We start from the raw sequence: 144,179 nt of genomic DNA, 5'->3' as shown, positions 1-144,179 counted from the left end.
ATTAGTATAACAGGGCTATGCTGTTACTCTGGTCGTCCTTAAATTATTTTTTAAGGGCGCCACTAGAAGTGATAACGGCCTCCCAGAACCGGATCTTAAATCTTCAGGGTCGGTGTAATTTTATTTAATTGCAAGAGAAGGATGAGAAAGGATAACTTATAAATGAATTAATTCTCCGATTAACACTTTAAACCTTTTTATTTTTTCAATAACGTTTTTAACCTTTTTGACTTTTATAAATCTTATTTACTTATAACCTTTTATAACTTCATTTTATACCTTTTGTAAACCTTATAATCTTATATAAACTTTATAACAATAAACCTTATAACATTAACCTTATAACATTAAACCTTATAACCTTAATTGACCTTAAAACCTTTTATTTTTTACCCGCAATAATATCCTTAATCTACTAATTTATTTATTACCCGCAATAATATCTTTAATAAAATCAGCCAACTACCTTTGGCGGTTCCACACACTCACACACTAGTTAAAAATCGCTTAACCTTCGCGATACTTAATTACTAATTTTCCATTAAAATTAGCCAACTACCTTTGGCATTTCCACACACTCACACGCACTCTGATTTAAAATCGTTTAACCTTCGTGACACTTAACTACTAATATTTTCCCTTAAATTCTTATGTATTTCACTCACACACTCACTCTGTATCCTGGACTTATTTTACAAACACTTAATTTAAATTAATTTTCCCGCAATAAATAAATTAATTAATTTAGAGAATTATATAAGTATTAATTAATTTATTATTTGATTTTCCTTTTTTTTCTCTTAATTGATCATTATTTCCTTTTTCAATTTCTTATCATTTATTTTTATTTCCATAATACCACGAACTTGACTCAGTAATTTAATGACGCGTTTCTTCAGGTACTTTTATCACCACGATTATTATTCTTATTTTATGTATACCTCTTTTCTTAACTATTTCCTCTATTTAATTAATTATAATTTTTTTTTTGTAATTAAATTTTCCGGCAACTTTGACCGCGGACCTTTCTTATCTTTCCGAGACAATTTTAATTGATTTTATTTATTTTATTATTTTTATAAATTTCTACTTATAATTAATTAATATTTGACTAGCAGCTATGACTAGATTCGACAGTTCCGGTGCGCGAGTTACTCGACCTACCTGGAAACTTCTAGAAAAATTCCGGCTACCAGCCGGGAATTATTTTACTAACGCAACGGCTCCGGTTACCTGCCTGGAGTTAATTAATTACTTAAATTTTATAATTATGTCTGAGTTTAAATTATTAATTGAAATTAATTATTTTATTGGCCAAATTTTTCGTTACGATACGACAATTTTAAACGTATACTAAGTATTTATTAAAATTTTCCGGCTTCCTGCCTGGAATAAATGTTATAAATACCTCTCCAGTTAAACTCTATTTGTCCTTGTTATCGTTTTGGTCTAATCTAGTCCCGTCTCTCTCTCTCTCTTTACTCTCCTCTCTCTCTCTCTCCTTACTTTCCTTCAGCCTGTTACAATCAGACGCAATCAGTAATGTTTACAAGAAAATACCGGCTACCTGCCTGGTATTTGTTATAAATAATTGAAATTTTCATCGCTTGGTTCCACAATAAACTCAAGCTATTAATTAATTAATTACCTGTTATAATTAAGTTACGGCGTCTATTTTCCGTCGGTTGTCACGTCACTTTGTTCTCTCCACCTCTACTATTCGGACGTCCCGACGGTTAATGCCCGATTCTCGTTCCGGTCCCGCTTATAATTGCTCGCTCACTCTTGACTATAGTTGTCCTTTTTTTACTCCTACTTAACTCTAATGAAGTAAAAAAGATTGAAAAGTGGTGTAAATTGAATTGTTTACAGTTAAATGGTACGAAAACAAAAGCTTCCATATTTGGTAGTAGAGTGAAAATAAGTTGTGATGAATGTAAATATGCGAATAATATTGTTGTCAATGATTGTGTCATTCAATACGAAAGGTTTGTAAAATATTTAGGTGTGATGATCGACGATACTCTGTCATGGGAAAATCAAATTGTTAGAATATGCTGCCGTACAATGAGGGTCCTTGCTCAGTTAAAAGTTAATAATGAAATCTTCAATGAACAACTGAAAATAAAACTTGTAACTACTTTAATCTTTCCGATATTTGATTACTGTTGCGCTGCCTACACAAATATTTCTAAAAAATTACAAATCAGAATATATCGTAAAATGAACTCTTGTGTTAGATATATTTTTAAAATATCTATATTAGAGCATGTCACGCCATATTATGCAAGATTAGGATGGCTAAAACTTGATATCAGAAGAGATTATTTTATAGCTTGTCTTTTTTATAAGGAAATCATGTTAAATTATCAGCAATTATTCAGGTCTAAACTAGAATTTTTGCCAGTTGCACTGCGAAGAGGAGATGTAAGGAATGATATTCTTAGATTACCTAGATCAAATTGTTGTATGTATGAGCATTACTTTCTTATTCATGGCATTCGTGTCTGGAATTCTTTACCAGCGAATATTACTACAATAACAAATTTTGGAGAATTCCGTAATGCGTGCTTTAATTACTATACTGAGAATAGAAACTAATTAAACTAATAATTGTATTGATTATTGCAGCATTTAGTTCTATGCCTAATTAAATCTCAATTGAATTAATTATTTATCATTGGCTATTAACTATTAACTATTAACTTTTGTCTGAGAAAATTATATAATATGATTACTGTTATATTTTCACTACTTGAAGCACTGTATCTAATGTATACTAAAAATTAAATTAATGTAAAATTGATGGTCTTGAGGGAGTCTCGACTCCAAGATCAAATAAAACTTATTTATCTATCTATCTATCTATCTAAGTGGGGTCGACGGTCGAGCAAGTGAAATTTCCATTTCCGGACGACTAGTACTACCTACCCGGGATACCCTGAGTGGTAATGTAACATGACCGACAGTGCACATAATAGATTTTATTTTGAATTTACTTGAACGCGGTATATACGAATTTACCCCGTTACATTAGATTTTTTGATCATGCAGGGTTCTGGAATGATCTTAAGAAAACTGACAAGAAAAAAATTTCCAAAATTTTTGCTCGTCTTTCAACAAGATAATGGGCTTCAATAAATTTTTTTGGATAATCTGACCTTACAAGTCTTTTACGAAATTTTATGCCCTTAAATTTACTGATCTCAAAAAGGCTCTACGACGATTTGGCGCCGAGTTATCATTGACCAAAGCAAAAAAGTCCATCTTGGCTTTGATAATCGATAACTCTGGACGTATTGATCGTACAGAGAATGGAAGTAGGGTTTTAAAAATAAGAAAACATTCTCTATAAGACAAAATTAGTGGCTTTTGCTGGAAAAATTTTTTTGAAGCGATAATGTTTATTAAAAAACAGGTACAAATTCGCGAAATTAAGGATATTCGGAAATCTCGCTATAACTTTAGATATAACTGATGAACAAAGGATACCGTCGTTTTTTTTTAACCTCAAAGTGTCCTGAAAAAACCCTGAACATTTTAAAGCGTAGCGATTTTTCTTTTTTAGTGTCTCGAAGCTTTGAATTTATTGATTTTGCCAAAAATCATAACATAACTGGTAGTTTCTCGGTTTTTGTTGATTTTTTCGATTTTAAAATGTTTTTTTCACCATTAATCTTGATTTCTTTGATCATAAAAATTAATTATCGGAAAAAAAAATTTTTTCCAATTTTTTTTTTATCAAAATTGTTTTTTTTTTTTTTTCTTTTCAAAATTGTTTTTTGTTATACCTGCAATGATTTATCATTAATTTGAGAAGCTTTCTGCATTTCCGCTACATCTGGGAGCTGCAGAACTTACTACTGACTTCAAGGTCAGAGTAGTGCCGGGTTAGTCATTATCTAGGGCCGGTACATACAGTTTCTAGCTCATGGCCGGGTCAAGTCGGCATGAAAGCCCCACTACCAGCTGATCAATCAAGAAAAATTGGTGGCTAACTAAGTCCTGTTGGCGCGCGTTTAAGCCAATGGCAATATTCGCTGGGACAACCATGCTGTCCACGTCCCCACCGAGCGGCAACGAAGAAGAAGAATCCGTCTATCCACTTCGCTCAGTATAAATTATTTTTGTCAGGTAAAAATCAGGTTGATCAGACCCAAAACGCCATGTTGATAATTACTCCATTTTATTACAACGTTTTGTCAGATATCTCGACTTCATTAGGTAAATCTACATGTCCATACAATCAAATAAAATACCTTATTATTAAATACATCGAGTTCAATATAATTGTCAATACATCAATAACTAACACTTATTTCATAGTGAAGTAAACATTTCAAATCAATAAATCATCAGTTCATCGAATATTCATAAATACAGCACTAAAATTATTAATTACAACAATACAATTATTAATTATAATAGTCAGATAAATATAGCACATACCATGAGATCTAAGCACCAACACGTTGTTATCCTTCCTAGGCTTTGCTCTGACATACAGATTAAGCATAATCATTCTATGACAACATCAATACTCGAAGATTCATTAATATTGTAGCCAACATTTATCATCCGTGTTATAAAAAATTCGACTGTTAATCACCATTACATTAATAAATGTGTCACGTAACGATTCAAATTATTTGGCTTTATTTAGTTTTAAGTTAATTATTTTAATTATATATTTGAATTTGAGTCGTTGCGCGGGCATTCCGCCATTTCGCCGATGAGACGGCAGTCCGTGCACGGTGCTCGCGCATGCGCGAGGGGTGTGAGAGAGCACATGTGTAATTTGATTTTATTTTTGTAATTTATGATTTGAAACACAAACGCGTGACTTTTGTTTATTTTAAGTATTTATTTATAATTTTGAATTAGTTGGGATGCATAATCCAGCGTTATATTATGCCCCAACAATTGTTATCATATTGTTTCATTTAAGCTTGTCATCCGACTGAGGATGTCAAGTGATGTCTATTAGTTGGGCTATTATTATTTAATTCATTATTCGATACTAAAGTTGCAAATAAATAGTTCACATATTTAATTAATTAGTTAGGTATCATTCAGATGTCCAGGAATTGTTTTTTATATTTTATATTTTTAATTTAAGTAAGGCCCAGGGTTGACAAAAGTAATTAAAATAAAAATTAAGGGCGACGGTGGTGCCACGTGTGCGACGACCAACAGGTGGAGGTTTAGATGATTAAGTCAGAAAGATACGGACGAGCATCGTGTATAGACGCTCAACTTATTGTGCAGTCATTATTTAGTTATTAATACCATTAAAGTTATTGTTTAGCCATAATTCACCGAGTGAATTAATTCAGATTATTGATACTATTTTGCTGATTCTTGCTGCTTTTGAGTAAGTACTTTGTATTTCTGTTCGCTGGATAATATTTTTCATTTGATAACCTCCCCCGGTAGTTGTTGGTCACCGCGGAGAAAATTATCTATTTGTATTTATTATTTATTTATTGAATGATACAGGAGAGAATTATTATTAATTATCATTTAATATTATTTCGTATGTTGGTGAAAATATTTGGTAATCATATATATATATATATATATATATATATATATATATATATATATATATATATTAGGTGTACAAAAAAGTTCTACCCGTTTTTCAAAGATTGAGTTATCTAACAGCTATTTATAGGTGAGCTATGAATACGTATATGTACATGCACAGCTGTTTGTACTCTTTAAATTCATCAAACTTTTAATATATTAATCTTCGATATATATATTTTTTTATTAAGTTAAAAATGAAAGTAAGTAATGAGCATATCCGCCATTGTCTTTTATATGAATTTCATCAAGGAAAAAGTGCTGCTGAAGCTCAAAGAATAATCTGTGCAACTTATGGTGACAGTGTTATTGATGACAGTACTTGTCGAAGATGGTTTCGGAAATTCACAAACGGAGATTTTAATTTAAATGATAAACCACGCTCTGGAAGACCTTCAACAATCAGTAACGAGAAATTGGAAGAATTACTGAATCAAGATTCTGCACAAACACAACAAGAACTTGCGAAAAAGTTAAACGTTACTCAACAAGCTATTTCTGAAAGATTACATGCTTTAGGTAAGATTCAAAAAGAAGGAAAATGGGTACCTCATAAATTAACTCCAGAACAACGAGAGAGACGAGTTGACACCTGCCTGTCGTTGCTTTCACGACATAAAAAAAAAAAGTTTTTTGTGGAAACTTGTAACAGGGGACGAAAAGTGGGTTTACTATCAGAATCCTAAACGTCGAAAACATTGGGTAGACCCAGGAGAACCAACGACATCAACACCAAAACGTAATGTTTTTGGGAAAAAAATATTGCTTTGTATTTGGTGGGATAAGTGGGGCGTGCTATATTATGAGTTACTCAAACCAGGAGAAACCCTTACTGGAGAACGCTACAGTTGTCAATTAAAAAAATTAGCAGATGAAATCAACAGTAAAAGACGATTTGCGGGACAAAAACCTCGACCAGTGATACTGCAGCATGATAACGCCAGGCCTCATAGAAGTTCAATCGTCCACCACACTATAAATGATTTACAGTGGGAAGTTTTACCGCACCCGGCGTATTCACCAGACCTTGCACCGTGTGATTTTCACCTATTCCGTTCATTGCGAAATTACTTGGCTGACAAACACTTACAAAATGAAAACGAAATGCAAAAAACAATAGATGATTTCATTTCGACAAAAGATCAAGCCTTTTATCGCCGTGGGATCCATCAGTTGCCTGAGCGTTGGCAAAGGGTAGTAGATGCTGATGGTGGTTATTTTGATTAAAATTTGTATTTTATTTAAAATTTTTAAATATATTTTTTTTTGACAAAAAACGGGTAGAACTTTTTTGTACACCTAATATATATATATATATATATATATATATATATATTGATAAAGCGTACGCAACGTCGTAAAACGCTGCCGGTACACATATATATATATATATATATATATATATATTGGTAGTATATATAGCTATACAACACACGCAGTACTTGAAAATTCCTCAAGTCTGATCTCATGATTTAATCATTTACTCGAAGTATTTGAAATATTTTTTTTTTGGTTCTCACTAGAATTATTATTATTATAAATTATTACCATTGTCTAATAGTATTATTGTTTTATTTTATAGTATTTAAAGAAAGTAAATAATTTATTATTTTTGATTTATGTACCCCAGTGGTTAGAAAATTATTGAAGTATTATTTTTATATTGCAATTATTAATTTATTTCCACATGTATAAATTAGTATGTGGGTAAAGATTATTATTTTTGAGTATGAGTGAGAATTAAAAATACCGTATCTTTCTCTCTCCCACGAGTGGTGGGAGATATATATGAAAAGAAATATTATATTAATATTATTTAAAATCTGGGAAAAAGTTAAGTGAAATAATTGGTTTCTTTTATTTAATATTAAAATTAACAGTGTTAATTAAATCAAATTATATTTATCTTGGGTTGAATTTATGTAATGTTATTTTTTTTTATAACCACCGAGTGTCATTATTGTGGTTAATTTAACAAAAAATATTTATTATAAAATATTATTAATTATATTGATTATTGTTTAAAATTAAAATACGGAAACCAACGGCTGTCGGGGAAAATTTAATATTTATTTTCCCTGGATCTTTTCCTACTGCTTATTTCATTTTTCTGATCTTATTTATTATTTGTAATATAATTATTTATTATATATTTACTATTTTTCTTTTTTTTATTATTATTCATTTTATTTATTTTTCTCAATTGTTTGTCCGCTTTGTCGTGAGTCACTTGCTCGGATTTTCCCTCGCAGATTTCCCCCTGAATTGAATTTTGTCCGTTTTAGGATAAACGGTCTGGCGCCTGCGTGCACTAACCCAGCCTGAGGAGCTGGTTCAGGCACACCAAGAGTTTAAAATTTATTATTTATTTTAATCTGAGGGGATTATTTATAATTTTATTATTGTTTGATATTTAAACTCATTTATTAGTAATTATTCATTATTATTATTTTAACACGTGGGTGACCGCATACGGTTTACCGGTTGATCCGCGTCTCCGTCGCGGAAATTAATTACGGTTTACGTTATAAATGATTAAATATTAAAAAATTGACCTAACTTTCAAAAATAATAAACAAGATAATAACATTGGACATGTGTATACAGTCAAGAAATTGAGAAAACTAAATTTCCTCCCGCGCATGCGCTTATCTATACACTCATTCACAGTCTACCGTTGAATATTATTGTTTCTTTTTCTCGCTTTATACTTCATAATGACCCCGTTATAAATGTAATTTAAACCATTAGTATCTGTTTTTGAATTAACGGTATTATTAAGCTTCATATGCACCATTTCAAGGAAATTGCGTTTGAATCTGCTGTTTTCAGTCTCCAACATCTCCACATTGTCAAACCAAAACTGATGGCCTGTTTCACGGGAATGGGATGGCAACGCCGTTAAATTGATGTTAAGTCAATCACTAGATCAAGTCTAACTTGGACCGTAATACTAACAAGAAGAACGAAAATCGGTTTCGGTTACCATATATTAGGGGTTTGTCGTCTTCTATTGCTCATTCTTTGAAAAGTACAGATTAGCGGCCAGCTTTTTATAATGTAAAAACAATTGGACAAATTTATTCAAAGCTGAAAGATAAGGATCCACTAGATATACGCTCAAATGTAATTTATAAGATTCTGAGTAGCTGTAGTAAGTCGTACATCGTTAAACGAAATAATATTTAAGCAAAAGAATTTATCAGCACAAATATAGCTAAAAAAGTAATAAGGACATCAATTTAACGGCGTTGTCATCCCATTCCCGTGAAACAGGCCATCAGTTTCGGTTTGACAATGTGGAGATATTGGAGACAAAAAACAGCAGATTCAAACGCAATTCCTAGAAATGGTGCATATAAAGCTTAATCATACCGTTAATTAAAAAACAGATACTAATGGTTTAAATTGCATTTACAATGGTGTCATTATGAAATATAGAGTGAAAAAAGAAACAATAACATTCAACGGTAGACTGTGAATGAGTGTTAAAACAAAGTTGAGGTCAACCCCTCTTATTGGAGAGGTCAATCAACCGTCCGTTACCCAATTCCTATATTCATAAGAAATGGACGCGTGTCCCGTTTAGCAAGGTGGCTAGTTATTCGGTAATTGATCCTGTATTACTCGGTTCGTAAGGACCAGACGACCGTGTAACCTTGAATTTCTATATGCCATACGCATATAAAGAATCGGGATTAGTGGGGCCACGTTATGTACGAAATGTACATAACGATTTAAGATAATAGTAGATTTGCATAATAAACCACTTAATCAGATGTTAAATAATTGAATATTATACCCAGTTAAATAATAGTCATAATAATAGAATTCTGTAATTAATTCAAACAATGATTACAATATTGAATATTAATTAAACTAAATGTTACATAATTTCCGGTAACTGTACTAGGATTCATCAATATCCTTTCGTAAAAGTAAAAATTGAATTAAAAAATATTTGAGCTACAAAATATACGTTACTGATTACAATGTTCCTTAATTAATAATATACTGGCAGGTAGCTTTGATATCACAGGAATATAATACTCTACTTTTTTAAACAAACTAAATGTTACCCAAAATATTTGTGATTACGTGAATAAATTTTCTCTTTACTTAAGTTAACAACTGAATTATTTGTCTTATTTTACTTGCCCATTATTATATATATACATATATATATATATATATATATATATATATATATATATATATATATATATATATATATATGTATATATATATAATTTTTTTTTTCTAGTAAAGATTATATGATTTTATTTATCATTTTAATATATTTTGTTATGAATTATTTCAAACTTCTTAATGGAGCAAGTTGTCATAAGTTCGGTTTATCTTATGGTCAGTTCAAGTATTAACGTAAGTTTTTTTTTTTGGTTTTTTTTGTTTTTAAGTCAAATTACCAAATCAGAGGTAAATGTTGACGTTGCTGAAAATATTGTGTAATTGAGAAAACACTTGAGTTTGGTTAATTTTTAAATTTATGTAAATAGTAGGAAGAAACCCTCTGGTTTATTTAATTAGTTTTTTTTTTTTTTTTTTTGATAAGATGGGAGAAGCCCCGAATACAGAAAGTTTTTTTCAAAAAAATGTAATCATGAATTAAACAGTTATTTATAATTAAATACTATACTAGAACAGATACCTCAGGTTCAAGACACTCAAATTGATGCGAGGTGACGTCTTAGATTGGCTGGATGTCGATAGCCCCTCAATCATCTCGGCTGATGTCAATCCGTGCTCGACAGGTCCTGCATTCATGATCTTGATCAGGATGTTAAGTTTTACAAGATAAGCAAAACTCTTTTATAATTTCAAATCTGACTGATGTAGATCGTGAATACGGACATGAGTTATTGTTGTCTCCGATTCGGCAGCAGCTGGTGCAATAATCAGCTCCAAATTTGGCGTTGGTGCACTCTTGATGCGTGTGCCCCTTTCGTTTGGAGCGTAGACATCCAGTAGTCCTTGGTACAGATAACAGCCTGGTTTCTATAGTCTGGGTGCCTACTGTTTTTCAAGTAGGTAGAATTATTTCGATTTCCTGGTACAGGCTGCGCCGATAATTTTTCCAATTGTTTCAGATGTAGTATTACGTACATCTATATTGCTCTCCTGAATTGAGTCCCCAATTTTATTGTGTAGCGGGCTGATGAATGATGTCTGAGCAAATCAGGTTCGGTAGCAACAGTCTGCGCTTTTATCTGCAGGTTTGGTAAAAGATATCTCAGCGGTGTCTACGAGTTTGCTGTCAGGATGCTCGTATATAACAGTTCTTTGGTGTTCTCGCCGCAGGTCATAACAATATATAAGCTGTGGTTCTGTATTTATATTTGTCTTAATTAAAAAAATTAATTAACACTCAAGCGTTTCTGTTTGATTGTCTAGGCACTTTTAAGTCTGATAATTTATATGTGCCTAGTATATTATTATTGGCATTTTGAATGCTAACCATGCTATCTTAGGTGAAATTTCGGTAAAGAATAGGCCCTTATGGGGCAGAATGAGCTTACCAGCGATTCCTTCTGCTTTGCGGTTCAGTGTATTAGATTGGATATACAATTTGATGCGGACTGTTAACACCAATTTTCAGTCTTATCGATTTTCATGTGGTTGGTTGCGTATTTTGGGCCTTTAGCCTATGAGATTCAGCAAAGTGCCGAATTTAGTCTAGTAAGTTAATAAGTCGTTCCCGCGTCACCTATACATTTATTTCAGATGTCCATTCTAAATTAAGATGGACTTCTAGGTCTTTTATCGAATAAAAACTCAGACCGTCCAAGAACACCAAAAAAAGAGACGGCACCTACACCACCCCGTCAACCTACATCTGTATTAACTGTGGGGAGAAGGGGACGCACTCTGTACGGGATTGTACCAACCCCCGAGTCGACGTACCAACCACCTCCAGCGATGCCTCGAGTTATGTCCGTGGTGATGTCCGCAGTGTATATTGGTACATCCGGTGATTCCCTAGTGGAGACTTCGACAAGCAATCGTACGTCTTCAGGTCCCAAATCTCCACGCCTCCAAGCTCTTTTTGTAACGAAGGTGGTGACTCGTAAATATATTACAGTAATCTTATTGGTTTTCACCAAGTAATTGTTCAGATGGGTGAGCTTTTCTTGGATTTGCGATGCCGTTCTAATTATACGATTTCGGTCGTGGATGCACTCGTCTATTTGCAGGCTGAGGTGTCTGAGTGTAACCTCACTCGTCGTAATATGTCGTTCGAGTATGTGTATTGAATTATTTAAGTCAAGCGGTAATGGTATAGAAATAGATGATGATAGTTGACCGCAATTATTTGGCATTTCTTGATTGTTTTCTGGCTCGCGTATTGGTAAGCTCGCGTCCATGTGTTGTGAATGACTATAATCGTGGGGATTGTCGTCTGCGTCAATGTTATCCAGTTTCCCTTGCAATGGGATATTATCCGCGTTGTCCTTTCCCTGCCCCATATTTTGCGCGAGTAGGTCAAGTTGTGTTCAGTTCGCGAGATTTTGATTTCCGTTCATATTGTGTCCCGTAGTATTTCATTTCCGAAAACCGATTAGATTTATTTACTCGGGTGCCGTAAACTCAGGTTATATTGTACGGTAAAATTTATTAGAACGGGTGGTGAATATAATTAATTATTTTTTTTTTAACGGCTGTTCGAACGTCCAATTAAATAAATATGAATCGCGTATCGTGTGATATGTATTCGCATAGAATTTATATTTTTACATGACGGGTCATTATGGTAATTAGTGATACCGTGGCATGTATATTGTATTTCATTACGCGTAAATAACATAGAAAGTGTGACAAGAAGTTTTAGCTACCATTCGCATTTATCGATGAATAAATAGATTCGATACTTACACGTTATAAATCGATAAATTATTGATTTTATGTATTTGAAACTTTATTTTGTTTATTTTGACTTTTTATTAAATTGTTTTCTGTAAATAATATTTGAGTGATGATAGGTCAGAGGTTCTTTGTTTTAATCTTAATGACGTAAACTATAATCTAGTTGGATTCAAATAATTATACACACGTTAGTTGTACTGCAGCGTGTACAGTAGTAGATATAGTACTAGTATCGATATATTGCGAGTGTAGATATAATTAAAATGTGTGATTGTATTCACTTTCTATTACGGATGGATAGGTACAAGGAAAGCAGAGTAGAATGGTTTATGTATAATATATATAGGTGGGGCATGTGCACTCATAACATACTTTACTTGTGCTTTCACTGGGGTTACTATATTTTGAAGTTAAAGATGCTGACTTGACGCTATAATTGTGTGTCCCGAATTGATTACGTGCACTGAGTCGCGCTGCAGAAGGAGTCTGCGTTACAATATGAGCTCCAGATGACTGTTTTCGTTTCCGGTATGACAACAATTTTCAATCAGGTGTTAATTTTCCAGCTTCTAAAAGATATCGAAATACAACACGTTTTATGTTTACAAGTTTTGTACAATAATTTCAGTTGGATTATAACAGGTTTTAATTATTAGTTTAAAATATGTTAATGTATTTATATTATTTACATGTTAATATTTTTTGGTTTAATTAAATATAACAAATTTTATTGCGTTTACAGATAAATAATGCATTGCTATTATTTTATATTTTAACGTTATATTCCTCTAATATTTTTTGAGTAGCAATAATATTACTTTTAATTATAATATATATATATATATTTTTTTTTTGAATTTAATTTTAATATGTTCTTAATTATTTTAATATAAAGAACTTTTATTGACGTTAAATGTTATTACTTTATAAATTTTGATAATACGTGGCTATTATTATGTTACACTTTAATGTTATGCAATTTTTTAATTTTGAATGAAAGTAGTATCAAGGTAAAATGTATCATCAATATGCTTCGGTTTTCATTGTATTTAACTCAGTTTATGCTGAATCCATAAAGTAGGTATTTTTATGCTATCTGAAATAATTAAGTATGACTTCAGAATAATTTCTCGACTCTCTTTTCATGAAAAAGGATTATTTTAGTCGGGCAATATTATATCTGTTCAAATAGCCATTGGGTAGATAGTTGAACAAATATGAAAGAGAACTGTATAAATTATACACCCCAGATCAACATCGGGTTTTCCTGAGAATATACTCAGTACGTAAATTTAAATATGTGTATATTTATTTGTACTTACAATTCCAACAGGTAAATCAGGTTGCAAAGCTTACTTTAGAAGTTAATGCGGTAGCATTTAACTGAGTTTATTATATTTATTCAAAGCTAATAAAAGTTGTGATGGACAGTAGGTTTCAGTACGATATGTACAGCCTGAAATCTGATCTGATCATGAGACGAGGTAGTTACTATGCGCTTTTGATTGCGTCTATGACGTTACATCAGGTAAAGCAGTGTCATATTATAGTCTGTCAATTAAATTTCGGTAATGATATACGGAATTAGAAAAGGTTCTCAAGCGTCTATTTTTAAATTTCTAAGAATTATGAAAAATACTTTCATATTTATTTTTATATATTTTTCAAGCGGTGCTCAATTAATGATTTAACAAACTCTAGGTATTTTTTTTCATATTTTATATTACTTTTAGTTGCGAGTCCAAAGAAATATTATCATATATAAATTGACGATATATTCGGACAAGTTATTTTACATGTACTTGACATGGTCAAACGATTGGTTATCATGTGTCCGATACATGATAATTTGACTATTTTATTTTATTCGCCGAAGGCGATAATTATTTTTTTGGATCACTAAAATGATCTGGAACTGAAGTTCCATCTGTCTAAGTTTAATTGCCTAAAGGGCTTACTTATTTACAGTTTTAATGTTGATATTAATTTATTCTCTTGGACGTAAGCTGGTGGAGTTACTTGCTTTAATTTAATATTTTCCCGACGAGTCGGAGTATTAAGTTTATGTAAAGATTTTATAATGAATAAATCCCATTTTAAGACGATGTTAACTTTGTGGAGAAGCCACCAAATTATTAGCAATAACTAACAATCATTAAATGTTTTCGCATTAATTATGGTGAAGCTACTAGAAAAGTAAGTTAGTCATATTAATTTAATAACTCTAATCTTACACGGAGAAGCCGTAAAGAAACCTATAAAGGATTGTTAAATTGTTCAGGTAATAGTTATATGATATTACCGGTATAATTGATGTCAATTTTTGTTAATGAAAATCCGATTTTAATAATTTTAAATTATTGGATAAGGACTATTAAAAATAATATTTGATTTAACTAGTGTTGTTTTATTTTTAATTTGAGCTATATAACTTCTTAATATTCTGACCGCATGGCTAGCGGAGCTAATTTGCTATGTAGTTGAAGTTAGCGTCTAAATGTTTTAATTGAATTTATATTATTAGGTGACTGCAGATTAGCGGGATAAACAATCATTCAAACGAATCTACGCAGTCGGTGACAATCATGCGTACCCGAATGTCGATAAATAACTCTCAGACAATTGTCCATCAAAATGATTGTTATAAATATGGATTAAATAATGATTTAAATACTTATCTAAAAGAAATTCAAACAATTGAACGATCATGTATTCAATGTTAATAATAACCCCAAACGATTATTTATTTTAGTGTAGGAAATATAAGTGAATTGAATGGATGAGTTTTTAAATATTTAAGGATTATGAAATTATGGGAGTTTATGCACGTGATAGCGTAAGCCGCATCACGTGTTCATATTGTGATGCGACGCGGTAAGTTCTAGGAACTTATTTGGATGCGGTCTTTTATTTTTAATATTTTAAACATTATTTTATTTTGAGTCTTATAAATAATTGGTCAGAAGGAACAATTAAATGTTTTTAATTAAGTATAACTTTACCATTTGTTCAGGACGAACAGAAAACAACTTTTTGTTTGACTGATTTAAATTATTATTGTAATGATTTAACGTAGTTTTAAACAATGATTCTAATAATTAATTTGTACAAAGTCATAAAATATTTTAAATTGGAATTGTTAATACGTACGTGTAGATATTTTCAAATTTTATATGCATAGATCATTTTAAATATCATAGATATTGAGCAAATAAAAAATTATAGCTGAAATGTAATTGCATTATTAATAAATAAATATTGTGATTTTTAACGGTTTTAAATAATTATAAATATTGAAAAGATGATTCTAACAACCTAAGGTTTTAATAAATTATTGATTATGCATACCGATAAAGAATGGCTTTAACAAACAATCTCTAATTTTTTATAAATTGTAAATTATTTTAACTTTGAATATAATTTTTAGTGAGCAAGAATTTAAAGAATATAAGAGTGAGTCCGGGCTATTGTAATTCTGAGAATTTAGGTGTAGCTGGTAACTATTGCGTAAGCAACTACGCAGTTTTTGATAGATTGAATATTTTTCAGATTCAATAATTGGTTTTATATTTTAACAAATTAAATATTATGCAAATGCGGTCAATGGGTCCCACATCGGGCGCCACCGAAACGAAGTTGAAGTGAAGCCAAACGAAGGTTAATAATTGATAGCTTATAATTTTAATTAATTTATAAATAAATAGAATTGATTGTAAATTTTAAAGAATTTTTAAATGAATCGGATTGATTTAAATAGTAAGGATCGTTCATCAGGAACCAAAGATACTTGAACAACAGATTATTTAAATGCACAGATAATTACGGTATGCCTTATAAAGAATTTAAGTGGTCAGACTATTAAAGTCAAATAAGATTTGTTAAATAATTTTATGCAAAAAAGGCCTTGTGAGCCTTACATTGGGTGCCACTGAAACGAAGTTGAAGTGAAGCCAAACGTGGGCTCATAATTTTAACAAATCACCGAAAAGATTATGAAAACAAATTTTTAATGACAAACGATTAAATATAAACGGCCATGTGGCCCCCACGTTGGGTGCCACTGAAACCAAGTTGAGGTCAACCCCTCTTATTGGAGAGGTCAATCAACCGTCCGTTACCCAATTCCTATATTCATAAGAAATGGACGCGTGTCCCGTTTAGCAAGGTGGCTAGTTATTCGGTAATTGATCCTGTATTACTCGGTTCGTAAGGACCAGACGACCGTGTAGCCTTGAATTTCTATATGCCATACGCATATAAAGAATCGGGATTAGTGGGGCCACGTTATGTACGAAATGTACATAACGATTTAAGATAATAGTATATTTGCATAATAAACCACTTAATCAGATGTTAAATAATTGAATATTATACCCAGTTAAATAATAGTCATAATAATAGAATTATCATACTCAGCTGATGTCGATGTTATATCAGGTTATTGTTCGTCCTTCTACCCATGGGTGTAGATCACTGTGCGATAGAAAGAGATAGCTGGCTGGTGTGTTGATGTAATTATGACTAAAGCGTCATAATTACGGCAATAGACAATGATAACTGTATCATTATCTACCAATGACTCTAATACTTAAACAGACGAAAGGATTAGAGGAGAGACGTCCTTAGACGGATGAAAGGAATAGGATAAGGTAAGACTAAGATACGTGAATCCTGGCATTGTAATTATCAATGTCAACTCAAACTAGGTCATTTAACAAATCAGGATTAGAAATAACTAACACATGATTGATGTACTTTGGTAATAATAGGAAAAACTATATATTTAGACGCGTAGGCCCTTTTATAGACGATACCCGGTGCTGTTGCGCCGGTATCGCACGCATTCCGTCTACCACGATTGCAGACCGTGATGGGCGTAGGTACGATATTCGTATAAAATGTAGTGAATAAAAGGGTACTTACATTGATCAAGGACCGATCCTATGACCTGGGCTCGCGTGACCAAATGCTCAGTTTATTCTATGTTATATTTAATTCGCGCTCACACAATATTGTTGAAGACAATATTGATAAAACCCATAACGATTTCCAATTTATTATGTGACTGATCTAATTTCACAATCAAACGTCGAGCGATAAACGTAAGATTGTGTACCCCCTACTGTGAACTATCGGTCTGAGCGGCTCGACAGGTAGAAAAATAAGGGATAAAGGAAGGTGGGTTGCCGAAAAGCCTCGTAAAGCTAGTATCTCATTGTTAAAGTAAAACTGTCTGATAAATAATGTTTTTCAAATGTTTTATGTTAACGAGTATTTATTTATTAAATGACTCAATATTCTCAAAATACAAAAGGGTTACAGATGGCAATATTTAGAATAGTAAATATAAAAGTAAATGTTTCATGCAAATGGGTTACAAATATTTCGGAGTATATAAAAATAAAAATACCAAACAATGGTTACAATGTTTAAAAACTTACCCTAAATAGGTTTTGGTGAGGTGTCAGGACTGTAAGCAGTTACACAGGACACTTATTCGCAACGCGTTCTCGCGTTCAATTAATGTGATTCTAATTTATCGAATTATTCATTTATTTCGTTTATGCGTTTTATTCGTTTATGCGTTTTAAATCTCTGTAGGTTAAATTAAAATGAAGGTCTTCGCACTTCTCGCGGTAAAATAATTTCAATGTATTCAAATTCTTCGCGTCTTCGCGGTAATATAAAATATAAATTTATAAAATCTTCGCGTATTTTCGCGGTAAAAGTATTTCAAAATATTATTCAAATTCTTCGCTTTTTCGCGGCAAAATATTATTCAAGATGTTCGCATTTATCGCGGTAAAATATTCTTTGATTTTTCACGTTTCTCATGGTATATTTCAATATAAAAATAATAAAAATGAATGAAATTAAATGGATTAAAATAAGATGAAGATAATCAATGCTGTACCGGTGCTAAACGGTTGATATTAGTTCACGTCTTACAACGATCAAGGACTAATCGTACGATCTGGGCTCACGTGATCGGATGCTATACGCTAATATCGCGTTAATTATGCTTCTGAAGCTAGTAGAAAATAATATACAGATTATACGAGTGCTTACGATGATCAAGGACCGATCCAATGATCTGGGCTCACGTGACCGAATGCTCAATCGGGATATCAATCCTCTAGCCACGAACACCGTTAAGTGTCCGGAGTTCGTAAGGTTCAGAGTTTGATTCCCAAAAGAACTGATGAACTAAAGTCCATGGTCTTTTTATATGATCCTCACATATGAAAAGTGGTAGTAACCAGTTTCCCATACGAGAAGACTCGGACTCGCCCGAAAGTTCTAAGCCCATGCACACGTGTGATCCTCGGGAAACAGATTTTGACTATTAAGTAGGCTGATGACCTGGCGCCACTCTGTCGCCGAGCATGCCCGTGTAGGAAACCATAAATTTGGAGATTTCCATTAGCTTTCTCTAATTTCCAAGAGTCACATGCAGATGCGCATGAGTTGGGTGGTCTATAATTTTAAGATGAAAAATCAAAGAAGACTACCGCTTCTATGCTTAGATTAGTTAAATGGGAACGGAATGGGAACGGATACATGAATTTTAAAGGTACGTTAAGTAAAAATGATGAAATTTCCAGAAAGAGAAACATATAATACGCGTAGTCCATAATTACAATACGACTTAATTGTAAAGCGTTGACAACGCTCAAGTAGGTATATTTGTCCGGTACGACTTCTGGCGTCAGTAAGTCGGCGTTATACATAAACAGGTTTACACACAGGAGGTTTTAGTGTGTACTTATTTTGGAAGAGAGGAAAAAAAAATTAAAAATTAAAAATTTTTGAATGTAGCAGCCGTGACACCTCTCTGGTGCACCAGGTAGAGGGGATTAAATAATAATATTAATGCCTGCCGGTAATTGCAGGTAACTTAACAGATGTCACGAGGTTATTTCGCCGCGTGACAACCCATTATCATGATTCGATAGCGAGGATCTCTGAACCCCGTTACAGTGTATAGATAAGCGCATGCGCGGGAGGAAATTTAGTTTTCTCAATTTCTTGACTGTATACACATGTCCAATGTTATTATCTTGTTTATTATTTTTGAAAGTTAGGTCAATTTTTTAATATTTAATCATTTATTAATGTAATAGTGACTAACGGTCGAATTTTTTATAACACGGATGATAAATGTTGGCTACAATATTAATGAATCTCCAAGTATTGATGTTGTTATAGAATGATTATGCTTAATCTGTATGTCAGAGCAAAGCCTAGTAAGGATAACAACGTGTTGGTGCTTAGATCTCATGGTATGTGCTATATTTATCTGACTATTATAATTAATAATTGTATTGTTGTAATTAATAATTTTAGTGCTGTATTTGTGAATATTCGATGAACTGATGATTTATTGATTTAATATTTTACTTCACTATGAAATAAGTGTTAGTTATTGATGTATTAACAATTATATTGAACTCGATGTATTTAATAATAAGGTATTTTATTTGATACTATGGTTATGAAGATTTACCTAATGAAGTCGGGATATCCGACAAAACGTTGTAATAAAATGGAGTAATTATCAACACGACGTTTTAGGTCTGGTTAACCTGATTCTTACGTGTCATCTATTAAATAGACCTGATTATCTAACACAATGGAATTAAATTTGTGTAATAATTCCGCTTAACCTACCCTAAAATATCCTCAATAATTAGCTAGTATATCAAGGCTACTGATTATGGAGTATATTCAAAAATTTTGCTCACGTCTAACTAGTTACAAATTAATTACAACGCGTTTTGATCCGCTATCGATCACGTGTCGAGGTTTTATGCGTGAATTTAACATTGTTTGCATTCGCTATCACGGTATTATTGAGTCGCATTCGCTATTAACCCTTTAATGGTTGGCCTTGAAACCCCACCAAGGATTTGAGTGGAGAATTGTAAGTGCGGGGATAACTCTGGGCATGGAAGATAGTACCGTAGTCTGTGCAATTGGCATAAGTGATCAAAAAATTGAAAATTTTTTCAGTAGCACACATCAACTTTTATTGAATAAAAATATTATTAATGTAACAGAAATATTAATTTATTAATTTTATATTATTAAAATTGAATATACATTGATTATTGTTCATAAAAATAATAATTATAGGTACAATTATTTTTACATACTTAGGTTAGCACTATGTAAACAAACTTGTATGTATATCCTGTATATCTTAGCTACGGCAATCTCGCAGCACAAGCGTTGAACTAAAAAACAGAGAGAGGGAACTCACCGTAACACTAACACAATCATAATTCACTTACACAAGTAAAATCTGTTTTATGATTGGCGCTATCCCTCACACAGCTCTCACCAAGATCCCTCGAGACCCCAAAGCATTAAAGCGTTAAGGGAACATACATAAATTACGTAACACTTTTTGAAGATTTTTCAGACCTCTCCCCCCTGGTATGTAACAAATCGAAACCAATGACCAGACCCCCATGCCACTGAGAGATTTGTTACGTAAAATTATAATTTTGTCGCAACAGATAATGTTCTTGAATAATTTAAATTCAAATTTGTTGCACACTATAATTGCTACATATTCATACTCGAGTCAAAGTAGGAGTTTTCTCTTGGTTCCCTAAATTTCTTAAAATTACTTTTTTGATTTTCCGTCATCCTCCGTCGACTGCTTTTAATGTTCTTACATTCTCGCAATTTAATTTTTTTGATTTTTTAGTCGTCTCTAATCTGTTCTGAGTTCTCTATTCAAAGTTTCTGATTCTCCGCAACAATAGTTATGGACGATGATTCGCTTTTGATTCTCCTTCGTTCTTAAGAAATTCACTTAAACAGTTTTATAAATCAAAAACCAATCAATTAAAAATCCGCCAATCGTTTTCAAGAGCACTGGCCGACAACAGCTACCCAAAAAAAAAATATCCATGTTTGTGTGTTGCAGACTAAATACTTTACTTGGCTTCAATAGTGCATCATTATATCAGTACTCTAGTGAGTTCGTTTATACAGAAAAGAAGTTTAAAACAAACTTGGTACTTAGTAAGATTCCCATTCGTTTTTAATGAAATCCTAAAAATATTATCAAATTATAAATAAACAATACTCATAATTCTGTAAGTTTGTTAATATTTCCTAAATGGTTAAATTTACGAAAAAAATATAAGAGATTTTTTTTGAAGAGCAATAAATTTTTCTCGTTGTACTGAAATGGTAAAGTATCATTGCTCAGGCAGAGTTAAACGGCATTAGCATCGACTTTTTTATTATTTTTAATCATTAATCAATGATTTATATCATGGCCAAATAAACAAATCTAATTTTGGAAATAATGTACACCATAATCAAATTTACATGGAATTGAATAAGGATTTGGAATCCCTGCTTAAAAAATCCGATAGATTCTTATAGCTGTATGTAATAAGCCTTATAGTTAACTATAGCACTTCTCATAGAACTCATTTTTTCTTATAAAATCTCTATCGGAATTTATTGGATCTAGAGGAACTATTGGATTCTATGAGATTTTCTAAACAAGAATCTTATATAATTCTCCTTTGGTTCTCTTTAGTTGTGAAAAACAGGGGAGAATTAGAAAAAATTTACAGAGATTCAATTTTTCGATTCGGGAAGTACGATTAGAATTTTTTTTTCGAATTCCTATCAATCAATGTAATTCAATTTTTGTTACGTAACACACGTCGAATTGACCCCCCCCCGTAACATAACAATGCATAACAAATTGAACCCCCCCCCCTCAAAATGTGTTACGTAATTTATGGATGTTCCCTAAGTATTTTTCTCACAGGTTTTCAGTGTACATATTGTTAATAAAACATCTAATTGGTAATCTGCAATTTTTGTGTTGATCTTTAGTTATTGAATGAATCACACCTACACCAGAATCCTTTTGTGCATTCCTTCAATTTTATAACACTAAAAATCCGCTAAATTAAAAGTTGAACAAATGTTTAAACACTATTTAAAAAATGTTCGAATACTTTCCACAGCTATTTAAGCAAAATGAATGAAAAATCCGAGTGATTGAAAATTTGAAATGCGTTCAAAAAACGTCCGAAAATTATTCAATAAATGTACGAAAATTATTCGAAGATTATCCGAAGAATTTCCTGAACTTTTTAAGTTCAACTCTAAAAATCTGAAAAATTGACCATTAATCGGAAATTAGAAAAATTTTCTTACATTTTTAAGCTCGAAAATTATTCGAAGAAATGCAAGGTTTTTGGCGTTCTCTGAACGATAAAAATTAAAATATTGAATGTTGGAGAAAGATACGAAAATTTTTCATTTTTTGATGTTCGGGTTTCTAACAGTTTTCGTATTTTTCAAACACAGTTTTTTTACATGTTAAGATTTATTTTTACAACAAATTAAAACATAATAGATTCGAAAAATTAATAAATCTAGTTCACTAGATTTCTAGTCATTTATTATTATAAAATAATGTTATCTATTATTACCATAATAAATTCGCTAACAATTATATGATTTATTCCCTAAATAAAAAAAATAAGTTTAGTACCTCATTTTTATTAAATAGGATATATTAATATTAATAATGTAGACGCTCGTTTATGATGAGTTAGTATAATCTTATCTATTTTTATCGTATCGAAAATGTCTGAGTTCAAACTGATTAATTTTAGTCAGTAACGGAGTTGCTTACTATCTAGAAGTGAGTTTTTACTTTTGCAAAGTGCATTCATATAAAAAAATGGCAGTAAATATATTTTTTTTAATTTCAATATTATTTTCGTAATAATCTGTATAAAATACCCTATAAAATTTCTTTAATTCAGCGCTTACCGTATATTTACCGAGGTTTCATTGCTCCAGTTTTTACACCGTTCAACTACAGGTATAATTGATTATTCGATTAAAATCTTGAGTATATGATATTTGATTAATGAATATTTAATAATCAGAAATTCAACTTTAAACTTATCAATTATCCCGAAATACGCCAAGTATCTAGTTGAAAATGGAGTGAATGGGGTTTTAGGTAAAATGTTTCTTTATTTTATTTTATAAAAATTTAAATCTTAATTTAATTTGTTTAGATTGAATAAAAAATTTAAGTAAAAAAAAAAGTTGGGAAAGATAAGAAAATATATATTTTTTTTTTATAATTTAGTCAATGGGACGACTGGAGAAGGAGTATCAATGTCAGTGTCAGAACGTAAACAAGTTGCAGAAGCATGGGCAAATGCCGTAAAAATAACAAAACAACATCTGATGATTCAAGTTGGCGGAGCACCTTTTCCTGATGTTGTTGAACTTGTAAGTAATTTTGTTCAAAATTAGATGTATAGTGAGAAATTTTCAAGCACGGTAAATTTTATTTGGGCATTAAATTTAGGCTAAACATGCAGAAGGATTAAAAGTGGATTCTATTCTTTGTCTACCCGAATTATACTTTAAGCCTACAGACACTAAAAATTTAATGAACTATCTAAAGAATGTTGGAGAAGCTGCGCCTAATACTCCTCTGTTGTACTATCATATTCCGATGCTCACCAATGTCAATAGTAAAGTTTTATTTTGTATCAAGTCTCATTAATAGTATATTGTATGGCAAGGGATGAAACAAGATGATTCTAGACGAGTTTGAAGTATTCTACCTCAGCCAAAGATAAGGGCTGATCTCGGCTTAAGTCTTATCGTGTTTTACCCCATGTCACACGCACTGTATTTTTATATTACCAGCATCGACACTAAGGTTGTAATACTTGAAGGCAGTCAAAACAGTCTAATTTTAGACCAACAGTGGTGCAGTAAAAAATTAATGCTCTAGCTTTTAAATGCAAACTTTAGTGATCCAACAAGGAAACACTAAAATCAAGTATGTAATCGAAATTAACACGCCCCTTGAATAACATCGAAACACGGTAAACAATCAGTTATAACAGAGTGTATCTCAACCTATTAAGCAATGGCCCGTTTTATTGATTAAATATACTAGAAGATGGACTTAGCCTTTCAAAAGAATAGATGTTAATTATTAGAAATCAGGGTCACTGAAACTCACAAGAGCGGAGAGGATGAGGAAGTATTTCCTGCAACTCATGGTGAAAAAAAAGCAGTTTTTTGATTGTTTAAAAATGACATTTCAAAGAATAAATATCGCGAAGAATTTCCACATTGTTCGTGATAAATATGACAAATCTGAACTTATTATATGTATATAGATTACGGTGGGTCAAAAAAATCGACTACTAAATTTTTTTTACTAGTGACACTGGAAAATTGGTTGCTAGACAACTCTAGAAAATTTTCACCAAAAATAGGCTCTAAATTTCAATAGGAGGGTCCTCAGCATTAGAGTTTTTGATTTTTTCCTCAGTCAAATAGAAAAAATTTAATATCTCTCCCATTAATTAACCGTACAGCGAAACTTTATATACTATTTTGTAGAAAATTGAACTCTTTAAAAAAAAGGTTTCTGACATTTTTATTTAATTCTCACGATTTAAAAAACATTGAAGATTCAAGTTTGATTATTTTAACACACATTTGTTTTTTGGTCACGATTTCCATAACTCGTGAAAAAAGTAGGATTATGGAGAGGACATTGCATATTTTTGTAGGAAATTGAATGCTCTACAAAAATAGTCTCTTAGGCTTAGTCGATTAAATTAAACGTTCGAAAGAAATTCATAATCCAACTTTAATGCATACCGATCTCAACAGTTTTTGATAACTAATTCATGATTTTTGAGAAAATTTATGCAAACTTAGGTTTTTAAAAACTGAAAAAAGCTTCGAACTATATTTTACGTTTTTTTTTTCAGACATCAGTATGTTTGAGTATTTTGAAAAAAAGAAATTAGGCATTATTTACCGTTTAAAATCAATTATTTATCAATTCCCGGAAAAATTTGTAATAAAAATAAAATATTGTTCCTCTTTTATAAAAAAGTGTTAAAGAACATTGAAATTACCCGACTTGCAACAAGGAATATTTTTTATAATTATAACGTATGAAACGATAATACACGAGTCGCAGAAATTAAGGTATATAAAAAAATTTCAAATTTTCGAACGATTTTTAACATGCCGTAACTCGGAGTGCATGTTGAAATCCCACACCGCCAAAATCTCACATCATCGAAATCCCCCATTGGTAAAATCTCACATTGGAATAATCCCACCAAACAAAAGAAATGGTCAGAATCACATATTGACGACACCCATCGATTTAAAAACAATTAAATATTTGAAAATTTATATTATCATGTTGTTTATTAATCACACATCTCATAGATGGCGCAGAAAATAAAAATAAAGCTTAATATCAATTTGAATAGGCCATTGAGCTTATTTCTTAAAGATACTATTAATTAGAAAAAAAAATTAATATTAATTCAAAAACCGCAGAATTATTTTAAAATTAGAATTATTTAAAGACCAATCATGCACTGGAAGAAGTGGGTGTAAACAAAAGTGACAGGTTGAACTTTGTAAAATACTGATTATTTGCAAATCAAGAAATCTTTTTCAAATTGTCTAACTTAAAATTAGTTAATTTGATTTTTTATTTATGAAATAATAGTGACCGAACTCTTGTTATTTAGAATCATACACTGAGCAAATTAAATAATAGGAATTACTATCTAGTTATGGCAACATTTTTTACCATCAATCTGAAAAGTAGTGAAGACTATATAGATGATTGTATAAATCATCTAGATTGTAACAATTATTATGAATAGGGTGAATGTTACAATCTAGATGATTTATACAATTATCTATATAGTCTTCACTCTTATCAGATTAATGGTAAAAAATTTTACCATAACTAGATAGTGATTCCTATTATTTAATTTTCTCAGTGTAAGTTTATAGACTTCATGAAGTTATAATATACACGAGAGGTAACCATAAATTGAAATGCATATTCAACTGTACTTCAAGTTATATTTGCTGGATATTCGCAGCATTCCCTACGAAATAGAATTCTCTTTACAAAAATAAATATGGAAGTCATTTTTAGCTTCTTACTATGGAAATTGAAGATGTTTTTAGAACTCAAGTGCAACAGATTTTGAAGTTTCAAGGACCCGAAAATCATTCCTGAACATTTTCAGATGTACATTCGGGCGTGCGCCGACTTTTTTGTCATATTGTGTTTTATAACTTGTAAACAACTAAACCAATTCGTTCCAAAATTTGATCAGATCTAAGTGTTAACAACCCCTTTTGACAACCGGCATATGCGAAAAGTTTGATTATTGAATAAATATCGTACGATGGAATTACAATTTTTTTAGTGGATATATTCGTTTTCTCGAGTTCACAAAGAAATAGCTGTTTTTTGAGCTCAAGAATTCAATTATGCTATCGTTTTTAAAAAAAAAAATCGGTCTGTCGGTTGACCCTGCGGACCAGCCCCAAAACTTCCCGCTGTTTTCGACCTCAAAGAGCTCGAAAACATTAGTGTAGATATATTTTCGAGCTCTTGGAGCTATCACATGCAATTGTTTTTTTACGATCTTTTCAAGCTCTAACAAGTTACCTGTTATGCTGAAGTTTGAAAATTTAAGAATCGAAAATCATCAATGAAGCGGTTTTTAAAATTTAGTTCCTGATTTTGTTCAGTAAAATAAGTGTATTGAGGCAGAAATCAATGTCGGGGATCAAAATCAAGATTTAAATAAATTTTGACTCATGTAAGAAACAATAAAATATGAAATATCCGATAAAAATATTAAAAACTACGTTTTATCGATTTTTTTGTTGATAATATGATTAAAAAAAAACAAAGTTCGATGACATTGTATGATCGAAAGAAACCATAAAAAAGATGAGTTGGTATGATATCAGGCACATTTTAGTACGTTATATTCTGATTTATCCGAAAAAAATAACATAAAATGTTATTTTTTTAACTTTTCAACGCCGATATTTTTTGAACTTATCAATCGATTTTGATAGTTGACGTAGCGATCGGCGCGTTTTATTGAGTTCTAGAGCTGATTAAAATTTGAAATCGATCGCGTCAGTCGTTTCGAAAATATTTAGAAAAAACCGTTTTTCACCATTTCTTTCTCCCGCGATAACTCTCGAACGAATTATCCGATTTTGATGTTTGAGGTGGCAATCGACGCTTTTATTGAGTACTAGAGCTGATTAGATTTTGAAGTTGATCGTATAAGTCGTTTTTGAGAAATCAATAAAAAACTAAAAAAAAATTTTTTTTTTTTTCGTAATTCGCCAATATTTTCGAGTCTATTCGATCGAATCATTCGTTCAAATCGATTCATTAGTTCAAAAGTTACAAAGACTTTACATACACACACACACACACACACACACACACACACACACACACACACACACACACACACACACACACACACACACACACACACACACACACACACACACACACACACACACACACACACACACACACACATACACACACACACACACACACTCGGACATCATTCTGAAAATAGTCAGAATAGCTTCCTAGGACCTCAAAACGTCGACATCTGATGAAAACTCGATTTTCGAAAATCGGGGTGAAAACAATAACCTCCCGAAATTTTTGAAAATCGTCGATTTTCTTAGCGGGAAGTTAAAAAATAGGTGCTAAGTATCCGGCTTAAAAAATCCGATAGATTCTTATAGATGTGCATATAAAGCCTATACTTAACTCTATCACGTCTCATAGAACTCATTCTTTTTTACAAAATCTCTATGTGAATTCATAAGAATCTGTTGAATTCTATAAGATTTTACAAACGGAATATTTATACAACCTAGGTATTGATCAAATGTTTTTACTTAATCTCAAATTTTCATCTTTTGGGTAAATTTTTAATAATAACAACTTAAGTTTAGCATTCGTCAAAAACTTTTACCTTGGCAATTAGCAATTCTCTAATGCAAAAATTATTGATAGCCGTCGTCATCGGCACATTTGCGAAAATTTGTAGTAGTATTTACTATAGTTGAAGTCACATTTAATATACTTAACAATTATAGATATGATAACACTAGATGCAGTAACGTTTATAGTACAGAAACTATTAGTCCACTTAATTTACTCTTAAGCGTTTTAGGGGGAAATTAACTACTGGATTTTTTTTATAGATAATATGTAAAAAATTCCGTAGATCACGAAAATAATAATAAGAAATCTTAATTCGGCCGCGTTTTTTTAATGATAAAATAACAATAGGGAAGCCAAGACACCGTGTATTTTCATTAAAAAACTTTTATCTATTGATGTAAAACCTTATGATGACTAGTATTAAATTAAAGGGTGATAAATTCTGAATAAAAAATGTCAAAAATCGATCTCTTGGGGCTTATTACGTATGCGAAAAAAATTAATTAAAACAAACAAATTAATTAGTTGTTTACATTATGTCACGCTGTCGGTAACAGAACTGCAGAAACTGAGCTAGAGGGCGCGTGCAAGCCCGGGCTCAGCGGTTGTCATCTACTGCAATTTAAAATGTTCTTACCATTCTGTGTTATGGAAATTATTTTAATTTTTTTTATTATTTATTAATTCAATTTCATCCCAAAAAACTAAATTAATAAATAATAAAAAAAATAATTTCACGCGAATATCATTATTACGATAACGGTGTAAGAACGAACACACTCACTTCTTGGGTAAACTGATACCTCAACAGGTATGCACTTAATAACATTTATTGATTAACCTGACATTATAGCCATACAACCTGGTCCTTTCATATAATTGTAAACAAACTCATCTGGTTTGTTTGACGCAATTGATAACAAATTTTTTAAAGTATTACGTTCTGACATACAACGTTGAATTAATACATCATAATATAATTGTTTAATTTGTTTTTGTATAAATTTTTCCACGTATACAAACTTAAAATTCATGTATGTAAATAAATCTAAATTTTCTATTGACATCTTATTACTTGACATTAAATCATTCTTTGATGTTTCAAAGATAAATAATTTTGGATGTTCAGTTCTGATTATTTTATAGCCACAAATAATTTCAATATTTGTGGTAGTTAATGCAAATGTTTTTCCATTTGATTCTAAAGAATAAACAATTTCATGCTTATCTGAATTTTTCTCAGATGTTTTATTTACTTTACCCGTATATAAAACCCCAAAATTTTGAAAATCACATTTATGTGATGGAATATAGTCCCCCCTCGCGGTTTTGAGAATGCCGTAAAAATGCCGTATATTTTCGGCATTTATGCACATGCCGTAAATTTACCGTTATAATTTGGTATTAATATGGTTATATTGGCCAGTTTTTTTCCTGTAGTTATCCCATATACTTTCTGTACTTATGCTGTAGAGTTACCAGATTACTACAGTAATATTACTATAAAAATGCTGAACTTTTACTGAAAAAATGCTGCGAAAAAACTATAACAATACCGAACTTTTACCAAAAAAATGCTGTAAAAAAACTGTAAAAATGCCGAACTTTTACCAATAAACTGCTGTATAAAAACTATTATACGATAATGTTACAGTAATGAAATCGTTGTTTTTGTGATAATAATACTGTCAGTATCCTGCAATTTTGCCAGATTTACGCTGATGAAATAGAAAATTGTAAAATATATGATTTTATTTTTTGTTCGCTTCTGTATTTAACATCATCGAAAATGTGCAAAATGTAATATTTTTTATTTTATTTTATTGGTTCACACAATTCTTACTCAAACAAAAAAATGTAAGTGAAAATAACTATCTGTGAAAATTGATGTTTTCAATTTTTTAAAGTTCGTTTGTATCCATCTGAAAACAATTAGTAACATCTTTCAAGTAAGTGATTTGGCATAATGGCTACCAGATCAGAATTTGAATAATTAGGTCTCGGGATCGAGTCCACGAGTCGACGGTTTTTTTTTTTTTTTTTTTTTTTTTTTTTTTTTTTTTTCATGACAGTTATTGCATATAATTTTATAAGGTTATATATAATTATATAAAATTAGATATAACTACATAAAATTTTATACGATTATATATAAATTTTTTTCTGGGTAGAACGGTTAGATGCTGCAGAAATGCCGAAAATATACTATAAATATGCTGTATAATTACGGTTTTAATGCTGTGAAAATACCGTATTTTTTCTGATTTATTGCCGTAAATATTCTGAATTTATTTCGTAAATTTTTGGCAATAATACGGCAAAGAAACTGGCCAGAATAACTCGAGTAATACCATATTTATGCGATATTTATACCGTACAATTCCGGTATTATTTCGGTATTTCCAAAACCGCGAGGGCCAAAAAGTATAACCTCCCTCTAAATCTAAACAAGATAAATCAGATGAAGTACACGTTAAACCCGATTTTAAATAAATTTTATCATTTTCATATTTAACTCCCGCGATATATTCTTGTATTGTTATTTTTAAAACCCCTTGAGCGACAATATCACTCCAACTTCCATAAAAATCTGAATAACTTCCCCCTTTACACGTCCCATCATTACCGATTGATCCTGCGAGTGTTGCACCACGCGTAGTTGTGCTATTAATTTTTTAACCGGTTATCAATAACGTACCGAATCTATATGAACCCGATTTATGAATATCTAAATATCTTTCTTTTGAAATTTCTTCAATATATTCCATATGTCCACTATGTACGACTGACATATGAGAATACACCCCGCAATAATAAATATTTCGATCTACTTCGATTTTACATTGAATAATTTTTGTCAAAGAACATTCTTTTAATTGTAATAATTGAATAAATGGTTCTGTTGTATTTATTTCTTTAGGATGAATATCACAATCTCCCACCTCTGTAATTGAAACTGTAGTTGAATTTGATGAAAATCTTCCGCAATCATACCCAATTATTCCATTCGCTGATGATGGCCATAATAAAATAAAATAAACTGCAAAAGTGATATTGATAATCATCTGTAAACATGAATTGATTAGAATTTTCTTCATCGCTATTTTTCTTTTGTTTTCGTGTTTTTTTAATTGGTGTTATTTCTGGATTTATGAATGAATATCTCAATCGATGTATGTGAACTATTTGAATTCTTTTTTCTGTTTAAATTTTAACATTTACTTTACCCAAAATTTCAAGAATCTTGTGTGATCCATAGTAATGATCTTTTGTTTTACCTGGATTTGGTCCACTTTGTAAAAATACATATTGACCTACTTTTAAATTTTGTGGATTACAATGTTTATCGTAATATTTTTTAGATTTGTATTTAGCGTCAACTAAATTTTGATAAGCTAATAATCTTATCCCATGTAATCTTGTGAATAAATCAATTAAATAACCTTGCATTGTAGATAATTGTTCACATTCTCTTATTGGTTCGCTTGAAGGTAATCTAGACTGTTGTCTAAAGACAATAGCATAAGGTGTATTTTTTATTGCTTCATGATAACTTGTATTGTATGAAAATGTTGCTAACTCGATCCATTCGTCCCACTCTTCATCAATAGATGAGTAATGTTTAAGGTATTCGTTTAATGTGTGATGCGATCGTTCTAATGAACCGTTAGATTGTGGACGATAAGCTGTAGTTTTAAGTTTTTTAATACCGAATCGTTTTGCTACGCATTTTAAAATAGCACTTAAAAAGTTACGACTTTGGTCTGTTAGAATAATTTTTGGCGGACCAAAATAACAAAGAAATCTTTTAACAAAAGCAGTTGAAATTGTTGTAGCTAAAGTGTTAGGTAATGCTTCTGCAATACAAAATTTAGAGAATAAATCTTGAATAGTTAAAATATATTCATTTCCCCTTTTAGTTTTTTGTTTTGCCCCGACAATATCCATAAAAATTTTCCAGAAACACGTGGCTGGAGTATCGGTAATAATCATAGGTTCTCTATGTTTTACACGAACTAATTTATTTAATTGACAATCTAAACATTGTTGAGTTCTATGTTGAATATCATTTTTCAAATTTTCCCAATAATAGTCTTTTTTAATTCTTTAATAAGTTTTAGCAACCCCTTTATGACCCCCAATTGGTGATTTATGCATTTCATAAAAAATTTCATTTCTTTTTTCATTAGGAACATAAATAATTGTGCCCAAACAAATCATAATTTTAATATCAGTTCCGTCAAAAACATTTTTTAATTCTGTTATGATAATATTCCACGGTAAATTTTCTATATTTTCACTTTTTGCGAAACTTACTGTTTTTAATTTTAATTTTTCTAAAGTTCCTTTTAAATTTTCAAAAATTACTTTTAAATTTTCAATTAAAATTGCAATTGATTCTTTTTCTTTTTCACGAATAGGTAAAGCAAAATAATATTTATTTGTAATTTTCTTTTCAACTACTTTTCCTAGCTCTAAATTTTTAAATGTCGGTAATTTATTCAATTCCTTTAATTTTATTGCGCCATTATTGCATGGTTCACTATTGGTGCTGATAAAATAAGCTAAATTATCTTTTCTGAAATGAAAGTAATCTTTAATATCAACTACATTATGAATATTTCCCGTTTCTAAATTTTCTTTAATATCTGAATCGCTATGATCTGATGAATCTTTTTTATTATTGTTTTGTTCGTTTATTATATTTTGAATATTTTCGTCTGAACTTAAAGAACTACTCACATTTTCTTGATTTAAATCTTGATTTTTTGCTTCTTTTCTTGTTTGAATTTGTTTCACTTTTTTCTTGCGTTCAATAGCTTTTGGTTGATTTTCAATTTCTTCGTCGGTTGAATCGTTGGTTTTATCACTGACTTTCTTTTGTATTTCTTGTTTGTTCTTTATTAAATTTTTATTTTTATTAATTTCGTCAGTTGTTTTGGTTGTTGATTGTGATCTTGTATTTAATTCTTGTTTCTTTGCTGCAGCTCTTGTTGTTACTTTGATTCGTTCAAATTCTTCTGTTTTGATTGGATTTCTTGATAAAGCATCCGCAATTAATTTGTTTTACCTGGTTTGCAAATATTTTTAAAATTGTATTCTCCTAATTTTAATCTCTATTTTAAAACTCTCGTATTCACATCTTTTGCTTTTTTGGAACCAAATTAATGGTTTATGATCTGTAACGAGAATAAATTCTTTAGCATAAACATATGGTCTAAATGTTTTCACACCAAAAACAATAGCCAATGCTTCTTTTTCATATGTTTCATATCTTATTTCAGCGTCCCTCAATACTCTTGAAGCGTATGCACATGCAGTGTCTTCCCCGATTTGTCCTTGTGATAAAACTGCTCCAATCGCATAACCTGATGCATCAGTAGTAATAATAAATGGCATTGTAAAGTCAGGTGTATCTAGTACAGGTGGTTCACATAATTTATTTCTTAATATTTCAAAAGCTTCTTGAGTTTCTTCATTCCATAAAAACTTGACATCTTTTTGAAGTAATTTTCTCAATGGCTTAGCTATTTTTGCAAAATCTTTAATAAATCTTCTATAATAATTAGTAAAACCCAAAAATTGACGAACTTTTTTCTGAGTAGTAGGAACTGGATATTTCTTTGCAGCTTCAATTTTACTTGGATCAGGTCTGATAGAATTTTTGCTAATTAAATGACCTAAATAACAAACTTCTCGTTTGAGAAACCTGCATTTATCTGGGTTTAATTTTAAACTTGCTTCTTTTAATCTCTGAAAAACAATTTTTAATCTTTCAATATGTTCCTGTAAAGTTCTTGAGAATAAAATTATATCATCCATAAAAACATATAGTATAACACCAATTAATCCTGAAAAAATATCCTCCATCAATGCTTGAAATGTTGCTGGACCGTTTGCTAGGTCGAAAACCAATCTCAAAAATTCAAAATGACCTCAAATAGTTGAAAAAGCAGTTTTATGTCGATCTTTTTCCCTCATCTTAATTTGATGAAAGCCCGATGATAAATCTTGAACAGAATAATATTCAACTCCACCCAAACTATCAATAATATTAGTTGTATTTGGCAGTGGATATGCATTTTTAATCGTCTTCTCATTTAACGCTCGATAATCAATTACCATTCTCCATTGTTTTCTTCCTTCAGAGTCCGGTTTCTTTGGAACTATCCAGACTGGGTTGTTGTATGGTGACCTTGATTCCATAATAATATTATTTTCCAATAACTCTTTAATTTGTCGATTGATTTCCTCCTTTAAAGCATGAGGAATTCTATAATTCTTAATATTAACAGGTCTTTCACCTGTAGTTAAAATTTCATGTTCAACTCTACCTGTTGCAGGTAAATATTCACCTGGAAGGTGAAACCTTTCAGTATTATCTTTTATTAAATCGTAAAGAGATTTTTTTTCAATTTTATTTAAATGTTTAATATTTAACACCTCTTTTATTGTTTCAAAACGTGATTTACTTTTATTCATTGCATCAATATCATGTGAAAAGTGTCCTGTGACATCCTCTTGATTCTTTTCTTCGTTTTCATGGGCATCGTTGATAACTAATACTCGCTGGGCATATATAATTTCTTTATTAAATTTATTGATCGACTCATGTAAATTGTAATCTTTATTCTCAATATTGTAATTGGAATTTTCCTTTGAATTATTTTCTTGATTGTTTTTTTGTTTGATTGTGTTGATATTTTCAGATTTTTCTTTTAAATTTTTCTCATTTTCAGGTTGATTATGATCTTTTTTATTTTTGTTAAAAATTTTAGTAGTTTCTCCATTTATTTTTATCTTTGTTTTATTATTTTCTTCGGTTTCGTCTTCCGCTTCATCGTCTGAATCGTAGTCGGTATCACTTCCATAAATATTAAAATTTTGAAATCCCATAGCCATTATTCGATGTATATCTTTATCAAAATCAGATTCGTCTTCTTTTTCGAATTTTATTACTATTTCTTCATCTGTTTCTTCATCAGTTTCTATTTTTCCTTTGTTCATTTCTTTTTCTTCTTTCTTCATTTCATTTCCTCCTTTTTTCATTTCTTTTTTCTTCATTTTATTTTCTTCTTCCTTTGTTTCATTTTTGTCTTCTTTTATTTCTTCCTTCTTTATTTCATTATCTTCTTTTAGATTTTTTTCAATCGTGACAGAATAAATTTTATCTTGAAAATTTATTTTATTATTTTGCACTAATTTTTCACAATTAAATGATACATTTATAGATTCATCAGTATCATAGAAAAAATATTGTTTATTATTTATTTTTATAACGCGATCTTTATAGCAAATTTGTACTTTCGCTTCGTCAAAAAAATTCGAACCCAATATTCCCCATTGCTCGATTGAAAAATCGTCGGAAACTATTAAAAATTTAATTTCTAAATCAAGAAAATCTAATTCAACTTCTCCTACTGCTTCGACTGGAATTTTGTTAATTCCAAGTAATTTAATAGTTTTAGTTTTATCTAAAATTGCTTCTTTTGGACAAAAATTTTTTTTAAAATATTAGGACCACTACCTGTATCTAAAATTACAGAAATTTGTCCAACATTAGGATTTACGCTATATCCTAATAAAATTGTTGAACTTTTATTATTTTTATTTAAATTAATTTGTTTAACACGAGTTCCTTTTTTATCAGAAATAGTTTTGATTGGAATTCTATCAAAAATACCAAAATGTGAATTAGAGGTTGAAGGATGATTTTCTTTTATTTGTTTTTCTTCATCATTTATTTTCTTCCAACAATCTCTAATTCTGTGACCCATTTTTTTACAATGATCACAACTAATAATTTGTTTAGTACAATTATTACTTGAATGTTCATGACTACCACAAGTTAAACGTTTATTAAAATTTTTAGAATTGTCATTTCAAAATTCATGTTTGAATCTACAAACTTTAGCATTGTGGCCAGATCTATTACGAATTTGACATCTTTCTCTAGAATATAATAATTTAAAACATTTATCAGCAGTATGACCGGGTTTATCACAAAATTGACAAATAAAAGTTTGTCTTAAATTTAATTGTTGATTAAAATTTATATTATTGTCAAATTGTTTATTTAAAATGTGAAAATCTTGTTTTTGTTGGTAATCAGATTGATGTGGTTTTCGAGAATTATTGTGTTCGCGTTTAACTTCATCGCAAAGAAACACGGGTTTTTCATTGCCCTTTCGTTTTATATTTTCAAATTCACTCAATTCCTTTCTTAATTTAATTTTTTGCTCAATTTTAATAGCTCCATCGAGTGTCCCTTGAATATTATTTGTTCCGTCGCGGAATAATAGTCTTACATTAGTTTATTATTTTACGTTTATTTAACGAACTTAATTTACGCCTTGTAATATTTCTGTATTTTTAGTTTAAAATATTGGTCCCTGGAATTTAGGAATTACCCATCTTTTTTTTTTTTTATCTGCAATTTTATTTTATTGTTATATTAGCTTCATTTATTTTACCTTATTTTAAACATCTGTTTAGGATTTAGTTGAAAACTTATTTTATGTCTAAATATTTTTGCTCAAGTAAACGGCCAAACATCGGCTCTATTGTTTAGGGATTAAGTTTAAATTTTTAAAAATGTAAAATACTTCGAGTCCCGTGTTTACGACTCCTTTGCTCCTTATCCTGAAATTATTTAAGCCCTATCATAAATCAGTCCGGACATCTGTTCCTAATTGCACTCGTCTACTCTCCAAAATAGTCCAGTCACCATTTTTTTTTCTGTATCTCACTCTCTCGGCTCGTCCTCTTTCACTTTCGTTTCGCCCCCCTTCTACTCCACCATACTCCCACGACGATACGACCCTTCCCCATTTTCTCTGGACCTTCTAATGCCCTCCGCGCTCCAATCACAATCCTTAGTTTTCCACTTTCCTTCCAACACGCCCCTTTTTCCCTCAATCTTAGTTCTTTAAGTTTAACGCTAAGATATTTTTGTAAAATGTAAAAACCAGTTGTACTCGATACTTTGAAGAGATCAGCATTGCGCTCGGTCTAATAAATTCACAACAATATTTATTTAGCAAAATTGCTTGTTGAATATTTATTTTCTTAACAAAATTACTTGTTAAGATTGGCTGTAATTTAATTGTTTAAATTATTATTTAACAAAATTAATTGTTAAAATTTATTCTCGCGGCAAACTAGTCGCGAGACATTTCATGGTTCTTCGAGCCGGATATTAAAATTAATTAATTCTGGCATCAGTTCACAATCGTTATCATTAAATAAACCATGATTGCGTACTATTGTCCGAGTAGTTTGTGAAAAATAACAGTGCTAGTTATTCAGTGCGTTATTTATTGTGGCTGTCACAATCACCAGTGTATTTACTGCAAACGCACGACCCTAATAAGTGTAGTCATCCAAGTTATTACGTCAGTGATAGCCTGCAGTTCCGGAGTTCAACGCATCGTCACTCCGGTCAACATCAACTTCGAGTCTACGTCAACGTCAACATCATCTACATCAGCGGCAATCCAGCATCCCGAGAGATCGTCGTAACCAGATTTACAGTCACGTGGTCATCAAAAGGTTAGTCAGTGTGACACCAATCAATATCATTCCATAATTAATCCCATTTATTATTGCTTCCGTTTTTATCGCGCTGCTCTCTGCATTAAATATTTTCTATTTTTTTTTTTTTTTTTATCATTTTTATTTTTTTTAACTTGTTAACCTCATTATTAAAATGACTGCTAAACAAATTAAAGCGTTAAAAACTAAGCGCGGTAATGCCAAGCGGTCGTTAACGACATATGAAAACTTTCTAAAGAAATTTGATTCGTCGAAAGATTTTCCAATCCTTGAGAAGTGGTATAAAGAAATTGAGACTGTTCGGAAATTATTTGAAGAATATCAACTTGAATTAGAGTCACTTCTTGAGGAGTCTGAAGAATTAACCGCATATCGTACCGAATTCGAAAATCTATATTATGAAACTTACGCAATCGCGACGAACCTTCTTTCGGAACAACGCAAGTGAGACACTTCTTTGGTTCCGTCTCCAACAACCTCGAGTCCTTCTGCAACCTCCAGCTCGTCACTCTCGGTATCTCAAGGCGTTGTATCGTCAATTGCAGCTCAGTTTGTTAATACCGTTCCTATCCCTTCTGTAACTATCTCTCCTTTGAATCAATCGGCTGTGTTATCAACTCCCATACCGGTTAGTAACAATTTTACCGTACCTCATGCATTTAACTATCCTATGAGTATGTTACCTGCTTTACCGACCATCTACCTACCTTTAGCGGGTCCTTTGACACTTGGTTGGGATTTTATGATCTGTTTAACTCGTTGGTCAACGAGGATCACAATATTCCACCTATACGAAAATTAATCTACCTAAAGGGTTGCTTAACTGGCGAAGCGGCCAACGTAATATCTTCTCTTGAAACTTCATCTCAAAACTACGAAGTAGCGTGGGGCTTATTAAAAGAACGGTACGATGACAGAAGATTTATACGGGACAGTTACATAAAATCTTTGCTGGATACTCCTCCAATCTCAAAGGAGTCTTCTATCCGATCATTTCTTGATCACATACAACGGAATCTGCGTGTCTTAAATCAGCTTGGTGAGCCCACCGATTATTGGGACTCATTATTGATCGTGCTATTCGTAAGCAAATTTAACAATTTTATGCGGGAGCGATGGGAGGAATTCAGTTGTGGCGTTAGTAAACCCACAATGAAGCAGATGCTTACCTTTTTAACAAAGTGCGCTCAACTTGAAGGTTCTAGGGCTCAAGCACCTGCGCCTCCTCCAAATAATTCCAGGCAAGCGCCGTCAAACGGACGAACTCAATCGCGTTCTCAGCAATCGTTCGCAGCTTCTACCTCTCAAAATCGCTGTCTCTATTGTCAAGGTGGCGATCATTATATTTATTCGTGTAAGGGCTTCGCAGCTCTATCACCGTTTGCTCGCTATGAAGCGGCAAAGGGGTCTAATTTATGCACTAAATGTCTTCGTAAGGGTCATCACTCTTCACAGTGCCCTTCAGGAAAGTGTCGAGCGTGTGGTTATAGACATCATACTCTACTTCACTTCGATAAATCAAAACCTGAAATGCCGCCGTTGAATGCATCTGCGACAGCCTTCGATATGCCTAAATCGACTATAAATATGCACGCTCAGGTCTCATCTGAAGCGTTGCTAGCTACAGCTATTGTAGACCTTGTAAATAAGCAAGGAAAAATCAGGCAATGCCGAGTATTCCTGGATGCAGGATCTCAGGTGCACTTTATCACAGAAAAGGCTGCTAAGTTCTTAAATCTGGATAAAAAGGCGGTAAACATCTCAGTAACTGGGGTGGACAACACCTCTACGAGTGTCAAACATTCTGCTCGCGCCACTTGAAAATCGCGTCATAGCAAATTTTAAAAAACTGTTGAATTTTTAATTGTTCCCCAGATCAGCCAGTCAATGCCATCCATTGCCATTAATGTAACTCAGCTCGAAAAACCTAAAAATATATCCCTCGCGGACCCAGAGTTCTATAAGCCGTCTGAGGTCGATGCTCTGATCGGAGTGAAGCTCTTTTATAAGCTCCTTAGTGTGGGACAAATTTCCCTCAAAAATCATCCCGACGCTGTCCTGCACAAAACGCTGCTTGGGTGGAAAGTTGCTGGGGAAATAAACAGCAATTTGAGCGTTTCCAACGTGTCGTGTCATCTTAATTTAAACTTACCATCGTCTGACATCTCTTTAACCCGATTTTGGGAGGTGGAAGAAATTCAGTCTGTTGCAATCTTATCTTCGGAAGAAAGGGCTTGTGAAGAGCACTATAAGCTCCATACCACTCGGACTGTAGAGGGTCGGTATGTAGTTCGCTTGCCGTTCAACAGCAAAAAGAGCAGACTAGGCGATTCATATTTGTCAGCCTTGAAAAGATTTTTTGCGCTAGAAAGGCGCTTCCAACGAGACCATGCAATCAAGCATGGTTACCTCGAATTTTTGCGGGAGTATAAAGAGTTGGGTCACATGTCGGTGTCTGATGACTTATGTGAAGATCATTTAGGGTTCTATCTCTCTCATCATGCTGTCCTAAAGGACGACAGCATCACCACCAAGATCCGTGTAGTCTTCGACGGTTCTGCGAAAACATCTACGGGAATTTCCTTGAATGACACTTTAATGGTTGGTCCACAACTTCAGGATAGTTTATTTACAATACTCACTCGTTGGCGATCTCACCCTTACGTGCCGACGTAGAGAAGATGTACAGGCAAATCCTCGTACACCCCGAGGATGCAATCTACCAAAAAATTCTGTATCGCGAAACCTCTCAAGAGCCTATTAAGACCTGTTTGCTGAGCACGGTCACCTATGGCACTGCTTGTGCGTCTCACTTATCAATGCGCACCCTTCATCAACTTGCTTACGATGAAGGTCCTGCATACCCTCTTGCTGTCATCGCTCTGCTGAGGGACTTCTACGTCGACGATTTGTTTACCGGCGCTAAAACTCTCGCAGAAGCAGAGTGCATACGTGACGAATTGATTAATTTATTGAAAAGGGGCAGATTCCGTCTTCGCAAATGGGCCTCCAACGAGCCTGCCCTCATCCAAAATTTACCTCAGGCCTCAGAGGGAACCCACATGTCCCTGGATCCTGACGCTACCATCAAAACTCTCGGTATACGGTGGAGTCCTCGGGACGACACACTCTTCTACACTATTAGCGCGCCTGCTTCCGAGGCCACTACCAAGCGTGCAATTTTATCACAAATTGCGAAACTATTTGATCCACTAGGCTTCCTTGGCCCTATAATTGTCTATGTTAAGATAATAATGCAGCTTTTGTGGAAGGCTGGACTAGCCTGGGATGAATCAATCCCGATCTCAATTCACTCACTATGGGCCCAATTTCGGGCCCAGCTGTCTATGATTGAAGAGCTGCGTTTCAAGCGCAGCGTTACTTCCTCGGGAGTAGTCGATATCCAATTGCATGGATTTTGTGACGCAAGCGAGCGAGCATACGGAGCGTGTATCTACATCCGCTCTATCGATGAGGCTGGGCATGTTCGTACTCATCTGGTTTGTTCAAAATCACGAGTTGCCCCAGTGTCGTCACTATCATTACCTCGATTAGAGCTCTGCGCTGCGTTATTACTTTCCAGACTCTATGACGTAGCTATTAAAACCCTATTGTTGGATATTAAGGACGTCTACTTATGGTCTGACTCAACTATCACACTTCATTGGATAAATACCCCTCCTCATCTACTAAAAACCTTCGTTGCCAGTCGAGTGGCGGAGATTCAGAGGCTTTCTCATCGTTGCCATTGGCGCCACGTGTCTTCTCAAGACAATCCCGCGGACTCTATTTCGCGTGGCCAAACTCCGGCTGAGTTCGTTGCCAACAGCATCTGGCAGACTGGCCCAAGTTGGCTGCAGTGCGAGCCTAGCACTTGGCCCAAGGGAGCTCGCCCTTCAATCGACATTCCAGAAATGAAGCCTATGATTCCCGATCGCGTACTTTGTATGAAAATAGAGTGCGGACTTAATGATCTGCTCGAAAAATACCACTCTAGCCATAAATTAAAACGGGTCGTGGCTTACGTAATGCGTTTTGTTTACAACGCTCGCCATAAAAATCATCGCAGATTTGATCGATTAAGATTACAGGAGCTACAACAAGCTCATGATCTCATAATAAGGATTACTCAGCACTCAGCCTTTCTGAAAGAAATAAAGCAACTAAAAAACAATGAAGTTATCTCCGACAATAGTAAATTAATGCCGTTAAATACCTATCTTGACGAGCAAGATCTCCTAAGAGTAGGAGGAAGGCTGGCTCGTTCCTTGCTAACTAAGGAGCAGCAACACCCCCTGCTCTTACCAGCTCGTCATTATATAACGCGTCTAATCATAACCAAAGAACACGTGCGGCTGAAGCATGCTGGGACTCAAGCCACCCTATACTCGGTGCGTCAAACGTATTGGCCCTTAGACGGTCGCAACATTACGCGAAAAATTATCTATCGTTGCATTACCTGCTTTCGAGCGAAACCGCGTGCCGCTGATCACGTCATGGGAATCCTGCCTGAACCCCGTGTCACCCCCTCCCGTCCTTTCCTCCGTGTTGGAGTCGACTACTGCGGTCCTTTATACATAAAGGAAAAACGCTTTCGCAATCGTAGCCGATTGAAGGTTTATGTCGCAATTTACGTATGCATGTCAACCAAAGCAGTTCACTTAGAACTAGTAAGTGATCTCACCACCGAGGCCTTCATTGGCAGCCTCCGAAGACTGTTTTCAAGGCGTGGAAAATCACTCGAGATATACTCGGATAACGCCACGAATTTCGTCGGGGCAAACCGTGAGCTTAATGAACTGCAAACATTGTTTAATTCGGAGGAGCATAAGAACTCCGTCCTAAGTTTTCTTACGTCCGAAAGGATAACTTGGCATTTTATTCCCCCTCGTGCCCCCCACTTCGGTGGGCTCTGGGAGGCCGCCGTGAAATCTTTTAAGCATCATCTGATTCGTACAGTTGGTGATACGCTGTTAACATTTGAACAGCTCGAGACGTGCGTTATAGAAATAGAAGCAATTTTAAATTCCCGCCCTATTTCTCCTATGTCCTCTGATCCAAGTGACCTGCTCTCCCTTACCGCTGGTCATTTCCTAGTTGGTGGCCCTCTGACAAGCTTTCCTCAGGACGACCTCACCGACACACCATCTAATCGCCTATCAGCTTGGCAACATGCTCAGCAGCTGAAGCAACATTTTTTGAAGCGCTGGCACAAGGAATACCTACACCAGCTCATAACCCTGAGCGGGCACCTCGACAAATCGAACGGTCTACAGGTTGGTTCACTGGTGCTTATTGTGGAAGAAAATCTTCCTCCACTTCAATGGGCGCTAGAGCGCATTACCACAGTACATCCCGGAGCAGACAGCATCATCAGGGTGGTTACCGTGAAGACTTCCACCGGCGAATACAAACGCTGCACCAAACGCGTGTGCCCATTGCCCCTTGACTAGCTGCGACTTCACCAACATTTATTTTGAACGCAGATCCGTTCAAGGTGGGCGGCATGTTCCGTCGCGGAATAATAGTCTTACATTAGTTTATTATTTTACGTTTATTTAACGAACTTAATTTACGCCTTGTAATATTTCTGTATTTTTAGTTTAAAATATTGGTCCCTGGAATTTAGGAATTACCCATCTTTTTTTTTTATCTGCAATTTTATTTTATTGTTATATTAGCTTCATTTATTTTACCTTATTTTAAACATCTGTTTAGGATTTAGTTGAAAACTTATTTTATGTCTCAATATTTTTGCTCAAGTAAACGGCCAAACATCGGCTCTATTGTTTAGGGATTAAGTTTAAATTTTTAAAAATGTAAAATACTTCGAGTCCCGTGTTTACGACTCCTTTGCTCCTTATCCTGAAATTATTTAAGCCCTATCATAAATCAGTCCGGACATCTGTTCCTAATTGCACTCGTCTACTCTCCAAAATAGTCCAGTCACCATTTTTCTTTCTGTATCTCACTCTCTCGGCTCGTCCTCTTTCACTTTCGTTTCGCCCCCCTTCTACTCCACCATACTCCCACGACGATACGACCCTTCCCCATTTTCTCTGGACCTTCTAATGCCCTCCGCGCTCCAATCACAATCCTTAGTTTTCCACTTTCCTTCCAACACGCCCCTTTTTCCCTCAATCTTAGTTCTTTAAGTTTAACGCTAAGATATTTTTGTAAAATGTAAAAACCAGTTGTACTCGATACTTTGAAGAGATCAGCATTGCGCTCGGTCTAATAAATTCACAACAATATTTATTTAGCAAAATTGCTTGTTGAATATTTATTTTCTTAACAAAATTACTTGTTAAGATTGGCTGTAATTTAATTGTTTAAATTATTATTTAACAAAATTAATTGTTAAAATTTATTCTCGCGGCAAACTAGTCGCGAGACATTTCATTATTATTTGAATATCAAATTTTATTTTCAATTTCAGGATTAAGACCATTTAAAAAACTTTCTACTACTCTTTGTTCTACTTGTATTGCATAAGCATTATTTTCTGCTTGTGTATGTGTTCTTTTGTGTACTTCAACTAATTGTGTTGCAATATCACAAATTCAATTAGAATATTTTCGTCAATGACGAATGAGCTCACTTAGGAAACTGAAATCTTTTTCGATTTCCAGAAGAGCTGTTACCAGGTAGTAACATCCTTTCCAATAATTATTTAATTATACCGATTATTTTATTGGCTATAATTGAATCAATATTTTTTTATAATGATTATTTATATATATATATATATATACATTTCTCATGACTTTCAATGCAGTTAGCAACGACGCATAAATCATTGGAGTCGAATTCACAAATCAATATTTATTGATTCTTATTATTTTTCTTTACTGCAATAAATTCATTTTATTATTTAAACATTTTATAATTTATTTCATTTTAATTATTATAAACTTGTTTATTAATAATGATTATTTTTTTATCAATATTTTTATTATTTCAAAATTCTATTTTATACTTTTCATAATAATATTCTTTTCATATTTCATAATTTCATTTCATTTTCAATTATTAATTGTTATTTCCGACTTCGCAAACTTCTCCTGCAGTCACTCATGTTGAACACTCCATAGGAATACAAATTCTATTTTCTCTTGAGAGAAACAAGGATGGGTTTAATGAAGTGTAACAAACCTATTCTACCAGATTTTTTTCTTTCTGTCTTTCATTCTTATATTCTTCGGTCCCCACTTCGTGTCAGCTAAGATCACTCTAATGCGCACAATTAGCATTGGCTAAATTAAGTTCCGTCAACGGGACATCTCACAAGATGCAACTCACCTAAAAATTTCCCTTTCCCTTAAACTCGGACCCCCATGATTGCGGCGTTCAAGAAAATTTTGAATCAAAAAACTCTAGCGAGCACAGGCTTGCATTTCGGTTATCAGCTGAATTCGAAGTTTTCAGTCAAGAGTCGCAAACTTGGTACAGCGTTCCTTAATTTTCATATTTAATATAATCGATAAAAATCGCTTTTACAAATCAATAAAATAAATACTAGAAAAAAATCGCATCACGAAAAAAATTATAACAGTGAAAATATATCAAAGTATACATTTATACAGCTATATATACATATATATATATATATATATATATATATATATATATATATATATATATATATATATATATAAAATCACGCATCGCGGAAACAAGTATAATAGAAATAAAATATTAAATAAATGTTCAACGTTAAGAGCCAACTCCTTTAAAGAGCACTGCTTCTATTTCCTGCAAAGGAAAATGAAGGAAGTTTTAAATTCGATATAAAATAAAAGTTTTCGTATCGAAAGAAATAAATATAAAATAAAATAAAAGTAATAAAGATATCCCTATAAAGAGTATTAGCTCTATTTTCTTCAAAGAAAATTAAAGGAGTTTTCATTACCAAATTAAAATTGGAGTTTAAAATAAAAAAAAAATCTGGGCTTTGGTTGACCCTGCGGGCCAGCCGCAAAACTTCCCGCGGTTTTCGACCTCAAAGAGCTCGAAAACATTAGTGTAGAGATATTTTCGAGCTCGAAAATGCTATCACATGCAATTGTTTTTTACGATCTTTTCAAGCTCTAACAAGTTACCTGTTATGCTGAAGTTTGAAAATTTAAGAATCGAAAATCATCAATCAAGCGGTTTTTAAAATTTAGTTCCTGATTATGTTCAGTAAAATAAGTGTATTGAGGCAGAAATCAATGTCAGGGATCAAAATCAAGATTCAAATAAGTTTTGACTCATGTAAGAAACAATAAAATATGAAATATCCGATAAAAATATTAAAAACTACGTTTTATCGATTTTTTTCTTGATAATATGATTTAAACTGAAAACCAAGTTCGATGACATTATATGATCAAAAGAAACCATAAAAAAGATGAGTTGGTATGATATCAGGCACATTTTAGTACATTATATTATGATTTATCCGAAAAAAATAACATAAAATGTTATTTTTTTAACTTTTCAACGCCGATATCTTTTGAACTAATCAATCGATTTTGATAGTTGACGTGGCAATCGGCGCGATTTATTGAATTCTAGAGCTGATTAAAATTTGAAATTGATCGCGTCAGTCGTTTCGAAAATATTTAGAAAAAACCGTTTTTCACCATTTCTTTCTCCCGCGATAACTCTAGAAAAAATTATCCGATTTTGATGTTTGAGGTGGCAATCGACGCGTTTTATTGAGTACTAGAGCTGATTAGATTTTAAAGTCGATCGTATGAGTCGTTTTTGAGAAATCAATAAAAAACTAAAAAAAAAATTTTTTTTTTTCGTAATTCGCAAATATTTTCGAGTCTATTCAATCAAATGATCTGAAATTTTTAGGAAAGTTGACGGCCAACAAGCTCTTTCGATTGCCACCTCAACCATCCAAATCGATTTATTAGTTAAAAAGTTACAAAGAGTTTACATACATATACACACACACACACACACACACACACACACACACACACACACACACACACACACACACACATACATACACACACTCGGACATCATCCTGAAAATAGTCAGAATAGCTTCCTAGGACCTCAAAACGTCGACATCTGATGAAAACTCGATTTTCGAAAATCGGGGTGAAAACAATAACTTCCCGAAATTTTTGAAAATCGTCGATTTTCTTAGCGGGAAGTTAAAAAACATAAGTGACAATAAATTTTGTGTATTATTCGTAAATTAAATTAAGTAATAAACCATCACCCCACCCTCATTCGGAGATTGCTTGCATCGAGATCTAGCAGCCAAATCAAGGGACTACAACGCGGGAACTATCTCAAGGAAAAATTTAAATACATACTTCAGCACAAAAGGTAAGGCAATTATAATTGACTTCTTTTCTTTTCAATTTTAATAACTTTTCCTATCAGCCTCAAAAATTTAAGAGGAAATAAGGACGTTATTAATTTAAATTCGTCTATATTGATTGGCGCAATTTTTACATTCATCTATCTATAAAGATAACTCTATTTTTACCGAATTAGAAATGAAAGAAAGTCCACATCGAAACGTATCCCAAAACGAACAAATTAAGGCTTGAACTAAACATTTGAGCTGAAAATTGCATTGGTTAGTCCGAACGCCTAATCCACGCAACCAAAATGATTAAACAAATAATAGTCAGACAACATAATCATCATTATTTATTTATTCATGTAATTTCATTATTTCATATTTCATATTTATAAAAATTAAATGATTTCATTATTTCTTTTTATTATTTCATTTTTCATATTTATTATTTTTTTTTATAATTTCAATATTTCTTTTACTCAATATTAATTTAATTATTAATAAATTTTATTATTTATTAATAATTAACAAATATAAAAATTTGAATTTATATTTAAATTTAAAACAACATTTTTTATTATTTAACTTTTTCCTATAATTATTTTACACAAATAAAAATAATATGAATTTAAATTCAAATTTAAAAATCATTAGCTGTAATAATGGTTGGAAGTCACTTGCTAATGAATTTATTGATGCATAACCAGATGACATTACATGTATGATTTTTTAAATAAGTTGATTGACAGCAAGAATACGACGTCATGACGCCACACTTATGAAGGAGATATAAATCGAGGAAAAAAATGAAAAATTTGAAATTTTTTAATTTAAAAAAAAGTTTACACTCGAAAAAAAATTTTTTATTTCTCGCTAAGATATATTGACAATGTTCAAGAAAATTTGAAGTTGATTTTATGTAATTTTATCAAATTTTATAAATTTTTATCAGGCTATTAAAATAACTTAATTGGCTTGTAATTGATATAATTTGTCATCAAATTTATAAATTGTAAAAGAGCAATTAACTTTCTTTTTTAACTGGTAATTTAATCGCTCAAATGCTTCCAATTTTTCTTAGACTATTCGGGCTAGTTTTTAGGTGGATTTTATTTTTCCGGGTAGAGGCAAAGTTGATATAAGGGTCATTCTAAATTAAGACGTAAATTCAACGTCTATGGTGAAAAATCATCTTTTTTGAAAAAATTTATTTAAAAGAATGTAATTATCTCTCAAAACTCGTGCTCATGTAAGTGGTCATTCAAATTCATTTCTTAATTTTATTTAATTTAGTCACAATTTCATCTCAAAGTCAGAAAACATCTCTCGCCTGGCTTGTCCCCGAGCTGATTTTGTTTATGTATAAGTAATTTAAAGTGCCTAGAAATCAAATAGATCATTTAAATTATATATTTCTACAAAATAAATGAAATAAATTCTCGTGATCAAGAGAGTAAAATTGCATGATATTTTTTTTTCTTAAAAAAAATTACGTTCAAGTTTGTCCCCCACATTTTGCGTCTCGTCCCCTGGCATGTTTATTTTCCTGTAAAATCAGCATTTGTTTACTGACTCGCGGGAATCGGAGACCTTAAATGAACGTCATTGAGCTGATACTTTGTAGTCAGCGCCACTCGAATTAGGTGCGCAGTCATTTTGTTATTTATTTCATTACTGACACTCTGTGGATACAGTTGAGAACCAGTGAATAGAGTCTCTCCCCTGGTAAGTTTTATTTCAAAAATATTTATCTAAAAATTTTAATTCATCTGTATACTTACTTCTGGTTGTGTATAGATTCTAAGTTTTCTTGGTTAATCGCGTACAATAAATACATTTATCACTATCCAGTAAACACATTGACGTAAATTTGACGTCAAAGTGATTTTACGCTATGTCATAATTTACGTACGATATAAGTCACGAATGAATCAGATGTGACTCATTATTTCACACTATTTTACGTAAGATTATGATGTAAAACTAATGACGTATACATGACATAAATGTGATGTCTGTGTGACATTCCATGACGTCAATATAACATATGGGTGGTGTCAAAATCATCAATCCGGAAAACATATTTTTGAAACGAAAAAAAAAAAAAAAATAAATACCGACTTTTTTACTTGATTATTACCGCGCGAACGCATTACAAATTCAGAAACACGAATTGATAGCAGTAAATAAAAAAATCCTGGGCGTCTGCTGGGTTCGAGCACGGCGTGCCAGTACCCACTGGCTGTTAGGCGGAGTGAGAGTCCCCTAGTGTGTAGCTGGAGCGCTAGTGCTCACTGGCTTGCAGATGGAAAGTGCCAGTACCTACTAGCTGTAGACTGTAGAGTGCTAGTACCCACTGGCTGTAGACTATAGCGCGCCAGTACCCACTGGATGTAGACTGTAGAGTGCCAGCTGGCACTGGCTGTTAATCCCTAAGTCGATCGCCGCGTGACCTATAAGTAACAGATGCCCCCCTATACCAGTACATTTATCTTTATCAGGGGGACTCGACTCTAATGGACAAAATAAGATCTATTTAGTAAGCATGTAGGTATCTAAGGTTGGTGGCGCCTCGATTGAATAAAGTGCTGCCTCTGATGGAATAATGTCATATGCTACAGTCAAATTGAAAAAAGTTCCAATTTTTTAAAATAATAAAAAAAAATAAAATAAATGATCAATTATTAATTTTAATTCATTAATAATTAATTTTGTTTCATAAATAATTATTAAAATCGATAATTTTTAATAAAAATGATTACTAATTAATAAATGTTATTCTCAAATCTGTAGTTTTTATAGTTAAAAATTTCAAAACTGCTCACGGTTCGAACTGGTCCGTGGCTATTGTTAGTCGCGTTTCATTTCGACACTCAGGGTTCGAGACTGATGCTGAGCAACTTTTTTTTTTTTAAACTTTTATAATAAGTAATGATACTTAATTCAATTACAGGAATGAAACACAAAATTTTTTGTTTATCAGGCTTAAGAAATATTATAAAAACCTTCATTTTTCAATAATAATAATTAAGTAAACAACAAAGTTAAACGAAGATAAATATTTTTATAAATATTTGTATGCATGTATATACATAAAAGATAATCATAATTACTATTGCCATTGTTTTTTTAAACTTTTTACTTCATAAAAAAGTTTTATTAACATATATTTATTTTAATCCGATTCATCACGGTTACATTTTTTAAAGTTTTTTGATATTTTCTCCATGCTTTTAAGAACATGAAATTCGAATTTTTCAACGCATCAGTTTTTCCACTCAAACCATTATTGATTTCTGAGCACCAATCAATAATAAATTTATTAACGATTAAAGTAATTGTTCCACTATACAAATCTTCAGTATGTTCAACACATTGAGACCATTGATGATCGATAATGTTAGCTTTTACTGCTTCCTTGAGACATTCACTAATTCTGAATCGATAACAATTAGTCACCATAGTCTGATTTAAAATGATGAGCACCTTATCATACATCTCATCAAATAAAGAATCTTCACCCACACGACTGAATGAAGCTCTACAATTTGCGCAGCCCTGACATTTTTTTAACATCTGCTCCATCACTTCATTTTTGCGAGAAAAATTACCGGTAGAGTTTATGGAATTATGTGACTAGGAAGTAGGTATTATGATCTCTCTTTCTTTGAATGTCTCCAGAAAATTGTCTTCACCAGTATTATCATTATCTTTATCATAATCTGTTAGAACATGAGTGACAAAGCTTTTGAAAGTACTAATAATTCCTTCTGCTCTATCTTCTTCATTAGTAGGTTCAACATTCCCATGTCTGATGGATAAAGATCCCATCTTTTCCAATAAATATATCTTCAAGGCACTAAGTACTTGCCAACAAGTTAATTTCCTGTTAGGGCTTCGTTGTCTTATACACCAAAAAAGGTTTTCAATGAAGTCTTGATTTATAAGTCGAGGTGAATATTCAGTAAACCCGTAGCTTTTTAAAATTGTCCATAGTTTCTCATACCCTCGAATATTAAAATAGCAATTCTCAAGTGATGGAACACTTTTTTTGTCTCTCGTGTCTCGATCTACGTACCGTATTTGTCCTAAGAACTTCCTAGCATACTGCCAAAAGGCATGGTGAGGACTATTTTCCGAAACATTAACTCTGTAAACAGCATCACCTTCTTGAGTAGCAGATGAGCCATTAGAAGAGTGAAATAAATTATTGAAAAACTCAATAACTTTGCGAGTAATAGCAGCATCTCTCCGTAATTCAACAGGTCCATGAATTGTATTAATAGGCGCTAAAATAAAAACATGAACGTAAACATTAGTTTTAAGTCTCTTCATTTAATATAAATATTAATAAAATATTATGTAATCATCCTTACATGGTAAATCCAGTAAATACTTAATATAATTAGCCATCGTTTTGCTAATAACTTGAGCGGCATGTTTAACACGCATTTTTTTCATTTTTTTTTAAATAAATATGATCATCATTAAGCTTTGGGAGCTTGTTTCTTCCATTAACTCGAAATTTATTTATTTCATAGGCTGTTTGAATATCGGACCATGAAGCGTATCCAACAATTTTCTTCGAGTGACTATCTAAGAAGAGCTCGATGTCTTTGATTAATAAATTATTTCTTATTCCTTTTAAAACATGAGGTCCATCAAACAGAGGCACAATTAATTGGTTTTTAATAATAAAAGTATTATCTAAAAAATTTTAAGTAAATAAATAAGCAAATAAATAAAAAACAAAATTAACGATATATATATATATATATATATATATATATATATATATATATATATATATATATATATATATATATATATATATATGAAATAAAACCGACTTTTGAGGACACGATTGCGTCTACAATTCTTATTCGACCTTAATGAAACTTTCTACACTTATTTTATGTGTAATTACTACGGTTAAGTCCGAAGATGGGCTGAATCAGTCAATTAGTTTAGAAGTTATGGCTGTTTGATATTTCAACGATTTTTCGAAAAAATCAGTCTTTAATCACTTTTAAAGTTCATATAACTTTAAAACTAAAACTCATTAATAATTTCTGTAAAAAGTATTTTAAAGCTTTACTAATAAGCTTTGATTTGTGACCATAAACTTTATATTTAAACGATTTCTTCCAATAATTTGATAGCCTCGAAAATTTTAATATAATCAAGAAATGTTAAAAATACAGTATTCATTTCACATAATTTATGCTTGTCCCATGATAATTCAGTTTTATCAGTTGTATTTTATTGTGCACAAAATAACCTGTAAATTCCACAGCTATTTTATATTTTAAAAGTATTTCTTTTATTTTATGATGTATCAAATGTACCTCCAATCCTGATGATTATCACTGGTCTTGTCATTACGATAGCGCCCACAGTTCTTATCGGAACTTACTGAAATTTTTTATACTTATTCTATAGACGATTACCTTGATCAAGTTCAAAGATGGGCTGAATGTTTCGAATAGTTTTGAAATTATGGTTGCGTGAAATTTTCATGATTTTTCCTAAAAATCAGTTTTTAATCACTACTAAAGCTTATATAACTTCAAAACTAATCTTCATAGACAATTTCCGTAAAAAGTATTTGGAAGCTTATCTAATAATCTATAATTTGTGATAAGCTTCATGTTCTGACCATTTCTTTCAATAATTTGATAGCCTTGAAATTTTTAATGAAATAGAAAAATGTTTGAAATATTGTTTTCATATCACCAAACTTATGCATTTCCCATTATAATACAATTCTGTCACGTGTATTTTATTGTGAACAAAATAATCTGTAAATTTCACAGCTATTTTATATTTTAAAATTATTTCTCTTATTATTTATGATGTTTCCAGCGTACCTGTGCGTCCTCCAATTATAACTGGACTTGCCATTATAACAGCGATTACAATTATGATCTAATACTAATTAAATTTGCAATACTTTATTTATGAGAACATTAGTTTGGTAAATTACCTATATAATGTTATGTCAGATCAACTATCTGAAGTTCTCTATTGAACATAATTGTTGTCCTTTTTCACCTTCACTTTTAGAAAATGCGTTAAATTTCATGTCATGACTATACACAAACATATATCTCAAGATATGTATGTATAAAACTATTTTTTCATATCGATAAATTGAAAAATCTACCTTCCATTTCGGCTGTCGAATGGCCTTTTATTTATAATTATAAAAGAATTTTCTCAAAATATCTCGATTAATAACTTAAAAAAAATATATATGTAAGTAAAACAAATAAAAGAAAAATTGAATTGAAAAAATTCAGGCTTACCAATTAGCAATAACACAAAAAAAAACAGCTGTACTAGGACGGTAATGTGCAAGCGCTCCTGGTGGAATAAATGTACGTATAATGTGTAGATATATCACCATCCATGTTAATTTTACATAGCTATATGTATATGTATAGTTATACAGCCTTTCTATTCTTTTGTTAATTGTAATTAAACGACACTGAGTTACCTAGCCATTTTCAATAGGGGATCTATAAATCTTTCAAAGAATTAAAAAAAAAAAATTTGAATCAATTACTGGATTTTTTCGCAAGTTATCATGTATACGGGATCCGTACTTGGCGAACAGGAATTTTTTTTTAACTATTTTGATGTTTTTCCCATTTTTAATGAACTAAATAAATTTTTGAAAAGTATGGAATTAATCTCCATTAAATTATCTTAAAAATGGTGTGCAACATATCTTAATTCCGTGAATCAACAAAGGTATAATAATTGAAGTAGTTGCCGAAGTGAGGCGAAAAAAATTTTTCGATCGTAAAGCACTCTCTCATGCTTTGCATTATGAGTCGTGCAATGTAACATGAACTGCAAAATCTGTCATAAAAAAAAAGAAATGTTGCAGCGACAGGAATAGATCCTGTAGCATGAGTTTGTTGCTGCAACAGGGTCCACCACGTTTTAGGCACAAGATCAGTTCTGTTGCAGCGCCGGGTAATCCCTGTAGCAGCTACAGGTCTAGTCCTGTTGCTGTCACAGATCTATTTCTGTTACAACCTGATGCACACAAATACACACATCCATGGCCACAAATACCCCCCCCCCCTACAAACACACACACACATTAGTCTTGTTGCAGTGACAAGTCTATTCCTGTGGTTTCAACAGGACTGATCCTGTGAATACTACAGGGCTTTCCTGATACTGATACAGGACATGTCCTACAGCTGCAACAGGGCTATGCACCTTTTTGAAATTTTCATACTTGAAAAAAATTGAAATATGCAGTACTGTATCGATGCCCATGGCATTATAGATTGTACAGCATTCCTCTCAGCAAGTTCAAAATCAGTGTGAAATATTAATAGTTTTCCAAAGATTTAAACACACAATTTTGAAAAAATAGCTTCTAGCACAGCTTCATATGCCTTTGTTGTCTTGGATTCCATTAATGCATAACATAGTGGTATCCCCTATTGAATATTAATGCATCATATCAATGGGTCGTATAGTATATTGTGTGACAAGGGATGAAAATAAAAGATTTTAGACTCTGATGAAGTTGGCTGTCCGAATCGTCGATGAAGACTGACATCACCTGCAGTCTAAAATCGTGTTTCATCCTAGGTTGAACTATATTTTTCATGATTACTTGCATTCAGACCTTAGAAATATCAGTGGTAGCAGCCCGTTAGAAACACGTTAATTTAACAGGGGTTATCAGGTATTTTCGGCTGAGTTTTTTTTGGAAACAAAATGTGTACAAAGTACAAACTGCAAACTGCACACTAGGATGCTTTGTTTCCGGCGAAAGTTAGTTTTTCGTTGCTCATCAAACAAAATATCGTTCTTTATGCTAAAACAAAAATTATTGCCAAGTTTGAGCTCTTAATGTTAATTTTAAGTACATTCCATTTGATTTCAAAAATTTCTCATTGAAACTACACGTAAATTAAATTACTTTTTTTTTTAACTTTCTAATATTCAGCTACATTTTATGATATCAAAGCGCCATTCACACACTTAATTCAAATTAATTTTCCCACAATAAATAAATTAATTAATTTAGACAATTATATAGTTATTTATTAATTTATTATTTGATTTTCCTTTTATCACTTCATTGATTATTATTCCTTTTTATTAATTCCTTATCACTTATTTTTATTTCAATAATACCACGACCTTTACTCAGTAATTTAATGACGCATTCCTTCAGGTACTTTTATTACCACGATAATTATTCTTATTTTATTTATGCCTTTTCCTTAACTATTTCCTCTACTTAATTAATCATAATTTCTTTAATTACTTAAATTTTCCTATTTAATTTTCCGACGACTTTGACCGCAGACCTTTCTTATCTTTCCGAGACAATTTTATTTGATTTTTATTTATTCTATTAATTTTATTAATTTTTACTTATAATTAATTAATAATTGACTAGCGACTATGACTAGATGCGACAGTTCCGGTGCGCGAGTTACTCGACCTACCTGGAAACTTCTAGAATAATTCCGGCTACCAGCCTGGAATTATTTTACTGACGCAATGGCTCCGGCTACCTGCATGGAGTTAATTAATTACTTAAATTTTATAATTACGTCTGAGTTTAAATTATTAATTTTCTTTACGAAATTATTTAATTGATTCGCGAGAACCTGGTTTGAGACGCGACGATATCAAACGTATACTAAGTATTTAATAAAATTTTCCGGCTCACCGCCTGGAATAAATTTTATAAATACCTCAACAGTCAAACTCTCCAGATCCTTTTTCCGTCGTGTCTATGCCCGGGTCTCGTCCTATTAATTTTCCTCGTTATAGTCTTGGTCTTAATTGTGGTTCCGTCTCTCTCTCTCTATACTCTCCTCTCTCTCTCTCTCTCTCCTTCAACTTGTTATGATCAGACGCAATCAGTAATGTTTATAAGAAATACCGGCTACCTGCCTGGTATTTGTTAATAAAAATTAAGAATATCATCGTTTGGTTCCACAGTAAACTCAAGTTATTAATTAATTAATTACCTGTTATAATTAAGTGACGGCGTCTGTTTTTCGTCTGTTTGGCGTCTGTTTGTTGCTCTCTCCACCTCTACTATTCGGACGTCCCGATGGTTAATGCCCGATTCTCGTTCCGGTCCCCGTTTATAATTTCTCGCGCACACTCGACTATGGTTGTCCTTTTTCTCTCCTACTTAACTCTAAGTGGGGTCGACGGTCGAGCAAGTGAAATTTCCATTTCCGGACGACTAGTCGCTACCTACCCGGAATACCCTGAGTGGTAATGTCACATGACCGACAGTACACATAATAGATTTTATTTTGAAGTTAATTGAACGCGGTAAATATGAATTTACCCCGTTACAGAGCAGAAAAAATTTGTTCCTGCCTGCTGACTAATAGCATTCGTAGTTTGCGCACTCGTTAATATTTAGTCGCGGTATTAGCCTTAAATTAGCTTGTTGCGACTATCTGGAAAAGACACTGGAACTTGAAGTTTCAATGCTGAGGTTATCAAATAGTACATTGCGTGATAGTGGATGAAACAAGAAGATTTCAGAAGAGAATGAAGTTGACTACCCAAGCCGAAGGTGAGGGCTCTGATATCATTCGAAGCCTAAACTTACCCTTGGTTGAATTGAATATCTATAAGAAATTAGGTGAATTAATCAGATTTCATCGAATTGTTTATGCTGTTTTAGAATTGACCAGGCAAATAGTTTTTGAATGATTTGAAAAGTAATAAGTTGAAGCTTTTTTATCCTTCACGTTTTTATCATATTACTCGTAAACAGATAGACAACCATTTCAAATTTTAATCTGATCGCAATCTCAATGAACTTTATGAGCTTCAGTCAATTTTTTTCAAGGGTAACTTCAGTATTTTGTGACAGATATGACTCATTTAAGACTTACGCAATTATATTTGCAGATTGAAAGTGTTAAAAGTTGACAACATTTCAATCCAGGTGGAGTAACATCAAATGTGGCATCCATAAATAACTCCGCATTATCTTCAACATTATCTAAAACTAAGTCAATAAATGCAGGATCTCCAAAAACTATAGACACATGTCTGTTTGAATCTGTCACAGAAAATGATTGAATTTGACCGTTGTTGTATTTAAAAATTCGCTGCCACTGTGAATCATTCAATCTCTCCTGCATCTCCAATAAATTAGATGATAATGGTGGGTTTATTTGCTCCCCAGATCAGTACATTATCCGGGATTTTCCGTAAAAGCAAGAGGTTGGGCATAAGGGTGTCTAAATTAATATAATAATGGATTGGTCGTTTTCGTAGTTAAAACATAAACTACTGATTATACAACGAAAGATTAAGCATTTCAGATTTCGGAGAAAATCGAATCTCCTTGTGTGACTAATGACAGGAAAACTTTGAAAATAAATGATAAAAACTCAGGGCTAAAATTATTAGTAATTCCTACGGAAAAATAAAATGTGACTGATTTTTCTGTACTATTCCTCCATAGTTACTTTAATGTATCAAAATGATATTAAAATAAATTTAGTTCAGTAGAATAGAAGGTAAAAGGGTAACCTTTTCTTACTGTTGCGATTTTAGAGACACTCTACAACCATCATGAAATTAGGCTCAAAATAACTTGGTTATTTTTTGTGGGTTAGCAACATTATATTAATCCGGCGATCCCATTGCATTCCAAGTATGTTCTAATAATTAATCAATAAAAATTCTGGTATTTACATGACTCGATCCTAGGTCGTTCAAATTAACATAATGAGATTCTCACCACAGTGTCATACTATGCGTGCATGGTCAGTATTAGGGTCGCCAGTCAAGTAACGAAGTTGAATGATCATAATAATATTTGTTACATTAAATGTTGAAACTTTCAAGTAGAAGAAGTAATGATCAAATAGATATCGTCAAAATATATCCTGGCGGATAGGAATTATGGCAGCCACACGGAGAAAATTTCATTATACTATCTACAATACTCAATTTTTAATTTGTTTTATTAGAAATTATATATTTTATTACCTTAACTAATCCTAATTATCATCAAAATCGTAATTCTTAACAACTTGATGGTAACTAAAACTGCTTATTGAAGCTTGAAGAGCTCAAAAATACGAATATATTAAAATATATTGCCGAGCTGGTTGAGCTCGGATAGGTATTTTGACAAAAGTATTTTCGCACTCAAAAACCTTCTTGAATATAATTTTTCGTTCTCTATCGCGAGAAAGAACCACCGAGGTGTCAAAGTTGATTAACAAACAAAATTCTGCTAATAATAGCTACAAATACTCTACTTAATTGATCAAAATATTTAAAAAACTACTGATAACTAACGAAGAAACAATGTAAGAACTCAGAGAAAATACTATTAAGCCTCTGTAAGAATACCTAGAAAACACTGTAAAAAAACGAAAAAAATTTAAACTCATAGCCGCACAACCCGATAAAAAATAATTTTATCTGATTATATATGAATATACATGATTATATATAATTATATATAATCATCTATGGAATTATATATGATTATACATTAGGGTGTCCGTTATTTACCAAATTGATGTTTTTTTAACCCCTAAATTTTTCGTTTATGGCCTAAAAAAAATTATTAGACCCATATAAGCCGTTAATATTCATATTAAACCGTGCCCTGAAGACAATACATTTCCCATTTAAATAACGTAGGGATTCGGCGCGTTTTACATTTAATTTTTTTCTTCTAAGCTAGTTAGTTAATCTAAAGATATCAGAGATAGACATTTTTCTAGGAAATTGAACACTCTACAAAAAAGGTTTCTATATAATGGTTTTTCGATAAATTTACTGCTTTGAAAGCTATTCAAAGTTAAATATAAATTAATAGTTAACTAGGTTAAGTGACGCGCGCAAGCGCGCGCGTTGATTAAAACCGCTTTCTATAAATGAAATCATGATCAACAGTGGCATATTATTCTAGTTACAGGTATAGTTCTTTAAAAACAAAGTTTTTCACTGAATTGTTTACTCCTTGACTATTTAAACATACACGCAATGAATTCCAAGATCGAACTCTTGATAAAGGTACGTACAGCTGGCCATGATTAAACACATCTTTTGTGAGATCGATAGCTATTTTATCAAATGTCTGACCCTGAGCCTTATTTATAGTCATATAAAATGCTATTTTAATCGGGAATTGACGGCGTTTGAATGTGAAAGTATAATGATTATCGCAATACAATGTTAAACGATTAATAAATACAATTTCACTTAATATGTCTCTGGTCAATATCTTACATCGCAAAACATTGCTTCCTAAGTTTAAAACCATCAACCTTGTACCATTACATAATCCTTCACTTAAATTTAGGTTTCTTATTAACATTACTATCGTATTCTTTCGGAGGCATAGTTCATAAGGAGGGAAATTAGGTGGATTTAAGGTGTTGAGATACTCTGGCAAAATTGCATCATCAATATCTTGATTATCACAATTTTCGGTACTGTCTATGGCTGTGTAAATTTTTTCTGTAGTTTCGTCTAGGAGTTCAACAACCTGTTTATTAATGTCATCTACATCAACATTTCTAGCAGATAAAATCACGGTTTTACTAAGTTCATCGAAACGTTTTCCTATTATAATTTTTCCATACATAAATTTAACGATATTTCCATCTTTGGAAACCGGACATGTGACCGGAAGAATTATATTATCATTCAAATCATTCAGAATCCCATCACCGACGTTCAACAAAAATTTTGAAAATTCTACTTCTTCCGGTAATGCTTGCATATTTTGTGTTAACGTAAATTTTTTAAAATATTTCCATAATCTACTGAACTTTATTGATAAGTTAATCATTTCATTTCGAGTACCATGTGTCAACACAGGCAGAAGCTGACGAAAATCGCCACCCAATATCATTAATTTTCCACCAAACGGCAAATTATTATTCATAATATGCTGTAAAGTTCTATCAGTTATTTCCAAAGCATATCCGGGTGACATCGGAGCTTCATCCCAAATGAATACATCTACATTTTTCAAATAATTTCCTTGTTTTGAATTACTCTTTACGTTTGAAGATGAGTCAGAGAACATTGGAACAGGTAAACCAAATGTTTTATGGACCGTTCTTCCATTAGGTAAGAAGGTTGCTGCAATGCCTGTAAAAGCCATTGTACAGATAATTTTATTTTGGGCTTTTAGTAAATGATATAATGTTGTGTAGATGAAAGTTTTACCGGAGCCACCTGGCCCATCAATGTAATTACAATTAGAATTTAAAGTCTCTTTATCATTAATTACTTGTAGAACAAAATCTACGACTTCTTTTTGATTTAAATTTAATTTTTGATAATGGGATTGGGTATCATTATCAATTGTATTTTCTGACGGAATGTCATCCGGTAAATCTTCTGTTTCGGTTATTTGCGGCATTTCCGGGAACGCTGAAAGACTCACACCTTCTTTATTTAGCATAGAATTTATAAATATATAAGGTTTTCTATTGCCATCATGTACACCAAATCGTCTGTGAAAATCTTCGGACATATTTTCTTTAAACTCTTCCCATAGTTCTCCCGGGTGAAGAGGTTGACAATGAATCAATATACGGACAAACAAACACCGCAATTGTCGTGGCATCATCCATACTACTGCTTCACTCATTGTGCGTTTCCATTCTTGATCATCTTCTATTAATCCTAATGCTAAACACGCTTTCGTAAATGTATCTAGTACTATTCCATCAACTCAATTTGGGTTGGGCTGATTGAATACATACGACCAATAACATTAAAATGTTTTTTTTTGTGGTAGCCAACTGAATGTACTGTTTCCGGTTGTTTTTTTGAAAACATAATGATGAGGTATTTCACTGTATGAATATTGTCGGGCGTTTGCATCTCGTTCGTTTAATAAAAAATAATCAATAAGCATTGTTTGTTTTTGTAATGCCTCTTGAAGGCCATTTTCATCACAATCGTCATTTATTGTAATATTATGTTGATTTTGTAAATGTATGGGTAAACGAATTATGGAATGACTTTTATCTTGTAATGTTTTCGATAAAATACGCCAAACAGCTTCAACGGGGCCAACATACCGGGCATCCACAAAATCGCGGATTTCATCATGGTTGATTGTATTTGAAGAAGAATCTTGTGATTGTTCAGTATTATTCATTGATAGAACATTAGAATCATGTACATTTCCATTTATTGTTACGGCATTTTTGTCGTGACCTTTGTATACATATTTATATAGATATTTAACTGCTTTTACGGATGATACTACTTCTGCGTTGATATGGCAATTGAAGGTCAAGAGTAATGTTTTGTTATATGGTACTACGTGTCGATTATCAAAAAAAACTTCATTATTTCGTGTAAAAGTTATTCCGTTATCTTTACGTCGATAAAGAGGATATCCATTTTCATCCATCGTAGTTTCATCACGAAAGGCTTTAGGAAAATTCTTTGAACATTTTCCGTTCACCAAACACCAATCTCCACACGGCCCATGAAGCATATTTTTCGTTACAATGTCATGTAATTTTTAATTTTCTTCTTTACTTGGTATTTCAGCACTTATAAATTTATCAACTATGTCGGGAGTAGTAATTTTGGAACCATTTTTTAATGAAACTAACATGTGTAAATGCGGTAATGAACGTTTCTGAAATTCAATTACCCAATTAAAAGCAATTATTTCGCCAAAAAGATGGCCTTTGACTATTTTTTTAATTAATGCATTTTTTTTTATATCGAATACACGTGCTATTAAATCAGGTCTATCTGAAGCTGTTTGTCCTCGTAATAAATTTTTTAAAATTTCTAGCCATTTTGGGTTACATGTCATTGTAATAAATAAATCTGGTTTACCAAATTTTCTAACGATCGACATGGCATCTTGGTAGTGTTGTAACATATTACGCGGATAATTAGGAAATGTTGATGGCAATATAACTTCTTTTACAATATTGCATTCTGTATTATTATTTTCGACTCGTGATTGCAAGTGATCTAACAACCCCTGATACGACTCTGCACGTAATTTTTTTTGGTTGAACTTACAGTAATTTAATCGATCTTTTTCAATTTTCACATAACTATCGACTACCCATTGTTGAGTTAAGTGACGACCCATTAAGAAAACATTATATTTATCACGAATAGCTAATTTATACTTATATAATCTGCACGTGTTACTCTTGGATTAATTTTATTTACATAAGGTATACATGAATGCCATCCTTGATTACCATATGGATAAAACAAAGGATAAACCTAAGGCTCGGTATTGGGATCTATTGTACTCAAACGTTTAAGAATTTTAGTCTATTTACTCGCTACTGTAATGTATGATTCTGGTATGCCACCATCAGCAGTTGTAGAAAAGACCGCTGCAACTTCATTCACTCTTTGAAAATTGTATCGTCGGGAATCCATACCAGGTTTTAATATGAATAATAAATTTAACTCAAGCTCAATAATATTTCCACTTTTATCAACCGAAGATTCTTTTTCTAAAATATCTTTCATCATCTGATACGATTGTGCAAATACATTATGTTCACGAATGATTTTATCTATGATTTTAAGTAGTTCTTTACCACACTCTATATTTTTTTTTTGAACGAACATCAGCGTGACACGGTTCATCCATTACAGAATTTGTTACATGCTGAGATAAATTACTCCCTAATCTATCTATACATTGTGATGTTTCCTTAGATGTTGACGGATTATCCAATATATTTCTAACAGAGCAAGAATTAGTACCATTAGAATTACTTTCGTTTCGTAATAACTTATTACCACCATTTTCTGAACTAACATGCAGCATACTATACTTTTTTTTAGTATCTTTAGTACGACGTTTATGCTTTTCTTTTTTCTAGGCGTGCATTTTTGAATTCAGCTTCTTCATCCGGTGTCCATTGAATTTTTCTACGTGTCATAATAAAAACTACTATGTATCAGAGGAAATAAAAAAAATAAATATTTATTATGAAAAAAGTTCTTTATTAATACGAATAATTCATTATTACATCAATGCTACATAGTATATACAATTTTTATAATATAAACTAAACAAACACAAAATAAATTTTAGGTGTAACTGATATATTTTTCTGATACTGGTCTAGTTTCGATTATTGTTCAATTCATATAGTATTGACTTAACAGGTATAAATCTTTCGTTTCTAATATAGATCTTAGTAGTAGCTGTAATCTTAAGTAACTCGAGTAAATAATGTAATAGGTCAATTTGATTCTATCTTGGTCTAATTCTTGTCTTATTCTTATCTTGGTCTAATTCAGTATTTCTTTATCTTATTCTTGGTCGAACCTAGAACAGAAAAATATTAATTAGAATAAATTTCAATTAAAATCTAAAATTTTTAATAAATTTAAAGATAAACAGCCATTATGAAGTAAAATGAGAGAAAGAATTAATTATAGAAAAGCAATATTTATCGACAAATTTAATTTTTATGAAATATGGTCAAATTTTAAAAATCGATTTTACACTTTTATTGAAGAATACTAAAGTAGCAAATAATCAGTAGTTGAAACAGATTAAGTAAAAAAAGAATCAAACTGAATTTTTCGATCGTAAAGCACACTCTAATGCTTCGCATTAAGAGTCGTGCAAAATCAAATATAAAATTCATTATCAATACATAGTAAATATTACTGCTTTAGATATAAATTTTTGTTTTATGTTTGTGTTCTTTTGAGTATTCGAAAATAAAAATAATGGCTATTTACGTTTTTTTAGTTAGTAAACTACCTTTTATTCAAATTTGCTAATTTCTCTCAATAAAAAAATATTCACTGTGAATAGTAATTTTTACTATTTCGATTTTTTGAAGTATTTACTACAATCAAAGAAATTAATATTTTGAATCACCATCACTGTGCAGAAAATCTCATAGAATCCAATAGAGTCTCATAAATGCCCATAGAGATTTTATAAAAATGAATAAGTTCTATGAGAAGTGCTATAGTTAACTATAGGACCTTATGCATAAAGCTTCAAAAATCTATCACATTTTAAAGCAGGGATCACTATCTAAATAATAATTTATGCAATTTTTTTGTGTTTTTAATAAAATTACTTACCAATAGCGTTGTAGGTTTCCGTAAAAAGTAATTGAATTGCAATATAATCTAACCTATAAGGAATAGGTTTACGATAATTTATTTAGAAATCCCACTCAGTTTCTGGCTATTTCCGGAATCAAAATAGTACGTAGACCTTTCTATTTTATTCGTGATAAAGTATCTTATTACTTAATTTTTCTATAATTTTGAGAAAAATCCATAAACGTTTATTATTATCAATTAACACTATTTTCAATTACGTACATGTACATGGAATATACATAACATGAATGAGTGTACTTCGATATATTTAACTCTAATTCAATATCACCGAACGTAAAAGAAATCAAGTTATGTTTAGGTTAACACAGGCTATGATACGATAAACACTATGACCAATGGAAGGTGTGACGGGTGTGACCTCTAACATGCATTGAGAGCACTAATTTAGTGCTTGGAGTGCATATCAGAACATAACTACAGTATTATCCACTTATCGTAGGCAAGAAACGGAATCACAAAAATTGACATATGATTGTCGCTCAACTTAACAGATATTTGTTTAGATGTCCCACTTACTCAGCCCCGTATTATAAAGCAATTGAATTTACTCTGATTGCAATCATTTGTTGGTCAATGTCGGCCGATTAAAGGAGTTTGTCGGTCAATTGTTTAAGTATAAAAAAATAAATAAAAATCAGCCTCCAAATTTTCCATTTAACGCCTTTACATCAATATTTTTGCAATTTTTTTATTTATATTGCTATAAAATCGATTGTCGGTGATCGTCGGCTTATTGATAATATTGTTGCAATAACATTAAGTAATTTTATCGTTAATAAATCTGTTAAATTATAAGGAAATTATTTTGTAAATCTCACAACGTGGCACTACCTGTCAAAACCTTGGATTAATTGGCAATAATTCAAAAATCTGGTTTTTAATTAATCGAAACAGTTACTTATTTTTATTATTAATTCTTGATCAAGAAATTAATTATAATTGTGCAAAAAAAAAGTATTATTTCTATTGAAGACACTATTAATGGGTGTTTTAGTTTCTTAATTTAATTTTTGTATCAAATCAATTTATTATTTTTTTTTTTTTCGATTAATTTAAAAACAAACATTTAAATTATTGCCAATTAATTCAACGTATTGACAGGTAGTGCCATGTCGTTAGATGTACGAAATAATTTCCTTACTATTTGAATAGATTTCTTATAGTAAATTACTCAATTAATATTTTTATATCAATAATATATCAATGAACAGAAAATCACTAATAAACGATTTTCTCGTGATTTAACTATAAAAATTGAAAAAATATTATAAGTAGAGGGGTCAAATGCAAAAAATTATAGGCTTATTTTTATTATTTATTTTTTTTGTTTTTATAAGTAAACAATTAACCGACGAGTTACTTTAATCGACCAACAAACGACTACAATTAGAATAAATTGGACCGCTTTATAAGGGTCTGAGTGAGTTAAGCTTCAGCAGAAAATTTGTAATTAGATTTGCTCGAAACATACTGCCGGAATTGGACGAAAAAATGAGAAGTCAACTTATACTAAGCAGCTCTAGTGATTACCCTGGTAGCCGCACTTGAAAAATAATTGCTCTGCAAGTTCTGCAGTGAAACACTTTTGGTTAACTTACTGACAAGTTTCTGGTAAACCTCGGCTAGATAATATTTGCGTGCCCAGTTGATGCGAATCTACTGCTGTCATTTGAATGTAATTTGACAGAAAAACTTGCCGTCAATTTGAAGTGAAGCTTTTAATCAACTTAACGTTATTGACTGACAGTAACACTTGTAGTCAAATTGAATTCAAGTTACAGACAATTCACTGTCAACTTAAAAGTAATTGCTTGCTCTCTAAGATAAGGTGGCTATTAAGGTAGGGTAAATAATCTACAATGCTGCCCTCTAGGCCGAGTTCGAAAAAAACGTCTCATCACTATAGAGTATAACTACTGGCTCTATTTATTGGCACCACGGAAACCAACGGTTAATTCAAACCTCCATTTAACCACCACATCAGCAGTTGAATTTAAGGAAAATTATTTTAGTAGACATGTCGGGTTTATAGACGATTAATTAATATGTGAAAATAAACACATATTGAATTATCAAAAACTTAAAGAATTGTTCAAGGAAAATTTAACTTACTAATCAATTATAGTCTATGTAACGGAACTTATATAATTATATATGCGAAGTTTAAATAGTAAAAGTAATAATGAGACCAAGCTATCGTAAAATTTTTCTAATTTATTTATTTTCATTTTCGGTGGTATAATGTCCGAAGTAATTGAAAAAATACAGCCAATGAATACGTGTGGATACTCTCAAATGATGAAAATTAATAAATAAATAATAATGATGTTTGAAACCACTGACATTTATCTTACACCATCAGCCGTCTTGAAAGTCTTCTATTGGAATTTGAGGACATAAAACTTTGAATTAATTTTTTTTTGTTTTATTGTATTAATGTTAGTTAAAAAAAAGTTTAATATAATATGTAATTCCAGAAAAGAAATAATCAAAGACAACAGATATTACCAATGAAATTATTTATTTATTACAATGTTAATTAGTATATTAACTATCATAACATAAACAAAAATTTACTTGACACTTATACACAATACTTTTTGAAGTACTACAATATAAGTTTTGTCTTACACTTAATATCAGTTTTCTACATATCAGCTATCATGAGTGAACAAATTCAATATCACTTTTATTACATATAATTATTGACTATTTCACGATATTTTATATATATTCATGTACATTGTATCAGTCTTTAAACTTAATTATTGATAAGGTTTTAAATATTATTGCTACGAATTAAGTTTTTTTAACAGTTTTTGAACACTTGACTTGTGAAAACTTAAAAAACGCAGATTTAAACATGCAATATTTAACATATGCATAAATACTTTTAAACATTCTATCGAATGCCACCGTAACTAAGTTTGCAGTATTCAAAATAAAAAATTGAAACAAAAAATAAAATTTTGAGATCCCTCGTGTTAACTTGATATAAAAAATTTATAAAACTGGAATTACATCTCTAGTTTGATCTCACAAACTTCGTTTGCTATAATATCAATTGAATTAATTAATTATTTAACAGTTTTTGAGAACTTAAATTATAGAAACTTTAAAAAAAAAAATTTAATACCTGATTAAGAACGGTTATCAGATAATTTTGTCCAAGCTTTTCTATGCAATAAAAGCTCTAAACGTAAAATAAAGACACAGACCCGATGCTTTACTCTATGAACTAGCGAAGTGCACTTCAATTTTTTGATAACTTCCATTTGTTTACGAGAAAAGCTTGGACAAAGTTCCCATTTACTGTACAAGTGCAACAAAGATAGTACCGTTTATCCAGTTGAGTGCGAATAGAGAAACAAATGAAAACGCGTCTTAAATGACGCAGCAATTCAGTTTGCAATAAAGTGTTTAAAATAAAAAAATGAAACCAAAAATAAAATTTTCCAATTTCTTGTGCTTAGAAAATAAAAAAAAATAATAAAACTTAAATAACTTCTCAAGTTAAATCTTACAAACTGTTTTTTCTGTAATATTAATTAATTCAAAGATATAGAAAACATTGAGATTTAAAAAAGGTAATAGATAAATCTACTTTTAAGTAAAACGCGTAATGGTAAATCAACCTCAATAAATAATCATATCCAAGAACAAAATTAAAATTTTTTTTGCACGAACTGGTATTTGACTGATGTCATTCCATCTAAACATCCGTATTAAGCCATCGGAGCTCTCTTTGAAACACTTTCCTCGTCATCTTCAGCTTTTCGTTTTGTAGCAGTTATTATTCCCAATTTACGCATAGCTGCGTCTGTTAAAGGTGGGTGAGTTACATCTAGACTAACATCTTCACTGGCACGAACATTCGAAATACATGAGCCACCTGAAAACATAACAATAACAATCATGTCAAATCTATTAAACGATAACTGTACTGTTTGATTTTTTAATACTTACTGTTGTCTAATGCCGATTCACACAATACCTTTATGTAAACACCTTTTTTTAAAGTAATTGGGATACGGTAATCAACTACCTGCATCCGTAATTTATACTTGTCGTTTGTTATAACCCCACTCCCATATGTAGTTCCATACGAAACAACTGGAGCAAATGGTAGTTTAAACCAGCCACAAACAACTAAAAACAACAAAAGAAAACGAATTATAAATAATTTTTATCGCAATTGAGGCCAGAATTAAAATATTTTATGTTGATAATTTATTTAAACGCCCAAGCGTGTTCGGGGCATCCATCAAAGTAACAGTAGTTGGAGATGTGTTAGGATCATCCTCTTGAAATAATTGATTTTCGATTGTTACTTGACTTGCATTCGTAATCGATAGTTCTAATGGCGCTAAAAGTTCAGTCGGATTGCTAAATCTTCGATTGACTTCCGATGTCCTTGCACGAGTGATGGTAATAATCTGAAAGATGTATATATATAAATATGATGGATTTAAAAATATGATATATATATATATATATATATATATATATATATATATATATTCATAAATACATCTTTCAAATTATACTCACGCTTTCGTCCCGAAGAGTACTTGAAAACTCTGTGGCTTTCTGGCCCCAAAAGAGCACTCTGACGCGGTAACGACTATCATTGTTCACAACGACCTTGAAGAGTGACGTCATCGATTGGTTAAGTCCTCTACCACCCGGAACTTTTTTGGTACCTTCAATCTGGTCGATGTAGCCACGTAACTCACTGTAAGTATAAATAAAAAAAAAGAAAATATAAAATTATGTAAAACAAAAAGGTATTGTAAATGGTCGACTCTATCGTTATTTTTTTTTTTTCGTTAATAAATAAAATTTTATATAAAAAAATACTTACATAGTATCGTCACCTGTAACCCAGTAGTCGATTTCTTCATCAGAAGTAAATGTTTCGATTATTGCTTGGTGAGCCATTATAGGATTTAATATTCAGAAAACACAATGTAGAATCTGTTAAAGGCACTTAACACGTCTGCGTTAGATGATGTCTCAAGCGGAAAAGACCGTTCGGTTAATGAGTCGGTCACTCTTAGCTTGTGGCGCTGTTGTTAATCACACGGATCACAAGTTACGACTCGGCGGAAATGGGCTACGCTTAAAACTACATTTTCCCTAGACAGCCGTGGCACATTTCCGCCGAGCCCAAGTTACGGCTTACATTGGGTGTGTTCGGCTGAACCAAGTCCTGAGTGCACTTGGTAATATTTAGTATAGAAAGTATGCTCTTACTATACTAAGTCTTACTGAGTTCACTCAGGACTAAGTTGCCTTTATGTATAAACTCTGGCATTCAAAATCCGTACTACCAACTTACGGATGTATACTTAACAGACAAAAATTTATTTTACTTAATTGGAAATTCTTCAGAGGGTTTAAGAATATAATTTAATGATTTAGGACTAATCAGTTAATGAGTAGTCGATTTATTTTTTTTTTAACCTATAGTAAACATGTTAAAAAATCAAATTAACACGCTTTTTAAGTTATTTGACAGTAAACTGTTCGGTAAGAAACTTATTAATTGTTTTGGAAATTAGCATCTCGAATACTAATCATTCATTGATTGTTTAGTCCTAAAAAATGAAATAGTAGTCCTAAACCTGCCCAAATTATTCCCAAATAATTGAAAAATGTTTTTTAAAAAAGAATGAAAAATTTTTTTTTTTTTTGAAATCAAAATTTTTTGTCTCTCAACTTTACAGCCGCAAGTTGATGGTAAAGATTTCACATGGTAAAGCTCATTTATACACGCGGCTTGGTAGTGTTTTTTTCTGGTAGTGATTACATCGCAATAGAGTTTTTTATTGGTGGAGATTTCGATATTTTATTGTGGTAAATATTTTATTAGAGAAGGGATTCCTCCGGTAGGTATGATCCGACATACTTCAAATGAATATAGTTTGATTTTTTGCTTACCCTAATAGCACAGTTTGCTTCAACAAAAGTTTACTGTACAAAAGTTTCCTCGCATTTTTGGTCAAAATTCCGTCAACTTCGTAATTTTCCGTTTTTTACGACAATTTGTATGCAACTTGCTATTCAATTTAAAGTAAATTTACTACTCGAATTAGAATGCAAATTCACTTCAAAAGTTGACTCGAAAAAGTTGTGATTAATTTTCAGGCAAATTTTATGTTAATTTATTGTTAATTTAACTTGAAAAATTGTTAAGTATTTTTTTACCGTCATATTGTAGACAATTTTATGTATAAATGTCCTTACCTTCTGAAATGGTAAGAATAAACATTACCGATTTTTTTTTTTCATAAAAAGTTACCTTTAAAATCAAGAAAAATTAACCGCAATTTTGATTTTCAACTTTTGCTGTGGAATTGACGACAAATTTGGGAAGCGAATTTCAAGTGATTTTAACATCAAATTACTGTCAATTTCAAGCTAAAGTGCCCTGATAACCACCCTAATCGTAAGTTAACTACAAGCTATTGCCATAATTCTAAAGGTAACTTGAAGGAGAGTGTTGGCGAGCAAGCAGTTACTTTTAAGTTGACAGTAAATTGTCTGTTAACTTGAATTCAATTTAACTTCAAGTGTTACTGTCAGTCAATGACGTTAAGTTGATTGAAAGTTTCACTTCAAATTGACGACAAGTTCTTCTGTCAAATTACATTCAAATGACAGCAGTAGATTCGCATCAACTTGCACGCAAATATTATCTAGCCGAGGTTTACCAGAAACTTGTCAGTAAGTTAGCCGTAAATGTTTCACTGCAGAACTTGCTGAGCAAAGATCTGGCTATGAGGGTGGCTATTAGGGTACGGCTGACTTGTAAAGTTATACCTGCCCTCTATACTATATAAAGTTAACAACACATAATAAGAAGTATAGTTTGCTATTGGAGTAACACTGTGCGTATGCGTTCATTAATTTATGTACATTTCTAGTAAATTGCATATATTTTCATGCCCTTTTATATGTTCAACCAATGAGATGGCGAGTTATCGAGGCTTCATATATTTGTCATGTACTTTTTATAATAGGATTTTTGATTTTTTTTACTTTGACTGCAAAATTATCATTATTTCTTAAAAAATAAATTGTTTATTGCGAAAAATCTTTAATTTAAACTGTGTTATAGAAAAAGTTGCTGTACGATTTGAACATCTGGGTCAAAAATAAAAATTGATTCAGGCTCACTTCACCTTATTTTTTTTTTGAAGTAATCGATTTGCCGACAATTTTTCGATAAGATCTCGACTTTTTCAACTTAAATTTAATTTTTTTCAACTTTTGAACTTTTTGCGTTTTAGATTCAACTTATTTGTATTTTCTGGTCTTAGATTGAACTTATTCGTCTTAACTTCAAACACGATAACCATTCACATTGCTTTTGACTTGTGAAACCAAGTCGAAAAAATGTTGTTTATTCGCCTTTCTTTCGCCTTAGTATATAAAAATTATTTCACCTTAGTTTTGACTTTTTTGCCTTATAATTTAAGTTGAATAAGTCTACATCAAGTCAGTTTCGACTTGATTGCAACTTTTTCGTCTTGAATCGTGACAAAGTAAGCCAGTTCAGTCTAAACTGAGGCGAAAACTCAATGTATTTTTAATCTTCTTAAAAAAAAGTCGAGTTTGTCTTGTGAAAAACGGTTCCAAATTTCGATTTGGTAAACCAAGTCTAAATCAAGTTTTATTTTTGACCCGGGTGGCATATGGTTTTCGATTTTCGTTCTTGGCTAAAGTATAAATATATTTTTCAGTCAATTTGACAGCTCTTTCTGCAGTATCAATGACTATTAGTAGATGTTTAACAATTTTCAAATATAAATTTCCAAATTCCACCAAAGATTATTTCATGAAATAGAGTGTTAATGAATATCTAAAAAAATTTATTTAATCTGTCATATTTTTTCCGTTAAATTGAAAAATTTTGTAATTAACTCAACACGTCACTTATATTATTCTTTAGTTATCTGAATTTTTGACGGTAATTTTTTCAAGAACACAGTCAAAATTGAAGATTTTTCGCAATAAACAATTTACTTTTACAGAAATAATGATAATTTTGCGGTTAAAGTAAAAAAATCAAAAATTAACTATAAGTTTATCTTTAACTTTGAATAACTTTTAAAGCAGTAAATTTATCGAAAAACCATAAGAGACCTTTTTTGTAGAGTGTTCAATTTGTAGATTAACTAGCTTAGGAGAAAACAAATTAAATGTAAAATACGCCGAAACCCCATGTTATTTAAATGGGAAATGTAATGTCTTTGGGACACGGTTTAATATGAATATTACGGGCTTATATAGGTCTGATAATTTTTTTTAGGCCATAAACGAAAAATTTAGGGGTCGTCGCTAAAAAAAATCAGTTTGGTAAATAACGGACACTCTATTATACATGTTCACACATGGAATTACATATAATCATATATGAACCTATATATAATTAGGTCTGATCAGACCTGACTGATGAAGACTAGGTATAACTATCTATAGGCCTATATATGATCAAGTCTAATTATATATAAGTCTATATACAATTAGATCTGATCAGACTTCAATGATATAAAATCTATAAACATTTTTTTTGTTTTTAATGATATGCGAAGTAAATAAATAAAAATATCAGTTGCCGTTGAAACAAAAAATTTTCACTTTGGCGGGCGAAATACGATATCCCTTAACGAAGGCGAAAAAAAAAATTTCTGCATATTAAATAAAATTGATCAAATTAAATTCTTTTGTGAGCAATTTACAAAAAGAAATATTACATTATACACAATTACTGGATGTAAAAACAGAAAAAAAACTTTTTACTGGTTTTTATCATAAATCAAAAGCCATCAACATTTTTTGACTGAAAGTCGATTTTTGAAAAAGTTTAACAAAAAATATTCAAAATAATACTCAGTTATGTTTACAAAAATGATTATGGAATGTTTAAAAAATAAAATTATTTTCTATCAAATTTTCGGGGTACCCCGTTTTACCTATCCTACCCCCTTTTGCTCCCCCCTTCCCCTACATAGGTATTTACAAATACACATATGTATATGGGTTTATTTTAATATAATTAATTTTTACCCTTAACCACTAAATTGGTGACCCCGACGTGATCTCTTTTCAAGGGAAGCGTCGAACACGTGTATTACACAGTTTGTAAAATTCTCCCGGTTTCTCGTATCGTTTTGCCGCGAATATTTTGTCGCGTTGCCGATTAACCGGCGAGACCATGATTTTTATTTACAGTTATTTTTCTGTGAATTTATTTGTGAAATAATTAGTGCCATGATTTTTGTTATAATAGTGCAGTTTTTTTTATCTTTTATCATCGCTGGTGCATTGCTGGGCATCTTATGGACGTTATGCTTCATCAGTGTTAATTTAAGGGACCATTAGTGCAAATCGAGCTGTGATAAAAGTTTCGCAAGCTGTGATAAAAAAATTGTTCTTAATTTTTCGTGCAGTGTCGCGTATAATTTTTTTTCCGTTACCGGAAATACCACAGAGGATTAGGCCGATCCACCGGCTGCGCATTCCCGAGCCGTGCGTCATCGATAATCTTTCGGTAGCACAGTACCGATGGTACTGTGCTACCGAAAGGCGAATTTAGTCGAGACCGCGACAACAATAACAAACTCCCAACCGAATAGCACAGCAATCGAGAACCAAAAATGCCGAGTCCGGTTTAATATTTAAACAACTTACACGATTAAAATTTTTTCTGTACATAAAAGTTTTTTTTTTTACAAAATAAAAATTCACCACTGTATAATACTCATTCATTTACTTATTTATTTATTCATATCATTTGTAAATATTGCATAACTTTAATTATCATGTATTCAAAAGAAAAAAAAACAAAGGGAGTTCTGTAGCGTTGTTACAATAATTACGATCTATGAATTTCGGTAATTTACGCCAAACATCGATTTTTCCATATTCCGTCTCTACCTCATTCGTAGAGACATATCACAAGATATACCGCTGAACTGCGTACACGCATTCAAGGAATTTTCAATTTTTGTATACTTTCCTTTTACTGTTTTAATTACGTTGGTTAAAGAAAATATTCATTTAACATTATTAGTTGGTTTAAATAATTTATTATAATATAATTAATTTTTTTCCTTAACTACTAAATATATATATATACATATATAGTATTTTAACTTATAATTAATAACACACTTATTTTAGAAATAATAACACCGCAATTAACATCAGTAAAAGAAAGGCAAAGAGAGATATAGTTTATTGATATACAGACGTATGCTGTTATGCTGTCAATATATGACTGACTGATTTAGTCGCGCATCAATAAAACAAGAGAAAAAGGCATTTGTTTTTTAGTTTTTCAAATATTTTAAAACATCAATTTCACATTCGTTACACTACCCCCTTCTCAATAAATTATCGTCCCGATAAAAATTGTATTGGGCGAATCGAACTTAATTGGAATTACAATCATTTACAATTTTTGGTTCGATTTCGCTATAGTCCCAGCACACCCTATCTATCACCCTACAGGAAAAAAAACACCATAGCAGAAAAAACAACCTAGTAGGCTAACGCAAAGATAATAAAAAAATTAAAAAAATAGTCTATAATTTAATTGAGCTAAGAATTGATAAAAAAAAAATAAAATATTCTGCTAAGAATTTAATCGACGCGCGTAACTCTATTTTCCTATTCAACGAATCAAAATATTAAAATTAAAAATTGTAATTCTCCTCTTGAATAATGGATCTTCAATGGGAATGGAAACAGGTACGGGATGGGAATAGGAACTCCTTTCTCTCCTCCTTGAAGGACTAGGAATGGACTCCTTCTCTCCTTCCCCAATGAAATTAGCAATATTACCTGCATATAATAAAGAAAACAAAACGAGTATCTCTAACATTTCACATTGTTACATCTCATTATTTGTGAGTTGTTGATTTATAAACTTTCATTATGATCAATTCAATAATTTTCGATGATACGTGCTCAATTTTCTACTGCTAGATTCATTCAGCTCATATACCGATATATTATCTCGAGCTAACATATCAATGATTACTGAATAATACACGTTGCAACGAATTTAAATTTTTCTCCCTAAAAGTTCCTCGGGAACTCTCCAAGGTGTCCACCTATTTCCCAGAAGTCGTGCACTACGTAAGAAACATGCTGACTATGTTGACTCCGGATGGATCCCAAAGCTCCAGTCAGGATACTGTTGACCAATGATAAGTCCTAAGAATTCAAACTTTTGATTTGAGCTGAGCTCACTTACACCAAAAGAAATATCCAGTTTCTCATCATAGGCCCAGGAATCCCGAGAACCCCATGCAACGATCAATCGTTCAGGGCCCTCAGACAGACTTCCCTCAGCTAATAATCGAACCTAGAATATTCCTAGTCCTAATAGAATTCCGGGAATCCTTCAAACAACGTTACCACCGAGATCGTTCAGAGCCCTGTGCCAGACTTCTTTCAGAATCTCGAGAACTCTTAAACAACATCTACAGTGTGGTTATTCAGGACCAACTGACAGACTTCTCCTGAGGACTATACCAGTCTTTAGTAAGTCATCTGGACAAATCTTTTAATTCTATCAGTTTGAAAGAGATATATCCTAGTCTTACTGATTGACTACTGAATCCCGGTAACCCTTTACAACGTCTACGCTGAGATCGTTCAGGGTCCCAGTCGGACTTCTCTATTATTTTTGTTATTGATCACAATATGTTGCAAGACGACTTACATGCACGATTTTATATTTTCCATTTGGTATTTTCCTAATTCTGTAAACTACGTTATTTATTTTGTTTTCAATTTTATAAGGATCTTCCCAATTGCATTGAAATGAACAAAATTTTTAATTATTTTCGTTAATATTAACTTTTCTTTTTTTTTTTTTTCAATAAATTTTAATTTATTATGATAATCTCATAAACTTTACAAAATTTTCCTATTTATTTGTGTAAGAATATATTTTGACACCGATTGAAAAAAATATATTCATAAAACCTATTTAATTAATCATTGAATCCATTTAAATAATTACACGCACTTGAAATCTATATTATAAAACATATCCACAAAACTTATTTAATTCATCACCGAATTTATTCATATTACTATGTGAACTTCAAGACAATAACACATATCTACAGAACTTATGTAATTAATCATTGAATTTATTTATATTACTACGCGAACTTTAATATACATAAAACTTATTTAATTCATCACAAAATTTATTCGAATTAGCGCACGCACTTTATAGCGTAAACCGTTTTTATTTTCACGACGGAGACGTGAAACAAACCCGGAGTCGTATGTGGTCACCCAAGTGTATAAAAAAAAAAATTATAAATAACGCTAATAATTATAACTAAAAATAATAAATAATTATAAACAAAATATTGGTGTGCCTGGACCAGCTCCTCAGTCTGGGTTAGTGCACGAGGGCACCAGCCCGTTTACAAAACGGACAAAAATTATAACCAATTAGGGGAGAGATCACGGGACAAAATCTCGAGTGAGAATGTATGCACCAAGCGGATTGACAATCAAACAAATATATAATGAATAAAAATAATAATAAGGAATAATTACTACTAAATATATCCAGGAAACAAACAAATAAATATTGGCTATCACTGGGTTCCTTTCACCAAATTATTTAATTCAAAATATATTCAAATAAACTCAACAAATGATTACAATACCCAAATAATTAATATAATTAATTCTTTCTAATAAAATTTTATTAAATAATAATATGCTCATAGAAGCCAAATAATAATAATAATCAATTCAATTTAAATAACATTGTTAAATTATCCACTGGGGAAACCAAATTACAAATTACAAAGTTTTACCCAATATAATTAATATAGATTGTAAACAAATAAAATAATACTAATCTTTTTCTTTATTTTATATTATTTACTCTGGGGAGAGAAAGACGCGGGTACTCAATATATATTTGGCAACACTGGATTGCATACCATTAATTTATAAAATAAATTTAACCCAGAGAAATAATATTTTAAATACTGACATATAATTTCAAAATAATACGTGAAATACTAGCGTAAGACAAGGAGCCACACTTGCTATCCTTGTCTAATCCTCTTAGGAATTTGTTCGACGCGTTTACGTACATATGCTCAAAACTTATGGGACGTACTCCGAACAAATTCAACTTATTATTACAAAAAAACTCAGTTTCAATTATTTATCGCGATCAACTCTAACGAGGGTCCAGCGATAGCCAATGCAACAAATGATAATACAATTGACTTACCGGCGTTGACAAAAATTTACTTCTGGAACTTTCAATAATAAACAATACATGGACTATATCTTTATTATCCTAATTAAACAAACTCTAAATATTTAATTATGTTATTACGGCAACTGGACCAGAACAATTTACTCAAAAATAACTACGGACAACAACACGTCCTATCTTTACAAAATCCCGGTCCTCTCTGATTATTTTTCGTTGATTTTTCCGAAGGAGGGGTATCACTCCCGTGTTATCCCCTCTTATGACCTCGAACCCGAAATTTTCAATTAAAATAAAATATTTAAAATCATAAAACGACCTGAGTTATGTTATAATAATAAATTAAACAATATTTACTATTTATCAACATAAACATAATAATTATTAACCCTTTCGGTCGATATTTTCATGTATGCTCTACACACACGCGTGGTACTGACTGAAATGAAAATATCGATTAAGTACATAAATTCAAAATAATTATCAAAACATAATGAACAATAATATCAATGAATTCATAATTAAACCATACTAAAATAATCCATCAAAATAATATGAATCTTTAAATAATAATAAATTATAATAAATCAATGCGCTTGATTTGAGCTAGGAGGTGTTGTCAAATTCACGGCGAGATGGACAAGCGCGCGTAGCGATTCACGTTTGAATCGCTACGTGACAACTTAAGCACAAATCAATAAAAAATTTTTCACCAAACTCGTTTAATTGATCATTGAATTTATTTTTTAATTTTATTATTATTTGCGTCTTTAGTAACATCAAAAGAATTACGATCGGTTTTTCTGAATCTTTGCTTTTCCCGTCGCGTTGCGATATTTTGACAGTTATATTTTTTTTTCTTTGATATTTGTGAATTCACACGACACACGTTTATATATATTTATATATATATATAACATAATGTGACAATTTTAATATTAATGCTCTTAAATTGTTATCTTGTCAACTATCAATCAAACTTAAATCCCCATTACTTGAAAAATATTTAAAGGTTTCGGCAGCAATTTACAACTATAAATCGATATCGATTTATAAATGGATATTTATAAGTTTATAGATAAAGAGATTTGATTATACCTATCTGATGAATTCTATTTTAATTCATGTACAAAACCGAATTCATCACTAAGTGCATTATTTACATAGGATGTATCAATTTGATTATTTGAGTTAAGTAATGCCATACATTTTCCTTCATTATAAGTGCATAGCAGACTAGAAGATTCGACTTCCATCCAGCGATTACCAAAGTCATGCAGCATCGACGTGGATCATTATTTGGATGGGTGACCCCTTAGTACAATAATAGTTAACCACGAGTAATTTTTTCTTTTCAATTTAAATTTAACCGACATTTAGATTAAAGAAGACAATAAATCCTAATTAAATTACTTTATTAATCATTTTCAGGTATTCTAATGAGCTTTAAAAATGACTATATTCGCTCATGCATGATTATACCTAATCACATATGATTATATATAATCAGATCTGACCAATTATCAGATCTGATTATCTATGGACTCATATATAATCATATATAATTATACAAAATCGTTCTTCATCGGGTAAAGATACCGCATTGTTACCATAAGAACACTATCGATACACTTTGGAAGCACTGCAATCATGATCTGAAACCATATAAATGTCGTAGTTCCATCGTGCTTATACCGCGTCACTAAAACCGCAAAGGTTATTTACAAAAATGAATAATGTGACTAAAAGTACAATTTACGGATAAAGAATTCTGACACTTACCCAACCATTGTCTCATCAAAGATTTTTCTGGCTTGTTCAGTAGAACTAATCATTCCGTCTTTAAATTCTTTATGAATTTGCCGCATTTCTACCAAAGAATTATCTTGGGAGTGGTTATGATTTTTAGACAATGTATAGACACCATTTTTAATCATTGCTCTTCCAGGACAAGAAAGCAATGAAAATTTCGGATTCTTTTTCCGATTACATTCTAAATCTCTGAATACATTAATATAAAGATTATGTAGTTATGCTTGAAAAATTATAGATGATATTAAGGTTAATATCAAAACTTAAACCTCCATAACGGATCAAACTTATGGTAAATTACGGTAAAATATTGTAAATTACGTGTTTGTACAGATTAACCGCCAAATTGCGGTAGAATTCCCGAATTCCAAAGTAAATTCACCACAATATGCAGTAGAAACCCTTACTTCACAGTTAAAACATAATATTATAAGGTGGATTAACGTAATTTTACGGAATGTTTATCCTAGTTTAATCTATATTAAAATACGGAGTTTTTACGTGAGATACTGTGTTTTACTTTAAACGACAGCTAATTCGCGAAATTTTTAAGGCAAATATCAAGGTAAAAAATATCTTATAAAAATCCATTAATGTACAGCACATTTACCGTAAAATACCGTAAAATCATATCCACTAAAGCTGCTTATAATCAAATTCTATTTTTAATAGAACTACCCGACTATGTAGAATTTTGATAAGGATCCAACTGAAGCCTTGTATCCCAACTATAATTTTTTATAAGGACTGACGAGCTCCTTATCAGGTTAACCTTATTTCAAATAAGGACCCGATCAAGATATCCTGACGAGGAACTGATATGGACGTAACGTTTAAGACTCGTGAGGTCCTTACCAGGATATCCTCATCGAATCCTTATCAGGATTCAATCCGTGCTGCAATGATTGACGTGATTTTTATATAATATTCTTTTATACTTTGTTTAATTCTTAGCCTGTAAATAAAATATTTAAAGGGATTAAAAAACTTTTTTTTGAATAAGGATATCCTGATAAGGTCCTGATCAGGAACTTGTCAGGTTGACCTGATGGCAAATTAATTTTTTTTTTAAATAAGGATAATCTGATGAGGTCCTGATAAGGGACTTGTCAGGTTTGCCCTAATAAGGTAATACATAAGTACCTTATATTAACCTTAGAAGGTACTTATGGTACTTTAGGCAAATGAGGAAAAAATTCTAGTCGTGATAAAGTTAAATTTATTTGAAAAACGACCCAGATCAAGATTATTTGACAAGAAATCGATATCGATGCAACGCTAATGAGTTATGAATCTTTTATCAGGGTTGCCGTGTCGTTTTTAGGATTTTCTCTTTAAATCCTAATCAGGGTTCCCTTGTATAATCATTTGAATAAAATTTTTACTTGCGAAAACAAATAAGGAAATTTTGATTGGTTATGGAAAGTGATCTAATGTACTAGAAGCCTCCTGGGAAAAAATTCATAACGGGCCATATTTAATTGAACATGGCCATATAATATCATATATGATTCATATACGATAATGCATGATTCATTTATGTTTATCGGGGTGTCCCAAAAAAAAAACTTTTTTTTTTACTGTCTTCCAAACTCTAAAGTTACGTTATATTATGAAAAAAATCCTTACCAAATTCCAGTCCGATATTTTTAAAATTGATTTATCAAGAAAGGGGGACCCCTTTCCTTTTTAAAATACACGTGAAAATTTCTCATATTAGTTTATCGTTATTAAGACTATGAAAAATTTTTTTTTTTTCATTCCACTCAGGATAATTTTGTAGGAAATGAAATTCTCTACAAAAAAGTGCAAAAGCATTATGTACATCACACGAACTGGGAAAAAGTTACAGGCTTCAAAGATCAACAAAAATTTAGTTTCCTTGTTGTAATTTTTTTTTATAAAAAAATTTATTTTGTTTTATCAAAAAATTGATTTTGATTATCAAAAAACTTATTTTTCAAATTGTGACGAACTCATTCTTATAGAAAGCTTAATTCCTTACAAAAAGTATCTTAAATCAAATATGCGTCAAATGAATGAGAGAAAAAGTTACAGGGCTTTGAATGTCAACGAAAAGTGAACTTCATTTTTTGATAGAATAAAAATGAAAAGTAATAAAAAAAATAAAATTTTACATTGAGGAAACTAAACCTTTAAAGACCGGTAAGTTTTTCCCAACTCGTGTCGAGTACATAATGCTTTATCACTTTTTTATAGAAAATTCAATTTTCTACAAAAATATCCAGAGTACAATTTAAAAAAAAATATTTTTATAGTCTTAATAATGGAAAACTAAAATGAAAAATTTTCATGTGTATCTGAAAGGAAAAAGGGAACTTTCTTTGTGATAACTCAATTTTAAAGATATCTAGCTGAAATTTGTTGAGGATTATTTTTTTCTAATATGAAGTAACTTTTTGAGCCCAAAAGACGTAAAAAAATCTGTCTATCAGTTGACCCTGCGGGTCAGCCCTAAAACTTCCCGCTCCTTGAGCTCGAAAACATTTTTGCGAATACATTTTCGATCATATATGGTCATGTATGGACATATATGAACAGGTATGAAAAATAGAAACAAAATTTAACCGGTATTTGATTCAAATAAGAACATATATGATCATATACGGGCATATAAGGAGATACATAAAAAGTTTTTCACTGGTATACAGCCCACATAAGATCATATATGATCATGTATAGACTAAGGTGCTTCGTTTGGGATGACTATTTTTTTTCAAGTCTCATTCTAAAATATCATTGTACACATTGAAAAAAAATTCTCACCAAAGATGAAATCTTAATTTTAATTTTAAGTATTCACAAAATGAATTTGAAATTTTCCCTTTTAATTATCACGTAAATTAAAATTTTTTTTTTTTCAATTATCTATAGCTCCGAAGCATTTAAAGATATTTAATCAACCATAGTTGGAAATCACAGAGGAAAATTTTATTTCTAAAGGGCTTGTAGATAATTTATGTTTTGTAACCGGCCTCACTGGTAAAAAATATTAAAGCCAATTTTCTATCGAATTTTGTTTTTTTTTTTATTTTACCCGCGAACCACTAACTTTACAGCAAAATTATACAAAACTTATTTGTAGGGAATTTGATTTCCTTCAAGAGAAGTTGTGTGAGCCATTACCGTAGAGCTCTTAGTTTTCGTGATAAATTCAATTAAACATCCCAAAATTTGAAAAATCGCTATTTTATCTAAGATTTTAGTACTTTTGTATAAAATTATGGCGGAAAAAACACATAATATATCCTGGTTAATATATCATCAAAAATATTTCATATGATACGAAACTGTATCCTTTTACACCTCCTCCGTCTTTTCTTCACTTAACCCAAATGCCTTTGTTTGATTATTGGAAGTTTTTGTAATTACTACCTCTCTCAGTACAAAAATAATTGTTTCATACTTTTTATAGTTACGTATGAATGTATGACATCTATTTTTATATTTTATTTTTACACATTATATATGTTTGTAGCAATGATTTTGGTAAACAGTAATAAAATCTTGTATAAAAAAGCGATTTTTTGAATTTTGAGATGTTTAATTGAATTGATCTCGAAAACTACTAGCTCTGCGGTAATGGCTTACAAGACTTTTTTTGTAGGAAATCAAATTTGATCCCATACTAAAAAAGTTTCGAACAATTTTAATGTAAAATTAGTGGTTTGCGAATACAATAAACAAAACTATGAAATTTCAGGAAAAATTGGCTTTAAGATTTTTTATCGGTAAGGCCGGTTACAAAACATAAATTATCTACAAGCATTTTTAAAGATGAAAGATTCCTCTGTGATTTCCAACTATAGTTGATTAAATATCTTGAAATGCCGCGAAGCTATAGATAATTGAAAAAAAAAGTTAAAATTTACGTGATAATTAAATGGGAAAATTTCAAATTCATTCAGTGAATACTTAAAATTAAAATTTAGATTTAATCTTTGGTAAGAATTTTTTCAATGTGTACAATGATACTTTTAAATGAGACTTGAAAAAAAAAAAAATAGTCATCTCAAACGGAGCACCCTAGTATAGGCATACATAAACAGATATAGAAAAATAAAAAAAAAATTTAACTGATAAACAATCCATATAAGATTATATATGGTTATATAGGAGAGACCGAAGTGCTACGGCCCCCGAGAGCACGGTAGCCCCCCTAAAAAATTTGATTAATTTTTTGTTTTTCTTTTAGGTTAAATCATGATACCTTTGTTGTTTTAAAAATAGTTTAGGCTGATCTGCAATATCTAGGGCATAATGGACCACTTGAAAAAGAATTTGCTTCAAAAAAAATTTTTTTTTTCTGAACTACAATGAATTTGAAAAATTTATTAATTAAAGTTTTTTTACGTTTATAGATTATATTGTGGTTAAAACCAAAAAATAAAAATTTTAATGAAACCGGTTATATAAGCTAAATAAAATTTTCTTTCAATAAATTTGAAGGCCATGAAATTATAAAGGTATAAAGTAAGATCCCAGAGTGATAAGACACAACTTGATTTTTAAAACATAGAACTTTCGGTTCTGAGTAGTCTCTTGTGTACTTTTTAATACCTGTACATTTGTGGAGTTGGCTCGGTAACACCTGCGCAGGTACCAGGTGAAAAAGATAACTAAAAATCAGAGTAAGTTAACTTAAATTTCAATGACTGATTTTTTTATATATTTTGTAAAATATTACTCTGAAGTAATAACAAAAAAGTCAGACGCTTTCTATGGGCCAAAATTTTTGTCAGACACTTCAAAGCTCTACAAGAAATAAATGAAATTAATTTATGTTTAAATGTCTGATTTTTATGTATGTTATTAAGATAAATATTACAAAGTTATATTTAATCAGTCAGACAAATTGTAATGACCAAACATCCCCTAAACACAAAAATTACTCAACGATGAGTATGAGCGCGAGAGCACTATACATGCGTTTCCGAGCGAGTGAGACGTCCATGGTAACTCGGATCCCCTTCTTGAACTCACAATCTGTTTCAGTCTACTATTTGTGTATGTGTATTAGGGCGCCCGTTATTTACCGAATTAGATTTTTTTAGTTGGCCATGATATAAATCATTTATTTGTCATCCAAAAGTGATAAAAAAAAAATGAAAAAGTTTATTCTAGTGCCGTTTAACCCTGCCTAAGGAATGATACATTCTCATTTTAGTGCAATGAGAAAAATTTTATTACTTGCTTAAAAATGAGTGCACAGCAATGACTAATACATAGTTTTGTTTGAAATTTCTCGCTCTTCAAAAAAGGTTTTCTATGTTTTTTTCGTGAGTCCAACTGTTCAAGAGATATTGTAGGTCAAAGTTTGATTTGTTTCAAAAAATTCGCGTTTTCTTTTAAAATTTAATAACTCTCTAACAACTCGACATAAAATTAAGTGCTATAATCTTTTTTATAGGAAATTTATCGCTCTTCGAAAAATGTTTCTCACACTTTTTTCGTAAATCCAACCATTTGAGTCATATCGCAGCTCAAAATTAATAGATATAAAAAATAATGTTTTTCGATTAAAATTCTATAACTCTTCAACAAACAGATATTAACATAGGATTTTAACAAGTTTTGTTGAAAATTTACCGCCCTACAAAAAAAGATCTCCTCGATTTTTTTGATAAACTCAACCGTTTAAGAGATATTCAAGCTTCAAGTTGACAGAAAAGTTTCACAAGCCAACTCAAAATTTTGCTCTGATAACATATAAAATTTCCTTTATTTCGAGCTTAAACATCTCTTAAACGGTTGATATTATCAAAAAAAATAAAGAGACGTTTTTTGTTGAGCGGTAGAATTTTAATCGAAAAACACTATTTTTTAAATTTATCAATTTTGAGCTTTGATGTCACTTAAATGGTTGGATTTACGAAAAAAAGTGTAGGAAATCTTTTTTAAGAAGCGATAAATTTACTAAAAGAAAGTTTATAGCTCTTAATTTTATGTCGAGTTGTCAGAAAGTTATAAAATTTTATGACAGAGAAATTATTCTTGCCAAGTCTGGTCGCACCTAGTATTATAGTCGAATAATAGGGCGCCACTGGAAGATGGACTCGGCCTTCCAGAACCGGATTTCGGAAAATTTTATTTTAAACAAATTAATTAATTTAATTTCTCAGGGTCGTTTGCAATATTTTGTGAGAGAAGAGAGGAACTGTAAATTAGGCTGAAATAATGTTAATCAAGTATAGTTCTAGATTTTTTTTAATAAGCCCCTTGCTTTTAATTTTATTTGATCGTTATGACAATAATTGTTCTTATGACAAACTAAATATTCTTATGACAAACTAATATTCTTTATATCGTCTTTATTTTATCACGAGGATATTTTGTCGGAGGTATTTTTTCCGAGGATAATAACGCCTGATACCATTTTATAAGGTCATATAAGAATTCAAACGATCATACATGATCATACGTGGTTATGCATAACCATATAATAGTATATTGTACAACTAGTGCGGTAAATTGTCGATTGCCCACGAGAGCAAAGTTGAGCGCACGAACGAAGTTAGTGCGCTCATTCGCTCATGTGGGTAATCAACAACACTGCACGAATTGAACATATTTTTTTTTATTATTAATGCGATATGAGTATTATTTTAGTGCTCGTGGTTTTGTTTCCCAAGCAGCTTTTTGCTGATTCAACTGTTGCCGTGACATTTTTGTGGATTAAACGATAATCTGCATGCGACTAGAAGTAAATTTGCGTGCAACAAATTTACTTGTCGCACGAAGATAATAGCTTAATGCCTACAAATGTCGTGGAAACAGTTGAATGGGCAAACAACTATTTGGCGAACAAAAAAGCGTGTGCCAAGACAGCAGTTATATTGTATAAATGATAAGAAACGTGCTATTGTAATTCCATGATATTATACATAACATTATATAAAGTTAGATGGAATTATAGTAAAATTTGATAAGATTATACGAATTATTGAGAGCATTTTATAAGATCATATGCGTTTTCATATAATCATATATGACTATATATGTTAGAAAATTTAATCTGGTAATGCTGTTAATTCTTATAAAATTTTTTAAAAAATTACATCAACTTTCATAAAATCTTTAAAAAATTATATAAATTCTTACAAGAATTGTATAAGATCGTATGAACCTTTATATAATTAAATATAAGCTTATAAAGCTTTATCTAGCAATTTTATAAAGTTAAATATAACTACATAAAATCATATCAATTTCCATAAAGTCCCCACAAAAGTATATAAATGCTCATAAGTATGTTATAAGATCATATAAGCTTCTATGTAATCACATATGATTTTTATATATTCCTTATACGATAATATATAAATTGTATATAAATATATGTATGATAATAAAAAAATTTTTTTTTCTCGCGGTTATTACAATTATTCAAAAAATGAGTAGACTTACAAACAAATCATACGCGACAAATTTGCAGAAAAATGTGTTTCCTGCCAAAAAGCTCATTTTTTCCGAATCTCTCAGGCTGATTGTTCTTGCCGATGAAAAAACATTTTATATAACTGTATACAGTCATATATGAACTATATACAATTGGATAGAGGCGATGCATAATTATATAAAATTTTTATATATTTATATACAATTATATACAATCGTATATAATTCTCTATGGAAATGCAAAAACGAATATTAAAATTATATACAAATGTATACAATTATATAGAATTGTATTTAATTATATATAATCTATACGAATACAGTACGTGATTATATCTCAATCATATACAAATAAGATATAATTATGTACGATTGTATACAAATGAATAGGGCCCTGTTATTTATCAAATTTCTGTATAATTTTATAGAATTGTATAAAATCTTTTATTATCGGGTTCTGTTATTGAGATTTGAATTGTTACACTCTAGCTTTTTCATTTATGGGGCAGAATATATTTAAATTACCAGGTTGACGTCTTAAGGGTATAGATCCCAGGTGCCTCAGCTGCTGACCTTCCTTTATTTTATGAAATAAATTTTACGGACTTACCGTGATGGAAATTATGGGCCCCATAATTCGGCCCAAATAATCCCTTTCTGCCTTAATCTTTTCACTACGGTCAGAGCGTAATTATTCCTGCTGGTGGCCTTGACATTGGCTTCCGAACAATACCTGTAAGGCGGGTCATGAAATGGGATGGTCCTGGAAGGTGAAACTAGCTGGCTTAAGTCAATTGTTAGTAGTAGTTAGATGTTGGTTATCTTTCCGAAGAGCTGGTCTGGGACACCCCTGAAATTTTGACAGTACCAGAGTTTGACGGCTCACGATCTTCACTTAAGTCGGACAACGCAACACCCGAGTTTGGTACCTCGTTAACCCGATTTCGAATAACTAACCAGACTGAGAAGGACTTCCTCGGCAATGATCTCTAGGCAGAGACGTCGGTGAATTGATCGACCGAGATCCTTGTGGATCGTTTGGATAATTCGGGGTAATTGGGTCTTTTTGCCCCCTCGCTCCTTCTTTGACATAGGTTCGTGATAAGATTTAAATATTACCTGTGCAGCCGGTAATAGTGCTCAGGTAGATTATTAGGTTGCCGGTGTCTGCGTTCCTAATAGCAGGACAGGAGGTGAGGTACGCCGGTATCAGAGTTCCCTAATGTAATGAAGGATTTAATGATGACTAACTACGCGTGTAGTAGTGACAGCTTTTCTTGTTCAAAGCACAAACGAAAAGGCAGGACCAAGTCAACGTGATTTTTGATCAGAGTTCTTGGCTTTCTTAGATTTCATGATCGACTGAGTTATCGCTTTTCTTCGATGGTATTATACATTCATCAATTTGTTGACGATGCAGGTTAGGTTACCCTATGAGAGCATCGTCGTTGCCTGAGTATCATGCATTGTTATCTATTTAGGCTATCCGTGAACTACGGTGACTCACTTATCGCAAGAAACTTCCATTACATTGTTGGCAATGGAAAGAAATAATCTCGCAAACAAAGTAACGATTTATTGATTTATTTATGATTCTAAGAAGTGTTGATCCGTTTAATTACCTACCATGGCGAATAAATGATTCGAGACTGAAAAACAATTCCTCAAATCTTTATTTAAATATTATTAAACTTTACAACAAAATTCTGAAGTAATAGTGAACACAAAAATCGATTCGAACAAAATACCCTAAGGTACATTTATTTAGTAAAAATAAGCAAATGACTTATATCTTTCAGTCCACATGGGTGAGTTCTTAAATCTAATTGGAGATGCAATTCCATCTTTTGTTGGGATTAAATTCACTAGTACAAATCTTGAAGAAGGAGCTCAAGCAGTGCGAGCCAATTCAAACCAATTTGTTGTCTTTTTAGGAACTAATTTGGTATGATTTTTAATTGCTAATAACAAATATTATTCGCTTGAGCCGTTTTCTTAATAATTTATATTAATCGATAGTTGATATCAGCTGGATATTCAGTAGGAATAGATTCATTTATTCCAACGAGCATCAACATGTTTCCGGGAGACGCAATTAAAATTTCGGATGCATCAAAACAAGGTGACGGCTTGAAAGCCACTGAATTACAAGAAAAATTATCACAAGCTGTTATTGCAATATCTAGACATGGTTAACAATTTTTACATTTTTTTTTATTAATTCAATATGTAATCTACGTATTAGAATTTATGAATATTTATTTTAATATAAAACAGGTAATTGGGTGACCACAATGAAAGCAGCAATGGCGTTATTGAACACGATTGATCTAGGTCCAGTTCGTCTTCCAAATGAACCAATTTCTCCAAAAAGTATTGAAATTATGAAAAAGGAACTAAAATCATTGGGATTTCATTTAAATGAAAATACGAATTAATTCAATAGTGATCATAAATCGAAGTAATGACATTAATAAAAAATAAAAATGCTTCATTTTCATGATTTTTTGGAGTTGGAAAGAGAATAAAGAGACAACTTAGTAATTTGATTCCAGAATTGAGTCCTACGAAAAAAAAATACATCAAAAACCATGTTTCTAATATTTTTTTTAATACAATTTCGATTCTTAATATGGCGCAGATAAGTCTCATAAACTTTTCCAGATAATAACTACTGGAAGTGCAAAGTGCTATGTATATTTAATTAATCTTTGAACACGTAAATATAGAAATTTATTCATAAACTTTTATGTTTATGTTGCTTCCAACTAAATATATTGTTACGTCCGAGTTATTTTCTAGTTTTAATTTTTTTTTTTGATTCTTCATTTCCCTTTCGGGTTACAAACCGGACCTTCATCCCATATATACATAGAATTCTACAAAAATAAGTGCCAAATATCAACAAACTTAGATCAAAATTTAAACCTTAATTTACCACTTTACACTTTAATTCTTAACCGATTTTCTTCCATTACATATTCCCTACAGATCCTTACAATCCTTTACAAGTCCTCCTTTCACATCTTTCCACTCCCAGGATCCAAAAGTGAGAAAGAAATTTTCCAAAAGAAAAAATTATTTTGTTTCAACATTCCTCCTCTTTCTCTTACTCACTCCCTGACCTCCGTTTCCACTGCTCCTTTTCTACAATATCCTCCCCCCTCTCCTTTCTCAGTTTCTCTAACTCTATTAGCCGATTTTCCCCTTGTCCCTCTCTCAACACCTCCTCCCTCATGTTTTGCCATCCTTTTTCCACCCCAAACCCCGAGCAAACCTCCCATACATGTTTCCGCGTTTCCTCCACTCAACCGAAAATTCTAAATCTCCTTTTCTCTTCCTTCTCCCAGTACATCCCCCTATTCATCTAATCCCCTAGCCTATACTTCGCTACTCTTCTCCATCTCTCCTCCTTCCACCCCTTTTTCAGGTATCCCGACACTCCTATCCCCTTCATATACTTATCATCTTGGTTTCCTTCCACTTCCCCTATCTACTCCCAACTTTCTTTTCACTCCCTTGGGTAAACCCAAGTATTTACGGGATTTGTTTATCGAGGAGACTGAAGTCAGGCGCTCAAACAGGTTAGTTGCGAAAAAACACTCGTTTCACAAACTTTCACTTTTTTGCTACGACCTTCATAGAGCGCTCATTCCAAGTGAATGCAATACGTTTGTGGGAAGAATTACCTGAACAGATCGTCAGTTCATCTAGTATTGAAGTGTTCAAAAATAGAATCTTTGATTACTTATTAAATTTGGATCATTAATGTCGTTATTGTAAAAGTAGACGATCCCGTTGATAATTATCATAAAAGTCCAGTTGCTTAAAATCATAAATTTGTTCTTTTACTAGCCGTTATTAGTTGAATAATTTATTTGGTTTTTCAGTTGTTATAAATTGAATAATTAATTTAGTTTATCAGCTGTTAATTAGTTGAATCAAAGAAACGTATTTTCTCATCTGAATTTTGTTTTAGTTTATGTACTTATATTATCTGTTATTAGACATGGTATTTGTAAATTATATTGCATTTGACATTGCCATTTGGCTCGTTCCTTGGCATAAATGAATCAATCAATCAATTACTCTTCCTATCCTCAGCCATCATCTTTTTCCCTCATTTCTCCCTTCTCCCATTTTCTTTCTACCTCTACCATGTCCCACCCTCTTGACTCACAATATTCCCTTCTTTTTCCTTCCCACCTCTCCAATCTTTTTCCCGCTCTTATTCATTTTCGTATTTCTAATTTACATCTCCTTTCCGAAACTCCACCCTTCCCTTCCTCTATTATTTTCTTATATCCCCACGCCCTCATCCCCGCTCTTACCGCTAATCTATCTCTACTTAATTCCTCCCTAACTATATATCCCGACACTCTCCTTGTAACACCTAAGACTCAACTCAGAAAACTTTTCTGTAACCTTTCCGCCTCCTCTCTTTCCTTCCACCCCACACTCCCATTCAATACCTCACTACTGACCATACCAGTTTGTCAAAACGCCAAACCCTTCTACCCCAGTCACTCCTGAATTTTCTTTTCCCTATCCCCCATAACTGTCCTAAGATACTCACTCCTTTTTTCACTCTCACTTTCAGGTGCTCCTCCTGATCCCCATTTGCTTTAACGACATACCCTAGGTACACGTATTTTCTCACTTCCTCTATCTCTTCCCCCATGCATCTCCACTTCACTTTTCTAGACCTTCCCCCGCCGTATTTACACCTCATAATTTTCGTTTCCCTCTTATTCACTCCTAAATTTTTTGCACTTATGAATCTCTCAAGCGTTCTAATCAGTTCTCTCATTTCATCCTCCTCCCTTGACAACAACAACACATCATCCGCATATGCCAGCACGTTCACCTTCTTTACCCCTCCCAACTCTACCACATCTTCCTTTTCCCAACTCCTCATCCAAGTCTGGCAGAAATAATACAAACAATACTGGGCTGAGAAGGCACCCCAGTATAACTCCCCTCTCTGTCCAAAACCTCTCCCCTCCCTCTTTACTCACCCTCACTTTACTCACCATTTCTCTCAACACTGTCTCACACCTCCTGAATAAACCTTCCCTAACCCCTCTCTTTACATACACTCAAACAGTGTTTTTCTGTCCACTGAGTCAAAGGCTGCCTTCAAATCCACGAAGAGTAACATCTTCCCCTTATCCTTTCCTATTTCCCTGTTTATCAGGTAATTTAGCACATAGATGTTATCTACCGTTCCCATTCCCTTCCTAAACCCAGCCTGACTTGGTGGCGACAGCCCATCTCCTTCCACTTTCCCACTCTCTCCCTTACCCTCATTTTCTCCTCCTTACACTTCTCATCCTACTATCCATTCGTACTTCTTTTACATCTTGTCTTTTTTGTCTCCTCTATACACTCCCTTACCTTCCCCCTTAGCATCTCCCAATCCTCTACTCCCTTATCCTCCCCTCCCCAACCCCTGAGCTTTTTTCTGAGCAACTCTATCACTCTTTTCGTCCATACCCCTCTACTCACTCTATCACCCCTTTCACTCCTACCCCTAAAATTCTCACTTCCTCCTCCCTTAATCCAGACTACCACTGATAAGTGGTCCGAATCTACTCTCTCTAGGATCTCCATTCTGTCTACTCTTTCTTTCACCGCTTCGCTCAACACTATATAGTCTATAACAGAACACGTCCTCTCCCTCATGAAAGTCCAATTTCCCTCCTCACCACCCTCTACACACTCATTTAGAATTCCCATTCTCCTCCTCCTATGAGACTACTCAATCTCCTCCCATCCTTATTTTTGACCTTATACTCAGAATTAGAAAATTTCATTTAACATTAATTTACGGAAAAATGAATCAAATTATTAATTAAGATTTAATAAAATAATAATTGCATTTACTTTTATTATTATCATTATTAACATTTTCATTATTGAATTTATTATTAATAAAAAAGAGGGATGAGTTTTGAAGAACAGAAAACGAGGGAAACGAGAAACCAAAGTGGAAGGGATAGTGCGGCCCCGAAGCAATGGTTTCCCGAAAGGAAGTGGAAAGCTTTGGGCAGAGGTGGAAGAACGTGGGAAGAGAATTCCTCCAAACTACATAAATTTGAGTAACCACACATTTTTCCGAAAGTCTAACGAACTGAACTAAAAATAGTCAGTTGTGTCGTGAGTCCCGAACTAATAACTTAATACCCGTTATTCTTCCTACCCAAGTGATCTCATTTTATATAGTAAAGAGTAGGCTGCTAGCCACCTTAAAAAACTTAATACAATGAAGGATGCACACAAAGTGAATTTTAAATATACAATAGAAAATAGGCTCATAGCTATTCAACGAAGGATGAAGATCTTTGATCAACTTATATTTCAATGTTATATTTCAAAGAATAGCTCCAAATCTAGATAACAAGTGTATAACTCAGGCTTATCCTGTGTGATACTCTAAAAAACTTATTTCTGATTGTAAACTGAAAGGAAAGTATTGGAACCTTTATAAAAAAACTAAATCTTGTTATCATGAGGAACAACATACTGTACTTCGCAAATCTATTAAAAATCAAAGTAAGCTAGATTATGACAATTATGTTAATCAAGCAGAGAGAAGTATTATCAAGGACTCGAATACATTTTGGAAATTTATTCAAAATAAAAATAAGAGGTCTAGTCTGCCCAACTGTTTCTTTAATGAGCGAGGGGTAGTTTCCAATCCTATTGATATTGCTAATGGATTTGCTGATACTTTTAGTCAGGTGTATTCACCGATGGGTAGTGTCAATACTTACAACAAATTTTCATTGTCTAACGTTGTGAAATGCCTCTCTAAAACGGAAGTTTATGCTAAGATCATGAGATTACCAAATAAAAAATCGTCTGGATTGGACACTATTCCTTGTTCATTGATCAAAGACTATGTTTGTCATTTTTTGGAGCCACTTTATGAAATTATCGCATCCTGCTTTACACATGGTAGCGTTCCAACGATTTGGAAAGACTCTAAGAAGTATGTCCAATATTCAAAAATTGTGATAAATCCAATATTAACAACTATAGACCAATATTTATACTTTCACCTTTTGCTAAGGTACTTGAACTAGTGTTATATAATATTGTTATGAATAACTTTAGTAAATTCATATCTGATCCACAGCATGGATTTTACAGTCAAATGCCTACTGTAATGAACCTTCTTACGTTCACTTACTATCTCTACGATGAAATTGCAGATGGTGATCAGATTGATGTCATTTACACGGATTTTTCCAAGGCATTTGATAATATAGACATTGTTAAATTAATCGCTAGAATTCTTGAACTTGACTTGCCTTTGATGGTCAGTAAGATTTTAATATCTTACCTGACGGATCGGAAAAACAGAGTGTTTTTCAATGGATACTTATCTGAATACTATTTACCTACTTCGGGAGTTCCTCAAGGTTCTAACCGTGGGCCATCATTATTCCTAGTATTCATAAATTCACTTATTACGTGTCTATCATGCCCGGTTGAAATCTTTGCGGATGACACCAAGCAGTACTTAAGAGTACGTTCCGTGAGAGATTTCGTGTCCTTACAAAAGAATATAATAGAATTCACGAATTGGTGTATTGAACATCAACTAGTTTTAAGTGTGAAGAAATGTATAGTTATGACTTTTGGAGGTGATAAAAATCCGATCATTTTTGTTTCCAAAATAAATAATATCTCTCTGGACAGAGTATATACGCATAGAGGTCTGGGGATATTACACGATAATAAATTAACCTTTAACTTTCATATTCATTAGGCTTTGTTATCAGAGTGTGTAAAATTTTAACAATAGATACTATAGATTACTAGCTATTTGCAATAATATTAATAGTCATGCTACGAAATCAATTGATTTACTATTTATGAGCTCTCCAATAACTGCCAATATTATAGCCCGCGTGAGTTCTAAACCATGTTACGTTTAGGCTACCCTCTTTTTCTATTTTCTATTTTTTTCAAACCAATTAGTACATTTTCATGAATAAAATCTGAACAGTCGTTTACTATAAAATCCCCCGGGAAGATCGTCTCGATATTGCACTCGAGCAAGCGTGGCAAGTTGCTTGTTACCATTCGATTTCTATTCAAAATCGTCATTTCAAAATTGTTTTTCTTTCATAAAAATCACCACACGAAAAGAACCGCTTGCGTAAAACACGAGGAAGCGTGGGTGTTTTTATAATAATTTTAAGTGTGTTAATAGCGATTCTCATCCGAGTAAATTGCTGGAGTCGGAGATTCAGACCGAACTCATATGAGCCAAGGACTCAACAAATTCAAAATGTAAAACCACAAGTTTAAGTTTAATAGTTAAGTGTAAATCCCAAAGATTTAAGTTAAAGAAAGCACCTTAGTGTTAAGAACAATTTAACATCTTAGTAGTATATAAAAGTATAGAGAAGTTATTCAATAAATATCTATCATTGGGGAAACCCGAATATTAGATTATTTCTAATATTAAGACATCTCTTCTTCCTGGACCAGTTCCTCTTTCGATCAGAGATCATCAGAAGCTGTTCACAGAAGTTCCAGTCTGACACGTCACGAAGGTCAACTTCTAAAAATAGCAGTCGAACAATGAAAGGTAGGTGAAGTTATCAATTTCTCTAACATATAAAATCTAAATTCTGTATCGATACACAGAGAGGCCCCCACGGGGTTTATCGGTTGAGTTCTCACAATAAAAATGAAACCTAGAGCTAATCCGCATTAATTAATTAAATCCGGACATAACAGATTAAGGAAAAATCTCTACCAGTCATTTCAACTAATGTAGGCTGGAATATTACTCACATAAGCCACCTAGTTGATGGCACGTTTAAAGTAATTGGATTTTGGTAGTACATAGCGTAAAAGGAATGATTTTCCTTCGCATCTAAAATTTATTTAGCATTCGTTAACAAGTTCAATTACGAATGATTTTGTATTATAATTTTGACTTTAATACTTCCATTTTAACTATTGTTACGTCCAGATTATTAGACTTAAAATTTGAATTTAGTTCAGTCCAAGCCAGTGGCCTATAGACTGGGGATCTGTGAGGATATTTGTCTAGGTTGAAGATTGATAAAATTTAAGTTACAATTGAGTATATAGATATATTAAAATGGATATTAATTTTACAATTTACAATTTAGAGTTTTGATCCAAGGAGTACAATAGGATTTGAGATTACGCTATAAAAGGGTATTAGGTGGCTACCAGCCGACACTAATTACCACGAATTCGAAATTATACGGAGATATTAGTTGGCTACCTGCCTACTCTTTACCCATATAACTTGAATTTTCCAAGAATCATCGCTATAAGATTGGGTTTTAGTAACTAAAAAAACCGACAATGTGAACATAAAATATTTGTACGATATTTTTCGTGATTTGGAAATTTTATAAAATTAAAACTACAGTACCTTATTTTGCAGCAACTGGATTATTAAATGTTTTTCACTGCTTCTAAATTATTATTCGCGTTACAATTTATTTTGACGGTGAATTAATAAAATCCTAGTAAAACTAATTTCTGAAGTTAAATATAGGAGCACTAATACAAAAACCAGGCAGAAGTTTGAGGACACTTGTATATAAATTTCAAACGCTTAAGTATGTGGCCACTTCTAAATGACTCTGAACTGAAGTGCGTGGACACTTGTATAAAAATCTAAAGCTTAAGTGCGTGGACACTTGTGCAAGCTTTTCCTGTCGTTATTGACCCGGAATAAAAACTACTGAGTTCAACCACGCCTTTTATATTCTTCTATCTTATCTATTTAGTGAGTTATTTCGGGGGAAAATTGTGTCCAATTGGGACGCAGTCCCTCTGGGTCCTCTCTCTTTCCCTATGATTTTTCTTCAGGAAAAGCGGTAAGGCACGCCTCGATATGGGCCTATGTGGGTGCGCATCCACACATGCACCCACATGTACAATGTTTTATTTATAACAATAGTTTAAATTTATTTATAATATTATATAATCTTGAAATTTATTAATTTTAGAATTTTATTTATACGTTTTTTTCTATAACTTACTATGGGATGGCCGATCGTCAATTCATTTATTTATGTATTTTTTAATTAAAAAAATGATTAGTTTATTTATTCGATTTAATAAAAAAAAATTATATCTATTCTTTTAACTTTTACCTATTGGTCAATTAAATCAGTTTTTAAATTTTCAATTGTTTAAATTTTATTGCCGAAATTTTCTTACACACATTAAGTGCTAAAATCAATATAAAAGCTTTCATACTCGGAGTGTTCATTAAGGAAAAGCTAACCTCACAAGGTTTGAGGTTAGAATGATCGGTGGTGTTTGCATAAAGAAACTTCTAGCCGAAAATCCAGCAACAATACCTAATACCCCGCCAAATTCAGTTGCTGTCTCAGTGAGTGAACAACAAGCCACAACTTTAAAAAAAAGTAAGCCTGGTAGAAAATCTAAAGCTTTTTCCTTTGGAGAGAGATCTGGATCGGAGTGTGACATCAGAGAATTCCTGAAGAGAAAAAAAGACGCTGAAATAGAGCTGTACTCTTCTTGGTCAGAATTTGAAGCTACATTTCATCCACATACAGAAGGAGACAACTCCACGGATCCTACAATAGCAGATAAGTCTTTTGCAATTAATCAAGCTAACATCATAGAATCTTTGCCTGTCAAGTTAAACTCTGTTCCAGATATAAATAACACATCTGAGATGGGTGATGGTTTTAAAGAGGTACTTGAATCCTTGACCAAGGAGATTAGCCTGATGAGAAGAGAAGCAACAGATAATGTGATTAAGCTTGAAGCAAAAATAATAAACTCGCAAGCTATCAATGCAAAAGCAATTTTTGGCATTAAAGAAGACTTCAAAAATATGGAAACAAATTGGAATTCAAAGTGGACGGAATTAAAAAGTAAGCAAACAGAGCTCGAGTGTGAGGTCTCATCTCTGAAAGAAGGAATAAGAAATAAAGCATTCGAATCTGGAAATTTAGCAAACGAGAAGAGTGACCTCGTGAAGAAGATGGAGCTAAAACTAAGGCAAATGGATCAACTTATATATGCACAAGAAAAGGAAACAATTTGTTGAATATCATTATTAGGAATCACGAATGGGAACAAGCAAAACTGCGTAAACAGGCTTCGAACTTTCTTCGTACCAAATCCAACACAGAAGTGGTTTTAAGTAACATTCATCCTGTAGATAAAAAGGGGAAATTAATACGTGTCATGTTAAACAATCAAGAAACCAAAGAAAATATAATAGCCACAAAGGCTTCTGTTTTAAAAAACAGTAAAATCTCTATTGTTCAGGACCCCACAACTCGTGAACGTGAACTAAGAGTGAACCTAATCCAAATTGCGGCTAAGAAAATCAAGCAAGGCCTAAGAATTCAAATAAAAAGAAATAAACTTAGGATTGAAGATACATGGTACTATTGGGACAATCGCGTAAACAGTATAAAACAAGTAGAACGCTTAAATCAGGATATTATGCCAAACTCACAGATTCCATCTATCCATATAACAACAAACTAATTTTAAAAGCATGGAACTCAAGCGGTATCAACAACTTCTTCAATCACACAGCAACAACTGACGCCGAGATCTTCCGCATATATGAAACTTGGTCAACCACTTCAATAAAACTGCCTCGAGACTGGGGGAATCATCAGGCTATATGTGCGAATGCAATAAAGGAAAAAAGTACTGGTCGTGCAAGGGAGGGCTAGCAATTATTCTGAAAAAGAACTTCCAAATCAGAACCCTGGATGTCTCAGAAAGCTGGATTATTATCCATATTAAGTCGAAATACTATGAGGAAATCATTGCCTGTGTATATTTTCGGCCATCATGGAACCTAGAGGTACTTCTAAATCTTCTCCAATCAATCCTGGATGAGATTTCTATCACCTATAGACATTTACCTATGCTGTTGTTGAGTGATTTTAACGCACGACTTGGTAATCTTAACTCACTTCCAGAGGAGATTATAAGTGGAACAGCTCTTAACCAAGAAGAGGTGACACTTGACACAGTCATCAACACCAGAGGTCGTAAATTCGTTGACTTTATGCTTAATAACAATTTTGCACTACTTAATGGCAGAACATTCAGTATTACACCAGCCCAATTCACTTGTACCCATATTGGACGCAGCATAGTGGATCGAGGATGGATAAGTTGTGGTAACCTTAGTGAGATAAAGGATCTGGAAGTCATACAGGAGAAAAACCTTTCTGACCATTTTCCGATTATGGTCAAATTATTTGCAGCAAGTGAACCTAAACCTAACCTACCCTCAAAGTGCACAAAGGAAAAAATTTTGTTCTGGAATGTAGAAGATAAGGAATCCTTTAAAGCTAACTTAAGGCATTCAAGTAAAGTCGAGGTAAACTTCAAAAAAGAAAACGTGGATCAAATCAGCACTAAATTTATTTCTGCTATCACAGAGGCTGCACAAGCTTCTAATGTGACAGATACACGGCGTTCACACAGTTGGCAGGTACAAAAGCAGAAGTAGGATTAGTTCGATACGGACTGCTGCCTCAAACATAGAAATCTAAAGCAACTCTTCAAAGCCTGCAAATCATCTGCCTTCAACAAACAGGAACTGGAGTGCTACAAAAAAGCTAAAAGGGACTACAAGAAACTGATCAGAAATAAAAAGCAGCAATTTCAGAAAAAGAAACTGGACATTCTTGCAAACATAAAAAATCCCTCTGAATTCTAGAAAGCAATAAAGGAGTCTAAGCCGAAACATTTCAAGCAAAACCCAATGCCTCTGGACACATAGTAGGAATGGTACAATAAGTGCAGTGCACCTTTTGAACCAGATGAAACAATATTTTATGGGGTGGAACACCCGGTTTTGGATCAAGAATTCACGATGGAATGACTAAAGCAGGCACTTGCACGCGGTAAAAATAATAAATCTCCAGAGCCTGATAAGATCCAAATTGAGTTCTTGAAGACCATGCCATTTAATTGAAAACTCTTTACACTCGGTCTGTTTAATAAAATTTTGTTAGAGGAAGCACCTCCGAGCCAATGGTTCACTACACTTATAACCCTAATTCACAAGAATGGTGATAAGTATGACCCACTTAATTATCGGGGGATTGCACTAGTCAATCATATTGCTAAGCTACTCACAAGCATGATCAATAGACGGTTGGTGAAATGGGCTGGAGACCGTAAAATTATCCCGGAATCGCGATCAGGTTTTAGAGCTGGTAGAGGCTGCCTTGATAATTTATTCACACTTTTATCCGCACTCAACTGCCGTCTGCGGCAAGGTAAAGCTCTTCAATTCTTGCTATTTGCCGATTTTTAAAGAGCTTTTGACTCAGTAAATTACAAAATTCTGTGGAAAAAACTATTTGAACTCGGCTGCAGCGCAAAACTGGTTAGGCTTTTAAGAAATATATATGTCTCAGCCCACCTAAAATTAAAAAAAGATGGCGTGCAATCGCGAGTGTTTAACATAACCGAAGGAGTCCTGCAAGGGGAATTACTCATCCCTTTGCTATTTCTTATATTCATTGCTGATCTCGAGGACTGATTAGGAGAAAATAACCGTGAAGGTGTGAACATCGATGGCTTAACAGATATTTTACTACTCTTATACGCAGATGATCTCGTAATATTTGCTTCCTCAGCCGGTGATCTGCAGAGGAAATTAATCCTACTCAAGCAATACTGTGACAGATATCAAGTGAAAGTTAATACTGACAAAACGAAAATCATAATTTGCAGAAAAGATGGTAAAACTCATGGTAACTTACATTTTCTCTTTGGAGAATCCAAAATTGAAACTACAATTTCCTATGAATACTTAGACCTAAAGATCTCGCCAGCAGGATTTAGCAGAACGTTAGCTCTAGCAGCGATCCACAAAGCTAAAATGGCTTATAACTCTGTTCGCCCTGTACTCATTCGGTCTAAGACAGACTCGTTCAAATGCATTAATAAATTATTTGATAGCATCATTGTAGCTACTCTATTATATGCCGCTCCAATCTGGGCTATTAGATATCTCGATCTCATCGAACAAGTACAAACAGAGTTCTTAAAACTTATTTTCTCGCTGCCCAGGAATACAGAAGGAGACCTTCTCAGGATTGAGCTAAGTAAATTACCACTAGCTTATCAAGTGATGGCTGCAACGTGGCAATGGTTTATTAAAATCCTTGATATGGAAGACCACAGGTACCTCAAAATCTGCCTTAGGCGCCTCCTTGAGCTCAAAGACAGCACAAAAAAGGAAAAATATAATTGGGTTGTTACTGTACTTAAATTGATTGGAAGTATTACGCCGGAATTAATAACTGCTCTCGAAACTGTGGACCCGAATCTATGGAAGGCTTTTAAGCCCTATTTTCTCAAGAAATATAAAAATTACTTGCTCCAACAGGGCCTAAGAAAAGCCTGCAACGCCCATTATCTACAGATGCAAATTCAACGCCCGACTGACGGGTCTATGCCAGTGTTTCTGACTAGAAGAGTCAATTTCCAAGCACTCGAAGTATTCCTCCAAATGAGACTGTCTAGCAAATACTACCAGCATCTCTTCTTCAATCAAACTTGCTATAAATTTAATCCTAACCAGCCTGGCCCGATCTGCAACAAAAGTGAACCTGACACAATTAATCATGTACTTGTTGACTGTCCAATTTATCGGCCGTACCGGCAATACTATCTGAAGTCTCCCGATGCGCCAACCCTGGATTTAGTGAACTGCAATGATTCGCGATCCATTGAGACAATTTTCTATTTTCTGCAGCAATGCGCCGCTTGAGAGCCTTCTGTTAAAATGAATAGACGTTATTTACTGGTTTTATTATAGAGTGTAATTATCTGTGTGTTATAGCTAGTTTATTTTTGATCTTTATATAATGTACGCAATAGCTAACCACTTGTTACAGATTATGTAAATAAGTCTCAGAAACAATAAACAACTATTATATTATTATTATTAACGTTTACCTATTTGGGAATTATGAATTTATTTATTTGATCTATAAATTTTATTCCTTATTTAAAAATGAGTACTCTACTTATTTGATTTATATAGAATTTATCTTAGAATGGCGTCCTGCCTATTCTTTTACTTACTTTAATAAATTTGTATTTATTTAGAAATTATTAATTTACTTATTTAAGTTATATTGAAATTATCATTCCATCTAGAATTTATTGATTCTTTTATTTAGGATTTATTTATTCAGATAAAATTAGCTCGTTTGAATATTCTTTTACTTAAATTTTATTTATTTAGAATTATTTTATTTAGAATTCGTTCATTTGAATATCCTTTGATTAATACTATTTCTTATTAATATATTATTTAAATAAAACTATTTTATTAGAATTTAAATAAAACTCTTTCATTTAGATTTCATTTATTTAAATTTTCTTTTGCTTAATGACTATTTCGTCATCAAAATCTATTTATGTCTATTTGTTTTTTAATACCAAAATGTTTCGACAAAAGTATACTTAGAGTAAACGTAAGGAATTAAAATTGTGTAAAGATTATTTGTTGTTTAAAATTTATTTATGTCTTACCTATTTCAAGCACGCTTTTGTCAATAAACAGTTTCGGTTATTGCTTAAGGAAAGTGTATCCAGATGGCCGCTGAGCATTTACAATTACTCGGGAGTCATTAAAATTACATTAAGGTGTTTGCTCTAGCATTTCAACAAATGTCAAAACAAACAAGTCTAAATATTTAAAAGCATTTTAAAAAAACTACGTCATGACTTATCGCTCTACAAATATTAATATAAAGAATAAAATAAAATCTGGTCGCCGCATAGTGTTCATTAGAGAGAAAAGGATGAGAATATAAAAATTAGCAATCAAGAATAAAATATAACGTTTAGAATTTAGCTGAACGTAACACTATATTTAATCGAAATTTAATTCCTGTGAAAAATGAATCTAACATGGCCATGTATGAATGCTCCATACATGGCCATGTATAAAAATTGGCCACGCATGGCCATATATGACCATACATGCTTATGTATGTAAATTTGCCAGGTATAGCCATGTATGACCATTACGGTGGCTCATTTGAAACGACTATTTTTTTTCGCTTCATTGACGAAATATTATTTGAGACATAATAAAAAAAATTTTCCACTAAATTTGAGCCCTTAATTTTAATATTAAGTACTCGCTCAATGAATTTGAAATTTCCCCATTTAATTAACACGTAAATTTTAATTTTTTTTTTTTTCAATTATCTATAACTTCGCAGCATTTCATGATATTTAGTCGCTATTAGGCGGACGTTACAGAGGAATCTTCCCTCTCTAAATGTGCCCATAGCTAATTTACGTTTTTTAACCGGCCGTATCGGTAGAAAATCGTAAAGCCAATTTTTTCTCGAATTTTATTTTACTTGCAAGCCTCTTACTTTACATCAAAATTCTACAAAACATTTTTTATAGGGAATTTGACTTCCTACAAAAAAAGTTATTTACGTCGATATCGTAGAACCAGAAGATTTCGAGATAAATCCAATTAAATACCGCAAAATTTTTAAAATCACTGTTTTATCCGCGATTTTAGTACTTTCTTTATAAAATTATGACCGAAGAAATATATAATATATAATGGTAAATATATATCATAAAAAAAGTTTCATGTAATACAAAACTGTCTCCTATTACACTTAATTTCATCTTTTCTTACACATACAAAGTTTGAAAACCAGCCCTTGGATGGCCCATCGCCGGCCAAAGTATGATAATAAGCAGCTACCCGTCCGGCAAAAAGATAACATACAGAACTCTTAAAGATAACATTTTTCTGATCTGACATTCGAAATAGTTGTCCCGAAGATAACAGAAAGATATTAGAAAAACCTCTTACGCGCCATCTGAGGATATCTTCAGGAGCTCGTCGGTTAGACGTCAGCAAGATAACATTTTTTAGAGATCTTAAAGAAATCAGTTTACGGAGATCATAATGTCAACACTTGTGGGTTTTTCATATCCATGATATATCACAATTGCAAATGGCTGATTAGGATGAATTTGCGCAAGAATGGGATAAAGTTGACTCATCGATCTTTTAGCAATCGGCAGCCCATCGAAATTAGTAATAATGACAATCAAGTCCAGTAGAGTGTAATAATCAATAATTCTCAAATGATCGGTCAAGGCTTTTTGTAACCCGTAATGAAAATATTGACGAAAAGGAACTTCACGAGTTACTGTCGGTGTTTCCGGTGTACCAAGTAAGGTCCACAAATCAAAAATAGATCAGTGATTTCTTCTTGATTCGATGTTTTTAATTTTTTTAGTAGTTCATTTGCTGCTTCACGTGATATATATTGAAATCAGTCACCCACTAAGTTAGTTTCGATGATAAACTCGTTTCATTGATAGCTACCAAAGCATTCTTTTTTAATTGATTACAGATCGATAATGCACGTGAGTCAGAATTACTACTAGTTTCACTGTCAGAACTGTAATTACTTATTTCATTTTCATTAAGTTTTTCGCTATCAATATTATTGCCGTTATTAATATTTCTTTTATTATCAACATCATCCAATTCATCACAAGATATATTATTACTCCCAAACCATGAATTATTTTCTACTGTTTCACTTTCATCACTATATGAATTTTCAAAATTATGTAATTTATTCAAAAAACAATGTATTCGTTTATTTTTTTGACCTTCACATAAATTAAAAAAATTTTTTTTTTTCGACATTTTGCTATTATATTTATTATAACTAATTATATGTAATTACTTAAGAGCAGAATTAAAAAAATAATGTTTATAATCAGTGATACTTATAGGTTACATCAGCTGACAAAAGTTGAGGTTATAATAGTCTTATAAGAAAGTTATTTTTGTGATGTTCTATAGAGACATCCATAAATAGTTACCATTTTGCTAACTTTCAGATTTATTTTAAGTGACCTAAACATAAAGTTATAAAAAATATAACATTTTTCTGAGCTCTTAAAGGTAACATGTTTTGGGTAACATTATGTCATCTCTTTGACATCGATGCCGGACTGGCAGTCATGGACAACTTTTAATGGCCCATGAACAGCTGAATATACAAATGATAACCCCGGCCCACTAATGGCTCTCGACTAAGTCAATTAATGGCAGCTGGCGATCGGCCAAGCATGCAAATAAATTTAATTGAACAAAATTTTTTTTATTATTATCCTAGCAGAGTTCATGATCATTAACGTTTAAATTATTTGAGTGAGGTAAAAGCTCTGGACGCGAACTGCCGTCCGTTATTTACAACTAATAAATAAAATATTTTTTAGTTCGTTATTATTTTCAATCAAGAACCGCAATCCTATAACTTTATACATAAAAATTAATTTAATAAAAAAATAATACATCCATTTTTATAATAAACGCAATTTTTAATAAAGGTGGCAGAGCAAGATAATAATTTTTCTGCCCTCCGGTCGGAAAGTGGCAACTTTCGGGCCGCTGCTCTGAACGAAATTGCAACTTTCCGGCTTCGTCGAGCAGAAAAACAGTATACGCACCTTGGCCAGTAAAAAGGAAAGCCTCAGACCACATTTTTGTCAGCCTCGGCTTCGCCTCGGCCTACAATTACATGTGATCTGAGATTTTTCTTATTTTACTGCCCTAGATATGCAATATACTATTTAAAAAATTATGTAATTATAATAAAATAGTACGAAATTTGTCACGATATTTAAATATCGCGGCAGTCTCACATTAGGTCGGTGAGCAACAGATGGCAGCACACGCTGCTCACACGTCTCTACACTCATTAATTTTATGATTATTTTGTTTATGTTTGACATTTTATTTTTATTATTACACCGCTTGTACTTAATTAATTTATTAGGTGACAACTGCGCTGAAGTCAGCAAAAATTACTGATTAAGCTGGGCCTACAAGTATAATTTATGAGGCTGGGAGATAATTATTCATTTTGTTTATGTGCTTGTGGTTATTGTGGTTGGTCGGCGCATGCGCGGCGACGCAACAGTTGTCAGCAACAAATTTATTATATTATAAATGAAATTTATAATTATTTTGCATACATTATTAATTGGTTTGGCAATTGAAATTACCGTTGATTAGTAATATAAGTAGTAATTGGGCATTTGACGACGGGAATTAGCGAAGTTACACAATTGACATCGGGTACGTTGTCGTTGGTAGTAGTTGAAAGTAACATGCGACGGAGATAGTTCTCCAGTGGGTTAAAATGAGATGCAAATATACAATATGGCCGGCCGAGGTGCCGGCATGAAATTCACGTGCTGCCATGGTAAGACGTGGATAAACAATTGTACGAGCAGGGTGTGTGCCTGTATGCTAATCTCATTTTTTTATTGCGCCACTTGAGTTTTTGGCTAAATATATATATATATATATATATATATATATATATATATTAATTAAATTTGGCTAGTATTGTTAATTGTGCTCGGATAATTGCGGAGGAGTAATTATCACGTATTGTAATATTGACGTGATCTTGTTCATTCCTTTGCGTGCATCAACGATTTGTAAGTACCTTTGAGTTAATTCATTGGCGTGTAACTTTGCATTCCCGCGTTGGTGGCCATTTGCAAGCGTGTGAATATCACGTAGTTGATGAAGTATTATTGTTTGTATTATTAGGCTTTGATTACAAGCATATGAATAAAATTAGTACTGATCGAGCCCAGTGGATGATTAAATTTTAATCACAATTATTTATTATTATTATTAAAATAGCGAATATTTATTGTGAAGAAATATTCTTGTTATTATTATTATTTTATGTCACGTGATTACCATCATATGCGACTGGGCCTCGATCGCCTGATATATATATATATATATATATATATATATATATACAGTACACAGCACTGACGATTAAGTTGAAATATTAATTATTATTTACTTTAATATTGATTGAGAATTATTATTAACTGATGTATTAAATATTAACAATTTGATTTATTGCGTGGTATTGACTTGGATCTTGGTTATGAGTGATACATTATTATTAATCCGAGTTATAAATTATTATTAATTCGAGTTATAAGTTAACAATGATTTGAGTTATAAATTATTATTTACTTGAGTATTATTTATAAATTAGTATTTACTTGAGTATTATTCATAAATTATTATCTATTTGAGTATCAGGTATGAATTACTAATAATTTGAGGTATTAATTATTAGTTAACTGGATCTTGATTGTGAATTATTATTAATTTTGCGTATTGAGCATTATTAAGTTGAGTTATTAATTATTAATTATTAATTTGAATCATCAGTATAGTTGTTTTTGAGTTGATTCATTAAATAATTATTTTATTATTTGCGTCCAAAACGATATTATTTTGGAATACCGTAAATTCACCAGTGGAATTTACTGGGAAGTTGTACTGGAAAATACTTCAAATTCTTATATGAGATTATTTAGTTATTATTTCCTAATTTACATTTGTTTATATACACGTGTGAGTGAGACTATTAATTATTACGAGATATATGTTTTGCAATACATTTATTGTTTATGCAATAGTATTATTATTTGAATTATAATCTTATATGCGCATACTACTATTATTAATTTTTTTGTAAGTGATTTGCTATTATTTTCTGATATTATTTATGTGAGTATTCGATATATATTGGACCGATTATTTTATTAATTAATGGATAATTAAAACAAATGGTCATCAACCCGGTATTTATTTAATTTTATTATTTTAATTACTGCTATCTTTCTTGCTATCCTTATTCCTGAATCTGAAATCGCTATCCTGTTATTCATTTTATTTTCATTTTCATTTTTCTCCGTTGTGTTATTTTTGAGTTAATTTTGTTCGTGGGTTACACGAACTGGCGCCCAACTAGGTTTTCTAACCCAGCCTGAGTAGAGCAGCCAGTCCAGGGAGATTCAGGATATCTCCAGATGGGACATTTGTTTCCTGGGTGTATTTTATTTTCAGTTTTCGACCAACGGAGAGCCATAACGGCTATTGAGCGCCAACCACACTCCGCCGTGGGACGCGTGAAATAGAAGAGAACGTTATAAATTATTATTATTATTTTTTTTTTCTAAATAATCGAAAATATTAATTAAATTACTCTTCATATTTCATAAAATCAAGTGGATGTAGTAGAATGAATAAGTAGATCATTTAAAGGTGTCTGTTCAACATAAGTAGGTTCTTCCAGTAGTTACATAGAAAGAAAGGATTTCTTAGCACAAAAAGTTTTTTCTTATTCTAAGAAAATTTTCACTCAAATCAAGAAATTTTTTGTATTATACAGTGAAAACAAAAATTTTCTTGGGGTGAGAAAAAAATTCTTGAGCCAAGAAAAATTTTTGTCGTCAATTCATAATACAAAATATTTCTTGCACCAAAAAATTCTGTTTTTTCTATTTTTCTTACGCTACAACATCCTGTTTATAAGTAATTGTAATAATCAGCCCAAATTTTTGATATAAGAAATCTGTATGTCTATATATGGCGATATATGCCCATGTATGAACTATATATGGCATTGCATGGCCATGTAAGTTTCATTATTACGGGTAAATTTACGGTTTAAATTATAACGTATACCGTGCTAAAATTCCTCGACAGAGACGCGGAACAGTCCGATATCATATGTAGCTACCCACGTGATAAATAAATGATAATAAAAATAATATTAAATGATGATAAATACTGAGATCAAATTATAATAAAATAATAAATTTAAATAATTGTTAAATTACAAATAATTAGTGTGCCTGAACCAGCTGCTCAGGCTGGGTTAGTGCACGCAGGCGCCAGACCGTTTATTCAAAACGGACAAAAATTATTCAGGGGGAAAACTTATGAGGGATAGATCCGAGCAAGCGGCTGTAACAAAGCAGATAAACACTCGAGCGACACAATAGAAATTCAATAAGAAATGAAAAATTGTAAATAAACAATAGATAATTGCACACAAATAATAAATAAGATTAGGATAGATAAGATGGAACAGTAGGAAAAGATCCAGAGGAAAATAAATATTAAATTTTCCCCGACAGCTGTTGGTTTCCGAGTTTTAATAATATACACAATAGTAAAATAATAATTTTTCATAATACCTATCTTTATCAAATTATTAACAATAATACTTTGCTATAATGCCAGAAATACAATTTACGATCTTTGTATTTTTACCACTGTAGGTTAATTTATCACACAATAATCGCAGTATCAAAACAGAGTACTCGAACTCAATATACCAAAAAAAAAAAAAATGAATATAATTTAATTTAATTAATAGCGTTGATTTTTAATTTTAAACAAAATGAATAATTATTCCAGTGGAATTTATCTAAATCATAAATAATCCGAGTACTTTTTATTTTATTTTAATTTATCTCTCAACACTTGTGAGAAAGAGAAAGATACGGAATTTTTCTTCACTCACACTCAAAATAATAAATTTTCCTCTCTCTGAAATAATTTATCATAAAAATTCAGTAATAATTTTGACCGCTGGGGTATATCAATAAATCAAAACAAGAAAATAAAATCACTTAGTTATTTCAAGTAAAAATAAAGATAAATCATAATAAATAATATCTTACAGATATTTTAAGTAAATAATAATTTAAATAATTTTGGAATTTTTCTACCCAAGTGATGATGTCAGTACTTGCGGAACTTGCCCAAGTTCTGTAGGCTCACCATAGATATTTATATCTATAGATATATCTATATCCACCGGCAACGCTTAACAACGTATACGTATATATATATATATATATATATATATATATATATATATGTATATATATATATATATATATTTATTTATTTATTTATTTATTTAATCAATTTTTTTTGACCCTGAAGCTCAGCTCCCTAAGGGCCATAATACATAAAATATACATTAAATTAAATTATAGTATAGTATAATATTGATAATTATTTAAACTATTCAAATAGAAATTGTAAGGGAATTACAAATAAGTTACAAATAAGCTACAAATAATGTTCATTGACTTGATCTAAAGAGCATATAAAGCAATATAAAAGACAGTTCATATGCATACATGTATACATGAGTTACAACAAATATATTTTAATTATTATAAGTCATTAGTTCTTTCAAAAAACATAGTATAACATACTGTCCTAAATTCAGCATAATTATTTATAGAAACTATTTCCGATGGCAGTTGATTCCATAATCTTATAGCTGATAATAGAAATGATTTTTCATATGATACTGTTCTACAAGGTGGTTGATAAAAAACATCATTTTGTCTTATCGCACGGCCACGAACAGATAAGAGTATGCGGAAATTTTCTCGTAAAATTTGGTCATGATTAAGATGTATCATTTTATACACTATACAGCAGATTAAGAATTCTCGTCTACTTTGTAATGTCAGCCAACCAAGTTGTTTCCTGTATGGGGTTATATGATCATAACGACGTAATTGAAAGATGAATGTGATGCATGCGTTGAATTTCCGTTGTAATCTTGTTTGTAGTACACCAGATAAGTTCGAGAATACAGCAGAACAGTAATCAAAGGTAGGGAATACTAAAGCAACCACGAGCTTTCTTCGCATAGTAGAATTGAAAAGCTTGTTATTTATCTTGAGACGAGCAAGACAACTCATAGCTCGATTACTAAGAGCAATAACTTGCTCATGCCACGACAGAGTATCATCAATGATAACCCCAAGATATTTTAATGATTTTACATATTCAATATCTTTCCCATTTACTACTATTTTTTGCGCATTTACGCATAAAGGATCTCTCACATGTTGCGGGCTACCTAAGATAATAGCTTTTGTTTTTTCAGGATTTAGTCTTAAATAATTTTCTGTACACCAATTATTGATCTTTATGATAATGCTGTCGAGTTTTTCTATTGTTTCACTGATGATTAATAACGGACATGTTACATAAATAATAAGATCATCTGCATAGAAAATGTGTTTACAATCGATTAGAAATCCCAAGTCTGAGACAAAAATAGCATATAGTAATGGCCCAAGAATACTTCCTTGAGGAACTCCACTTCGATTGTATTTCCAAGATGATAATAGATTTTCTAACTTTACAGCTTGACGTCTATTTGTTAAATAGGAGTAGAACCATTTGAGAGTATTTTCAGAAAAGTTATAGGACCGAAGTTTATTCAATAGTAATAAATGATTGACACAATCAAATGCTTTCGTAAAATCAAATGATACAGCAATTGTAACTAAGCGGTTATCTATACCATTTCGAATATCATCACAGAAGCGTAATAAAGCTGTCTGAGTACTCATTCCCTTCATAAATCCTGTTTGATAACGATCTAGTAGGTTACTATCCAATACATATTTTACAACCTGATCATAGATACACCGCTCTAGGACCTTTGATAGTGGACACAGTATTGATATGGGTCTATAATCCCCAGACATTCGTGGATCTTTGATTTTAGGTATAGGTATTATTAGCGAGTCTTTCCATTGTTGAGGAAACTCACAACGTATTAGGCTAGTGTTAAATAAGTCCACTATTTGTTTGGTGTAGTATTGTATTAGGAGTTTATAATATCGAATAGAAAGCCCGTCTGGTCCAATCGCACTCGTAGTTATTCTACTTAGATTTTTTTTAACGTCATCAGGTGTGATATAAGCAAAGTTGAACTGTCCTATACTATGTGGAGTAATACATGCTAACTTTAACTGCTGATCTTCATTACTATTATCACCCACCGAGACAAAGTAGTTGTTTAATCCATTAATATCAAGATCATGTGGACAAGATGACGATATTGATTTAAGATATTATATTTTTATATATATATATATATATATATATATATGTATATATATATATAAATTTATATATATAAATGAATAAATAAACAATAAAATAATTAATAAATTAATAAAAAAAAAATTAAAAAATAAATTAATTGAAATATAATTAATAAATTAAATAAAATTTAATTAATGAAACTTATAGAAAAATAATCTTACTGATTTTCTCCATTTTGTCGTTGTATAAAATACGAGTAACCACCATATCTCTCAGCCATTTTGAAAACATCCAACGAATAATCTAAAAAAAATGTTATTATATATATTTATATTATATTATAAAATATTATGTTACATTCTTTTTTAATTATTTTAAAGATATTACCTGTATAAACAGATATTACAAGTATAAACTTGTACGTAGCAAATATATTTTCTACACGGCAACAACGAGTTAATTAAATAGAAGAAGACGAAAATTATGCGTACCTCAAACGTATCGGGTGTAAATCTAATTGCGCTTGATCACAATGACCTTACGCGTCTTCGCGGACGTTTTTTGTCTTTAAATATTGAAAATTGCCCTCTATAAATGAAATATCCAGTAGCTCTGTAGATAATGTTACCATGTAAAGTAGAATAACATCGCATCAATTTGTTCTTAAGACGATGATAGATATATCTCATAGCCGTACGCAAGACGCAAACTTTATAACGAACATACGACTTGGACTATCTACATACATACATACATAGGAGGACAGAATCGTTTGAGGTGATCTGATACAATCACAATTTATTATAAAAAATTAGGACGACTGACGTATATTTTCATCACGGTGCCAAATCATTCGCACGCCGCCGATTAGAAGAGAGAATTGTTAATGGTTATGCTTATATGTGTTCTAAAGTACAACAAAATGTAACGTAAGTAACATTTGTAAGTAATATTTTCATTTACATTAACTAATCCAATATTTTAAGTTTTATAAGTTAAGTTAAAGTCAGACTTTGATGTTAATAGTGTCTGTCAACTTGACAGATTGCCATATCTACTCACTATTTCGTTCCAGCTTCATTAAAAAATCATTAACCCGAACAGCTCAGCTCAAGAATTTCACGATTCTAAGATTTCTTTTACTCCAATTCATCATCATTACAGAACAATTCAATTCAAAATTAATAACTTCAAAAACAATTTTTTTTACCAATCGGATATTTTTCAGTCATAAATTTTGGATTGTGTTGTCCTGTAATGATGATGAACTAGAGTGAAGAAATGTTGGAATCAAGAAACTCTTGAGCTGAGCTGTTAGGGTTAATGATTTTTAATAGACATGGAAATCTGTCATCAACTTTTGTTTATTTTTAATGTATTTATTTACTTACTATGAAATTCACCGTTCGGTTGTAGTTATTATAACGATGTGCTATTACTTTTTTTGCTTATATTATTAAAATTCGTGATATTTTACTTTTAGGTACCTAGTATGCAAAAATAAGAAAACCAAAAATTGCAAATTTCGTGGGAAGCTTGTAAATAATGATCTAATCATGACTCATAATCACAATCATCTTCCTGATCATACAATGGAACTCAATTATAATTTCGAGAAATGTTTATACGATTCTGTCAAAAAGTAACACTTTAAATCATTAAGAATTATTTACGACGAAGTTAGTTTAGTGTAAGTATTTTACATTCCTTCTACATATTTTCATGGGTGCGTATATATATATATATATATATATATATATATATATATATATATATATATATGTATATATATATATTATATATATATATATATATATATATATATATATATATAAATGGCAATAACAACTTATAAAATTTTAATTTCAATTGTTTTCACAATAATTGATCAGAATCAAAATATTTAAATTCCCTTTGCTTACACTAGGCATTCTGAAGCTGCAATTCATGTATCATGGGTGAATTTGCACCAAAAAATGTTGGAATGGCGACGACAAACACGTCCACCTATACCTGAAACTATAGAGCTATACTTAAGACTTATTGAAATGCCAGAATGGTCTATGTACACTCAATGTAACCAGAGTAATATGACAATTATAACTTTACAAGCAAACGATGGTTCTACGTCTATAATATATACTGATGTTGATTTTTTAAGACATTTACATAATGTCTCAGAATTTTTCATTGATGCCACGTTTAAAGTCATTCCCAAAAAGCCGCGATTTCGTCAACTATTAACTGTTTTAGGATTAGTTCAGGACTCTGTAATTTATTATTGTTTAATATATACGTAGGGTTATACATATATTTTTACATGTAATAGTAAATACAAAAATTTTATTTAATAGGTCATCCCACTTTGTTGGGTTTTAATGCAAAAAAAAAACACTGCTGCATATGAGTCAGTGCTTACGTTTTTCGCCAGAGACTTGGTTCCCCACTTACGTCCGATAACTATTACAACGGATTTTGAAAGTGCTCTTGCTTAAGCTATAAGACTCATCTATCCTGAGGCTACTCATATTCGATGCTGGTTTCATTTTTGTCAGGTAAAAATTAATTTAGTAGTATTTTGTATATAGTCATATGAAATAATTATTAATCGATTTTAATAAGGTTTTTTTTATTCATTTCCCGGTAGGCTTTCATGAAAAGAATGAAAAAGTTGAACCTTGCAAGAATACTTGAAAATTCCGATGAAAGTCGAATGTTTTTTCGAAAATTATCAGTGTTGCCTTTACTTCCTGCTAATGATATCGAAACTGCGTTTTACTGGATTGTCAGTACAGCTAGACCATAGCTAATTTTGTTATTTAAGTCTTTTTTAAAATATTTTCATAACCAATGGATTAGAAGAATAAGGCCAGAACTATACTCTATTTTTATGATAATCTTTCGCACGAATAATTTTTCCGGGGCCTATAATAAAGTATTATCTTTAAGGTTTGGAATCCATCCAAACATCTGGGATTTTACAGGTACCATAATTTATAATAGTACGTCATCTTACTTTCGTTTTATTTACATTGGTAAGCATTTTCTTTTCCACTGTTTTGTATTCTACATTTTTTAATATTTGAGAAGATCTCTGTAAATCATCAAATACTATTGTTTTCTTTTTATATGCGTCCATTTTATAGTATATTCCTGTACATCTTTACTTTGAGTATTATGTACAATTTATTTATACTTTTTTTTCTTTAACAGCTTTTTTGTCTTTATTATTCTATGAATCGCATCTAATGAAGTTCGTAATCATATGTAAATAATCCAAAGACAAGTTTTTTTTTTCTTTTATTATTCATCAGGGAATTTGTTATAACTATATGATTTTATGTTTCTTTTTTTTACTCAAACTCTGATATGTAATTGTATTTTACTATGTATATTATTGTGAAACTTTCAGTAGTCAACTACACTTACTTCTTACTTCCTTTGGGCATTTAAAAAAAGCTATATAGCATTGAGTTTTCATATCTTTTTCTATTATACTATTGTTAGTTTTGCTCATATTTTTATTCTTTATTATCATAGAAAATAAGTTTATTATTCTTATTTTCTGTTTCAAGCACAAAATTTTACATTTATCTCTACAGATTTCACGTAAATTGTACTTTCAAGCTTTTATGAAATCAAAATGCTTATCAATATTTTTTATTTCAATTTAGAGAAAATTGCAATATTACAAGAGTTGAAACGCATTGAGTATGAGTCATTACTAATGGGTAATCCAGTAACACAAGAATTGCGGAGAAATTATATTTTAAAAAATCTTATTATTCAACGTGCTTGGTTTCTATACCAAAATCATCAATTTGGTATTTCCCAATTTCTGAATTGTATGAGTTACTTTGTTGATGCACTTAAAAACGCAATACCGGCGAATATTGAACAAGTGGATGAGTTTATACCTGAACTAGATGATCCTGTTGAAATTGGTAAAAACGAATTTCAACTTTATATAAATTATAAATGTTTTGTTAGTTGTATTATTAATTGATTTCTTATACATATTGCTAACCATATAAGAAGTAGTATTTAGTAAATGAATTAATAATTACAACCAATTTTATTAATGACTTAATTAATAATTTTAAACAATTATGGAATCTCAACAAGGATAAACATTTTATTATATATTATTATTAATTTTTTTTTGTTTATTAATATCTTTGTATCCACTACATTTATTAACTTCTGTAAAAGATGGAGTTCAGATGGAGTAATAGTACATAAAACTTTTCAAATATGAAGAAAATAATTAATTATTATGATTTGTTCTTGACATATTATAATGTAAAATATAATTTTATTCAATTATAGGATGAGTAATCATTTCTATTTCTCATACGGATATTTTTTTTCAGAATTCACAGTCGGAGAACATATCACAAATTGTATCATTTGTTTACAAAATATTACAAACAATATTTGTTTACCATGCCATCATTGGTTGGGGTGTTCTTCTTGTGTGAGAAATCCACAAATTCTAGCTCGAGAAGAAAATGCTGACTTGCAATGTTCAAGATGTGCTGGTATCGTTAATTCATTCGTGGAAATATTTTAAAGCCATTTTTAGACGGTGCCAATTTTATTACGCGCTAATTCTTTATAATTATTTAACTTAATGACATTAAGTGATATCATAACTCAGTTTAAATCTTAATTATTTGCAACTGAATAAAGTTACTATTATTGTGTAATGAAAAAAATTATTAATAATGGAAAAGAAAAATTATTATTGTTATTTTATTAATATTATTTAGTACAATTGGATACCGTATAAGTTAAACGTTAAATTGGAAAGTAATTGTTGATCTCTTTTTTAAATTATAAATAAAAAACTAAATTTTTTTTTGTTTTGAAAAATTTAGTTTTTAAATATATATTTCATTTATTCCATCAATCGGATTAATATATTTTTAGTATAATACCTTGTTCATTATGATTAATCTTAATTATAAAATAAAATTTAAAGTTTTAATTTTTAATTAAATATATTTTTATTATAATGACTAGTTTTTCACCGGAAGCTACAAAAAACAATAAAATGTATAAATTATTATTGCAATTTAAAAAAAAACATTTAGCAAATCCGCAGTGTAATTAAACGAAATTATTATTATTATTATTATTAGGTGTACAAAAAAGTTCTACCCGTTTTTTGTCAAAAAAAAATATATTTAAAAATTTTAAATAAAATACAAATTTTAATCAAAATAACCACCATCAGCATCTACTACCCTTTGCCAACGCTCAGGCAACTGATGGATCCCACGGCGATAAAAGGCTTGATCTTTTGTCGAAATGAAATCATCTATTGTTTTTTGCATTTCGTTTTCATTTTGTAAGTGTTTGTCAGCCAAGTAATTTTGCAATGAACGGAATAGGTGAAAATCACACGGTGCAAGGTCTAGTGAATACGCCGGGTGCGGTAAAACTTTCCACTGTAAATCATTTATAGTGTGGTGGACGATTGAACTTCTATGAGGCCTGGCGTTATCATGCTGCAGTATCACTGGTCGAGGTTTTTGTCCCGCAAATCGTCTTTTACTGTTGATTTCATCTGCTAATTTTTTTAATTGACAACTGTAGCGTTCTCCAGTAACGGTTTCTCCTGGTTTGAGTAACTCATAATATAGCACGCCCCACTTATCCCACCAAATACAAAGCAATATTTTTTTCCCAAAAACATTACGTTTTGGTGTTGATGTCGTTGGTTCTCCTGGGTCTACCCAATGTTTTCGACGTTTAGGATTCTCACAGTAAACCCACTTTTCGTCCCCTGTTACAAGTTTCCACAAAAAACTTTTTTTTTTATGTCGTGAAAGCAACGACAGGCAGGTGTCAACTCGTCTCTCTCGTTGTTCTGGAGTTAATTTATGAGGTACCCATTTTCCTTCTTTTTGAATCTTACCTAAAGCATGTAATCTTTCAGAAATAGCTTGTTGAGTAACGTTTAACTTTTTCGCAAGTTCTTGTTGTGTTTGTGCAGAATCTTGATTCAGTAATTCTTCCAATTTCTCGTCACTGATTGTTGAAGGTCTTCCAGAGCGTGGTTTATCATTTAAATTAAAATCTCCGTTTGTGAATTTCCGAAACCATCTTCGACAAGTACTGTCATCAATAACACTGTCACCATAAGTTGCACAGATTATTCTTTGAGCTTCAGCAGCACTTTTTCCTTGATGAAATTCATATAAAAGACAATGGCGGATATGCTCATTACTTACTTCCATTTTTAACTTAATAAAAAAATATATATATCGAAGATTAATATATTAAAAGTTTGATGAATTTAAAGAGTACAAACAGCTGTGCATGTACATATTCGTATTCATAGCTCACCTATAAATAGCTGTTAGATAACTCAATCTTTGAAAAACGGGTAGAACTTTTTTGTACACCTAATATTTTATTTTCTTAAATTAATATTCATAAATTAATATTTACTAAACTTAATTTATATTTATTCGTATAGTGACGAGAAAGTACGGACGACAAATAAAAGTTTGGCATGCACAGCGATTGGATAAATCAATTAAAATAAAGAAATCAATTTAATAAATATATAAATAAAATAAATTAATAAAAAACGATAAATGACTTAGGAAAATTCCCTCACGTGTTTGACAAATTTTGTTAAAAATATAAATTTAACCTCTATTCCAAGGAACTTACGTCGACTTGTCCCAGGTGTTGAGCCATTCTCGGATTCTCCTTGGACAAAGCTGGACGGGAAAAACGTAGATTAAAATTTCACGAGAAAACAGACTTAACAAAAGGCGTCTGCCTGACAAAATCTTTAGCACCAGTAAATTTAGAAAACTAGTAAGTAGTGCAGGTTGAGCGACTGCTCAGCTCGGCTTCTAGGTTGAGAATATATTTTTTCTGGCGTCTGGCGACGAGGTGTGCCTGATCGACCCCCCTGTCGTCACACTGCGGAACTACATACCTCCAGCGCGAGGGCGGATGGGAAAAATAAAATGGCGCGGAATTTAATTTTTGCTGACCTGGTAGTCGAACACCAGGTCACCCCGTCACAATCAAATACCATAGAGTTAGCCCAAACGAGTTGGTACCTTCCCTCAAGAAACTCTCAGTTTGAGCAAAGTATTGTGTGAAACGTAGAGGGCGGTCGACTCAATCGCTTGACGCGCTTGACTGTATCCAAACGCACGGAATACTTGAGCCAAATGAATCTGGTTTGATGTGAGGATTTTTTTTGCAGTGTAGGGAAAGGGAAAAGACCCCAAAAAAACTGCATTCCAATTAGATGCAGTTTCCCCCAAACAATATACCAAATAGGGCGAAGTAAAACACATAAAAAGTGCCGTAAAATTAAAAATAGTCAGTTTTTCAGCTTAGTCTCAGTTCTCAGTTCCGGGTCAGTAAGGATGAGAAAATTTAAGTACAAATGTTCTCACACTTACACACTTGTTCCACACTAGTTTTTTATTCCTTTTTATTACAAATGCTCTCACACTTATGCACTAGTTCCGCACTAGTGTAATGTCCGCCTCTATTTCACACGTCCCACGGCGGAGTGTGGTTGGTGCTCAATAGCCGTTATGACCCTCCGTTGGTGAAAAACTGAAAATAAAAATACTAACAAACCAAAAGTCACACCTGGAGATATCCCGGATCTCCCTTGACACGCAGCTCTGCTCAGGTTGGATTAGGAATCCTAGTTGGGCGCCAGTTCGTGTGCTTCACGAACAAATTTAAAATAAAATACAACGGAAAAAAATGCAAATGAAAATAAAATAAATGACAGGGTAGCAGTTTCAGATTTTAGGAAAAGGAAAGCAAGAAAAAAATAGCAGTAATTTAAATAAATAAAATATAAATAACTACCGGGTTGATGACCATTTGTTTCAAAAATATTTTAACTAATAAATTAAATAGTCAGTTGTATCGCATATCCAAAATCACAATATAGAAATAAAAGAATAATAAATCACTTCCACAAAATAATACTGGTATGCGTATACAAATAAAAATAATAATAATTAAGAACAGACAATAAATATCTTAAACACGAAAATAGTTTATCCCATGTAAAACAATGTTATCACTTGCGCGTGATATTCAAAAATAATACTAATACTGGTAGATAATAATAATCACAAAATAATAATATAACGTTCTCTTCTATTTCACGCGTCCCACGGCGGAGTGTGATTGGCGCTCAATAGCCGTTATGGCTCTCCGTTGGTCGAAAACTGAAAAATAAAATAAACCCAGAAAACAAATGTCCCACCTGGAGATATCCTGAATCTCCCTGGACTGGCTGCTCTGCTCAGGCTGGGTTAGAAAACCTAGTTGGGCGCCAGTTCGTGTGCCCCATGAACAAAACTAACTCAAAATTACACAACGGAGAAAATGGAAAATGAAAATAAAATAAATAACAGGATAGCGACTTCAGAATTAGGGATCAGGATAGCAAGAAAGATAGCAGTAATTAAATAATAAAGTTAAATAAATATCGGGTTGATGACCATTTGTTTTAATTATCCATTAATTAATAAATTAATCAGTCACATGTATCGCATACTCACATAAATAATGTTCAAAAATAAAAAATAATAGTAAATCACTTATAAAAAAAATAATAATAGTATGCGCATATAAAATTCAAATAATAACAATACTGCGTAAGCACTAAGTGCGTCGAGGAAAAAAAATATATCTCTGTGAATAATTAATAGTTCACTCGCACATAAACATAAACAAAAGAAATAGCTAAATTATTTCCAGTAACAAATTCCCAGTAAATTCCACTGGTGAATTTACGGTATTTCCAAATAATATTATTTTGGACACAAATAATAAAATAAATATCACCTATTGGGTATAATACTTATGACTGGTATTTATACCTTGATCACTTTCACGTGATAATTAAATAATGTTTGATGAATCAAACTTAAATTAAATATAATAATAATTCAAATTAACAGTTATTAATAACTCAATTTAATAATACTCAATACGCAAAGTAATAATAATTCACACTCAATATTCAGTTAAACAATAAGTAATAAATCAAATTGTTAATATTTAATACGCAAATTAATAGTAATTCTTGCTCAATATTCAAGTAAATAATAATTAATAATTCAACTTAGGAATAATCAATACGCTAAATAATAATAATTCGTAAGCAATATTCCGTTAAATAATAATCAATAACTCAAATTATTAATATTCAGTATGCAAATTAATAATACTTAACAACTCAAATTAATAGTCAGCGCTGTGTACTGTATATATATATATATATATATATATATATATATATATATATATATATATATATATATATATATCGGACTATCGAAACCCAGCCGCACATGAATGTCACCACGTGCCATAAAATAATTATAATAGCAAAATATTTTCCCTCAAATAAATATTCGCTGTTCAAATAATAATAAATATTTGCGATTAAAATTTAATCATCCACTGTGCTCGATTATTACTCAGTTCGTTATATGCTTGTACCAATCTACCGATAAATAATTTCCACCTACGGGATATTCGCACGCTTGCAAATGGCCACCAACGCGGGAAAGCAAAGTTACACGCCAATGAATTTATCAAAGGTACTTACAGTCATCGTTGTAGAATAGACGGCGAACAGGCTCCATCGTTATTCTTATGCTCAATTAAATTTCAGAAATTAATTATCCCTGTTCAACAACCAATGCCGAATTCGATGACAATTTTTTTTTTTAATTAATACTTGTACACTAACGTAACTATCGTTTGGAAATAAATTTATATTCGGCAGCAGCACACCTTGCCCGTACAACTGTTTATCCACGTCTGACCATGGCAGCACGTGAGTTTCATGCCGGCACCTCGGCCGGCCATCTTGTATATCTGCATCTCATTTTAACCCACTGGAGAACTATCTCTGTCGCATGTTAACTCCAAATACTACCAACGACAACGTACCTGAAGTCAATTGTGTAACTTCGCTAATTCCCGACGTCAAATGCCCAACTACCCTTTATATTACTAAATAACAGTAATTTCAATTGCTAAACAAATTAATAATGTATGCCTAATACCTGTAAATTTCACTTATAATATAATAAATTTGTTGCTGACAACTGTTGCGTCGCCGCGCATGTGCCGACCAACCACAATAATTACAAGCATATAAATAAAATGAATAATTATCTCCCAGCCTCATAAATTATACTTGTAAGCTCAACCTAATCAGTAATTTTTGCTGACTTCAGCGCAGTTTTCACCTAATAAATTAATTAAGTACAAGCAGTGTAATAATAAAAATGAAATCTTATATATAAACAAAATAATCATAAAATTAATGAGTGTAGAGACGTGTTAGCAGCGTGTGCTGCCATCTGTTGCTCACCGACCTGATGTGAGACTGCCGCGATATTTAAGTATCGTGACAATAATTTAATAATTGTGACATCGGATCACTCGCACGTGATATTTCAAAAGAACATAAAAATAATAATCTCAAAATAATGTTTAAATATTTCCAGTAAATAGGTTCATGAATTTTCCACTGGTGAATATTACACAGAATTTACAACAACAGTATTACCAAAAGAAAGTAATAATAATAACAATAATTATTAGAATCAAAGTAATTATAAATAATAGTTGCAAATTCTTGTATCACTCTAACGTGATCAATAAAATAATAGTAAATGCAGGAAAATAATTATAATAATAATAATTAAAAATAATAACGAATGATAATAAAGATCATTCAAAATAAATTGATACTTGGTTATTATTATCGCCTATGATTTTCAATTATCAAGAAATAATTCACTACTTTATAACTGACTATTGAGAACCGAGTCGTATAGGATTTCTCACAACAAAATTAATACTCACTACGTGAAATAAAAGTATATAATACCTAAATATTTTCCAAAATCAATATTTGGTATTAATATACAGCGATAAATCGTTCAATTGTTACTTCAACATCCACTGGGCTCAATAATCACTCATTTCATCATCTGCTTGTAAATTTTATCAATACTAGAGATTCTATCTCTGTTACGCTCACGTGATTGCAAATGGCCACCAACGCGGAAAAACAAAAGAACACGCCAATGAATTAATCAAAGGCACTTACAGTCGTCAATGTACAATACGCGCGCAGGCTCCATTAATTAAATCTTTCCCAAAATTATTTGCGAAATAACAATGCCGACTCAGGTGGCAATCAATCATCTAAAAATATTTGCGCACTAACTCAAATGGCGTCTTTATAATTTTTAATACAGCAGTAAAAGACACACACACTAAACTTACAGCTGATTATCCACGTCTGACCATGGCAGCACGTGAATCTCACGCCAGCACCTCAGCCGGCGCCATTTTTATATTTTTCTCTTACTTTAACCAATGGAGTTTTCTACTTGTCGCATGTTAATATTCAACCAGTACCCCCACCGACGTATGGACTGTTAACTGTGTAATTTCACCTGTTCCCAACGTTAAATGTTCATTTGCCTTCCGCATTATTAATTATAATTTGATGTTTATGGTAAAAATACTGTGTAATCAATCTTTAGTCGCTTACATTATAACAGAGGCGTAAAAGCACATAAACTTCTGTATAAAAGTATAAAGATATTACAAATAATGGAGTATTTAAAGTGCTTTAATAGTTCAGATGTCAAATGATTGCTAGAATTACCTTTATTTAATTGCTTAAGAGTAGCCATAGTTGATCGTGATAATTGTAAAGTTCGCTAAATTTTTTCAGAAATAATTACTGCGTCAAAATAGTTTCTTGATAAGTTCGTAGAATTTTTAAATACTAAAAGTCACGAAAATGAGACCTTTCTATACTTATATTGTGAAATGGTAGAAATCCTGTTTGATTCGATTTAATCTGATAGAGATGGTAATTTCCAGCTTTACTTGATATCAACGCGACAAACGCTGTCTTACTTTCTTAGTATGAATCATTATTTATATGCACGAGGAGTATCTTTATATCTTCAAGATGTGCTCCAACTGCCCAATATTGTAATGTATAATTTAAACCGTGGAATGATGTCAGTCAAGAGAAAAGAGAGTATTTTTAACGGTATCGGAAGTGATTTAGAGCAATCTCAAAATAGATCATCAGCAATTAGTGATGGTTTAACAGGAATAACACAGAATGCACATGTTATGCAAAGGTGGATTTTGCTGTGCCCTGTAAAAAATTCTATTCAACAATCATTTTTATCTTTCTGTGATTCACATGATGATGATACTGCGAATGATACTCGCGCATTAAGTCATCATGAATGGAGTCCGAGTTGAATTAAAAGAAACGATACAGACGTGAACATTATTGTGAATAATTTAAAGAGTATAAATATATTTGATAATATGACAAGCTCTACAAGCTTATTTAATATTTCAAATGGGCAAATAGCAAGTGAAGAGATAAGCAAATATCTATTATGATTGAAAGAAAATGATGAAAATTTATTACAATCTTTCTAAACATGGTATGTTTGGTTAATTTGCACAGTATTTTTTAATTATGTTACATCATATTTTAAAAAGCCGAGAGTTACGCGTATTAATATTGTACTTGATAGGTATGACAATCTAAGTATCAAGTATTGAGAAGCTACATTAAGAGCCAAAAAAATTAAAACATGTGAAATAGTTATTCAAGGGCCAAATACTAAAATTCCTAAAAATATTTTAATATTTCTGACTAATCCGAAATATGAACTAGAGTTAGTAAGATTGCTGTGTCAAAATGTTTTACAGTAAGTTACAGCACTTACAGATAATCGAGAATTAATTATTTCTGGCGGCTTTGATAATGTTTGTATATGTTATAGTATTCAAGGTGGAAAAATTGTAGAGGTACCGGAATTGATAAACAATCACATTGAGGCTAATACTCCAACTTTTAGTCACGCTGCTTACAAATTTCAGTTGAATTCTGAAATACTAATTCTCAGTGTAGACACTGATGTTTTTGTACTAAGTATTCATTATTGGTCACGGTTGAAAAAAATTGGTCGTTTGGGATTATGAATGGAAATTAATTATAAAAAATCACGATTTCTTTCGTGTCAAATAGCAACTGGTTCTCTAACGTATCCGGTTTGTGAAATTTTACCAACTTTACATGCATTTACGGGTTGTGATACAACTAGTAAAATTGGCACAACAAGAAAGCTTTAGAAATGATAAGAATAAAATAAAATCGTGTTGCTCGAGTCCCTCTTGGCAATGGCTTAAAATTAAGTACTAAGGAGTTAAAAGGCTTAGAAAGATTATATTTCAATATTTTGGATAAAAAAGATCACACCGCGGATGAAGCTAGACAAATTATTTTTTCTCGTTGCTTTGGGACTAATATTATCTATCGGCAATTCCGTGCACATCAGATACCTTGCATTTGCATGCACTAAGATCTTCTGCTCAAACATACATTTAGAAAAATGCATTGGAGCCTTGATATAAAACATTCGATTTTACGCATTTCGGATATAAACTAGAGAATGACAATTTGACACCTTCATTTATAAACAAAAGTTAATTTCCAACTGATCTTGAAAGACCGTGTAATTGTCAAGAAAACTATAAAACCGAAGCATGTTACTGTAAACAAAATGATAGTAGTTGCATACTTTTATGTGGTTGTAATTCAGAAAACTGTGAGAATATAATATGGAAAAATAATATAGATAATAAATAAATACTTATTTTTAAATCTTGTTTCATTATTCAATACTTCTACATCTATAACCTTCGATTAAAAAAGCTATTCAATGTACGTACCTTATGTTATAATAAAAAAAAAATAATATAATCCAAAAAAAAAGTAATTTTAATTTCATGTTTCGTTTCATGCTTGAATAACTTTTGTAAAATTGATTTCAGAGAAAAATTTTTTAAAGACAAATTGTAGACAATTTAATTATTGATGAGATTACTCTTTTTATAAATTTTAATAAAGTTAATAGATTTTAAAATAAATGATAAATAATGATTCAGGACACAGAGAAGCCGATGCAGCGTATGAGTCAGAGAAAGCCAGCGATATTAAGGATAAGCGACGTATACTTGTAAGCGCGCAAAATCAATAATTAAAAAACAGGTATAAACGATAAAATTGTTTAAAATCTCAATTAAGCATATTATTAACTATTGTATAAAGAATAAAAAAAAAAAAATTTTTATATTTTTTTTTTTTTTTAATATATTTTTCATGGGTCGAGAGTACTAAAATTTGAGATTTTTCAAACATATACAAATTCATATCTCTAAAAATATGAACTTTATCGTGAAAGCTCATAAGACCTTTTTCAATTGTATTTTAATAAAAAAAAACACGAAAAAAATTTGTCCGGTTGAAAAATAACGATTCCTTGCAATTGTTTAAACAATATCGGTTTGAACAATATGGCACGAGGTTGTCCCATGACAACATGCATTTATATCATCATTAGGACAATTTGGAGAGGATCGCATGAAAAAATTGAGGTGGAATAGTTTTCGGTACTCTTGCGCCGATTCCTCATGGACTAAAGTCCAGCTGGGGCTCTGAACGATCTCAGGGCAGACGTTTTAAGGGGTTCCAGGGATTCTATAGTCAATATATAAATCTACGATATCACTTTCAATCTGAAAAAATTAAAGGATTTATCTGGATGACTTATTAGGTTTGTAAATACTGCATTACATTTTTTAATGTATTAATGATTCGATTGGCTATGAAATTTAATTTTTTAATGGCCAAAAATTTCATTAGCCATTAACTTTATTCTTTTAATGGTGAAATTTTTAATTGTTCAAATTGTTCAAAAAATTCAATATACTTTTGTTGTTTGAACGATAAACCCGCATCAAAGAAGGTAATTCATAAATAATATAAAATTGAAAGCGAAAAAGTACAAGATTGATTCTCTAAAATATATTGATACGAAAAAAAGATGGACACTCGTGGTCTTAAAATTCAATTGTTTAAAATGATAAAATAAGCCATCTTGCCATATAGATATAGCCGCAGGACAGTGATACTTTAGTTTAATTCTTTCACGTACATTAAAAGCTTATGAACAAAAGTAAAATGGGATTGTTTTAAACTATAAAAACTAATGCGCTTAATATATGGGGCATTCCACGCCAAATCGAACGGTTTTAAGAATGTTAATTTTTAATTTCCGTTATTTTTTGATATTTTTTAGTACTCATCAAAAAACTCATCCTCCTAAATTTTGAGATTTTTTTTTTATCTTTGGTTCGAAAGATATGAAGTTTACAAAAAAAAACCGCTCTTTTCACGGTTTTTTGCTTATAACTTTTTGAAAAATATTTTAAATAAAAAAACTCAGAGAATTAAAAGTTTCGTTATTTCATTTACTTTTAGAAAAAAAAAAAAAAAAAAAAAAAAAAAAAAAAAAATTTGCTAGAAAAATTTTTCTGCGTTATTTTTAAGTTATAAAACTTTAAAGTCGTTTTCTTAAAATCATGCATGTTTTGATTTCCCTGAAAATTTGTGTCAACAAATTACTATCAATTCCACAACTTTTTAAATGGTTCTGGTCGTGGGACCTCCGTGGCTACGATTATTTTCGATTATTGAAAATTAAAAAAATTTTTTTTTCAGTATAAATTATTGTCTGGACCGATTTCTAATACTGTACACTTGTTCATCTTAAATATTAGGAATTGATTTCGATATTTATTTATTCTCAGTAGAGATATAAAAGCAGTAAGCAAAAGTTAATGCTATTTGTGAGCAGTTATGATAAACGTTTTGATATATTCAGAAGCAACTATTTCGAAGCAAAAAAAACATCAGATTTGCTGTACGATTCAGCCAAGACCATTACAGGAGCTCTAAAATATCATATAATTATTCGATAAAGTGACGGAGCTATATTAACTAAGGAGTACTCTAGTTCATAAAACAATCATTAATGTAAAATTTTTAAAAGAACACGGAAATAATTAAAAAAGTTCGTAATAGTTTCGCCACTTTTTCGAATGATTATATGATACTTTTGAGGTTCTGTAATGGTCAGCTAAATTACATAGCAAATGTAATGTTTCTATTGTTTCAAAAGAGTTGCGTCTCAATAAATCAAAACATTTAATATAGCTGCTCATAAGTAGCATTAACTTTTGCTTACTGCTTTTAAATCCCTACTAAGAAAAAAAAAAATATCGAAATCGATTTCTAATATTTAAGATGAATAAGTGTACAGTATTAACAATCTGCACGAACAATAATTTATAGCGGAAGAAAAATCATTTCAATTTTCAATAACCGAAAAAAAATAGTAGCCACGAAGATCTCACGACTGGAACTACCTGACAAGTTGTGGAATGTATAGTAGTGTGTTGACACAAATTTTCAGGAAAATCAAAATATGCATGATTTTCAGAAAAAGACTTTAAAGTTTTAAAACTCAAAAATAACGCGGAAAAATTTTTCTAAAAAATTATTTGTATTTTTTTTTAAAGTACATGAAATAACAAAACTTTTTTATTCTTTAAATTTTTTTATTTAAAATATTTTTCAAAAAGTTATGAGCGAAGAATCATGAAAAGAGCGGTTTTTTTGAAAATTTCATATCTTGTGAACCAAAGATCATAAAAATCTAAAAATTTAGGAAGATGAGTACTAAAAAATATCAAAAAATGATGGAAATTAAAAATTAAAATTCTTAAAACCGTTCGATTTGGCGTGGAATGCCCCATATACTTTTTGATAATTTGAAAAAAGTAATAATGATATTGGGAGATAAAAGGGGAGGTTTCTATTCTCACAACAGGCATCTGCAATACCTTCATGAATAAGTGGAGCCTAGGGTAATCTTTCTTAACGATAGTTGAAACAGGGGGCGATAGAAGTACTTTCTGTTGATCAGGTAGAGTAGTGGTCCAAATACGCTACCCTGAGGGACTCCCGCATTAATATTGCAAAGACCCGAGTAGGCCTCTCCGTGGTTAACCAGAAAATATCTATTTTCTGAAAAGGATTTGAGAATTTTATAGGTGTAGTTGGGAAACAAAGATTTTATTTTAAATAATAATCCTTCATGCCATACTCTGTCAAAGGCCTGCGATATATCAAGAAAGACACCCGCGCAGTATCTTTTAGATTTAGAAGACTTGTCTATTTCGTTTATTAACCTGTATACTTTGTCTATAGTGCCGTGTCTCTGACAAAAACCAAATTGATGGTCAGGTATGAGTCCATGCGGTTCCACTAATGGCATGATATGTTGCAGTGTCAGTGTTTCGAGTATTTTTGATGGTATAGGTAATCGGCTTATTGGCCGATATGATGTTGGATCTTCAGGTTATTTATCTGGTTTTGATAACATAATTATCGTGCAGTTTTCCACTGCGGCGGAATGAATTGGAGTCTAACTATTACGTTATAAATTGCTGTAATCGGACACGTAGTGACCAAGAGAAAGCTAATAGGTTTGCTGGGCACCTATCAGTAGATAGACAGGGGGAGTTCAGGGCCACCAGGGGCAAGATGGTCATGCTCTGTTGTATCGACGGATGGTAAGTTATCGACTGGCGATAAGATGTTGGCTGTTGGTGTCGTTATCTGGGTCCTTTTTGACATTATTTTGACGCTAATTCACATTAATTTGTGCTTATCTGAGGCCTTTTTGACATCATTATGAAGCTAATTGACATCATTTGTGTTTATCCAGGGCCTTTTTACGGTCTGAGCTTATTTTTGAGCTCTTATCCACCATTTTGAGCTCATGTTATTATAAGTGACGCCTCATATATAATTTGAGCGGGAATTTTCGAAATAATCAATGCTCAGTCCGCCATTTTTAATTCTTGTCCGCCATTTTGACATCTTCTTGACGTTAATTGATGCCATTTATAGTTTTTATCCGCCATTTTGAGCTCTGATCCGCCATTTTGAATTAAATATTATGACCATGTCCGTCATTTTGAATTCTTATCAGTCATTTTGAGGTTATGTTATGATAGGTTGTGTTTCGTATATATTTTGAGCGGAAATTTTCGAAAAAATCAATGCTTGCGTTAGCCTTACAGTTGGTAGTTTTGAGCTCAGTCTGCTATTTGCCTTCTTGACCGCCATTTTATGTCTACTTCCGCCATTTTGAATGGAACATTATGCTTGTGTCCACCATTGTGAATTAAATATTATGCCCATGTCCACCATTTTGAGCTCTGATCCGCCATGTTGAATGAAATATTGCACCCATTTCTGCCATTTTTTTTCAGATATTATGCCCATTCCTGCCATTTTTAATCAAATATTATGCCCATTCCCAGCTATTTTGAATCAAATATTGTGTCCATGTCTGCGATGTTGAATTAAAAAATGTGAATCATAGCCGGATAAATTGTGAAATACTATGGGTATAACATGAGACTTTGGATAATTGACATTACAAGATATATGAGCTGGACCGCGATAATGTCCTGTGAAATGACAGTGATCATAACATTTATCTGTATTTGTAGTAATTATTTTTTCGCAAATATGACAAACAGTTGCCTGATCATGTGTCTCTTGCTGCTGTTTAGTAAGCGGCTTCATTGGTATGGGATTTTTTAAATATCCTTCATACTCGATAGCTAATTTTTCTAACTTTAAAATAAACCAATCAATACAAAATTGTGAACGATTTAATTCAAATTTAGATAATTTCTTATCATAACTGCAGTGCTGATAAAATGCTACACTGTGTGGAATATACTTTTGAGTTGTATCATCTCTTTGAGTCGTTTCTAGTGTACATTCCAAGTCTGCATATACAACAAACGGTACCGTGTCTTTATATCGGTAGTTTTTGAATTTTTAAATTTGATCTTTTGGAAATGTCATATGGACTTAATTCATTTTAAAACAGTCAGCTTTGTGATTTTGATATGAATAATCATATCTGAAATGATTCAATCATCTAGCATTTTGCAAGCATATGAGGAAATGAGTAGTGATCGAGTCCAGTGGATGTTTAATTTTTGATCGCAAATATTTATTATTATTTTAATACCGGATATTAATTCTGGAAATATTTTGGTATAATTATTATTTTATGTCACGTAGTGAATGATAGTTTTGTTGGCACCAAAACATATGCGACTGGGTTTTCGATAGTCATATACATATATATATATATATATATAAGATATATTATTGAGGATTTTCGAAAATTAAACCAAATTGTTTCTCTGAAAATATAAAGTTGAGGTTTTATTTAACACGTCTTTACAATATTACAAAATTTTTAACAAACATACTTTACGCTTACCTGAAAATATAAAGAAACGACATTTAAAGTTAACATTTATCGCTTCCTCACTTATATCCCTTCATTATTTATCTCTCCATAAGTTTATGACAGAGAGACTAATCTTGCCAAGTCTGGTCGCACCTAGTATTATGGTCGAATATTAGGGCGCCACTGGAAGATGGACTCGGCCTTCCAGAACCGGATGTTGGAGGATTTTATTTTTATTAATTTAAATTAATTTGTTACTCAGGGTCGTTCGTAATATTTTGTGAGTGAGAAGAGGAATCGTAGAGTAGGCTGAAATAATGTTAATTCAAATTTTATTTAGTTTAAGCACCTTGCTTTATTCATTACCTTTTGACAATAATTATTTCCTTATACTTATGACAAACTAATATTTTTCTATGACAAACTAATTTCCTTATGACAAACTAAATTCCTTATAACAAACTAAAATTCTTATGACAAACTAATTTCCTCGTCCCCTGGACGGATTCTTATGACAAACTAAATTTCCTCGTCCCCTGGACGGATTCTTATGACAAACTAAATTTTCCTCGTCCCCTGGACGGATTTCCACACCCACACACCCACTGAATTTATCTCGTCCCCTGGACGGTAAGCCTTAACTTTAATTTAAAAACATCCCCTGGATGTGTAATTATTTAAAATAACCTTATCATGTCCACCGGACCTAAATCACAGACACAGTTTTCCTTTACTAAAATTACTGACTCGACTTTGAACTCTACTTTATTTTATTTAATTCGTACTCAATGACATCACTTTCTTTTACTCAATTACTAAACTTGATATTTTAATATAAAATTGCACTAATAAAATTTCCAGTATAAACATTTCACAACTACTTAATTCTCACAGATTCATTTAATTCATTTATTAATTTTCACTGTCTATTTAATTCAATTATATTTATTAATTAATTAATTTTGGTTTTAATTTAATTATTAATTAATTAATTTTCACTGACAAATTTTTCTTTAACAATTGCTTCCAATATATATATTTAATTTACTCGAAATTTTCTGATAATTATTCTTACTCAACTTAATTTACTGACAAAATAATCCTTCTTAACTTTTACACGACACAAATTTACCGTAATTGTCTAGCGTTTTACTTTTGATTTTATAATTTTAATTAGAATTATTTCAACATTATTTTATAAATTTTTCATAACTAATTTAACGACTAGAATTACGTCTTAAATTTACTAGAATATTCGGCCGGTCAATTGGTGTCGCAAGGCCTTAATTTATGATCTTACATGCGGACAAATTTTGTCTAGAGCGGCCGACAGGCCTGAATACTTTTATTAAAATATTGAATTTATTTTAATTTATTTATTGGATAATTTACGCGGAAAATTTATTTTATTCCAGCCGAGAGGCCTCGAATGAAATAAATTTAGAGTTACAACAGAAAGACAAGTACACGGCAAAGAATCTACGGAAATTTCGAGAACGCGAGACGCGTGACTAAACTAGCCGACGGCCTTGAGTTACCAATCTAATTCACGCAACCAGTAGAAAGATGCTAAGTAATTAATTTATAATTAATTCGGCCCTCAAAATTAGAGGCCTTAATCAATTATAAATTTTACCTTATGAAATTTAGACGCGCTGCGTATTTTCCAAAAGCTGCTGCCTTTGTTCTGCTGGCTATTCTGGGCCTCTCAAATTTAGCGCCTCTCTCTCTCTCTCCACTCAAAAATTAACTTTATAACCTGTCAATGAACAGTACGTATTAGTGATGTATTAAATAATTAGTTATGATAATTATCGGCCTAAAGGCCTAATAATTTACAGTAGGAAAAATTATGAATTAAAAAATCGCCTCGTTCCACGTGAAGCGTGGACGGACTTCACTATTTACCTGATGTTTTCTATCGATGTACTTGTCGTCCCGACAACTCTCTTTCTGCTTTCTTCTCGTTCCGCAGTCCATTATATTATTTCACTCCCGTTCACCATTCCGGAAACTTATTCCCACTACTTTAGACTAAGGAAATGACGAACGGACGGGCCTTAGTGATCTATGCGACACCCGGTGACTAGTCGCAATACTACTCGTAACTTACGAGGTCATCGGCCGGTCATTGGCGGGAACGAAATTCAAATTCAAATTTATTTACTATTTTGTTTATTAAAATTACCCTGTCACAAGTTTTTATAATAATAAAACACACAAAATAATCAGCACAACATCCGCCATTGAATCACGCGTCACTCCCATGCGCCCTCTACATTTCCATGGACAATTTTATAAACGCGCGAAGCGCGGCAAATTCAAATGAATGAAATGCCATTTCATTACATATATATATATATATATATATATATACATATATATATATATATATATATATATTACAGTTGCTGAGTTATTAGCTATTCTTACTTTGAGTTCTTAGTTGATATTAATTTGAGTTATTAATATTATTCATTTTCTGGTGTGAATATTTATTTAATCATTTAATTTTCGCGTGAGAGTGATACCAAAGTATAAATATAATTCATAATATTTTATCCAAGAGTGCTATTTATCTTTATTATTTGAGTATAATATAATATTATTTTGTAAATACCGTAACATTCACCAGTGGAACTGACTGGGAATTTTTACTGGAAATAATTTATATTCCTAATGAGAGTATTTTAGTCAACAATTTCTATGGTCACATGCGAGTGATAAAATAATTTATAATTGTTCCAGTATTATACTGTGAGTGCCTCAGTTGATCATATTTAGATACTTTGTTTTGTTTATGCTCACGTGCGAGTGAGCCTATTAATTATTAATATTTATATTTTTTTTTTGTTACGATAATCACAGGCGAGTGATGATACTTTGTTATATAATATAAGCTATTTTGCGGCTAATACTTGTTGTTTACTCAGTCTTATTATTATTTGGATTATAATTTTTATACGCATACTATTATTATTTTTGTAAGTGATTTACTATTATTTTTTTATGATGATGATATTATGATGTCAAAAAGGCCTCAGATAAGCACAAAATAATGTGAATTAGCGTCAAAATAATGTAAAAAAGGACCCAGATAACCACACTAACAACCAACATCTTATCGCCAGTCGATAACTTACCATCCTTCGATAAAACAGAGCATTACCATCTTGTCCTTGGTGACCCTGAACTCCCCCTGTCTATCTACCGATAGGTGCCCAGCAAACCTATTAGCTTTCTCTTGGTCACTACGTGTCCAGCAATTATCCGCCTTTCTCAGTGGTCGGGATGTTGTTGTAAGTTACTTGATGTTTCTTGTTACTTTCCACACAAAGTAGTCAGTATCTGAAGTGGCATCGAGATACTTAAGGTACACCTGGAAAGCAGCGTTTCGATCTTGGTCAAGAAGATGCTTGTTCTTTGATTTTGTGGTTCGACAGTTTTTTTTGTATCAGGACATCTGTTTTGCTGCCATAGTTTTCAAAGATCTCTTTATTCACGAATTTTGTCCAGAATATTTGGAGGTATATATTGCTCACCTGGCCTATGTCGGACTATTGGAGTTGAATCCTAAGCGGCACTCTGGATACTAGTGGTAAAAAATTCAACAGCATTCATAATGTCACTTTCTGTTTGGAGTGCGATAGCTGAGTCAAAAGCCTCATCTACCAGAATACGAAACATGTCCTAGTTGGTTTTTTTATTGTGCAATTTACACTTTTTGGTTGTCTCTCTAACTTTCGCACTAATTTCCACTAGAATAGGAGAGTGATCCGATGATAGTTCCCAGCAACTATACCAAGATATGATGTCTTTTGCGACACTTTTGGTGATGCAAAAGTCTATGATGTCTGGTACCTTTCCCTGGTCAGAGGGCCAGTATGTAGGTTGTCCTGTTGAAATTACGTTCATAGATCCTGCTTGTATGCTCTTAAAAAGTTCGCGGCCTCTTGGTAGAGTAAGTCTGGAGCCCCAAAATGTGTGTTTGGCATTATAATCGCCTCCCGTTATGAAACGATTGCCAAGAGTTTTTAAGTAGTCATTGAACTGTTCTTCCTTAACAGTGTGTCTTGGCGGACAGTAATGAGACGATATTGTAATGTTGCTTATCCAGTCATACACAACTATACTCGTGGCTTGGATATAGTCCATTTGATATGGTTGTGCCTGATGGTGTTTTATGTTAGATCTGATTAGAATGGCTGATCCTCCGTGGGCTTTGCCATTCGCGTGTATTGTATGGTATGATGTGTAGTCAGGTATTTTAAAGAAACTCTTAGTTGTAAAGTGAGTTTCAGAAATTAGCATAACATCAACTTTGTTTGTTTTTAAGAAAATCTGTAACTCATAAGAGTGGTTTGACAGGCCATTGGCATTCCATACGCATAGTTTTATGGATGAGAATGGGAAAACTTTGACATGAGTTCAGCTAACATCTGGGTCATTGATAGCATTTGATTCATGAGAGTCTGTATTGAGCTGTTAAAGGTACGAAGAAGATTCACCATGTGTTGTTCGGTTATCTTTGTTCATTTCTAGTTATTGGTCATTTTTTGCGGCTGCTGCATATGACTTTCCTGGATTATTCTCAACGTTTCTTTGACTTATTTTGTTTACATTTTCGGGGTTTTTAGGCTTTCGGTTATTGGATGTTGTGGTGGGGTATTTTAATTTTTATAACTCTTTGTAGACAATACAGCCCTTATAATTGGCAGGGTAGTTACCTTCACAGAGAATACATTTCACTTTATCTGACCGCTCTTTTCTCGGGCAGTTTGCCGTGGAGTGGGATACAGCACATTTCACACAACTGGGTTGTCTGTGACAGTACTTCTGCGTATGACCATATTGTTGACAGTTGGAACATTGAGAAATTGATTGTTTTGGTCTTGGTGGTACGATTTCTATACGACAGTTAAGGAGTGATCTGACGCTATAGATTTCCTTATCGTCAGGACTTGGTTGCAAGTCTATAAAAAACATTGGGAAAGGCTTTTTTGTTCTGCTGCTTTTGACATTCCAAATATTGTTTGGTTTATGCTGTAGTTCCTCTAAGGCTTGTTTTATTTCTTCAGTGTCAGTTGAGGGATGCATGCGTTTTAGTACTACTCTGAAGTTTTTCTCCCGTTTAGGTTGGTATGTGTAAAATTCAGTGTTTCTACTTTCGAGTTCTTCATAAATAGTCGAGTATGACTCGGTAGACTTATCCTGAATTTTGACTCTTTCACCTTGTAGGATTTTGATTTCATAATCTTTATGTGCCACATCTTCTAACATTTTTGATAAGGGCTGAATGTTACTCACCTTATCAACAAAAAAAGGTAGAGGTTTTACTAGTTAATATGATACTTGGCCTTTAGCTTTAGGTTCTTTTTCAGTAGTTTCTAGTTCCGCGGAATACCACTGTAAGAGTTGGATCTAGGTCTGTTTGTGAAGAGAGAGAGATAATGTTCCTTAAGGAAGACCTGCTGCGTGAGATTAGGTTTCGAGTTATTAGTTTTCAGTTTTGCATTCTTACAGCGAACTATGCCCCTCCCCCATCCGAGGGGCTGCCTGAACCCCGCTCATAAGAGCCAGTTTCAGTGAGGGATTCTCCACGATCTGTGGTACCCTCCTGAGGTAGATATGTTTCAGATTCCGCCATTTCATAGATTGTCACTGATCCACAGCTTTGTCGTTTCTGTCGAGGTGAGATCCCTTAGGTCGCATCTTGAAGGCTAAGGCACCCCCATGCCTACTGGTTTTGGTTCGCGTTAGGTATTTGATTTCCCTAGTACCTCCCATATCTGGGGGGCATTCCCCTATCCACCACCTGGGAACGCGGTCGATGGGAGTCCAGAAATCCACACGACTCTTAAAAATTAAAAAAAATTTTTTTTTTCTCTATTTTATCAAATTTTATCACTGGTTTTTCTCTTTCAACATATTTTGAAAAACTTTATGTTTATTTTTCATTATAACAAGCATAGTAAATTGTTAATAATTAAAAATAATAATGATTATTTTCAATGCAATTTCCTGCACTGATAGAAGGATTTATTACTGAGTACCTAATGGATTTACTAACAAAAGTTTTAGTAACTTATTTGGGAGAAAAAAATATTCTGTGCCCATTCACATAATTTATTGAAATTTAATAAATTATTTTTTTATCTCAATTAAATTTCATTATGGTAAAATAAATATTTGTTTCCACAAAAAAAAATATTTGGTGATCGGTATTGAATATATTTTTGATAAGTTTTGTCGGTAGATGCCTTGTTTAGGATTAAAATCGCATGTCATAAATATTTTCTTTATTTGGATAAATAACAGTATACAAAAAAAACATTCATTTCAAATTTAAAAATGTTCTCATGAATCTATCGCATATTCTTTTTCAATTATTAACAATTTTCTATGATTGTTATGATTAAAAATATACACGAAGTTTTTCAGAATACGTTGAAAGCGAGAAACCAGTGATAAAATTTGATAAAATAGAGAAAAAAAATAGTAGCTATTGAGAACCCACGACCAGATCGGCCTAAAAGTTGTGGTTTGAGTAGTAGTTTACTGTAAAAAATTTTCAAAAGAATCAAAACATGCACTCACTTAAAAAAATGCAATTTAAATTTTAAAAATACAAAAACACGTACTAAAACACTTGTGTCACGTAACGAATCAAATTATTTAATTTTAGTTAGTTGTAAGTTGAATATTTTAATTATATATTTGAATTTGAACCGTTACGCGGGCATTCCGCCATTTCGCCGATGGAGACAGCGGTCCGTGCACGGTGCTAGTGCATGCGCGCTGAGTATAAGAGAGCACGTGTGTGAATTAATTTTAATTTATAATTTCAAAATACAAACAATTGATTTTTGTATAATTTAAGCTTTTATTTATGATTTTGAGACCGTTGGGATGCATAATCCAGCGTAGCATTATGCCCCAACGATTGTTTAAGGTATTATTTGATTGAAACTTGTCATCCGACTAAGGATGTCAGTTTAGTTGAAAATTGACCGCCGGGTAACGGTAAATCGATACCTCGGCTAAAACTTCCGATGTCAAGTTAATTAAATAATTATTATTTCAGTTACCGGGTACAATAAAAATAGGAATAAGTTATATATAAATAGTTCATATATTTAATTAATTAATTATGTATCATTCAGATGTCCAGGAATTGTTTTTATATTTTATATTTTTAACTTATAACTAGGCCTAGGGCTAATAGAAATAATTATGATAGAAATTAAGGGCGACGGTGGTGCCATGTGCGCGACGACCAACAGGTGGAGGTTTAAATAATTAAGTTAGAAAGATACGCACTAGCACTGTGGGTAGACGCTGTTCTGGTATAAAGAAAGAAAAAAATTGTTGATAAGTTTGTGGATTATTAGTAATTAAAGTGATTGTTTAGCCATAATTTACCGGGTCAATTAATTCATATTTATTGATATTATTTTGCTGATTTGGAGATTTACAAGTAAGTACTTTGGATTTCTTTCGCCGTATATATTTTCACATGATAACCTCCCCCGGTAGTTGTTGGTCGCCGCGGCGAGGAAAATTAATTAATAAATAAATTGATACTGGATGATACATGATTTCTATTGTTTATAATTATCGTTGATTATTATTATTTATCATTGGCGGTTACATTCTGATATTATTGCGCATATATATATATATATACATGAGTTGAGTGCAGCGTTGGGAAAGCGTTGCCGGTATACCTATATATACACGTAAAGTATATATAGCTATAGAGCGCATACAGTGCTTGAATAAATTCCTCAAGCACTGATGTCAGCACTCGGATGAAAAATTCCCGAATTATTATTTTCATTTAAAATATCTGTGCGATATTATCAATTATTATTTATATTCATTATTATTTAAAATAATTAAGTAACTTTATATTCTATGATTTATTTATTTATATACCCCAGCGGTAAAAATTATTAATGAGATTTTTATACTAAAAATCATAATTTAACTTTATATTTTATAAATTATAAATTAGTTTAATACTGAGGAATTTATCTTTTTGAGTGTGAGTGAGGATAACTTCCGTGTCTTTCTCCCTCTCACCAGTGCTGAGAGAGCAAAATAAAATAAAGGGATTATTATTATTTATTATATTGGACATATTTAAGTAAAATCATTGTTTCTTTTATTTAATAATAACTCAATATTGTTAATTAAATTAAAGTATATTTACTTTGAGTATTGAGTTTTTGTAATGTTATTTTTTTTTATATAATCACCGAGTGTTATTATTGTCCTAAGTTTACCTAAAATCAAATATTGTGCAAACTTATAAATTTATATTGTTTAAAATTAAAATACGGAAACCAACAGCTGTCGGAGAAAATTTAATGCTTATTTTCCTCTGGATCTTTCCTCACTATTTTCATTTATTTTTCTTATCAATAATTTATTATTTATATGTAATCATATATCGCTTATTTATAATTTTTCTATTATTTATTTAATTTTTCTGCGGTGTTTTTCGAATATCTTTCGCTTTGTCACGAGTCACTTGCTCGGATTTTCCCTCGTAAATTTGCCCCTGAATTATTTTTGTCCGTTTTGTGTAAAAACGGTCTGGCGCCTGCGTGCACTAACCTAGCCTAAGAAGCTGGTTCAGGCACAACCAGTATTTATTTTATGTTTATTGTTTCAATTTATTTTGTTTATTCATATATACTTCTGAATATTTAAATATTATTATTTATTTTTTTTTTGTATTATCTATTATTATTTATTTTCTTTTTTTTTACACGTGAGTGACCGCATACGATATATTGAGCTGTTCCGCGTCTCCATCGCGGACTTGCAGGATAAATATACGTTATACTTGAAATAATTTTTTTATATTTTTTTTTTCAAAAGTACATGGGGAAATGATAGTTTTTTATTCTGTGAGTATTTTGATTTAAATCATTCCCTAAAACGTTATCAGTAAAAAACCATAAAAAGAGCGGTTTTCTTTAAAATTCGATAACTTTCGAACCGGTGATCAAAAAAGTTTCAACATTTCGGAAAAAAAGTTTTTTAATGGGTACAAAAAAATAAAAAAAAAATTGAGGAAATCTAAAATTAAAATTTCTCAAACCGTCCGATTTGGCGTGGAATGCCCCATATAAAATCATCTATAATTATATATAATGTGATATATATAAACATATATAATTATATATAATTAGGTATAAAAGTTATGTGATTATATATAATCCCGGGAAAAAAATATATATATAATAAGATATAATCATATAAAATTATATATAATTTTATGTAATTACATATAAATATAAAAAAATTACATATATAATTATATAAATTTATACATAGTTTTATATAACGATATTTATTTATATATAAAAAAATAACACAACATATATGCAAAACTCGCTAAAAGAAATTTTGGAAAATTATCTCCAGAATCCTCCATATGATTCAATATATAAACTTTCATGCTTACAATCGAATCTTGATATGAACTACTTGCACAACATGGTGCGTAACCTCCCTGATAAAACGCGGGCTGAGGGTATTGGTGATTAAATCCCGAGGACCAGCGTCAACCATACGATTCGAGAGCCACTCAGATTCAGTAGCTCAACGGGCGATTCCTCTCCCATCACTCCCTCCAGGCACGAAGGAAACCTTAGTTTGAATGCCGGGTGGAAATGGCCTTTAAAATATTTAAGTAGCCCTCCCATCATCAGCAGGATCTGTTATATTAGGTGTACAAAAAAGTTCTACCCGTTTTTTGTCAAAAAAAAATATATTTAAAAATTTTAAATAAAATACAAATTTTAATCAAAATAACCACCATCAGCATCTACTACCCTTTGCCAACGCTCAGGCAACTGATGGATCCCACGGCGATAAAAGGCTTGATCTTTTGTCGAAATGAAATCATCTATTGTTTTTTGCATTTCGTTTTCATTTTGTAAGTGTTTGTCAGCCAAGTAATTTTGCAATGAACGGAATAGGTGAAAATCACACGGTGCAAGGTCTGGTGAATACGCCGGGTGCGGTAAAACTTTCCACTGTAAATCATTTATAGTGTGGTGGACGATTGAACTTCTATGAGGCCTGGCGTTATCATGCTGCAGTATCACTGGTCGAGGTTTTTGTCCCGCAAATCGTCTTTTACTGTTGATTTCATCTGCTAATTTTTTTAATTGACAACTGTAGCGTTCTCCAGTAACGGTTTCTCCTGGTTTGAGTAACTCATAATATAGCACGCTCCACTCATCCCACCAAATACAAAGCAATATTTTTTTCCCAAAAACATTACGTTTTGGTGTTGATGTCGTTGGTTGTCCTGGGTCTACCCAATGTTTTCGACGTTTAGGATTCCGATAGTAAACCCACTTTTCGTCCCCTGTTACAAGTTTCCACAAAAAACTTTTTTTTTTATGTCGTGAAAGCAACGACAGGCAGGTGTCAACTCGTCTCTCTCGTTGTTCTGGAGTTAATTCATGAGGTACCCATTTTCCTTCTTTTTGAATCTTACCTAAAGCATGTAATCTTCCAGAAATAGCTTGTTGAGTAACGTTTAACTTTTTCGCAAGTTCTTGTTGTGTTTGTGCAGAATCTTGATTCAGTAATTCTTCCAATTTCTCGTCACTGATTGTTGAAGGTCTTCCAGGGCGTGGTTTATCATTTAAATTAAAATCTCCGTTTGTGAATTTCCGAAACCATCTTCGACAAGTACTGTCATCAATAACACTGTCACCATAAGTTGCACAGATTATTCTTTGAGCTTCAGCAGCACTTTTTCCTTGATGAAATTCATATAAAAGACAATGGCGGATATGCTCATTACTTACTTCCATTTTTAACTTAATAAAAAAATATATATATCGAAGATTAATATATTAAAAGTTTGATGAATTTAAAGAGTACAAACAGCTGTGCATGTACATATTCGTATTCATAGCTCACCTATAAATAGCTGTTAGATAACTCCATCTTTGAAAAAAGGGGTAGAACTTTTTTGTACACCTAATAACAGACCGTGAAATTTTTAAAACAACCTTAAGAGAAAATATTTAATTGTAAATCCAGGATACTTACATCTGCATTAAACTTATTGACACACGTCGTTGCAAAGTCAGTCGGGTTGTCAGAAGGTAGGCACAGCATGTTTAAATAATCATTCCAGAACTCGCACTCGGGAATCTATTTCAAGTTTGAATAAAACCTTTTCAAATTTCAAATCAGGTGGTATTTATAAGAACGGAGGCTTGTCGTGGCAATCGTCATTACCCCTCATCGAGATTTTTATTAATTACTTCCATAAACCCCAGATGTCCCCTCTATGGGGTGGTTTGGTCCAAAAGTGGCCAAGATGGGCCGGGCAAGCATACATCGACCTTTTCGCGGTGCCCCCATAAGTACCGTAAGGGAAACTAACGATGTCACTGCCGATCCAGAGAGACATTACTGTGTTTTTGGGAAAGAAAGAAAGAATGGAAGAGCGGTAATCTCTCCGAGAACCGACTCAAGTATCCAAGGGTTCGGAATACATACATACATACATATATACAGTGGTATAAAATACCAAACGAATATAAGAATATATAAATGTTGGGCGTTCGTGTGCGAGCACCCTGGAGTGAAGAGAATCAGGAAGTAAACTAAGACGTCAGGTTGCTTACTTCGTTTAAGCAACTTATGACTTTCGAATACCATTTGTTGGTCACAAGATTTGACTAAGGATCAGTCAAACAAAGTACGAAAGTACAAAAGTACAAAAAGATCAAAAGCAGAATGAATGTCCGCATTCCCTAAAGCAGCTCGAAAGCCGGTGGACCGCAGGGCCAAACTAGCTGAGAGCCGTGCTCGCATGGAAAAGGCCCAAGAGACTCAGACATTAAACTGTAGTTTAAGGTGTTAACCTCGAGGTCAGGGACTTCAGTTCTCACTACTTACGAGGCGATGATTCAGATAGTTCCGAGCTATGCCCGCTTAGTTCATAAGTGGATGGCTACGTGGATAAGGTAACTTAGCTGACATAGGTTTCAGTGGGTCGGAGTACAAGCCGGCGTCCTTGAGAATATGAGTTTATGCTGGATCTTGAAATATATATGAGTTCAAAACTCTCAAAGAGAGCAATATAACTCTCCCCAATAAGACCACAAGGGGAAGAGAATTGATGCACTAGAGTGTGTGCGCGCAGATGCCCGTAAGTCAATAAACAACCATGTCCATTTAAATTTGGCGAAAAAAATTTCAAAATCTGAAATCATATATGTTCCTTAAAAAGACAACTTTGATTGGTTATCAAAGTGAAGTGTATCCCAATCTTGTGGGCCAAGGCGCTACACAAGCTTGAGTGACTACGCATACAATAGCGGAGCAAAGACTCCAAAGAATACTACGATTCTGTGAACTCAAGGAAGTTACACAGACCTGAGATGGTATTCACTTGAACGTAAAGAGGCCTAAAAACCTCGTATAGTACCACAACCTTGTGGACCCTTTGGGTTACACAAGCCTGAGCGGGTACTTCTCAGCCGTCCCAAATCTCTTTCTTAGAAAGATCAACCTTTGAGTTGCAAGGAGGGATGAGGGTCAGGAAAGGCATTCTATCTCATTGCTTCCACGCAAATAATTCTGGCGGAAGTAACTTAGGCAAAGCAGCGCATGTTCGATTCGGAGGCTTTTAGGCCGTCCCGTTCCGAAAATGGATGCGTTATAATTTCTACTTGTACAACGCTGTGGACCTTTGTTACCGAAACTACGAGCAGGAAGTAATGTTATAGGATGTAACAGCTTGTGTGCGAGTAGGATTCCAACGGGACGGAATTCGATAGGACACCGGCATGGGGTGGTAGCCCAACGCCGCTAACCCCTAAAAGTGATGCCAATCACTTAAAAATCAATGGAAAACTTGAATGATTTGTTAAATATATACAAAAGTGATAAAGCCTACTCCCTTCGGGGAAGCGGGATTTTCACTTTATTCGATTTTAAATATATGAGTGATTAACTAGCTTCATGGCCTGCAACATGAGGCGAAATTTTTCACTTTAATCGATTTTGAATGATTGATGATTATAAGTGGATAAATAGTCTTGTGGTCCTTGGACCCAGGGCCATTTTTTTCACTTCAATCGATTTTTTTGAATGCAATGATAGTCAAAAACTATTATATGTCGACAGTGGATTGATACCACCGCAAATAGGCCCAGGCCCTGCAAAAATTTTTGATTATCATACAAATTGCGAAAGCAATAAGAACA

The 144,179-nt window shown here is 31.8% G+C and overlaps 2 protein-coding genes across 2 annotated transcripts; both read left to right on the top strand.

Annotated features, from left to right (window-relative positions):
• The first annotated feature begins 23,135 nt into the window (after nt 1-23,135).
• LOC103575392 (N-acetylneuraminate lyase) lies at nt 23,136-89,653 on the top strand. Its single transcript, XM_053741180.1, has 8 exons — nt 23,136-23,206; nt 23,286-23,344; nt 23,412-23,488; nt 23,621-23,766; nt 23,846-24,014; nt 88,659-88,804; nt 88,879-89,050; nt 89,137-89,653. Exons 1-8 carry the CDS (start codon nt 23,201-23,203, stop codon nt 89,295-89,297), a joined length of 936 nt encoding a protein of 311 aa, XP_053597155.1. The 5' UTR covers nt 23,136-23,200; the 3' UTR covers nt 89,298-89,653.
• A 24,474-nt stretch (nt 89,654-114,127) lies between these two features.
• On the top strand, nt 114,128-116,251 carry LOC128668403 (uncharacterized). Its single transcript, XM_053741319.1, has 4 exons — nt 114,128-114,213; nt 114,306-114,642; nt 115,333-115,602; nt 116,032-116,251. Exons 2-4 carry the CDS (start codon nt 114,549-114,551, stop codon nt 116,229-116,231), a joined length of 564 nt encoding a protein of 187 aa, XP_053597294.1. The 5' UTR covers nt 114,128-114,213; nt 114,306-114,548; the 3' UTR covers nt 116,232-116,251.
• Nucleotides 116,252-144,179: the final 27,928 nt, after the last annotated feature.

This window comes from Microplitis demolitor, chromosome 8, assembly GCF_026212275.2.
Source record: "Microplitis demolitor isolate Queensland-Clemson2020A chromosome 8, iyMicDemo2.1a, whole genome shotgun sequence".
Taxonomy (NCBI): Eukaryota; Metazoa; Arthropoda; class Insecta; order Hymenoptera; family Braconidae; genus Microplitis; species Microplitis demolitor.
The sequence above is the reverse complement of the archived record's forward strand: the minus strand, read 5'-3'. Positions and strand labels throughout refer to the sequence as shown.

What these genes read in the sequence shown, in the direction of transcription:
- LOC103575392 (XM_053741180.1), top strand. An exon ending in TTCCTGATGTTGTTGAACTT is followed by an intron (nt 23,767 to 23,845) that starts GTAAGTAATTTT and finishes CATTAAATTTAG; the next exon opens with GCTAAACATGCAGAAGGATT. An exon ending in GATGCTCACCAATGTCAATA is followed by an intron (nt 24,015 to 88,658) that starts GTAAAGTTTTAT and finishes TATATCTTTCAG; the next exon opens with TCCACATGGGTGAGTTCTTA.
- LOC128668403 (XM_053741319.1), top strand. Translation starts at nt 114,549, where the DNA reads ATGATAATCTTTCGCACGAATAATTTTTCCGGGGCCTATAATAAAGTA. An exon ending in AAACATCTGGGATTTTACAG is followed by an intron (nt 114,643 to 115,332) that starts GTACCATAATTT and finishes ATTTCAATTTAG; the next exon opens with AGAAAATTGCAATATTACAA. An exon ending in AGATGATCCTGTTGAAATTG is followed by an intron (nt 115,603 to 116,031) that starts GTAAAAACGAAT and finishes ATTTTTTTTCAG; the next exon opens with AATTCACAGTCGGAGAACAT.